Here is a 112336-nt window from a genome sequence, read left to right as displayed (position 1 = left end):
GCATGCAGATCGAGTTCCAGGTATTTCAGCCAACTGTACTGTTCAGGGACTATTGCTGTGAGCTTCTGAGTGCATTAATTTTTCTGCTGCATTCATTTTTCCTGAACATCTACAGCAGTAAAGTTTATCAGCTAGTTTACTGTTAGTACGTAATGATCATGAAAGGCGATTAAAAGCCATTTCTTAACTTAAAGACATGCGGCTGATTCTCTCTTTTCCATTACTTGCAGTATTCGTAATGTCGGTTTTGGACTTGTGTTTTCAGATACCTTTGCCCTCTCGTTATCTACATGGGCCAACCCTGAATTGCTTCCCTTTTTGCTTCTTGTTTTTGTTTTGGCAGATCAATATGGTTTTGTTCTCCGGTGGTGCTTGCAGAGCAGCTGCACAAACACTTGTGCCAGCGGCAGGGAGCAGTCGGGGTAGAGCTGGCAGGAGGCAGAAGCAGGAGGGACTGCCTCTTTTCATTACAAGTGCTGGATGAAGATGTACGTGAAACTTCAGCTTTAAACCGATTACGCCTCAGCTCTTTACCTGTGGGAACAGAGTTAATAATCTCCGATTACTTTCCTGTCCTGTTGCCTGCTATTACCTCTGCTGCATTACAGCGGAGCGCTGGCTTTTGCTAAAACCCCTGTGCATTTCTATAATAACTGCAGCTGCAGTTGCAAAACCTTTGACTCCAAATTGCATTCTTCATTGTGAACCATGAAGTCCATTGATAGCTTAGCTAACTATATGTGAACTCTAATTTTGCATTTTTAGCTAAGAAAATATTTTCTTGCATACTTCTGTTCTCTGAGAACAACGTGAAATAAAAATATCTGTCTTCTAAATACCCAGCCCCAGACTTCCTGACTGACCCACTATGAACCACTGCTGCTCTGCACACATTATTTCCTCTCTTTGAAAGAAAAAGAAGAAAGAAAACACAGAAAAAATTACCCACAGTCTGGCAACACCTTGCTTTTCCATTTGCCTCATCTCTATTTTCAGGGGGTAGCAAGCTGCTCTTTACAAGCAGACAAGTCAAAAAGCATCTATTTCTCCTGCTTGAGTCTTTTCTGACTCCCTTCTCTGGTCTCCTCCCCAGCACCAAAGCAACTGTCTGATGTCCACTGCCGGAAGAGGCTGAAAACATTTTGTTTTTCCCTGTTAGTAAAGATTTTCTTCTGCTGTAACTTTCATTTGGCTATTTTCTTAGCAAAACATATCCATTCTGCAGCAGCACTGCTAATGCAATGCCAAGAGCTACAAGTCTGGCTGTTGTTAGACTACAGAAACTGTCAGAAAGCAACTTTAGCTCTTGTCTTTGCTTTGTGACTGAGTCTTTCCTTCCACAGGAGTACCCAAAGTCTCCTCTTCCCTCTGATGGCTTTTGTCATCAAGGCAGCAGCTCCGCACGCTGCCTCCATCTGTGCTGCCAGACCCGTGAAAGCTGGTGCCTGTCACCTGTGGGGATCAGGTTTTTGTTACTTTTTTTTTTTTTTTTAGGAGAGCCCTGTAAGGAGCTACATCTCCTGTTATATTTCTGCATGCTTCCCCGCCCCCCCCCCAGTTTTGTATATTTTAGTTCTAGTCAAATGGTGTCATACTTTGTTTTCATAAAATACCTCAAAAATATCTGTTTCAGCCTATATGAACATCGGTTTGATACAAATATTTGGATTCTGTTTTAATCTGTTTAAAAACTGTTATTTCTTTACAAATAGATTTATGTATATTTGTTGATTTATAAAGCTGTAAAGTATGACTACTCTTTGCATATAAATTGATAGAAAACTAGTATTATTCAGTTTCAACAATTTCATTATTTTCAGTGGAATAAAAAATGGTCAAAACTTTCAAGCATTGACTGATAATCTATTTCCATCCTATTTTAATCTATTTCCCACTGGGGTAACCAGCTAGGTGTTGTCTTCTGCTCTAATCTTAAAATCCTATGTTCCACATGTAAACCATTTTTTTCCAGACAGCATATCTCGAACCAGAAATGTATGCTTTCAATTTTCATTTTTTTTTTTTTTTTTTCCTGAGGATTAAAGGTATTAAATGTTTTACTTAAAGCCCAGTTGTTGGAATCGCTAGGGTCCATGAAACTCTCAGCGTTTCTTAAAAAAGTAAATTATGAACTCCCTTGGTTGCAGACAAATTTTAAAAACATGAAGAGAGGGCATCCCAAAGGCTTAGAAACCAGAGATCAAAGAATTCAAAATTTACCTGAGACAAAATAAAAACTGTGACAACTGTTGCATTTATCACAGGCAGGGGCATTATTAATGTGTTATTAATATGTGATGGTAGTGACCTGTCATGAAAGAGCTCAGCTCATAAAGACGGTGAAAGAGGAGAGAGTCTTGCTGGTGAAAAGTGACACACTTCATGTGTTCCACTTTCCTTCTTATAACTTCCTTTTTCTTTTTTTTTTTTTTTTTCTGCTAGCAACAGCCGTAACAAAATCTGCCCTTTAGAAGGAGAAGAGACTGTCATCACAGGTGACAGATTTTTTTTTTTTTAAATTGTTATTATTTATTTAATTTTATATTAAACAAAAGGCTCAGGTTGGTGAGATTTTGTGTGCTTAAGGGGTCTTAACAGTAAGCTTTTACCCAGGTGGAATCAGAGCACAAAGAGGAAGAAACCTCCGTTTGACACTGCCTAGCTAATCTCAGCAGTATATCATTCATTATTCTGCACAGGATTAAAGGTAAGCTCTGTATTGCGGCCTTTGAGACTCAGCAGGGCAGATATCCTTCACAGAAATGGGGTCAAATAATTCCTGATGTGTGGCAGAAAGGTTCTGGAGTGAAGACAGTTGGGTTTAAATTACCTGGCAGAGCCCTCTGTGTTCTAGTTTTTGCCTTCCCTCATGTAAAGTAAATGTTTTTTGTAGCTTAGCTCCAGAATAAAAGGACTGTCTTAATCATACAGGAAATGTAAAAGACATTTTCCTTGAAAGAGGGAGTGGTGTCTTAAAATTACTAGTCCAGTCTAAGGAAAGAAAGTGGAGGAATCAGTCTATGTGTGTGTGAAATTTCTAAGGCTAGAAAATAACCGACCTATTTTTAATTCATTCCAATTTGGAGATCAGGCTAAATAAGCATTTGCAAATTCACATTCTTAGATTCTTCATTTATTCTAGATTTGACTCCTAATAAATGAGAGAATTTTTCTCTTGAAGGTTATTTTCTCATGTTTTTCTCTCTGTTGTAAAAGTGCAAATCTAATGTTTGTTCTTAAGAGAGCTTACACAATATATAAATTAGATTTTCAGTCAAATGTTGTTAACTGAGAAGGTTTTGATAGCTGGTACTTACAAATGTATTGTGAAGTATCTGAATTCTGTTGCACAAATGAAATCTGGTGGGAGATGTGCAAAGTGTCTTACACAAAGTCTTTAAAATAAGTAAAATAGTGTGACTGTACCTACGTATGAAAACTTGTATTTGAGAAATGGAGCATATCACATGATGGATGATATCTGTTTGAATTGCTGAAAAATGGATCTTTTGCAAACAGAAGTTCTTCTGAAGATGCAAAGTTAAATTTACTCAGCACGGGTACTCAGGAGACCATTATAACAGAACGTGGGCCCCAGCAAATTTGCACAGGCTGCAATATCACATCTTAGCCACCTGCCAGCCTGGGAGTGGAGTACACAGCAGACCCTAACACAACTACTTCCATTTGTTCTGCAGGCTTGAGGGCAGCTTGAGAAACAAGAAAACTTAAGCAGCCTATCCTGAATCTCTAATTTTTTCAGGCTTTTAATAGTTAATAGACATATCTATGTTTTCTCCTTTTTTTTACCCTGTTTTTTAAAAATTGTTAATAAATATGTTAATAAGACTGGGCCCCTATGCCAGGGTCTGTCACACCTCACTCAGTACCAACTCCTACCTTGATCTGTTGACGCACAGGATCTCTAACGCTGTATGTTAAAAAGATGTTTATCATAAAAAGTAGAACAGAAGGTTTTGACCCTTTTATGTGACTCATTCAGTTATAACTACAGTGCATAAAGATAACAGCAGTTGCAGTAACGATTTGCATTCTATGCAAACATGCTGATCACAGAGATACACCAGATGGACTCTCTTCCAAGGCACAGGCGCCTGCAATGCATATCCCAGAAGAGTGTCTCTCATCCTACCCCTATTCAGAAAAAAACCTCTCAAGTACCTCATTAGTTTTTCAATCGTGTTTTCATTTCAGTGAAATTTTGATGTGTGTTTTACATGATTGCATGCTTATCTGTAAATAGGACCAGTGTGCTCGCTCTGTCCTCAGTTAATTCTAATGCCAGAGGGCTTTTCTAAACTTTTCTGATGCAGCGTGTGACGGATTAAAGCTGATCTTTGCATGAGTGAGCACTGATGCAAGAAACTTCTCCTCCCTTCCTGTGTGCCTGGAGGGAAGGCCTTAGACTATAATAAATCCCTGCAATCAGCCATGTGTAGAGTAGAAAAAGACTGGGGCTACATCTGTCTAATGGTCCCAGAAGAACTTCCACCCACAGCAGCTAAGCCAATGTTAAGAAGTACTTAGCAGAATGAGAGGAAAATGGGAAGTGATCAGTGAGAGAGCACGTTGCAGCAGTGCTCGGTTTGTTCCTCCCATCGTCACAGCACGCTGTACGGTCCCACCACGGCGCCTGTGACTTTAGTTCAGAGCAGTGGTGAAACGCTCCAGTCTAGCCTTGCTCATCGCCGTGCCTGGCCTGCCTGAAGTCGTGCTTCTTTCCACCTCTCTGAGCTTGAAGGGATGACGAGTGAGAGCAGGAGGCTACAGCACATGATAACAGAGCGCTTTGCTCTCCTGAGCTCACCTGTGGTGCTGCTCTGCAGTGGGGAAAAATGAAAGGTTGGAAGATAACTAGAGGGAAGATCTGGACTTTTTCTTGCTGAGTGGCAATTCACCTAGTTGAAAAATATTGCCAGATGCTTTTTCTTGTCGTTGTTCACCTGCAGTCACATTCTTTTTCTGAAGGATTTTCATTTGATTGGCTTAAAAAGCATAGACGGAAAGTTTACCTGGTTCCCTGCTGAGTCTCCTGCAGCTTTGTTCTGCTGAGGCCTTGGTAAGGCAGAATTGCTCGCTCTCAGCGGTGCTGGTGAAGAGCTGCTGGCATTGTGCTGCTGTGGATGCAGTGACTGTAGTATTTCATGTTTCATCTGAAGGTGTAACTGCAGGCCCTATAAATACACTGGTGTTATGCACAGCTGGCAAAACCAGTCCAAGACACTGAGTGAACAGTTAGCCAGCTAATACGTGTACAGAAAAACCACATTTAATTCACATATTCTCACATCTATTTTTAGTTTTTGATTGATCATCCCAAATCACATGACAAGAGTTTCTGCTAAACTGAAACTTTTTAAAAAAAAACGTTGTTCTGAGAAATGAAAAGTGTTTATTTATTTATTTATTTATTTTCCTGGAATAGCTAGTTTTGCTATGAGGAAACACCATTCCTAAGACGGGTCACTGGTATTAAACCTGGAAGACGTTCTGCCCTAGGCTTGCTGCTGCTGTGAGATCTCTGGTAAACCTCCTCACTCTCCACGTGGGCCTCGATTCCTTTGAAAATGTGAAATGATGATTTCTATTCCTTTTTAAAATTGTTTTGACATATATAAATGAAAATTGTTTCAGAAATGCCAAGGGGTATTATCCTACCAAGTTTTCAGGACAGTAATTCTTCATGTTTTTTTTTTTTAAACCTGGTGCTTGCAAGTAACAAGGGACAAGGTGAGTTAAGTGAGAAGTGGTTGAATGTTTTAGGACTCAGGCAAACATCACAGCAGGCAACAGGCCTGCCACTTACAAGCACAGCATCCGTTCCTTCATGTAAGGTTTTCTGTTAGCTACTTTAGTTTATTTTAAATCAATATTTACTTTAAATATTGTGATTGTGACAATAATTTACCAAGATTAAAAAGAAAATATGATAAGAATGAAGCCAAGTAAAGACTAGAACGCTTTCACTTTTTTTTTTTTTTAATAAGTGCACTTCGCAAGGAGTCCAAACCCCTCTATGTTGTGAAGATGTGCTGAGGCTGTTGTATTGTCAGATGGCATGAACATGTTTGAGGCTGCCTCCTCGGAAAGTTCATTGCTTGAGTTGTGCTCCTGCAGCTGGACAATACTCTGAGATCGGATTCAGCTACAAAGGTGCTTTGAGACACTAAAGGTGATGATTACAACTTGATCAAGGCTTCCTGCCATAGCTGAAGGTTCTAGAATAGGCCAGCTGGGCAATGCCTGCTAGGCCACTGCAAGCAACCTCCAGTCTAGGACTAGCCTTGGTTACTAGGCACTGTACTTAAACAACTTCATTTTCTATGGCCAGGGAAGAACTTGGACAAAATAGATGACTTTAAATGAAGAGGAGCTATAAAAGAACAAGCCAGTCCTTAGTGATCACAGATTTCTCCCCTCACAAACTGGCACTTGCTTTCTGACAGAGAGCAGGATTGATGTGTAATCCTGGTATGGTAGCATGCAAGTTCTCTTGGCAACAGGTTTAAAGTCTGTTTCAGAGTCCTGCAGAGGAAAAGTTCATAAAAGAAAAGCTTGAAAAATAACTTTTCTCTATGAAGCCTCTGCTTATAGGTTTCACAGAAAATCTAGCTGAGGCTATGCACTCCTGCCAAGGAGTTCAAGTGCTCTGATGGTGAGCAAATACTTAGACTAGATACTCTTATCAGTGACAGTCTCTAAAATATTTGTTCCTCATGCCCAATGGCTCTTTAATATTTCTTACAAGTGGGGATTGATGGGATAAAGCTATTCAACTTCAATCCTCTACACAAAAGCTTTATTTTCTTTGTGGCTCCTGTGAGGAAATGGCACCAGTTTTGTGACCATTATTTATTCTATCCATGAGGCTGTCTTGCCAGGCCTGTGAACCTCTTTTGTGCCTTGTTTATTCTTCAGGGAAGTAATCAACACTTCATTACCAAATATGACAATAAGACAGGGTTGAAGCTACTAATGCTGTAATTAAGAAAGTGTCAATGTCAAGCCTATAAATTCCCTTTTTTGGGGGATTTATGACTGACATGAAAAAATGTACTCCCAACTGAGAACTCTCTTTGGATCTTACAGTATGAATTTTGATTATATTTAACAATGTGAAGAACATTTACATTGATAATGTAAATTATCAAAAGAAGGTTAAGCTGAAAAAAAAAAAAAGAAAAAAAAAAGAAAAAATATTCTAGTGGTTAACCTTTTAAACACAAAGGCTTTTCTGGGGTCAGGCTCTTCAACTCAAAGGACAAATTTCCCCACAACTCTTCCCAGCCCACATGTATAAACAATTTTTTTTTTTTTTTGTTACAAAAAACAATGCCATGCCGCCTGATAATTATCTGTGACTTCAAGGTCCATACTCTTTACAGGGAATTCTGTTGTCCACTTGGGAGGTCCCACTTTCAAGGTTTGAAAGTTGGATGGCAGGAGCTGCTGATTCTGACAGTAACTTTGAATCTTCTGCTGTGATTGTGAGGGAATCTGAGTACTCTTACTTCTAGTGTACTGGATGTGCTGAGCAATAGCCACTCTTATAGTGCTTTTTTTTTTTTTTTTTTTTTTTAGGATTGGTTATCCCATCTATATGTCCAAGATTTTGTTACAATCAGCAATTTTTGGAACTCAGTGTTATGATCTCCACTGAAACTGATTTTGTTCCACATACATTATTTCCTTTGACTGTCTCACAACTCTCCAGCTTCAAGAAAGTTTTATCAGTGAAGCCTAAGGTTGTGCCAGAAATGTTGTGAATTGGTAGGTTTTAGTCTTTCAGGGCACCACTGAGGCTCAACCACACCGAAGTATGTCTAGACCTAAGTCTGCTATGTTTTGCAGCCCTGCTTAACTTCTGCAGCAAAGACTCTGAATATCATAAAGATGGTCAACTCCGTGCCTTTGTGGCTTGTGGGTTGCTCAAGGGTGGTTCCTCTGCTGCAGCTATGCCATATGACTGGTGAGGAGACTTGGTACTAGTGAAGCAGTAGAAGGAGGGGCTGCTGAGGCTGATATTTGCTGAAACTCAGATTCACTGCCAACGTATCCAGATTAACACTGCATCTGACAGATGGGATTCAAAGAATTCTGTTATCTCCTGCCTGTAAAATGCCTGGGATCACCCGCACCTTGTAGCTCTCTGTGGTGTATGGTATGTGCCTTGTGGCTTGGGTCGTATGAATGTTCTGGTATTCAGCTTTGCAGCTGGGGAAGTTGGCCACTTGATGCTAGCATTCTGTCGCCATTCATATAATTTCAAAGGCAGCTTCAATATAAAACACTCCAGGTTTTAATGATCAAGAGCTAAAAACAAACTTTGGGAGACATGTTGATATGATTGATACATATTCTGCTATTCTCATTCTTTTAGTGTCATGTCTCCTGTAAGATGTTCTGTGAACTTGTAACTACATCACACATTATAAAGAAACATTTCCCAGGTCTGGCACCTGAAAAAATCTGAAGAGTCTTCAGCAAGATGGCTCATGAAACAGTGAACAATGACAAGATTATAATTGTCATATTTTTATTTTGCTTTTAAAAGGATCCTTTCACAGATAATCAGGTTTTATTTTATTTTTTTTTCCTTTTGTGGTGGTGGTGTTTCGAATGCATTCGTCAGTTTCTGGTCCTGAGTCATACTCATTTGAAATCTTTTGGTGCTTTTACCTATGGTAAGGGTTTGTTAGCTTGTCTTTGGGAAGAGTTTCCCAAATTGCTCCTTACAGCTTTTGCTGGATACAAGGAACATTTTTTTTCTTTCTCTTTCTGAGCTAAGCATTTTTGTAGCATCGCTCTTGGTGTTGTAGAACTTCTTGTTGATACCCCATTCCAGGTATTAGAATGCTTCAGTAGCTTTGGCATGCATAGGGTAGAATTATTAGTAAGTGTTTTACTGAGTAAGATAGTGTTTGACTACTGTTCAACCATTTATGAAGCTGACAGAAATTCTTGAAAACATTTCTCTTGTCGGTAGATTAGATCTGATTCCAAGTCTGACTGCTAAGAGGCATGTCCTTTTCAATCCTTTTTTTTTGCTAGCTACCAGGGTTGGAAGGACAGCAGGTGAAGAGCTCTCTCTAATAGACTTAACCTGTGTTTGGAAAGCAGCACGTGGAATATGGATTTTGCCACAGCAACATGGAGTGGCCCTTGCCAAATTGTCCACAACTTCCTCTGCATGGGCAGAATGGGGAGATCCATTGCTTGCAAACACTGTGCCATCTCTAGTTTTGCTTCCTAGGCATTTTTTTTTGTTTGTTTGAGGAGCAGCCAAGTGCGTCAACTTCATATCCCTGCTTCTGCGGCTTCCTGCTACCACACGCTCGAAAGATCATCGCGAGCAGGAATCGCACGGAGCTTTGAGCACTTCATGAAAACTGTGATGGGTTAATGATCACCTAGGGCACACAAACACCTGCTTCTCACAGGGGCTTCGGCAACAAGGCCTCGCACGGGGGCACGGCGAGGGGGACAGGGGCGGCTGAAGGGGACAGGGGCGGCTGAAGGGGACAGGGGCACGGCCCTGAGGGGAGGCGGCAGCAGGGAGCTGGTCCCCGGGGGAGCTGGAAACACGGGGGGCGAGGAGGGACGGGACCGAGCCCCTTCTCCTTCTCCTCAGGCAGGCAGGGGACGCCCTGAGGGGCAGTACGCCAGTAGGTGGCCGGCGGCGCCCCGCCTCTTCCCGGTTCGGGCAGAAGCAGAAGTGGGAGCCCCGGCGGGGCGCGGCGACACCGGCACCGCCACCTCCCGGACAGCCACCGGCCCCTCCAGCAGGTGGGGGCTCGGGGTGGGCAGGGCGGCTGTGGCGGTGGTGGCTGTGGTGGCGGCGGGGGGCTGCTCCCCGCGGCAGGTGAGGGGGCGGGCGGCTGCGGGGAGGGGAGAGGAGGGCGGAGAGGAGGTGGGCGAGGGCATGGGGCGGCTTTGGGGCGGCTTTGGGGCGAAGGGGACAGGGGGAGGCTGGCAGAGGGGACGCTGCCTGCCTGCACCTTGCAGCTGGACGCTGCCTGCTGCAGGCTGGCTGGGGAAGGAGGGAAGGAGGAAACCTTCTCAGGCGTGGTGGGTGCCTGATGGGGGTCCAGGGGTGAGGAGGGAAGCCCCCCTGCGAAGAGCCGTGCGTTGATTTCTGTTAATTAGTGGAGCCGTGGGTACCCGTGCTGGTGGTGCTGTGGTGAGGCGGTGTCCAAAATGCACCTGAAGGCAGAGCGAGGGGCCAAGGATGCAGCAGGTCTTGTATAAATTGAGGTTTCGGTGCACAGAGCATAGGGGAAAACAGCAACTGACCAGGATTGCACTTCTTGGGCCACCTGGAGCAGGAAGGCACCTGCTGTGTCCTGTGGTTGGAGCTAAGAGTGGGGGTTCAGCAGTGCTCATCTGAGATGTTCTTTGCCAACCTGTACCTTTGTGATTTGACTTTTCTCAGTTTTTCCTCGCTTTCCCTGCTCTATCAGATGTCTGCTAGGCAAGAATTGTAGATGATCTTCAGAAAGGGTTTGCTTTTGAAATTCAGGAGTACTGTAATGAAGGAAAACTAAATATGCAGCTTTGGGGGTGGACGGAATCGGTTAATTTCCATGTCTGTGTTCGCTTGTTTCCTTGCAATGAGCCTTTCCGACTTTAGTTCGAAGTATTCAGGTTCTTTGGTAAAAGACAATGTAGAAATTGCTCCTGTGTCACAATGCAAAAAGTAACAAATGGTCCCAATTCTGCGTGGCATACAGGATACCAATATTTTCACACCTATGGTGCTTACAGTTAAAAGTAAAGTAATGTATCTGTGTCTAAACTACAGTTTGTGGCATGTTTATGTGATGACTGGATCACTCGTTGAATCATTTGAATGATGCTGGACCTCCCTGCTTTAGGCATCAGTACTTCTGTAGTTCTGAGCAGCAATGCTTTTATTTCACTCAAAGGTGTCCTGTAGCTCATGCTCCTCTGGTGTAGTGGCATCCAGATACTGTGTTGATGAGGGTTATAATGGAGTTTTGCTGAGTGAATGGACCGAAATATTGTAGATTCAAATATTTGTGCAGTGATGAGTGTAAGAAGGCTGGGGGGCACCCATGTGTAGGTCTAAGAAGATTCTCAATACTGAAAAGGCTATGAAGGGCTTCCTTGAGCTCTTCTGGGAGGTCTGGTGTGTTTCACTGCTAGGAAGCTTCCTGTGGTGTTCCTTGTAAGTTACTCCCAAACTGGAACAGGTAGATGAAACAATGAAGGAATGGTCACGTAGGTTGATGAAATGCTATGATATTTTTGCCACCTGTTTATTGATGAAGTAGGTATCCTCAGCTGCAGTATTGTTTCAGAGTAAGTTTAAAACCTGGCTTAGAATGTAAGGTAGACTAAAAACAGCATTCACTCTCTTTTAAGAAGGAAGAGCTACTTTAAAAGGGGAAGTCCAGTATATTATATTCAGCGGAAACTGTTTAAGAAGCCACCTCTGAAAGGCAGTTCCTTTGCACTAGGGGACTGAGCTCTCAAAAATGCTTCATTGCCTTTTATTAAGCAGCTATATTTAGAAATTCTTTTTGATGTTGCTGTAAGGTATGCTTCATTTTACAGCTACAACTTGTACTGCAACAGGCTCAGCAGATGTATGTTTTGTTATATTCTCCTGAAAAAAAATATCCTTTTACAAGTTGAGTTTTATTGTTGAGTTTTATTGTTGCTGTGCAGTATTACTGAAATGGTTAAATGTTGTTCCAATCACAACATGTTTGTTTCACTACAGTTCTTAATGAGGGAGCAAAATGAGAACACTAGGTTTCTTTTATTTGCTTTCTCCTTTTTGAAAGCCAGGCACCGTTCAAAGACTTGTAACTTTAATTTTTGCTCCTTGCACTTCTGTTATTATAAGTCACTGTAATAACAGAAAAAACAAATGTAAGACGAGATGACTGTGGCTATCTTGTGAGATGCAAGGCCGTGATAATTTCTATGATAATCTGACTGGTCCCAAGGGGTCAAAAAGGATCCGTTACATTCTGACTAAAATTCGCCATTGCTTACAACCCTTAAAAGTTGTCCAAAGTTCTCAGTTGTGTACATACATATATTTTTCAGTACCAGTAAGAAAACAGAGTATCCTTTTCTTACACAGTAACAAGCTCATAGATATTAAACATGATATAACCTGTACGATGCTTTGCAAAACATGGAGTAAGGCACGGTTCCTGCTCTAGAGGAACTTCAGGTTCAGTGTGGGCAATGCAGAAAAGGCCTCTCTGCAGGTAAGGAGGGACTGTCGGTTGCTTTTCTGTTAGCTTGAGAAAAAAAAAAGTGTTTACTGAAGTGGTAGAATTTTAAAATGGATTGGAAAAATTGCAGCGGGCAGCTTCAAAGTCTGACAGATGGGACTGAAAGCAGTTGGTGACACGATGTTGAAAGACAGCTTTGTGGTATTAATGAGAAAGAGCAGAAAAGAGAGTGAAGAGCATGTCAGGAGCCCGTGACATGGGGCGAGGGGGAGGAGGGCTGGAAGAAGTTACGAAGGGGAAGCGAGAAGTGGCATGGTCAAATTAGTTATCAACACGGAAACTGAAACTGTTTGTGATGGAGAGTAGTGGACTGAGGGGAGAGGAAGAGAGCCCAAGGGGATGCTGTGCCTGGTGGCTCAGCGTGCCTGTTGCACGGACGTTCAGCTGGTCACTTAAACCTGTCCTGCTCAGGGATGGGGTAAAGGGGAAAGATTGGCAGCAAAATGGGCAAAAATGGTATCTTGGGTGAAAATGATATCACTTCCTTCTTTGTGCGTGGATGAAAAAGCAGGTTCCAGGGCACTCTGTTTGTAAATAAGCTTGCTGAGAAGTAATCAAGCTTGTAATTAGCTGTTTGTGGGTGGGACCAGAGCACGGAAACTTGCTAATATTTATGAGAGTTACTGCATGCACGTCTCTCTTTTGCCCGTTTTGTGCCAAGATGTGCTCTGAGTGTATGCATGCAAATACTGGTGAGGAAAAACACTCTGTTGGGAGAGGCATAGCCATGGAGTTTTAAAAGTGTGTAAGCTGATGTACTTTAGACATTGCCAAGATTTCTGTCAGTATTTGTATTTAACTCATATTTTCCCTTCATTTTCTTTACTGTTCTAAACAAGACAGTCACCTGGTTTAAACTCTCACGTAGGTCATGTGCTATAAGAGTTTACGCAAGCTGATGTTACTGCTTCTGGTGTTACCTTGTCATTGGACAGCTAGGCCTTAATCATCAGCATTTTTTCACAGCTCTTCCTGGTGTAATATGAAGATGACAGCTACATGGGCTACAGAGCCCTTGAGGCTCCTCAGATTTGGGAATTCTCTTCAAACACAAGTTGATGCTTCTGTGATAAGTCAGGGCAAGAAGAGCAACGAACTTTCTGCAGCTGGGATGCAGTAGGGATGGTATTTTGACTGTCTGGTGATAGTATTGTGAATATAAACAAAATGGGGGAAAGGAGGATGATTTTGATTGTACTTCAAAACCTCTTTTTCCATATCAATAGCATGATCATTAATACTAAGGACAAAATTGATTTCTAGATTTTTTTTTTACAGTTGCAGAAATTAAATTGCCCTCAGTTTCCAGAGCTAAAGATTTAACTTCAGCATAACATAGAATTCATAAAGTTTTTATTGGGCATAAATCCATAAGTACCTGAAAACAATAAAGAAACTTTTATAGGAATGGTGATTTCTGAAAAGAGCTAGTACTGTCTCTGTCAGAAAAAAATCTGCATGAACAAAGATTTAATGATATTTAGTTCCCTATAAAATGGTAAGTAAAAGCTGATCTGATACTTGAGAGGATCTCAGTAGGCTTGAAGTGATTCTTTTTCTGATGTATTTTGAGACTCCTAAAGTCTTCAAATCAAGGTAAATATAATCAGGTTTTGTACTTTGTTTAAGGGAGTCTATTCTACATTGGATCTACCAGTAACAGTTACTCTTTCTGGGGAGAAACTGGTATTTGCTATTTGCAGACTTCAGAGATTCTTTTTTGCTTCGTAGTGCTATGAACTTTTTGTTGCTGGTTTTTTTTTTTTTTTTTTGGTTAAAGTGTATTTAGACAGAATATGTGATGCATTAAACTTGCATTGCATATTTGATGTGCATGTATAATGTGTCAGTGATACACTTAAGTACAGAAAACCTGCTCGATGTGGCAGAGGCGGATAAGATTCATAATTGTACTTGGTACCCTTTCTGGCTAACTGTTCACAGGTTGTTTGTTTAACTGTCCCAGGAAGTAATCCTTCCTTGGGCACTGGTTATACCTGTGAAAAAGCTGGAGTCATGGTGAGTGAAATAAACAGTTGTCGTGAAAACAATCTGTGCAGTATAATTGCTTTTACACTATGTTTCTGTCTGCTCTCCTAATGTTAGTTAAACACATCAGAAAATACTATAGAGATGGTGACTATTGCTCGTTTAGAATAGGTGTATAATAGAGTTCTGCTTTAGGTTGAACACGTTTTCATGCTTCCAGCGTGTTCTTTAGTTTTGTTTATTCTTAAATACTCTGGAACGTAAAGGATTTATTTGTTATAACCTAGGTGTTGTTTATACTGGCATTTCAATGTTTTGTACTCTTTGTAGTTATTGTTCTTTTGTCCAATTACTCGGGTAGAATTCTATTTGCTATTTCTTCCTGGTCTTTTATTTTTTTTTCCCCCTTCATGTTTATGTCACACACTTCTATGTCATATTAGTGAGCTTTTAAAGGTGAAAGTCTATTTGTAATGGTGGGTGTATCTATGCAACTGAACATGTGCTTGCATAAGAGAATACATGGAATTATATCCTTGAATGTGATTTTATGTATTTGGGCTAAACGGAACGTAGCTTGCTTTATATTGTTGTGGAGTGCTGGGTACAGCTGTGTGAGAAGGCTGCAGGAGCAGTTAGTGTCACGGTACAGCTGGAAGAGGGGCATTGGTCTTGCAGAGGAATTGAGCAGTGGCAGCTCCACCTGGCTCTTGATGTTTAATAGAAAATAGATTTAAGTGTCACTGGTACCTCTCTTTGTGAAGACTGTTCCTACTTTGCCAGGACCCTTGCCATTTTATCCTTAATGTTCACCATGTATATGCCATGCATTTAAATGGGCAGTCTATTACCTAAAGCTATTATGTATCTCTAATTTATACAAACATAATTATAAAGAAATAAAAAAGCTGTTTTAAATACTGATTTTTTTCCCCTTTTCTGCCTTTTTCAGCACACCAAAAACTGTAAAAGTTTGATATAAAAAACCAACAAACATGTCCAGAAAGAGTATAGACTATGGGGTGCTGCCAGAGTATGAGAAAAGCCAGATCAAAAGGACCTTGGAGCTGGGAACTGTCATGACAGTATTCAGTCTTAAGAAGAGCAGTCCAGAAAGGAGGACTATACAAGTCATAATGGAAACCAGGCAGGTGGCATGGAGCAAGACGGCCGACAAGATTGAAGGTTTCTGTGAGTATTTTCAAAGCGTACCTGAACTTGGAGTTACTTAATAAATTAATATAATTGTTGAATATTGATTTAATGAGCCTTTGTTAACATAATGAAGCTTTTGGCTGAAAATAGTCTGGTAACTTGACAAGAATACAGTGAATTGGGGCAATGCAGGTGAAGAATCTTCTGCAGCTCCTTAGTTAGATACCTAACCCTTGTATGTGGTTAATGTTCTTTTTCCCTAAACCCTGCTCTCAAAGTTTTCATCCTTGAATGTGATGATGCTTGTGTTCTATGAATTGTGTTACTGAGTGAGAACTGTTTTCCATCATTAAGCACTGAGATGTCTTGTAGATCCAAACAATTAGTACTTTTTTGCCCTTCTCTCCCCAAAATCAAAACACCCAAATACAAGGAAACTGAAGTAAATGTCCCATATTCTTAAGGAAATTGTTGTTTCAGGTTAGAAATCATTACTTAGGATCATTATTGGAAAGTACCAATGACTTAGGAAGATGAAGCTGTGAGATACGAGATTGTTTGAAGGTCCCGAGTTGATAGTGTCTCTAGCTTATATCTGAACTGGTAAAATCCACTATTTATAACTAGGTGGGGAAATCGAAGGGGAATTTAAAGCTACGTAGCACTGCAAAAGCCATGGTACAAGAGTAAAGTGAAACTTGTTTTCAGTTCTCGCTGAACGTGGCTGATGTCAACCAAGTTCAACCTGCAGTTTTGGGGGCTTGTACAGTTCCCATTTCTATAATGTAATTACAGATGTTGCATATGAGCATTTGATAACTTTATTTTTGTGGGCATGATTTTATGTGCTGTTGCTAAATGGTGTTTGTCTTCTATGAATGGATTGAACAATCTGTCTGAGTTGACACTTACTGGTTGCCCTCGGCTAATACGAGAAGTTTGGAGTTGAATTTAGGAATTGAAATTGTGATAAGAACTTGGAGTTTTGAGGTGAAGAAGTAAAGGCTGAGCCAGTACACTGTAGTGGGGGAATAATTACAGCACAGGGAATCTCAGAGGTGAGACTAGAACTTACTGAGCAGAGACTGAAATTTAGGTGAGAAATAAGTTGATCGATGCCTGAGAGAAGAAGAGGGGTTAGGAACATGAGAGAGACTGAGGCTAAATTAAGTGTGTGTGGGGATAAGGGGCCATAGGTGTGGAGAATAAGCAGATATTTCTCCCTGTGGCCTCTTACTTTTCTGGAGGCTTGACAGTCATATGTGAATTTCAGTGGGAAGAAAAGTCTGAATTGTGTGGTGAAAGAAATTGAGGAGAAAGAGAATGGCGTTCGTCTATTGATTTTTAGATATTTTTTTTTGTTATAAATCCACCGTAAGCTAAAAACACATTGATCTGTAAGGCTGCAAAGACAAGCACTGAGAAGATGCATGATTTTTGAATTGTCTGTGCAACTTCACTTCAAGCTACTTAGGAGCATTAAATTTCTATTTGGTATTTCCACCAGTTCCTGTCTTGTTCTTTGCAAAGACTGCGCCTGCAACAGGAAATCTAGTGCAGTGGAATGAAAGACTGCTCATCTGGAGAATGTTTTTATAATTGGTGGTGAAAATGTGGTCATACATAGCGTTCTGGGAAAAAGCAATCGGATCTGCACACCCTAATTAACAGGTTCTCTGGATCATCCTTTTGCTGTGCCCTGGTTAGTCGTGTAAAATTAGGGTAATTATTCCTTCCTACAATGACGAGGGTGAATGCAAGTATGATATGCTCAGATCCCAAAATGAGGTGTGCCAAAAAAAAGTCCAGTGCGTAGGGGAGTAATTCAGTTATGAGAGCATGGCTTGAATAAACCTTACAAGTAAAGCCTGGGCGTGACGTACAGAACAATGAGATTAAAACAAAATAGAAAATGACCACTTGCTGGATTAATGAAGCCTCAGAGTCCTCTGGCAAAAAATAACATGGGATCATGTAGTTAAAGACTGTAACACAGCCACTTGCACAAAGTGACTAAACTTAAAGCAGACCGGTCTGTATTCCAGAGCATTCCAGGTTTTTTGGGCCAGCTTTTTTCAGTGCGTGACTTGTAGTCTTATCAAAGCATCCCGTGTGTGTGTAGGAATACGTACTGATAATTAAACTTCTTGCTCTGTGTATAGATTTTGACCCTTTTAAAGAAAGGTGAATATTTTTTTTGACCCTTATATGTGGGTGATCCAGCAGGATAATGAGTTGCCTCCGGATACACTGGCACTTGTTACCAGGACAGGGAATTCAGCTATAGACCTGCAATTTACCCAAAGGCCATCTGCCTTTCTCCCTGAAAATTCAAGTATTTTAGCAGTATTTTTAAATTCAGGAATATTTAAGTGGAAATACTTAATGGAAACTTCAGGTATGAGAATATGTCAAGACTCCAAAGCATGAATATGCAAAAATATTGTTCTGTTGTCTTACAAAGCAAAGAACCCTCTCAAAAACAAGATGTATTTTCAGACATTGTTTCAGAATATGATGTGAACTGCTGTTGTGTTGTTCTGGTTCATGGTAAATTCTATCTGATCTGCTTGAAATGAAAGTCACTGCAGCTTTAACTTGCTGACAGTGTTTCTACTGAAGAGGAAGGAAATCTTTTTTTTTTTTTTTTAAATTTTATTATTACTCCTTTTGACTGACACTTGGGCTTCCCTTTTGCTTGAAAAGTACAAAAAACATGGATTTGAACTTTTCATATGTAGCAATCAAATGGATGGGCTTTTTGAGTACCAATAACAGGAGAATAAGAATTTTTATTTCCCTGGAGCTGTGCTAAAAAGTTGTTACCAACTTTGTGATGGGAGAAAAATCATTTTCACTTGAGAGTATCTAAATGTATGTATGAATATCCCAAATATTCACTGGTGGGTTGTATTGACTTTGTGAAAAATAAGAACTAAGAAGGCTTACACATTTGAAAAATATATATTTAGTGGTGAAGGATCTCAAGTATTATATTGTTGCTTAATATTCCGTGCTTTAATCATCCTGAAGATTGCTGTTCAATACACATTTGTGATGTGATCATAATGGTTGCTATTTCCATGTGCTACAGTCCAATAAGAATTAATATTGATCATGGGTGAGAGAGTGAAGATCGTTGTGCGTGCAATTTTAACTCATTTGGCAACTGCTCTTTAGAGGAGGCACGGAACTGAATGTTTGCACCTGCTGGGGGAATTGTGTTCATAAATCAGATAGCAAGGAGAGCTCTTAAGTTTTGGATGCAAAAAAAGCTGATAGAGAGGATGGAGACCAGTTTTTATGTTGTATCCTAATACTTTTCCTTTGGAAAATAAGAACATTTTTTTTCCCCTCTCTCTGTTAACCACTCTGCCTAGTGTTGTGAGTTTGGGGTATCACAGTGCTGAATTTCTTGCTGTTGAACTGTAAATATGTAAAGGGCTCTCAAATTCCTCTAAGCCAGAGCAGCTCGTAGTGTAGGCCGGTCAATGCTCTGCACTGCAGGGATGCAAAGCTCTTTTGATTGTGAGGAGACGAGTAAATATCTTAAAAAATTGATAGCATAAACTGCTGAAAGACACCTGCAGCATTACGAGGATGGATATCAAGGAGACTTCTGCATTGATTTCAGTGGAGTAGTGTGGTCTCTGAAAGAAGTACTTTGTGTTATTTGCGGTGGGAAAAATCTGAGACGTCCTGAAGTGAGGCAGAGATGCAGGTGTCATTTTTTTTTTTTTTTTTTTAACTTTCATTCACTGTAATGAAAGCTTGTTTGGGAACACACAAATGTAGTCATTAGACTTCCTTAAGAGAGCTGTTTTAAAACAGGGAGTTGTTTTTGGAGTTGTGACATTTTTTTACATAGGTCCTTAAGCAGTGGCTTGTGCCTGCAGATACAGTAATGATAAATATTGCTCTTCTGTAAGGTTGGTACAAAAAAAGCTTTGCTGTTCTTTCAGACACAATTATCTTAAATTATTTTTATGTTTAGTGGGGTCTAGCTCGGAATAAGACAGCAGATATTAATTTTCCCAAGAGCTGCTTACTGTATCTATAGCAGGTAAGCTTTCATACTGCTGTTGGTTTTTATACCTTACAGACATCTAATATACAGTGACGTGTTAAATGATTAGTGTATCCATCTGTACTGCGTTCTCTGGGGCCATGTTCCTGTGCTGCTAAAATTACGGTACTACTCAAAACCGGATGGTTCAGCAAGTCCAAGTCGCTGGAGACAGCTGAATAAATGGGCGGAGGTGGTTCTGCTCAGTGCCTGGTATGGATGAACCCTGAGGATATTACAAGGACGTTTTTCAAGTTTGGTTAATGTTATTTGGGAAAGGATTTAAGTTAAGCCTCACATTAATAATAAAACAACAACAAAAAAAACCTTTGTTTTGGAATAAATGGATCTGTGCAAGGGAGATGTAGGGTTATCTATGCTGATAGAAATGTTTGTGCAATGCCATGGCTCTCGGTGTGGCAGTATGATGTACTTTAAATTGCATTACCCATGGAAGGGTTCCTTTCTTTTAAAAGTTGTCAGCCTTTATGGTCAGAACAGGGTGAAAGAGGTGCTAAAATTATGGCTGTTTCCTGCTCAGTGCAGATGTCTTTCTCCAGATGAGTAAGTTAAAATGGAGCTACCTTTCTTTAGAAAGTCCCTGGTTCCAGGCCTTTGGCCTCTAACAAGTGTGGATGTGCAAAGGCAAGGACGGCTGGTTTAAATGCTCTCCTATCTCCATCATGTGGCTCTGACCACGCAATGCCTGAGTACTGGAGATTTTACTTTGACCTTCCGAAAGACCCGAGTCACCATATACAGAAGGGATTTTCTAGCAAAAAGGAACTAGTGAGAAACTTCTGTATTTAACTCCCAGTGAAATAGTACAGGTTGTTTGTGTCCTTTAGCAAGGATACACAGTTTCAACAGTAGATCAAGGAGCCAAATTTTCAGCTAATGCATGCCCCAGAGTCTGCTGACTTTAACAAAGCAACTGAGGGCCTTGGTCACTTTGTTTTTGCTTGAGATTTATTTCATTCTGGGAGCACTGCTACATCACTTCTTAATTTTGCAAACACAGGGGTTTATTTTAGTTGGTGCTTTGTTCTAGCTTTACAAATCGGACCGTGCAAAACACACCATGTGGGGACCTCATTGTCGTGCCTCGAGGGGGATAGGGAGCATTGAGTACCAGCTCCTCTGTTTGTGCCAGTCCTCCCTGCCCACCTGCAAGAGGGGAGGGAGCAACCAGATAGTGGCTGTGCACACTTCTTCCTCCGAGTTGGCCTGATGGGTTGAGTAACCTGTGCATGCACAGTCTTTCTTTCCTCTACAGCTTTGCTGCCAAGAGTTCTTCAAGCCAAGGGAGTTCTTGGATACTATCTCCATTTTCAGGAGGACAAGGTAGCTGTTGAACTTCTCCAAGCCAATCAGACTTGCTGAAGACAGTAGAGTTTGCTCTGTGAAAGAAAACTTGGGTCCTCTTGTACAATCTGTTTCTTGGGTTTCAGGTGATTCTGCATACAATATGTAAAAATGTAACACGCTGTAGGACTAAACGCAGATTAAGTGACTTTGGGGTGTCTTTCTTTTCAGCCTGTAATGTCTGAAGAGCCTAGTACTTGAGCACCTTTCAAGAAAAAAAGTAAATAAAATTTGTCTACATTTTCCATTTTATGAGAGCTCCAAGTTTCCTTCTAAATGAAAGGGAAAGATGAGTGATGGAAGGAGAGGGGATGCCTGTACCAGAGCGTTTTTCAGGTATAGTGGAGGCCAGGAAGGTTCCCAGTGCTGCTGTTTTTTTAATGTAATCTACTAAGATTGCAGAGTACCTTGTATCTGCCTTCTCTGGGTTCACCTGGGTCCAACACAACCCATTGTACAAAACCAAAATAGGTAGAGGGGAGCAGTGCAGCTTTTCTCAGAGTTTTAATCACAGATGTTTAGCACGCAGGATTTCATTAGAGTATTAAAATTAATGCCAACAACATGTGCATCCTTACGTGGGTCTGCAGAGAGCTATGCAAATAATTGAGGGAAGCAGATCTGAGCTAGATCTGACTGTGTTCACCCATGCTTGGGCTTCTTTTAGTCATCTTGCTATTGTTCTATACAGAGAGACATTTTAGATGCCCTAATAGCTCTAAGATCATCCAAGGGAAACACTTGTAGGTACTGGCTACAAAATGTCGGGGCTGCTTCTTCTGCCTTCTGCTTACAAATGGCATTTCCCTCTATTCTGCCTTGTCCTCCGTCATTTTAAACTATAAAGATAACCCGGTGTTTGCTAGGTGGGCCATGGGGCTGCTCGTGGTGCTTAGAATTTCATTTGTATTTCGTTGTATGCACCCTAGCTTCTATTGCAGTGGAGCCCCTGCCATTTTTTCAGTAGAAGTCTGGTGCTTTCATGAACAAGAAGTAGGTTTGGTAAGCACTGCAGAAGTACTGCTTTGTAGATAGGCTGGCTTGATGAAAGGCTGGTGACTCGGATGCAGCGTTCATGGGGTCAAGGGGACTTTTCCTTCTATTTCCAGGAAAAATAAGCAAACCTCCTAGAAATCAAGGGTTGACCACAGTCCCCAGCCACTCCCTGCACAGCCTGATTGAGAAGCTGCCCGTTTCTAGGGAAGACATTTGGTAACCACAATTGTATAGCGGGGAAAGCATGTGGTGGGGAAATGTGTTCTCCTTCTAGTGCTGTCCTAGTCCAGGTGGGACCCAGCAGGACGTGGCTGTGGAGCATTTATTTACCCATGGCTGTTACTGACCTTTGGAAGTTCATGGATTTGCAGTTTAAGAAGTACTTATTTTGGTAACTAGAACAGAACTAAACTAATGTTTGCTTTATCAACACACCAGAAAAGGAAGCTTTGGTTTCCTGGTATGGAAGGAATTGTTTAATTTGTGATGGATTTCCCTCTTGGAGACAATGTGTGCTGTATGCCTGGCTGTGAAGCTGTGACTTACACAAGTACGAGCGTAACTTACTGCAACGTGTTGCTCAGCATGTCACTTCCTATGGTTCTGCTGTGTATTTTTATTGCATATGAGCCCTTTACAACTGCATGGGGCTGTGCAGTGGCCCCTGGGTCACACCCTCTGCTATTTCTCCCTACTTCTACTGCATGGCCAGCCTGCAACAGCTCGATGTTGTACTCATGGTGGCTTCTGGGGATCACTTCTGCCTCCATGTCAGCAGCTCTGCTGTGCTGTTTCTTTGCTAGGATACCACACGGCCCACAAACAACCGTCCTGTTGGAGCTGAGACAGTGGTGGGGGAACTGCTGGACAGCAGGGAAAGGCAGAGGGGAAGGAGCTGTGAGCAGGAACTACTGAAGTCCGTTCTCTGCTAAAAGACATGTCTGGGGCACCTGTGTCTGCTGACTTAGAGCACACTCCAGTGCTAACAAATAACATTTCCCAAATCTTCTTGTATCATGATATAGAAGTTTATATGCACATAAGTAGACTAAGTCCCACAGATGTTATGGTATCTAAGCTGGTAGAGCAAGCACTTGGCATGTTGTAGGTCTTCAGGAAGATGAGCTGTAACAGATACCTCGATCTTTGTCAGATGTCAAGGCTTCAAGGAGAATTAAGGGAAAGTCTGTGGTGACTGGAGTCTGATTAGTCATGGGAAAATATGCAAGTTTCTGCATACTCTTCCATCAATCTGGGTGTTAAGTGATGATTCACAGCCAGGAGAACTGTGCTCTGAGAAGCGTGTGGTGCCTTCACTGACTGTGTAAATGTCTGCTTCTCTGTAATGCAAGCATACATATTTCTGTAGATAATTTCTATTTTTTGATTACTTTTTTTTTCTTTTTAATGAAGTGGCAAAATTATGAAGCACAGGGCCTGAGCCTGTTTAAATTGAGGCTTTTAATGCTAATGGGTATGCTTCAGTATAACATGTAGTAACGTTTCTTTTTTCTTCAGTCCAGATGTATAAGATAGTCCTGCTGCACTAATATACCTTTTTTCATTTTTAATCAAAAGATATGACTGATAGTGCCTAACATTTTATTTTAGGATTAACTAGAGTGGCTAATTTTACATTATCTCTCTTCTGCTTCTTTCCTGCAATTTTTTCCAGAGTTTGTGAACAAAATGACTGTGGCCCACTTCTTAAATACATTTGCCTTCTTAGATTCATTTAGTGTTACTAATAATGTGTCTGACGTATGAAAGTAGAAAGAATTATCAGAGACTGTTAAAAATCACTTGAGATTTACTTCCTGCTCAAGAGATTTGTACAGAATTAGTCATCTTAAAAATCTGTAAGTACAAGTGTAATTTTCATCTTCCAGGGATATATTAAGAGAGGGAGTGCAAGAAACAAAGAACTAACTTAGTAAGTGCACATTGTACACGTAACAGTACTCAGAAGTTTTGATTCTGTTTTTTCTTGATCTGCAAGGTTGCACCGTGTGTTTTCAGACTGTTACGCTGCCAAGTAGAAACCACATTACTGCAAAACGTTGCACCTGGATAATGATCGAAACTCATTGGAGCGGCAGAGCATCTATAACCTAGTCATGTAGATACTAGGAGCCGATCAGTCCACACACAGTTTGCAGGGAGAGGTAAAATGCAGGGATGTGTAACTAATGTAATGGCAGTATCTTAGGAATGTTGTCGCAGGTGGTGCTGTTGTAGCTAACAGGGTATTTATTTATTGAGATCTTTTTGTATTTTGTGAATGTTATCCTGCAGCATGTTATCCCCTAAATTTAATTTTTCTGATTTTGCTTTTAAAATCCTAGCTAGAATGACCTGCCGAAGAGAGCACATTATGGTTCTGGGCATCCTTTCAGCTGTCAGATGCATTAGGAATTTCATTTTTTTTTTTAAATTAAAACCCAAGCACCTAAGAGACTGTTTATGAACGCGGCTTAAGTTCTTAAACTTAGTTGAGGGATTTTTTTTTTTTTCCATCAAGTTAAACACCTAAGTCATTTCATTATTAAAATTTTAATGTCAATATGAACTTTCTCTATTGTGGAAAACTTTTCCTTTTTCTTTGCCTTTGGAGAAAATGATATAAACTTTTATAGCAGTTGTACCTTTCTGGGACAAGTAATGAATATCTATGTATTCTGCTGAGAAATGCCTGCTCCTTTTGACTTGAATGTCAAACTTGATCTTGCTAATGCTCAGATAGCTTGACCTTTCTAGTAGTGACTTTTTTTTTTTTAATAATTGCTACCGTTTTTTTTTTCCTGTCTGAATTTTCTTACTGTCTCAGGCAATCATAAATAAACAGAAGAAATAAACTTAACTTGCATTGAACACTCCAGGTCCTTATTCTGTCTTTTTCTTTCTATTTCGTATTCTGTAAACTGTTAACATGTCATTGCAAAAGTGAATCTACTTCTTACTCTTTGCAGAATATCTTTTCAAAGAGACACTAAAATTCACCCTTTTCTGTTTTGAAACTGGTGTGTTTCAGTTCTTACCAGGGGATCTTTGTGTAAGTCTTCAGCTGAGTATTTAGAGCCTGGTTTTTGTGGTTAAATGAAAAAAAGAACGTGTGTAGCCTTTAGCTGTTTTCAAATCATGTCTTCACTTCAGCAGCTCGCTTTTGCAGTGTTTAACGCTGACTTACACTGACCAGACTTCCTGACGTGGCCAGCCAGTGAAATGGGGATCCAATCTAGAGCACTTCGCAGACCTGAGCACCACGAATGTGGTTGATGAAAGTGAGGGGAAGATGTGGATGCTCCAGTAGATTTTCCCCAAAGTCAAAGTTTTGTGTGGCAACTTTCTTGTTTTGTTTTGGGAAGTAGAATGTAAAGTTTTATGGACACGTATATAAACTTTACCCTAACCTCATTTTCTGAAGGTGCTTTTTAATTTCTAATATGAAACCAATAGCCCTTTGAGGTTTAAGGCCCCTTCAATTTAGTGCCCTTCAAACTGGAAAGGGCCATAATACGTTGCTGCTTTGCTGAGCAGTCTAGTGAGAAGTTGTCAATTCAAAAGATAGCTGTAATTGATAAGATGGCAATTTGTTGTTACCGTGCATGGCAGCTCTGTGTGGCCTGATTACGTAAAAGCCTGCTGGTTTAAGTGGTACACCAAGCTACAGCTTCTGCCAGTCACGTGGCTCAGTCCCAGAGGACCCCTTGGAACGGCAGCCACGTGTGCTTTCTCAAGATGCACCGCGCCATTTCTCACGTTGCATCCTTGTAACTCTGCAGATATTTTTGTGGCTTACCTGTAACGACTTCCTTGGGCCACTGAATGTCTGATTAAATTTCACCGTTTGTACGAGCTGGATCACTTTCCATACCACATCTGTTCTCACCTGCTGCAGATTTTTGCCTTCATATGACTTTGCCTTTCTCTGAGACAAGCCTCACCTTTTTCACTTTAGATTGCACTTGATACGTGTTTCACTGCTGTTTTGAATAAAACAGGCTGTTAAGACACACCTTGTATAGTTAATCTTTAATTCTGCAGAGGTGAGACTAAAGCCATTGTCCTTACAAACCGCTGTGAAGTGCATTTGCAAAAGGAGACTGAAGGCTTTCTTCATTCACTGGGGGCTCATTTGCACATAGCTTGTGTTGCAGGAGGCAGTTTCTGCCTTTCTGAAATGAAACCTTCTTAGGAATATTTTGTAATGCAAATTTTTTTTTTTAGGAGGGATGTGGATTTCAAAAACTGGTTTTGAAGTCTTTGTGCAGAATGTAACTATATACATGCATGAAAATGTGAAGACACTCATGTAGACAATGCCCACCTCTGTGTCTCGGTCCACACCATTTGGATGATCAGTCCCTTATTTTCCTTTCTGAAACATTGCCAGTAGCTTCTCTGTAAGACTTCTGGGGACTGCTACTGAAAATACCCAATGGAGTAAATAATGATCATGGCCTGATTTCCGACACTACAAGCATCCTTTGAATCTCTCTGTAAACTTTTTATTCTCCTGCTCCACTATGTACATAACTGATCTGACCGTTCTTTGTGGCTACAGACAATGAAAATCTCCTGCAGCCTTTGGCCTTGCAATCAGGAGCCTTATCTTACAGGACTCTGCTCCATACTGCTAGTCCCAGATGAACTTTTACACTGCTAGTCATGACTCTTCTGCCAAGGATACCTTGCTAGATTGTCAGCCTGTAAGGCTTATCCCATTTATACACAGTTCTCTTGACTTTACAGCATCAAATTATCTGAATTCGGTAAAGTCTATCTATGCAAGCATGCCTGACAACAGTCAATTTACATGGGCACTTCCAGCTAACATATTGCTGTTCTGCTGTTGGTGTTGGCTGGTTTTAAGCAGGGTCTTTTCCTTCATCCAGTTGTCTGCTTGGCTGCTCCCTGTAGACGATGGGTGGTGGGTGAGCGCTGGGGCAGAGGCGGAATGGTCAGCAGCGTTGTTGTATGCAGCAATGTTGTGTTTTCTGCAGTTCTGTCTGTTCACTACCTGCACTTGCCTTACGTCTTGTCTTCTGCTGAGCTTGCCCAGCACCTGCCGTAGTGGAATCCAAGTTGTGTTTTGCCATCTGCCTCCTGAAGGGAAGGTAACGGGGATTCACAGTTAAAACGCTGGGACTGAATGCGATTTCTGCTGCCAAGTTATTTGAATAGAGATCAGTGGAGATGCCGAGGATCAAAGGTTTATTGTGAAGTTTATGGCAGTAAAGAGCTCTAGCAGGCACTCTAAATTGCTCACTGCTTTCCAATCTGTGCAGTCTTTGGGAAGTAGCCGTGTAGTGGTGTAATGATCCATTGAATTAACTGATTTGCACACTACATCTCAAGAGCAGAAGTTCAGCGGCTGCAGGCTCTAAAGTGCCAGGAATGTAGTGAAAACTGCACACCCAGATCAGAGACTGAGACAGGATAGTAATTGAAGGTGCCTTGGGGTCTGGTCTAGTTAAAGTCTGCTCGAGGGAGTTGTCAGAATTAATAGATGACTGATGAGGCTGCCAGGAAGATTCTTTTAACCCATGGGAATAACCACATAAAAAAATGGATGAAATGTAAACTAGCATTGTAGGTTTTCCTGATTGTCACCAGTGTCATCATCTTCAGCACCTTAATGAATACATTGGGAACATCTTCCTCATCTTGCTGGGTCAGCTAGAGAAGCTAGAGTCAGCTTCTCTATAGAGCATATTTGATTCATGTTTCCTTGGGAAATGCAGTAATTTTGTACAGTTTTATGGAAACCACACTCACAAGACTGCTTTACTTGATTTTTCACTTTTCAACCTGTGTATGTCCAGATCTGTGCTTTCTTCAGATGTATCAGGCCCCAGGAATACCTGTCCATGAAGCCAGGTGAGCAAATGGCTCTGTGATTTTTATGTGGAATAGAGCAGATAGGCTCCAGAACATCAAGGCGGTAAGAAGATGGAGTGGTTGAGGCACTGTGCTGGTCGTTCTGGCACAAGCATGAAGCTGCATTTTGATTTTATTATAAAAATGTCACAGTAACTGTGTAACAGGTGAGTAATGGCTGAGTTGGTGCAGTTGATTTACTAATCTGAGCCCAAAACATGTTGCAGCTTTTCCTGGCTCTTCCTTTCCCAGTTCAGTTGGGATCAGCTCTTCCAGATGCCGTGGGCACTGCATGGAGGGTGATTGTAGCATACCTGGGGGGCCAGCAGAGCTTAGTGTAAGACTAAGACTCATGGTCCGGTCTGTAAAGCAGCGTGAGTAAAACAGGATCATAAGAATAGCAGTTACCACTGTGAAATCTGGGTGTGCAAAAGTCCTTGAGTGTGGATGTGTGTATACATGTGTATTCCCATGTGGGAATGGGATGGTAGGGTTGAAAGGTTATAAGGCAAGGAACAGAAGTGTAGCGAGCATACATGTAACTGAGGGAAGACGTTAGGCAAGGCTGTGTGTTTGTTTCAGAGGTCAGTATGAGGTAAGAGCCACTCGAAGTGACAAAAGCAGTGCAGGTTGTGAAATCTCTTATCGCTGCTTATAGTTTACGCTTTGAGGGGGTCTTTGTGGTGTGGTGTTTGATATACATGGATTTATGGGAGTGTGAAGTGAAAGGTAGGCTTCACTTTCAAGTTACACCTGTGTTTCTCAGTATAAATTTGTTGGGTGAAGGGAAGGAAGAGATGGCTGGTGTTATTATTGCCCGTAACTAGCATGAGCCAGCGTGGTGTACAGTCCTGTGTCATTTATTGCAGCCACGCGACCCATTTCCCCATCCACTTAGGTATTTTCTATTTCTGCAGCCTGATCCTTCTCTGCTGGTACTAACGTGGATTGCTGGGCTTACACCTTCTTTTTCAGATGCTGGCATTTTGGGATGGATGTCCAGATACACTGCTAGGGATCTAAGTGACACTCTGGGTTGTCAGAGGATGTGAGCCGCCATCAGGAGCTGTTGGCTGTAATTCATTTGTTGTTCTGTCATTAATTTATTTTAAAAGTTTACGCTTAAATTTAGAGGCCTTGGCCATCTAGATATGCAGATCTTAAGAGATGGTTTCATGGTTTGGGAGAGTGACTGAACCATGGAGGTTGAGATGTTCGATGTGCTCTATCTTGAAGATAATCACATTAGGAAAAACAAGTTTAAGAAAGATGTTTGTGTTCTAGGAAAAGTTCAAGTTGACCTTTGAAGCCCTGTTTTCCCAAGACAAATTGTTTAATGACAAGGAATAAGGAGCATCAGGTGGGAAGTTTGGTTTGGAATTCTTTGTAAAGAATAAAAACTTCCAAGATGAATTAATTTGATAAACATCCTTGCTTGTGTCTCCCTCCTTTCCACGTTAGTTTCATAGAAACCCAATGGTACGCGGGCCCGAGATCTAACCAGCGTTCAGCTCCTCACACCCTGTTAGCAGCTGAGTAGCTTGTTCATTGTGCGTTATTAACTGAGACGAGGTGCTCATTTAACACTTAGTTTTAATCTTGTGGTGTTCTTAAATGCAGGAACAGAAACCCTCAGTTATTTTCCTTGGATCTTGCTGGCTCTGATAAACACATTTCAAGAGCAGCCGTGAAATGTTTTTCTTCACTCTTCATTCTGTAAGTCAGGACTGTCCAGAAGTGGGAAGAGCTGTTTATTTGTCTGGTCCACAGGCAGAGCAAAACCACTTCCTCAGTTTTCTAATAAGTATCTTATCTTGAGACTGCACATATTTCTATTTCAGTGCTGTCTCACTGCTCTTATGCAGGCGGTATGAAAAGGGGTTGACAAAAAGGGAGCTGGCTTGAAGTGTGTGCTCGTGTGTCACTGCCATTTGGCTATGAGTGCCTGTGTTCTGTAGAAAGCAGCACGTTAAAAATGCTGCAAGAGGTTATATTAAATGACAGAGATCTGCTTGGAGTTGTCCAGGAGAAGGCTCAAAAAAAATAATTATTGGGCTGCATTTTCTCTTTACTTTCTGGAGGATGCCAAATATACTTTCTTTAAATATTCCTTCATATGGGTGTCAGTGGCTGTACTGGGGTGCTAGTTGACTATCTAAGGTCTAACGCGTTCTTTTTAGGTGGGTAAGCTAGAAGTTGTATTGTTCTTTTGTCTCTGAATGGTTGGCATGGCAATTGGAAATTTCTTAGTATAAATTCCATTTATGAAAACATATCTTCTGTAACTCAAAGGGACTACGCATACAAACTTTGCCTGTGGCTAGTCAGTGATAATCAAATGATAAAAATGATGAAATGACAAGTTACTTTTCTTCTTCTTTTGGTCCTTCTCTGCTGCTGTGTATTAGTCAGTAATACAATGAGTCATTTAGTTGTGGATTTGCGGATTGCAGGCTGGTGCAATTTTCATTTCTTGCCCTATAAAAAATTATAACTACATATGTACGGATTATATATATATATATATATATATATATATATATATATATATATATATATATATGTGCTTTGAGTTTTTAGTTTTGTTGTTTCAGGCTCTGCTGGAACTCTAGTGCAGTTGTACTGACTGACTTTCTGTTTTTTCCTTTTAGTGGATCTGATGGAAATAAAAGAAATTCGCCCAGGAAAGAATTCAAAGGACTTTGAGCGTTGCAAAGCAAGGCACAGAGAAGAACACTGCTTTACTGTTTTTTATGGTACCCAGTTTGTCCTCAACACCTTAAGTTTAGCAGGTAAACCTTTTTCTTCTTTGTTTCCTCTTTAAACCTAGCAATTGAACAATCAAATACACTGATGAAATAGTAATGTAAAGAATACTGTGATTTTTTTTGCCCTTGGCAGTTCAGGAGTGCACCAAATGTACAAAACCCAAGACCTTTTACTCAGCCAGCCCTTAATGTCTTTGAACTGCTCCATTTGTAACATTTTGCTGTCAAATAGTGTATTGTGTGAGACTTTTTCCTTACATTGTCCAAACAGAACAGTTGTATAACTTGTGGATGTAATACATGAGTCACTTGCTGCGGTCTGTCCTGCACTGTACAGGTCAACAGCTCTGTGTTTTAAGAAGATGAATGCTTGTTGCTCATTAGAAGGCAACAGCTATTTAAGCACTAATTAATATCATGTCTCGTAGTATGTGTTTATCAATATATCACTTCCTAAGCACTGTAACACTAGCATTACTTTTTATTTATTTATTTAATGTAGGAATTATGTACTCCTAGGGAGCTAGCAAATGTTTCATGTATATGTGGGAATTAATTGTCTATAGATCACAGAACTGGAAGCCTGGTTTTACAGTCTGATGCACAGGTAATTAAAGACCGTTTGTCACTAAACCAGTGTAATAGATTTTTAACTTCAGATCAAGTTTTACCATTGCTGGATGAGGTCTGAAAATTTTGAATAAGTGCAGCTGTGCCAGGTATTTCAGATTGATTTCCTCCAACACCCCCCACCCTGCCTCCATGGCAGTTCTCAAAACCAGATTTCTGCCAGTACTTTGAAAATACTCAGTACATTGAGGTATATTGTCATAATGCTGAACTGAGAACAGCATGACTGATATAACTTTCAGTTAAGGGGGAAATCCTTTTCCTTGTTAAAGTACTCTGTCATGTTTTTTTTTTTTTTTTTAAACAATATAAAATAGTCCCTACTTAGAAGGGAATGGTGGCTGTCATAAAGGCCAGAATTGTCTTGGGAGAAGAATTGGTTTGGCACTGGTAGTGGGTGTTCTTTCTGAAATTGTAGCTAATTGAAAAACATTTCCATGGGGAGCTGAGGCTGGGTTCTAGTTTTATCCTTGGAGGATAAAGCATTGTTTGAAAATACATTTAAATAAAACGTAATCTTCATATTTTGAGAAACTGTTTTACTTTGAAGTTAGTTAAAGAATTTGCACAAATTAGAGCTCCTGTGTGAAAGTATTTTTTTAAGAGCTGTTATAATTGAAGAATGCCTTCATGAAATTTCAGAACCAGCTTGATAAAGATAATGGACTTTGTCCAACTGAATGCTGTAAAGACAGCATCTCATTCAAGGCCCTCAGAATGGTTTAATTGGCATTTCTCAGGGAAGGCTGTATCCAGAACACAGTCTGTGATCATGCTTCTGTAAGGTTGAAATGTTACACATGTGATCATGTTAATTGATGTAGAGGACTCTTCTGTTTTGGGAAATGGAAAGGCAAACTAGATATAAACGTAAACCAGCTTGTGAGGTTGGAAGGCATATGCACCTGAGTTACAGTGTTAAGCTGCATAGACCTTTTTAAAATTTACCTTGTATTAGAATGTGTTATTTTAAAGGTCTTTTCCAACTTAAATGATTCTATGATTCTCTATATAAGCTACATTAATTTCATACATTGCTTCCTTTCTGTTCCTCTTGCCTAAGCGCAGTCTGGGACAATCTGCGTTTAGAGGCATGGTTATGAAAAGAGGAGGTAGTTGTGTTCATCAAAAGCTAGCGCTTTACAGCTTTCTTGTAGGTTGCTTGGAATATCATGAGCTAGGTTTATGCTATAACACACTGAATTCACTTTTCCGTGTGCTTCAAGTTGCTCGTGATCTAGGTCCCTGGGGAGAAAACTAAGTTTGATTATGTTACGGTAAGAACTCAGCAACAGTTTCATAATCTTTCTGGTGAGATGCTGAAATTTACCTAATCTGGGAAGCAGATGTTCTGTCAGAGTTTCCATGACTGGCCCTCTCACCCTCAAATTTACACTGTGCTACTAGTTCTAGTATTAACAACATGGATTTATGCAATGAGATCTATCAAGGAGAAAGGTTAACCTGCATCTCTGTGTACTAGCGTTTATCTAGACATCACAAGTTATGTCCTACTTTTATATGTTTCTCACAGCATGTTATTTTTTTCCAGCTGATTCTAAAGATGATGCTGATAAATGGTTGTGTGGCTTGAATATCTTGTATCAAGAAGTCATGAGTGCTCCCACGCCTGCAATCATGGAGAGGTACGTAGGAATATTTTCACTTTGTGAGACTTGACATCTCTTTGGAATGTAAAGTGGAAAACGCCAAAGAAATTATTGAAGTGCAACAAGTGCTCCCTGCTAGTTACCTTAGGAACAACTACTAGCCAGTTTGTGCGTGATACAGAAAGCTCCTATGGAAACTCTCCATGTCTGTTTGGCTATCTACATGTTCTGGAACTGCACTTCTCATACGCTGCTGTGAACTTGCAGTTTGCCTTCTTCAATGTACCACAGAAAAATAACATCTCTGAATGCAATATCAAGGTCATCTGATCTGTGTTGAGTTCTTGGAAAATTCAAATGTCTTATGCAGTGACAAAAGGCTTGATCTGGTAGATGTCCATGTTTCAGCTTCTGTGTCCCCATGATTCCCATGTGCACATTTACAGTTTTGCCTGTTGACATCATTGCACCATATGGTAATGTGATCAGCTCACCTGGGAGAGCCAGGATAAAAATGAACATTTTAAACGGTTACTTTTTAGCAGACGGCAATATGATGGTGAAAATGCACCCTTAATGCTTCTGAAGATGTGCTCGAAACTGCTAATGTTCAGAATGCCAATTTTGTTGACAAGCTTTTAACACTGTCTCTGTACTTGATTGCTTTTCATCACTGCTGACTTTTGTGTTGGGGGTGAGTCACTGCTATTACCTGTTTTAAGGATACAAAGGATATATTCCCTGTCCTTGAAGTCTACCTGACTTTTGCAACTTTGATATTGACATTGATGTTGTCTTTACCTACTTGTAATTTCAGCTGGGGAGAAAGTATTCTTCACTTCCTCCTGCCTTTATATATTGTGTGGTATTGCAGAGAGCTGTTATACAAAGTGCTACTAGGTTTCAGGCTATGTTTGTGCAGTGAACAAAGTGATTTCTGTAGAGAAATGAAGATAAGCTTAATACTGGCGCACTGTGATCATCCTTTAGATCAAAACTGCATATGTATATTTACTATTAATACTGCTAATACTATTTTGCTCTGTACCTAAAACTGAGGTGCATTTTAATCAGGATTTTCTTAAAAATTCCCTAAGCCCTCCCTCCCTTCCCCTTCTTTTTTAATTTTATGCATATAAGATCTTTCAGTCACCAGCTTCAGCTGACGTAGATCATTGATGTGGCGGAGTAACTCTAGATTAGCTGAAATCTTGGCCCACTGTATCAATTTACATTTTTACTGTTTCTGGTTGTTTATTCCTTTGTGCTGTGCACACCCTTCCCTTTCCTGTGTTGTTTATGTGGCCTTAAAATGCAATATTAAGCAGCAGAATAGTATATATTTACAACTAGCGTTATAAAACTGATTGAATACTTAGATGCTATGCTGGAAATATGTTTGCTTTACTTAGTGATGTATGTTCTGATTTTTAAATACTTCTATTGAATTTCATCTCTGGATTTTGATATTTAATTGATCTTTTTTAATAATTCTCAAATTAAATTCTTTTCTCTCATTTTTTTTCTCCTTTTCCTCAAGCTGGCTGAGAAAGCAGATCTATTCTGTTGATCAGACTAGAAGAAATAGGTAAGAGGCTCGCTTTTTATGTTCCGTTTGTTTTTAGTGAACTTTCATTGCAGACTGTGACACGGAATGAGGAGAAATAACTACTAATTTGCCTGACATATAAAATATGAGACCTCTGAAAATGGTATTTGCTCTTGCTTTAACAACGTGTTTTGCCTTTTGCTAAATGTAGCATGTGCATAACATTCAGTTATATTCATTATGTAATATGAGGAAACAAGTGATGAGAAATGAATACTCTGCTGTTAGTGTAGATTTACCCTGCCAGTATAAAGAAGGGTGGTTGCCTTCACCCAGTCTTAGTGCAGAGATTCAGCTCAGCTGTGCAGGTTTGTTAGGTTGCTTGCTTTGCAGAGGCATTTGCCCTTCAATACTTCCTGGGGGCAAGTTGGACCCCAGCAGAGTGGTTTGTATAACCTGCTGTCAGCTTTCCCGTGCAGATTTGCCACAAGTTCTTCACTCATTGCTGAAGCATGTTTGCATTGGAGCAACTGTGGTCTAATGTAGACAGACCAGAACCAGCTTTTAAAAGCTTGTTTGGGCACTTGTAACAATCGAGCCGTGTAAGCAGATTTCAGTGTGTGCTGCTAAAGGTCCGGGGTCAGTGTTCAGATGGTTAGCCTTACCTGGTTTCGATCCTGATGGGGTTTAACCATGACTAATATTTGTGGTATTTAGTTTGAAACTAGTCACAGCACCAACACCGGATATATCCAGAGACAGGGTTGTCCCAGCAATAACATGAATACTTTCCTGCAGGGGTCAGAGCTGCGATGAGAACAGAACAGAATATTTAGGGGAAGAAGAGATAAGAGATGCCTGAGTGTGTTAGGGGACAGGAGGAGTACTATTGGTACAACAGGGTAATGTGTGAAAGAGTTGCTTTAACAGTGGGAAACAAATATACTCTTGAGCATAGCTGTAGAAGGAAGCCTAGTTAGTTGTTTAGAGTAAGGGCAAAAATCTCTGGTTGTGGGTTGTGTGGGGTGTTTTTTTTTTTGCCTTTTTTCTTTTTTGAGGGCTTGCTGCATTGAATACAATTTCGTGCAATTGGCTTGGCTATCTGGGTTTGTGTTTTTGCCCTATATTTGAATAGGCCAAAGCCAAAGAATCACCTCTGAGCGGATGCTTCTCGAGTCTAAAAAGGCAAACAAACAAAAAACAACAAAAAAACAACCACATATGGGTTGTAGGCTCTCATGTGCTGTGTTGCTTTATATGTTTGGATTTCAGTAGCTTGTTTCAGCTTCATGTGTGAAGTAGGTTTTGTAGCTTTTGCGTAACAAAGGAGACTTTCTAAATGAATTCATCTGCACACCTCTGGTTAGAGTTGCCAGAAAATGTGCAAAACTGTGAAGAATGTTACCCTCCTTTTCCCCACATATATTACTTTATCATGATTTTGTTCTTTGTAGTGTTCTGTTTTTTTTCTAAGGTGTAATTCAGTGTGGAAAAGAACTTGTGTTTCCTCTCATTTAGGCCTTTTCCTGAAAGCAAAATGAAGCACGATGTTTCACTGTGCGAATAAGACTGTTACAGCAGGAAATAACACCCTTCTGCAGACAGCCTGCGCTGTTGTGTGGCTTGCTTCAGTGTGAGCAGTGTTTCCAAAGATGGCCAAAATGGTGAAAGGCCAAATATCGTCCTTTACAACAAAGAGGTGTTGGCTTACACCTGCTGATGCATTTTGTAAAACTAGCCCTACTATGAAGGCATCTGGGGGAGAGGACCATGAAGCAAAAGCAAATGTTAAAGGCACAGAAGCTGGAACTGGTGATATGTCTGCTGAAGAGGTTCCACAGGGTGTTTGAGGGTTGTTTCATTGGTACAAGGCAGTCTGCTTAGGATCTCGGGGATTTGTGCTGTGGAGAAGGCAGTGATTTGTTCTCTTGGTAGATGATCCGGGCTTTTAGAAAACTTCAGGAAAGGAATTTGAGGTGGGCTTCGTTTTTGTTTAGGTTTTGTTTAGTGCTGCAGTTTCTAGGGAGGGTAATTGTAAAGGTTGGGCTTCCAGGCAAGTCCTGCTTCACAGGTTGAATTTTTGCCAGGGGTAATGAAGTCCCAGCTCTTTGTTTTGGCTTGTGTTTGTCTTGCCAGAGGAAATTGCTTGTTTTTGGTGTTTGGGGTATGAGCAGAGTGCTCCTTCTTGCTCCTAAAAGGAGTGCTTTTTTTTCCAGAGGTCTGGCGACAGGGTGGAAAGCCAGGAATTTCCTGAACTCTAATCTGGCTTTGGCGTGGATTTTGGCTAAGTTCCTTCTTGCTTTTCCTCTTTCCCTCTCTACACAATGGAGATGAGAATCTCTCACAGGGCAGGTGCTTGTATGGATGCTGTAGAACAGAAGTGTTACTTTCGTCCAGGTGCTAATTGCTTTTGTTGCTTTCGGGTGACTCTGTTCTGATCCTGTTTATTTGCACAGAGTTAATGGCTTATGAATTGCACTGGAGGTCAAGGCAGAGCATCTTAATGCAGTACCAACAGTACCCAAGAAAACAAGGCTAATGTCTTGTGGGCATTGGCCACAGCACCCACAGATGTTGTGCCTGTGTTCTCCTGTCTCTTCCCTGCTTTTCTTTGCAGTGGTGGGTTATTATTCCCCTCACCTTCCAGTCTAGGACTTGTCCCTGTGCCCCTCATATGTCCCTCTTTAATGCCGTGTCTTTCTCATTGAGGCCTCACAGTAGTACCTACCCAGAGTTTGAGACTCAGTCCTAACACGAGACCTAATTTCTGTTCTTTGCTATCTAAAGATAAGTGGAAGAGCAGGCCACTGAAAAGTCGCTGCAGGGGATGACCAAATTGTTCTACCAGCTTGGTGCCACTCAGTGGGGGAAGTCTCACTCTGCCCTTTTCTTCCACCATCTTTACGTGCTTCTATTCAGGCACTCAAGACTCTTTCCTTATTCTGGGTATGACACTGATGTGGACACAAGGTGAGCTGAGTGAGCTCATGAAACTGGTGGAAGACTTGAAGACTAGTTCTCCTTTTTGCCCTAGTTTTTTTTTTTGCTGGCCTATAAAGTTGAGTCAGGTTAGTAGAAGGTTTGAGTGTCCACGCAGGCCTGTAGAAGCAATGGGACCTTAACAACAGGAGCAAAGAGAGGGGTTGCTTCTTGTAACAGCAGTGAGCTGTTGGATTGTCTCACCTATACCAACTACACATCTAAAGCATTTAGGCAGCTGGCTCCTATAGAAATCAACCCTCGTTTTGTTCATGCAAGAATTAGCATAGCATGGCCCTACCTCCCATTTACTCTTGGAGGATAAGTACACCATGTATTGTGATCTGCTCTGAAGTTGTACTGAAGGAAGCCATAGCTACAGAAGTGAAGGCTGATGAGAGAAACATCTGAGATTGAAAGAATGGGAAGATGTGAAGGAAATTGAGTTTTTCAGATGGAGCTATTTATAGTTTTGTTTCTTATATAGTCTTCCATCAACAAAAAAATATCTGACATACACTGGACATGATTCGAGTGGTGTGGCCGGTGTTGCAGCAATAAGTTTAGCTTTGTATCTATGTATTGCGTTCTGTAATTCTGTGAAATACTTGATGTATTTATATACGTCACTGTATTGTTTAAAAGCTTAATGCCCCAAATAGTTGACATGACTGTTTCTACCCACTAACTAGAAAATGTGTCTAGCTTGCTTACATGTAGGTGTTAAGTTTATAGGAGTTAGTAATTATGAGAGATGAGTCCTATCCAAAATGTTTCAGTAGTAACAGTTTTTTGTTGATTAAAAAAACCCCTATATCTATAGATATTTAGTATTATCTGTAGTAGCTGGCTTATTACAACAAAGTTGTGTGTTTTTTTTTTTTTTCTCTATCTTTTCTTTTTTTCCAGTATTAGTCTTAGAGAGCTGAAAACTGTCCTTCCCCAAGTAAATTTCAAAGTGAGCAGCATGAAGTTCTTGAAGGATAAATTTGCGGTAATTACCTGATAAATTCTATCTGTTTTGTGTTATCTGATAGGTGTTGATATTTCTGTTCAGGTTACTACATGTATTTTTGTTTGCTACCATGTACAGTTAAATAAATTATACTGATTTTCTAAGTCTGATTTTGCCAGTATGTAAGACTTTAAGAAAATACAGACATAAATGTTCCTACTTTTCATTGTAGGATTGCCTAACGTTAGCACTGGGCTTGGAGCTCTGGTGCTGATACTGTCTGTGCAAGTGCACAGGAAACTGTTGGATATTGAAGATAAAATTCATATATAAGAATAAGAATTCTTTTGCAATATGATCAAAGTAATAACTTCTTTCTTCCAGTTTATGGTAATACTATTAGCTTCTGAAGGTCCTTTCCATTCCTACAGGAATTTTAAATATCCCCACCTTTTCCTGCTTTGCAATTCGCCACCCTTAAAGCATACATTTTTGCTTCTGTTGCTCCAGCGAACTATGACTGAAAAAAGCACTACTTCACTCTCAGTAACATAGTGGAAATAGTCAGAGTACAAAATAAAAGGCCAAAGATGTGGGCTTAGGAGTACTGTGTCACGAACCAAGAGCCTATTTACTTGTTTGTGTTCTTAAACAAAAAAATAGAAAATAATCCTCAAACATAGAACAAATGAAGTCAGAGTAGAACTGAACATGTGAGAGGGTGGCTGCTAGAAGAGGAGTAACTTCTATGCTGTGCAAATGCATTTCAGGGAATTCTAAATTCACTATGTGCTACTTTCTATTGTAGGAAATAGGTGCTCACAAAGAAGAACTTAGTTTTGAACAATTTCATTTGTTCTACAAGAAAATCATGTTTGAACAACAGAGATCGGTAAGCTTTTTTATAATTAGTCTTCATAATGTTAAACTGATCAGAATAAAGAGTGAATGCTGTTTTTTATTAGCATTTTTGTCTTTCCTCATTCTTGTAACAGAAAGGCTATAGTACTGTGCTTGATGTAAAGTTAACTGTCACCATCAACAATTGGCTTAAGGGGATGAAAAGGTCATTCACATTGTTTCTTGTATATTGGTAGCAAAAATATGCACAGATGTAATGGGGTTTCTAGGAAGAATTTTTCTTGTGAGTTTGTTTAGTATCTAGAATGTCTTTGCATTTGGTTTGGTTGATCTGTTTGCTGGTAGAAGCAATATTTTTTCATACTTGTATTAATCTTGCATTACAAGGAACATTCTGTAAACAACTGGGGTATATCCTGAACATCAAGTAGCAGCTATTGTTCTTGTGTCTCATGCTCAGAGATGACAAGCGCTGAGTCCAGAGCATGATGTGCTTCAGACAGTGCTCGTGAAAAATAAATGCAGTGGATTAACTGCCTAACTACTGTTTCCTTGTATTAATTGCAAAGATTAATGAAGTTGGAACCTGCATGTGTTTAGTGACTCTGAAAATTAGGAACTGTTTGTAACTGTGTGAAAACAGATGCTTTGAAATTACTTGCATATATATCTTTATTGATGACATGCATATTGTTAACTCAGCTTGCAGTTGTTGAAATGGAAACTTCGATAGTGAAAGCCAATGTTGATTCTTTTGGCAGTAGTGCTTTCTTGTGCTGCTTAAAAGTGATGCTAAAATTGTTGTGAAGTAATTATTAATCTCCGTGTACTGATAAGATTTTATTTTTGATTATGAAAGTCTAGAAATTTATCTTAAGCAGAAGGTTGAAGAGTAAAACACAAAATAAAGAGGTTATCTGACTTCCTTAAACTCGTGTTATCGCCACTTGTGGATCATTTCAAAGAAACTCCTCAATTTGCTCAACAACTGCTATGGGGCAGTTGATAAGTTTCCTGTGATCTGTAACTAGGCTGCTCCAAGCTGGGAGCAATTTAGAGTTTACATTCAAATGCGTAAATATGATGGAAGATACACAATTCTAATGTTTGTGAGCTATCAAACAATAAAACCTCCACAGAAAACTCATTCTTAAGAAAACTCATTCTTAACAACGGCAAGCTTTTTGCCTGAGAATTATGTGCCTTTACATTGGAAGTTTGACATGCAATCGCCACCCGTGGCAGTTTTTTTCTTACTGTGTTTAATGCAAAATGTATCTTGTCAACTTGCATGCAGCTTTTCTAGAATGGAAGTGCATGTTTTTTCCCTGTCCAAACCAGTAGTTGTCATTAGATGGAGAATTGCATGTTCTTTTATTTCTTTTTTTTAATCTTGTCTGCCACCCCTTTTTTTCTTTTTAAAGATTCTCGATGAATTCAAAAAGGATTCCTCTGTGTTCATTCTTGGGTAAGGCTCTTGTGTTATTTTTCCAAATAGTACACATATGGTAGCAGTGCTGCAGGACTTTTTAATTATGTCACTGGCTCTTGTTCTTATGCTTTAGTAAGTGAAAAGAAATCATGGATCTTATTGCATTCAGAAAGCTGAATTTATCATGGGAATAAGTTCTGGATGTTGTTTGAATGTTTTTTACCATCTGACTAGAAGAAAAATGGCATGGACTCCAACAACCAAATTGACATGTTTAGATTTTACCAAGTGCAGAACAGAACTAGTGAAGGACAATTTGATGGAAAAACTTGAAACTGGAGTGGTGTGGTGCACAGGCTTTGCCTGGACTCGAGCGGAGCACTGATGCTAACAGTTTCTACAAATTTCACTTGGTGGACTTGGAAAATTTAGTAAAATGTGTACAGAGTGAAAAGAGAGGTCTCAGGTTCTGCTGCTACTATTTTGACCACAAATTAAACCAGTTTATCTTAGCTTTGAATATCACCACAGATGAAGGAAGTTGTTTTAAAAGTTTGTTCTGAGTATACCATGCATTTCCCTAGCCCTTGGTCACACTGTGTAAATTAAACTGGTGAGACTGCTTTAAACCACAGATTTCTCAAGGATGTGCAAGGTTATAAATGCCTTATTGGTACCAGATGATGCAACATTTGTGTCCTACAAAACGGAAAGCAGCTGTGCTGCTTTTTTGTTGATGTGGCTGCATTTTTGCATCTTTCTTCAAGAAGTTTTACTCAGGCAGTCTACTGTGGTAGATAATATATGGAAGGGAATTATCTGTGGATGTGTGGCTTGGTGATAATTCAAAAGAACAGTCTCTCCATGTGCTTCAAATAAACTTAAGAGAACACCTGTGAAGTGAATGCTGTTCATTTGCTACAGATCAATGAACAGATATTTGGTATTTTTCCCAATGAATAATTATCAAAATTATATCAGGACTCTAGGAGGTTTTATTTAAAGGCTCAAATTACAGTGATTAGGTAATACAGTATTACAAGCCTCATCTCAATTCCACTGAAGTTATAAAAAGTTTCTCCCTGGCGGCAGCACATTTATACTGTAAATACAAGATACAAATCCCTGACATTTTCTTCTATGACATCTGATGACGCTTTCTCCGTTGTTTCTTTAGATTCACTTTTCCTTTCTCTCTTTATTTTTTAAAGAAATACTGACCGCCCAGATGCTTCAGCAGTTCATCTCCATGACTTTCAGAGATTCCTGCTACATGAGCAGCAGGTGGGAATGTTACAGAAATTTTGAGCTCTTTTCGCTGTCTCATAATATTATGTGCTCCTTAAAAAAAATATATATAGAAAAAGATATGACACAGAATGTGATTGATGTCAGCTATGATACTAGGTTACTAGGTCTTGGAAAGATTTCTTCTTATTTGCCGCTGTTGAAGTTCACAAAAACTATTATTTTTCATCCATATAAAAGTCTCTGAAGGTACACCAGAAGAAGAGAGGCAGGAAAAAGTAAATAATGTTTCAGCAGGTCTTCGTTTTGTCATGTAGATAAACGGACAAGGTTGGAAATAAACCCTGCATGATAGCCTGGCCTAGTTACAGCTGTCACCATAGATACAGCTAGGGGTAATACCTTGGCCATGGCCCCATTTTATCAGCTTGTATGTAAAAAGCTGAGCTGACTGCCTGCATTTGAGTCAAAGGTAATTTTCTTCTTGAATGGGCCAGTCTGATGTTCCATACCAGCAAGCAGATAAGGGTGGAAGCGGGTACTGGAACTGTCTTCATGGCCTTCTGTAATCTTATTTAGCACAGACATTGTGGAAGAAAAATCATAATTTGATACATAGGCCAATCTTTAAGGCTATACTTTCACAAAGGATATAATGGAGTGGGTCTAAGACTGCTGTTGGAATTTGTCCACATTCCAGTTCTTTGCCTCCTATGCCTTTTAGCTAGTGTTATATTTGTTAGGTGCTGATGAACTGCAGGTTTGCAAATATGAATGAAAAGTGAGATCTATGCTTCCTGTATAAGATTGCTAATTTCTTTTTCTCCTTATTTCACTGTGTTAAAAGTACATTCAGATTGCACTTAGATGTGTGAACAGAATATAGTTAAGGCATATATTTCAAGGAGGCCAGCTTTTTCCTGTGTGCGTGCATGCATATACGTACATACATAGTGTGTGGATCTCGTGGGCCTCCAATCTATATAAAGGTAATCCAGCTATTTTTTCGCTCTTCAACATCGTAGAGGAAACCCTTAAGATGTGAGTACAAAGAAATATACTGTCAGTAAGCTATCTGAAATGGAAGCTTTAATCACAGCTGTAGGGTTCTGCTCTTTGTCAGATTTTATATAGCATATCACCACATCTAAATTTGTTTTCTACTTTATTATCTGAAGGAGTCTTGGGCACAAGATCTGAGTAAAGTCCGAGAACGAATGACCAAATTTATAGATGACACTATGAGAGAAACTGCTGAACCCTTCCTCTTTGTTGATGAGGTAAACTGATGATGCTTTGTAATGGTTTCTCATGGATTTTTTTCTTTTGCTGCTAGTTCCTAGTTTGTTTATTAGTTGACAGATCCTTTGGGATGTTCCTGCTACATTGTTGGGTTTCTTATGTTCTTGTATGATTAAAACATTTAAATTCGGTCTCTCTCTTTGCATTTTAGTTCCTCACTTACCTTTTTGCAAAAGAAAACAGTATTTGGGATGAGAAATATGATTCAATAGATGTGCAGGACATGAATAATCCTTTGTCCCATTACTGGATTTCTTCCTCTCATAACACGTAAGTTATCAGAAGTCCCATTATCTATCTGTTCAAACAGACCTGGCACATGTTAGGAGAAAGTAAAACATTTTAAATTATAATATCCAGAAATATACTGTCTGGATGTGTGAAGTCTTCCTGAAGTGTGATGTAAATGTGGCAAAAACAGCATGTGGATTTCCTTTCTCCCCTTCTCTTAATCTTACAGACTTTGAGACTTAATAAGCTCTGCTGCAAAAAAAAAAAACAAAAAACAAAAAACAAACACCCTCAAACTCCGAGCTGTGTTAGAAAAATTAGTCTTGACTTAAAACTGTTCCAGCATCTATGTTTTCTGAAATCAAAGTTACTGAAGGAGCTTCTCTTTTTTCCAAGCACCAGCAGAGTTTGCTAAGCCTATTTCAACATCAGTTGTACCTGAACGTAAGAATGCTGTAAGGATCCAACTTGTCCTGTGGGAAAATCCCATGCTGCTAGTGTGATCTAAGGGGCAATGGGTTTGTTGTGTTGGGAAAGGAGGCAGTGGTGGTGTGCACTATTGATAGGTATGTTGACAGTTTACAATGTCAAAAAGCAGAAAAGGTTTGTTACTGAGCAGGAAAAGAATATGGGGACTTTAAATTAGCATACCTGCTGATCAGGGCTTGGCTATTAATTGTCTTTGTCTGGAAGACAATCTGGAAGTGTTCTGTGCTTAGTAACTTAGCTGCTTATTTCCATAGCTTGTGCCTAAGGCATCCAGCCCTTTTCATTGATAATACATTGTGTGCAAGCTCTTTAGCTAAAGTTAAATCCTATGTGGTGTTGAGTTGAACTTTCTTCAAATGAATGGGAATTTTTCTCATCTAGCATTGTAATAAAAAGAAAGAGCATGTAAAGAGAGTAAGGAGAGGTGAACAAATTAAATACTGCAGGGAATGAAATGAAGTGGATATGGATATAGCTGCTAGATAACTTGAAGTATAGGGTGTGGTATCACTCCAAATACTCATCCCTCCACTGTGATTATGTCTCAACATGATCAGCTATGTATATGTGCAGAGCTTATGTTTTTTTCTCCAGGAACCTGTCAGAGTTGATTGAAAATTAACCTTCTATAATTTTGTCTATTCAAAAATCTGTTAGTATCTGGTTCTGCAGAGCCCAGTTCTTCCATAGCAAGTTTGGAAAAAAACCCAACCAATCAACATACAGCCTTCATAACAGGAGAAAACATTTTGCCCAGTGAGTGAGTGGGAAATAATTGAAACTGGTTGCCTGTCTTCTCTTACAATTTTCTTTTATCCCTTAGATATCTGACAGGAGACCAGCTTCGAAGTGAATCCTCCACAGAAGCTTACATCAGGTGCCTTAGAATGGGATGCCGATGTATTGAGTGTGAGTAATGAACTTGTGGAGTGGTTTATAACATACTCTTCATGTAAGCAGGGTTTCCCCTGTTTACCAAGAAAGAAAAAAGAACTGAAATGAAGAACTAGTTTGTTTCTTTTTTTTTTTCTTTTTTAACTTTTAGTTAGTCATATGAAAAACACTGATTCCCTAAATAGTTTTTGTTATGCCTCATTATTGCTCTGTTTACTTGCTCTGGTCCTTGTTCCCTGGGAATTCCAAGAAGTTCTGTCTGACTCTCACTGTACACAAACAATTCAATCTTTTGATCTGCTATATGAAAGCATAAGATTTAAATTTGAATTACTTGTGCAGTTAGATAGGTGAAAAGCTTATTTGCCTTCATCATAATACAGACAAGCCTAAGTCTCAGAATTTTGTAATTTGGTGCTATTTGTCATCCAGTTTAACTTGCATGTAAATCAGTTGATGTCTTTGTGTCATTGTTCTCTACTAAGTCTGTATGCTTCTTCAACCCAGTGTCTGTGTTCCTTATTAAAAGGTTTGACTTGAATTTCATGTTGTTGACCACTTTCTTATTAAGCTAGTTCCTGGTTTACATTTGTAACAATTAACAAGAGACTCCATTCAGTTTGGGTGTTTCAAAAGGTGTCTCAGAGTTTCAGGGTTAAAATCAGAAAAATAGATATGCAACCAACTTGTTAGAATGTATTTCTACATGGAAAATTAATGTAAACTTGTAAACAAGTTTTAGCTGCTTGAATTCTTTCCAGATTCCCACATAATAATGCTTTGGGAAAAAATTATACTGTATTTTACGTAAGTTCACTTCAGTAAGAACAATATAATTTCCTCCGTGAGATAGACAAATTCATCTAAGAATATTTTATTAGAAATGAATGTATGAATCCATGTATGAAATGCTCTGAAGAACTGAATGTACATTGTATTCCGTTTATTAGAGTTAAGTAACTACTTGGTGTCTTAATTTTTCCACTGCTTGTCTTTCCTAGTGGACTGCTGGGATGGTCCTGATGGGAAACCCATTATTTACCACGGATGGACACGGACAACAAAGATCAAATTTGATGATGTAGTACAAGCAATCAAAGATCATGCCTTTGTTGCATCTGAGTAAGCTTTGATTTATGTTTCTTAAGCCTGTTTTTGAATGCTTAGACCTTCCTGAACTTTTTTCCCTGTGATTTAAAGGTAAAAGAAACAATGAAATTATGTCATCCTGGTCTTCGTTATTGCACAACATGGGTTTTTAATGGATTTGTCTTTGAGAAAAGGTGCTGCTACATAACAATTTACTGCTGGGGAAGTTAATACCTTAAAAGGGATTCCTTTCTCCTCACTTGTCTTCTTTTACTGAACTGAAGTGTGAAACGTCAAATCCTGAACAGTATGACTTTTTAAAAATAAATAAATAAATAAATAATATCAAAACAAACTACAAGTGACAAGCAATGTATCTATTGGGTTGATAGTCATGTTGTAGGGAGGTCTTAGGAGAGAAACATTCATAGAATGTTTCCTGAACTGATAACATGAATTTTAATCTGCCTCTCTGCTTTGCCCTTCTAAACCTTGTGCTGAGATGTCCTTAACATGAAAAGTATTAGCCAACAATTGGGAGCGAGAACACTTAACACTGAAACTGTTCCCAAAACACTTAAGGAATCTTTATCCTTGCAGATATTCAAAATGTGGCTGGACGTATCTCTGAGCAACCTGATCTAACTTAGGAATTGGGCCTTCCCAAAGAAGGGACTTGGGCTAGATAGCCTCCAGAGGTCCCTTCTGACTTTATCTGTTGTGCGTCTATTCATTTTTTCTTTGTGCTTGCTTCAAATACTTTCTTTGATCTAGGGGTTGAGGGAATGTGGTGTTTTCCTTGCCTTGTCAGTTGAATCAAAAAGAAACTGAATGTCTTAATTTTCTTGTTTTTTTCAAAGATACCCAGTCATTCTGTCAATTGAAGAGCACTGTAGTGTGGAACAGCAGCGATACATGGCCAGAGTGTTCAAGGAGGTGTTTGGTGATCAGCTTTTAACTAAACCAGTTGAAGCCAGTGCAGATCAGCTACCATCACCAACCCAGCTGAAAGAAAAAATCATCATCAAGGTAGGCTTGTGTTGTGTGCTTGTAGATAAAATATAAAAACAAGAGCTGAAGTTGTCAGCTGGCTTCATAGCTTAACTGTTGGTTTCTGTTGAAGAGACAAGAAACCCCATGCTAGAAGTGTGTACTAGTTAAAATTCATAATATTGTATGGAGTTCCATAAAGATACCTATTAAAATACTTGCTGTTGGTTTTCTTTGCAATAAATGTTGCTAATTCAAGTGCCAGATGGAATGTCAGCTCTTTTCTAAAGGTCTTCCAGCTCCTGAAATGTCAGTGCTGCAGATGCTCTTCATAGGCTTCTTACACAATTAGTGACTGGCTAAGAAATATTAAAAGTATGTTCTTGAATAGAAAGTAGGATTAACGATAACTGTTTTTTCAGAGGATGTCTGTCCTTCAAGTAAAACTCAAAGCACTTGCAGACTGCTGACTTAAGCTGTCAGGACTGCTTACTTGGTGAACTGCAAAAATTGATTGGCATTTACTCACTCGGTGTGATTTACATACACAATTTAGTAAACCACTTTGGAAAGACTGCGGTGCTTTTGTTAGAAGGCAGTCACTGTGAGGGTGTCTTACCTGCTGGGCAATACAGATGCTTTACTTGGCACTCTTGTGCATCAGGCAGAAAACTTAAAGAAGACTTCTTGGATTGAAACTGCAGTAGAACTTACTGAAGGGCAAAATTAGGTGGATAATCTGGGGGCTGTTCATGATAGTACAATAATTGCTTTTACCTATGCTTCTGTTTTCTGTCTCTTGCGGTAGTACTACCTCACATGGATTGAACTGCTGAACAGAAGAAACAATGATGAATAGATGCATCTAGATGTATATAAGCATACGGTTCTTCAATGTAGGACTGGAAATGATAGCACCCCACTGCGAGGTGCAAAAGATCAGGAAGCAGAGAATTCAAATCTCTGCTTATTTTTTTTTCTTTCTTCCTTTCTCTAAACTGTCTATTGTTATGATGTAGAGCATAGAAGGGAAATTGTATAGGCATGTGAATAATAACATGACAGATCTGGTTTAAAAAGAACTACAAACTACTGTGATTTTGCACAAGAGAACATCCATATCATCCCTTCTTGTCTAAAAGAGAAGTAAAGAATCTTTGTAAATAGATCCACACCTGCCAGTAAGCTAGTTGTGGTATTTGGCTTTTGTCTGGAAAAAGTTGGCAAACCAAGTTGAGTCCTGCTTTAGGGGCCTGTGGGATTTTTCAGATAGGCCTGTCAGATTGAAATCTTCCTATAGGAGACACAGAATTGAATGTATTTGAAAACTACTAGCTATGAGAGGATTAATCCTATCATTAACTGCGGTTTAAGTGTTTGATGTTCTTTAGCCCCTTGAGCCACTGCTTTTTGTGAGCGCTTCCAATTGCTGAGCCTTGCCCTTCGACATAGCCTGTGTTGTATTGTTTCAGCCTGTAGTTAATTGAAAACTGGCGTGTATGAAAGCACACTGATCACTTAAAAATGTTTCTAATGTACTTTTAGAGAAGGAATGGTCTTACAATAATAAAATCATAGAAGTTGCAACAAAAACTATTCTTATCTATTTTGCTCTTTATGCTGTAGCTAGCCTGCTTCATTTTTTTAGTCTTCATTTAGAATAGTCCAGCTATTGCAATTTCATCTGTTCAACCTTTTCTACAAGGATTAGCTCTGTGGGCTATTTTCACTTGCTGTCTGCTCTTCCCTGTCATGCCCTGTCATAAGCTTTTCATTGCTGCATTAGGATGGTCTAAAATGTTGCATCATCATTTTTCATTGTAACTGAGGACATAGTACGATTTAATGCAAAATGCTTCTCAAGGACTCTGTCTTGTATTTCTCTGTCAGCCAAATTATGTGCTGCACAAAAACCCCATGAACTTCAGCAGCCATTAGTTGAGAGCTGTCTCACCTCCACTGCAAGCACTGGTGTCATCTGTGTGGTAACCTACCTTCTGCTAGACAGATCTGGGCTTAATTGTGTAGCAGTACCCAGGTCTTTCCTGGGTTTGCCTCTTCTGTTGCTACACTGCAGTTGTAGTGTTCTCTCTAAACTAGGACTTAGAAAGCAAGGAGAAGAAGAAAGTAGAACTCACCCCTCTTCTCACACAAGATATCATGTTTGATCATTTTTCTTTTAGGAGAGTGAATTCCCCTTCATTTTAATTCCTATTCTGTTCTTGATTTTTTTTTTTTGTATTTTTTAGTTCCTTATGGTTCTCCTTATGTCCTGCTGTCTGCAGAATGTTTATTGTCTTGTCCTTATTTCTTGTTATGCAAGTGTCACTTCAAGCTTTCTGTCCTGTAAAGAATTGTGAGCTCTTATCAGACTAGCTGTTTCTTCATTGCTTGAATGATATCTGTATTATCTTTTTAAATCTTTATCAAGAGATAAAGAGATAAACATTTTTGAGATAAATTCTACCAAGGTTACATAAAGCTTTGTGGAACAGCTGCTGTTATGGCAATAACAGAAGAAAGCTGGGCAATGAAGGGAAATAACTCCAGTAATACTGAATGCACTGAGACTGTACAATCAATTTTATATATAATTCTCTATGAGTGTAAGAATGTGATGTTTACTTTTTTTTTCTTTTTAGCACAAAAAACTAGGGCCAAAGGGAGACATTGATGTGAACCCAGAAGATAAGAAAGAAGAAAAAAAGCAACAAGGAGAACTTTACATGTGGGACACAATAGAACAGGTATTGTTTATGCGACATCTGCTAAAGTTTGTTACTATGCTGTGTAATATGTACATGAATTTTCTCAATATTTGTGTAATATCCTCAGTTCGTGAAATGTGAGCGAGGAGAAGGCATTTTGTTTAGTGTTACACCTAGTTGGAAATTGTAATTAGTGAGTTTGACTCTGTTTTGTTAATGGTTTTAATCTCTCTCAACTTCTAGAAATGGACTCGGCACTACTGTGCTATTGCTGATGAAAAGCTTTCATTCAGTGATGATATAGAACAGAATGCTGATGAAGATTCATCAAAGGTGATGGCTACTTTTTATCACTTAAGTGTGTTCTTTTTAATCTCTCAGATTATTTCAGTGTTTACAGATGCATATTTTTATGCTGACGTTACAGAAATTGTAGAGGGTCTGTATCAGATAACACATGTATCTGCAAATACTTTTTTTAAAAAGGGGTCTTTGCTGAGGTACTGCATCTAACCCTATTTTAAATAAAATATTTTTTTTTCCCTTTGGCTAATGGAGGACATACAAAGGTGAGTACAAGTACAATTAAATATGATTTTGGTGGTTAAATGCTAATGCTGATGTGCCCACTGACAATTGAAGTTCTTAAGTGCCTTTGGCTGAGTATTGCTGTTCTCTGACTAGGCAGTCTGATGAACTAAGGTTTGTTGTGTACTAATACAGTGTACCTTTTACACAGTGTACAATAGTGCATGCTATTCATTTCACACATGCAAAGTGTTTGTCACAGGTGTGTATTGCTTGTCTGTCATGCTTGGTAAAACAGAAGCATGAGATTCAGCTATGTTCAGCATGGTTTCTTGTTCTGACTTTTTCTGGTTTCCATGCATACTCTCATTTCTAACATGTATGTGCATAGTATAGTTCAGAGAGATCTTTGCACACACAAAACCTTTTATCTATTCACCTACATAGCAATGTTATTAAAATCATTAGCATGTAAGCAAATGTAACAGAGATGATTCCAGAAAAAGTGGAATAGAAACTTCATGATTTTGCAGTAGTGTGCTTTGCTTTGAAAATATAAAATAGCATTTGCACTTCTGTGTTCTTTCACTTTATCAACGTATTTCTCAGTATGTTGATTACATATTTAAATAAGGATTAAGTTGGTCACTGATCCAAAGAAGTAGCTTGAATGACTTGAATGAGTGACTTGAATTGTCAAGTGTGCCTATGAAGGTGATCAGATTGCTTGTGGAAGGAGAATTAGATCTGAGAAGAGCTGAAATCCTGAAACAGAAGCTTGTTATATCAAGAGGAAGTACTTCGTATTAGAATTATAAAGTTAGAAGTGGACAATAAAAATTCTTATTTTCTGGTCTAGGAGGTAAAGCGTACTGAACTGCACTTAAAAGAGAAGTGGTTCCATGGGAAAATGAAAGAGGGGAGAACAACTGCTGAGAAGCTGCTCCAGGAATATTGTGCTGAAATGGGTGGCAAGGATGGGACGTTCCTAGTTAGGGAAAGTGAGGCTTTCCCTAACGATTGCACCTTGTCATTCTGGTATGGTGATCATCATAAAAACTGTACATGGGTTTTGTTTATCTTATGGCATTGCATAAAAATATATGCATTTTGTAAATGTGCAGGTGTAGCCAAGAGTAAATAGGATTAGGGTGTTTATATTTACTAGAATGGTATTCATGGGATTGAGAGTACCTTCTAAATAGAGCTTCTGTGCACTGAATAGTGAGTTTTTGCAAAGTAGACTTTATTTGAAGTTTTGCAGTTGTCAAGAGGGGACTCCCTGTTATGATGTCTTTTTCCTTTTTCCACTCTGTCAGGATGTATGCTTTGTTATTTCCTCAGTGAGTGGGCCAAAATTTGATTTTTTAGTTTTAGGATAAATTATTGTTTTTCACACTGATTCACGCTTTCCACAATCATTTTCTCGTGAGTTTACCTTTATTAGCAGAGATCGATCTTTTCAATGAAAGAGTCCCCTGGGGGTGAAACGGGTTTTTCCATGATATGTTGTGTGTTCTTTTTGTTGTTGTTGTCAGAACAAACTTTGAAGGGACTTAAGTATTTGTCACCTTTTGAACCATTGTGGGTTGAAAAATAATTTTTTGGGGACTGTAATTATCACTGGTCAGCATTTTTGTTGCTGTTGTTATTTCAGTTATTTTAAGAGATAGTAAAGATTTCTTGCTTACCACATAGTTGACCAGGAATGCTTGAGGAAACGCTTAAAAGAATAAAAGCTGTTAAATACCTTTCTTTTCCTTATCCCCCTCTTCACATCTTCAGGAGGTCAGGTAGAGTCCAGCACTGCCGTATCCGTTCTTCAAGTGATGGGGACACTGTGAAATACTACCTGACAGACAACCTCACTTTTGATAGCATCTATGATCTCATTCAACACTACAAAGAGGCCCACTTGAGATGTGCTGAATTTGAGCTGCGTCTGACGGATGCTGTGCCTAATCCCAGTCCACACGAAAATAAAGAGTACGTACAGCAGAAGGCAAGCACCAGGGCTGTTATGATACAGAATATTTTTGGTTTTTTTTGATGGTCTTGGATTTTTGCATAGAAAATTCCCCAGATTCAGGAGCACACCTGAGTGCTGCTTGTTTGTGGATATCAGAGGTATAAGCTTCCCTGAAGGATGCTGAGTAAGAGCGCTGATTTTGTGAGAACATGGTAAAACAGAGAGCAGTCACCTGGAAAGCAATTTACTAGAAATAGCTAGAACAATCAGTGAGAACTGTAATGCTGTGGAAGTGTGCAATTCCTTCATTCTCTGCTCAGTGTTTTACAGTACCCAGTGGGCCGGGTTAGATATTTAGTAGTTGACTGTGACCTGTCAACTAAGTGGTCATGGTCTGTGCCATCTGAAAACTTTTATTACTGGGGCAGTGAGCCCAAACTGAGTTACTTTTCCCTGATCCCCACTTCCAAATGACCCCTGTCAGAGTTGGTTAGGCTTACTTGACCCCATGCTGTTTGGGAGTAGTATAGCTTGGTGTTTATTTCCAGCTGCTATTTGCCTGACATAGATCTTGGGCAGAGCTTGCTCTTGTTTGTTGGCAGAGCACTCTAGTCATTGCCCTTTGATCTGTTTTCTCTGCAATCAGGAAAAGAGAAAACGTTTTTTGCTTGAGAAATAGAAATCTGTGACCTTAAGTTTCTTTTCTTCCCCTTGTGATCTGGGAATCGCTGTGTGTGCATAGATAACTTTTGAAGGCAGCATGAGAGGAGGGTACAATTTAAGGGTTTGGCTTTCCTGTATGTACGTATAAGGTGGAGATGTACTGGCATTGTACTGGTCACAGCTACACTGAAGGTATGTTAGGTCTGTCCTTACAGTGAAAGATATAATTAAGTTCTGAGTGAAAGAATTTAGATCGTAGAATGATAGAATGGTTTGGGCTGGAAGAGACCTTAAAGATTGTCTAGTTCCAGCCCTCCTGCCCACCTTTCGCTAGGTGGGCTGCATCCAGTGGGGTCTTGAACACCTCCAGGGATGGGGCATCCACAGCTGCTCTGGACAACCTGTGCCAGTGCCTCACCATCCTAATAATGAAGAATTTCCTCCTTGTATCTAATCTCAATCTCCCATTTTTAGTTTAAAACCATTACCCTTGTCCTATCACTGCATTCCCCAATAAAGAATCTTTCCCCCTTTTGCCTGCAGCATTGCTTTAGGTACCAGAAGGCCTATACAAGGTCTCCCCCGAGCCTTCTCTTCTGTTCTCTAAGCTGAACAACTCCAACTCTCAGCCTGTCCAAATATAAAACAAATATTAAATGACTTATTTTTTCTCGTAGTGTTTGAGATTCTATCATTAGTAACGTTACCTCATTATAATGTTATATATATAGCATTATATATGTAACATTCTATCATTAGTAATGTTAATTCTATCGCTAGTAAACACTGTTATTGTTACTGAATGACATTCGACAAGCTTTGTAATCCTAGTCCATTTTGATTTTTGACTGTTGTAGTTGGTACTATAGCAACTTGAGTCGGGGAGAGGCAGAAGACATGCTGATGCGAATCCCTCGAGATGGAGCCTTTCTGATTAGAAAGAGAGATGAGCCTGATTCGTTTGCCATGACTTTCAGGTAAGAAAAGATGGATATTAATACATTACCTAGTAGCCCAACAGTGTTCTGTTTTTTCCCATTTAAAAATACTATGGGCTTTTTGGAGTCATAAAATTCATGCCATCAAATTTTGAGTAATTAGTACAGTTAATTTACATAGTAGGTCCATACGTAGTAAAAAGTGCTTAAGAAATTGTACAACCTAAGTGTGTGACTGGAATAAACCTTTATGCTATTATAAAGAGCATATGGGCACCAACTGTCCCTTTCTTCGTATACAGAACTGCATGTGACCTGTCTTCATTTCTTTGATGCTCCCTGCTGCAGGGTGCTATTTGAAGTTCCTTTTGGTGCTGGTTCAGCAGCAATTCAAGGCCTTTATCCTCTGGAAATCCTGCCCTGTCATATAACTGACCAAAGTTAATTTGTTATCTGTCAAAATGAAGCTATTTTCTATTTACTTGTAGGCTTTTATTGCCAGGGAAAATATTTTTGAAACTGTGGTTCCTGCAACAACATTAATAAAATGTATAGACTTATGGCATTCTCCATTGTGCCTTCAAATCAAATCACATTTGAAGCGAGTTTGTCTTGTTGCTTAGGGACAGGAGCAGATCAGCAGCAGTGGATTCCAGAGGGATTCTGTCTGATTCAAGACATTTAAGTTAGTATGAAAGTGACAGAATACCCATGTGTAGTGGGGAAAAAAATAGGGAAACTTAATCTAGGCAAAAACATGGATTTGTCCCAAGGCCCTGCACATTGTAGAAAAGTGAGAATGTCTTTTTGTGAATTCAATCAGGCAAATGGAATTTGATTTGAATAAAAGATGCTTTGGAAGAGAGAGAAACAATTTCATATGATTAAGATGCATGAAGCTATTCTGGTCTAGTATGCAGTGCTGATGCTTTCATTATGCCAAGTACCAATATCTTCTACAGCAATTGTACTTGTTTCACAGAGCTGAGGGGAAGGTGAAGCACTTCCGAATTCGGCAAGAAGGTCCCCATTTTGTGCTTGGAACCTCGGCCTATTTTGAGAGTTTAGTGGAGCTTGTAACATACTACGAGAAGCACCCTCTGTACAGGAAAATGAAATTGCGTTACCCGGTGACTGAAGAGCTGCTGGAGCGCTACAGCACGGTGAGTGATGGACCTTTGAGTCCCAGATTTAGACTTGGTTGAGCTGGGTGTGGTTCTAGCTATGATAGACGTCCTTCAGGGGAGCTTACACAGTCTGTGAAATTGAGGTGTAGCTCTGCTGAAACAAGTTTTTGATAATAGCACGGTTGTCCCTCTCTTCTGTTACTGGAGTGGGCAGAGATCTTATATTGATCGTGCAGATGCCAATAAAAGAATAAATATGACTGTATATTAAAACCACTTTTCTTGTCTTAGAGTTTCTATCTCATAGTGAAACCACTGTTGGAACTAAAGTACTTTAACACAGAAATTGTGAGCTTGGGTATTGTCTTCCACTGTTGTGCCCAGAATGGTACTCACAATCTCAAAACTATTTGATTAAGAGAAAATTTGGTGAGGCATTGCTGTTTCATTGTATTAACTGTTCATTAAACTGAGGTGCAGACAAGTTAAATAACAAACTCATGTTCAGCTGTGTTCAACTGTAGTAATGAGCTTACCATAGGTTTCTGGCTTTCCTCCTCTCCTATTTGCTTATATATTGTCAGAAAGGTGGTTTCAGCAAAATTTTCTTGTCTATTAACATTAGTTATCTAATTTTTGATTCCTATAATGTATCTTTTTTCTTTTTTTCCCATTTTTAGGAAAAAGATATAAATTCGCTTTATGATGTCAAGATGTATGTGGAACCCAGTGAAATCAACCCTACAGTGGTATGCTTAAGGAGAGATGGCCTTCACATTTTCTCTTAGACTTCTGAAAATGATGAGAATTGTTCGTTGACTTCCTGTTAGTAGTAATAAAAAGGTTAATTGAAAATGTTAGGGTGCTTTACAGAGGACTAGACAGCAGAACTTCTAAAGTGTGACGTTTTTTCTAGTATCTCTTCTAAATTTGTACCTACATACTTTGTGTGCAAATCCTGTATTGGTTCACCCATACTGGGAATTTGGGCACTTCCTGCTATTGAGTTTGTGGAAGTGTTATGGTTTATCAGCTGTGCTTATCTGGGCATGCTCCCAAAATTAAATAACAAGTGACACAGCAAACAGCTACTTCTCTACTTATTGTTAGGGCGTTCAACTTGTAGATTCTCATAAAAGTTCACCTGCTAGTAAATTCTGTGACTGTAATTCAAAAAAAATATATCTTTTTTTGGCTAATGAATTTACATTGCTGCTGCCATTTACGTTGGTACCATTTACCATCAATTCAAGTGGTAGGAAATTCAAGATAAAACAACTGCTTGGTCTGCTGAAACTAGATGTCTTCCTAAAGGAAGTATGACCAGAAGGATAGCTGATGTGGTTTGGAAGTGGAGGCTTTTAGACTGCATCGAAGTCTACAAGCTACAGATGCATATGAATACATGTGATGAGGATAGTTGATTGATATTTCACTTTTTAATTTTATTTTTAATTTTATTTTTTTTTCTACAGTAATTATGTTGGTGTACTCTTTTTTTTTTTTTTTTTTTAAATAATTTTTATTTTCCAAGCTGGTATGCAAAGAATAGCAGTTAAGTAGCATTACTTGCTTCCACCAATAGATGTCACTCTGGAACTTCAGTATTGCAATTTCTAAGCTTTAAAAAAAAAAAATAAATCTGATTCCATTCTCCTCACCCTTTATAAATAAATAAATAAATAAAATTGCATTCTTGATCATTTTATGACCCGTCCCCCTATAGATGACCCCTTTGTTTTGCTTCTCTTAAAGCCTCAGAGAACAGTGAAAGCCTTGTATGACTACAGAGCCAAAAGAAGTGATGAATTGAGCTTCTGTCGAGGAGCTCTAATTCATAATGTCACAAAGGAAACTGGAGGCTGGTAAGGACAAAATTCCTCATAGGAAAACTTCTAGTGACTTACTAGATGGGAGAAAAATAAATTAAGCTTTGGGTAGTAGGTTTTTAAATAACTGTTTGCTGCTTATTAACTATAGTCCTACAAATCTTAATTCTAGTATATTAAACAAAACCAAAAACCCTCAAATTCAAGTCTCTTTTCTTGTCTTTTTCATTGTTCTGCTCTGTAGCACTAACCTCACTATGTAGAACCTTCATATCCCAGCGTATCCAGTATTTTTCCTTTGCTACATGAATACTTCCTGAACACTTGTCTATTCTGGGAAATCACACATCTTTTACCATTATCATCATTGCTGTGTATCATTTTGTCTGCTTGGTACTTCTCAGGAATCAAATCCACTTTTTTTTAGTTATCTATATGGTCTCCTTTCAGAAAAGATTTTCTTTCTTAGCTGGCTTGCAAATTGCTTAGAAAGCTTGGAAACCTAATATTTCCCTGTAGTTTCTGCAGTGCAATCAACCACATAATAGTGTTTTTAGTACTGGAGGGGGAAAAGCCTCTTAAGTCATTAATTGCAGTTTACAGTAACTGTAATCCCTCTGAAATGATCTGTTACTACAGTTAATGATCACTTTGTTAGAGATTTTAGCTACTTCATCACTTATATTTTGGTGACTGCCAGCTAGAGAAGCTAGTGGTATCAGTGACCAATTTATTGAAGATTGTTGCTTCATTAATGGCCTGTTGAAACTCTTTAATTTCTTTTTCTCTATGTATTTTTTTTTTTAAATTTAATTTAGGTGGAAGGGGGATTATGGAGAAAAAGTCCAACACTATTTTCCATCTAATTATGTTGAAGACATGTCATCTGATAACTCTGCTGAGCTTGAAAGCCAGGTGAGGTTTGAAGCTTGTCTAAAGTTTAAGGTTTGTCTGCTGTGTTTCCCTATAATATGCTGCCCTCTGGAAGAGGAAATCTAGTTTATGCTAATCTAGTTTATACTAGGGCTGTGCATGCTGTGTTTGAGGGAATGCAGAATAAAGAAATGAATGCATTCTTCACTGTTCTCTGTGCTGTTGAGTATTTTTGTCAGGACTTCCATCAAGGAAAACTACTTAGGGAGATAGCTGATTTGCTTGGGTTTTAAGAGGTTATAATGGTTTCATGCTAATGAAAATCATACCGGTATAGATTTTTCAGATAGCTTATCTAAACAGTAATGTGTCTGAAACTAGTTTGCTTGTGTGATTACTCCCTAGATATTTGCAAATAGAAAAAACATGTGCCCAAACACATCATTCTCACATTCACAGTCGAGGATCATGTTTTGATGCATAACTAACGTTTATACTGATTGTCAAATGGGTCTAAGAAAATCTAGTCCAGAGTCTTGAACAAAGATCTATTTATGACAAGAAGACAAAGATACTTGTTTTTACTTTCTGGAGTATTAGAAATAAAATGTTACATTATTCTGTTGTTGTTGTTAAGTACTTCCAATGATTTGCCAGGAGCCTTTGGAGGAAAATATGTTCATTAGATTTTTTTTGTTTTCTTCTGACGATAGTAGCATTAAGCAGACTTGAAAAATAAGTGGTTGTGTCATGGCAGAAGTTGCAGTCCTCATTTTGACTCTGAGTACAGAAGTTCTTATCTATTTCTCAGAACGAGAAATTCTTGATATGGAAGTAGGCTTTTAAATATTACGGTGGGCCTGCTTTCAGTGAAACTGAGAGTAGATTTAATGGTGTGTATTTAATATTTGTTAATATTCTTTAAATGCACTTGAAGACTGAGGGTCAGATTTAACTCATGTTTTTCACAGATCATCGAGGACAATCCATTAGGCTCTCTATGTCGTGGCATCCTGGTACTCAATACATACAATGTTGGTATGTATTTTCTGATCCTTACATGTGGGCTTTCTGTATTGAGAAAGTTTTATTGTTTTTACTATAAAAGATTTGTTTTTGAAGAATATTTGTATTACTACAGGTAATACAATTAATATGATTAAGCTTGTTAATACTAACTGTTCAGCCCTGTAAGACCTTTATTACAATGGCCAGAACTTGACTACTAGCTGTTGTAACAGATCAAGGGCAGCTTCTACTTCTAGATTTTAGTATAAACTTCTTGCTACTGTTGTTGCTTAACAGTGAAAATGCCACAAGGGAAACACAAAAAGCCTTTTGTCTTCATTCTGGAACCTAAGAATCCAGAAGATCCGTGTGTTGAGTTTGCAACTGATAAAGTAGAAGAACTCTTTGAATGGTACCAAAGTATCCGTGAAATCACGTGGAAAACTGCAGAAGAGGTATTGATTAATAAATAACTATATGTGTGCACACACCTGGTATTGATAAAAAAAAAAAAGTATACCCATTATTTTATAACGTACTGTTATAAGTTTACAATACTGTTTATTTTTTAGCTACCATATATTGCTAAACCTTGCTAAGACCTGATCCTAGACTCTCTTGCAAGTTACTGTTTGCTTGTTCGTTTTACTGATGCTGTGAATGTTGTTCTCTGAACCCTTTTGGGAATAGTACACAAGATAGCAGAGTGCCAGTCATTAGAAAACATTTTGGTTTTGTGTTAACAGGAATTTTTCAGCAGAGTACTGTCTTTGCACCTTTGCATCCTTACTAACTCTGCTTTGCAGTGAATGCAGAATTGAATAGGTAATTGTTTAGGCAAATACTTTATTTGTAACTAATAACCTAACTGGTGTACCTGTACTACTACTGCCACTGAAGGACATTCTTCAAGACTTGCTGTTCCTGCCCTGAAGTATTAATTTACTTTGCTCTTCTCTTTTTTGATATTTAAGTTTCTGACATGATCAAAGTGCCCTTCTGTTGACTATACCTAGGTGTACTTTTTCCTTTCTTGCTTTTATTCACTTTTTATTACTAAGTGGGTGGCATGAACAATGGAAAATATGTTTCAGTATCATGTTGGCTTGTGTTGTTTATCCTTCCTCTGGAGTAGTAATATTCTGAAGGTCATCAAAATCCTATTTATGGCAAGCAAGTTAGTATCTCAAGAAGAGGAGACAGCAAATTCAGCAAGGGAAGAAGCAACAGGAACTGTTGGCGTATTGTTGGAGGAAAGAGATGTAGTCATTATTGCAGGGCTTTCATTTAGAAATAAAAATGAGAAAAAGAGAAACACGACCTAGAAGAAATGTCTCTAAATTGAATGTTTTTTTATAGCACATCAATGGCTCTTCAGGAGCTTGCCAGCTTTCTTTCCCTCTGTACAGTAAAAGAAGTATTAAACAGCCTGTCTTCAAAGGTGGTTTAAAATTTGTTTCTGTCAGTCAGGAGGCTTTTCTCAGTTTGGCCTCTTGAAAGCTCACGTGATAGTCTGCAGCATGGGGGGGGGAAAAAGACAAGGAAAAGCCTTTTTTGCCAGTAGAATTAACAGTCTGAATTCTGGGGAAGGAAAAAGCATAGTGAATCACCACAATGCTGCAGTATGATACAGACATGGTTTCACTTTATTTTTGTGCTGTGTACATTGTATATAAAAAGTAAAAATATCTGAGCTTCATATACCTTGTCATCTCTAATATTAACACCTGCCATGCTCCTAGGAATTGTTGTTCATTGTTAGCTCTCCTGTTTGGGTATCTCTAGAGGGTCATGTCTAAAGATGAGCTCACAGCATTTTGAAGTGCTTCTTTGTATTTGAAGCACCACATTCTGTTGTGCAATATCTGGGAAACTGCTTTATCACTAAGTACCATGAAGTCTGTGTTTGCAGTTTTTTCCCCAGCCTATTTCAAGTGTTAATGCTATATTCCTCTTTGCTTTTCTTGGACTTCGATGTATAATCTCTGGTTCATTGAAACACTGTAGAAACCCATCAGCTTCTCTGGTTTTTCTTTCCTCTTCAGTTCATCTTGTTGAGGGAATTATTTTGGAAGACCTCCTAATTGCTGCTGCTTCATAACCTCTTGTACCAAAGCTAATAGCTGTTCAGTATGGGGCTCTTCTAACATGTGCTATCCTGTAATTGCTTCTTATGTCTGAAAAGCCTCCAGCCAAAATGTCTCCATTCGGGGAATGTCTTGCTGATTTCAGTGGCTTCCAGCCTCTGGTTGCAAAGACCTTGGCTCAGCTTCCACATAGCAGGTGCTTACAAAGAGGGAAGTAGCTACTAGGTTTATTAGTGATGATGCCTATACGATTGCACATGACTTACCATACACAATACTGTTGGTTTGATGTGCAAATGCAAAATTCCAGGAATGATACTCATAGGGTTTAAGTTTAGCTGTTTGGGGATTAGTAACAAGACCTAAGTCCTGCTCAAGGTAATAAATAGTGAGAAACTTCACTACATTTAACATTTTTTTTACTTCATACATTTGCATTTACATGAGGTGTAGAGTCATGAATATATCTAAAACCGAACAGAAACAAATTATTAGTTTCTTATAGTAAAACATGGTTGCCGAGCTCCTGAGTGGAACTGATTCAAGGAAACTCAGAAACTCTTTAAGAAACAAACACACACTCATTAATCTGTTCTCTGATTGGGTACACAACGTTTATGTAGGTTCTAAGTATCAAATAGGAATCTGGGTGAAGAGGAATGGATCAACTTTGTCCTTTTTGTTAGAGTATACCCTGGAGTTACTGTACCATAATATCCAGTGTTGTCTGTAATCTAAAATGTTAAATTTTACAGGAGAACAGGAGGAAATACTGGGAAAAGAATCAATTGATTGCTATTGAATTATCTGATCTGGTAATCTACTGCAAGCCAACAAGCAAAACCAAGGACAATTTAGGTATTTTCTTTAATATTACACCTGAATTTTAACTTTACTACTAATCTGTACAGATGTTAGTTGAAATTAGAGGACTGAAGATATCCTTTCTCTATGGGGAAAAAAATATTCTGCATCACCCATGGAGAGTATTCAGTGGCAATTTGAATTGCACGCTGGGGAACGTGATGATATTCATACTGTAAAATGTCAGGTAAAAGCCTATGGTTTATCAGAATTGTTTTGAACGTACATCTCAACCTGCTAAGGCTTAAGTGTGGTACCAAATGTGGAACAAATTAGTCATATGAGACAGAGAAACAAGAGACCATAAATGAGGAGACAAGAACAATTGTGAAACTATTCAGGCTTTCATTTCCCATAGCATTGCATTCTTGCTGTCAGTAAAATCACGGTAAGGACTAGAAAGCTTCTCAATGTTTGTGAATTTCCATTAGAAAGGAGGCTTTAAAAGAAGAGATCCTGCAAATGTCACAAATTTCTAACCTAGTTGACTAAAGACAGCTCAATATAACTTTCATAGGGAAGTTCACTATTTATGTGTCAGTTGACTTTTTTGAAGACTAAAAAGTCTGACTGAACACTTGCAATTTGTTTGTAAGAACCCTCAAAATGGATTTGTTATGCATTTGCCATTTATATAAGCTATAAGAATGGTGTATTTGCCATTTATGTAAGCTATTGGGAATAGTTTCATAATATAAATAAAAACTGGGGTCTGTGTAAGTGTGGGTGTAGAATCTGACACTGAAATGTGTACTTCTTATTCCAGAGAAGCCAGGAAATGTGCCCTTCTTCCTTAAGCTTCTTTGCAAACATTTTTAATAAGCTGTCAGTATGGTTAAGACATTATAATTACAGTCATTGTTTGAGGCATTGGGTAACCCTGGCTCACCCTTTCTTCTCTCCATTTAAACCTAGGAAAAGACGTCTCATTTAAATATGTCTTGCAGTGGTCAGAAGTGCGTTATTAGCAATGATGAGATGAGAGCATGACTACAGACTATCTGCCCTGCTGCAAAACATGAGGCAGGCAGGCAATTTTAACTTTCAGACCTGGTGTTCAACCAATTTGCCGTGTCTGCATTAAAACAGTGGAAATTGCTGCATTAAAGGACAAAGCAAAACAAAGTGAACCAAAATGTTAGTAGAAATACAGCATAAATGTCGACTTCCTTCTTCCTTTACTAATGTAATGACTCTTCTTTTCCTCCCTCGCTTCTGTAGAAAATCCCGATTTCAAAGAAATCCGTTCTTTCGTGGAAACCAAGGCAGAAAATATTGTTAAGCAAAAGCCAGTTGAGTTGCTGAAATACAACCTGAAGGGACTGACGCGTGTCTATCCTAAAGGACAGAGGGTTGACTCATCAAACTATGACCCATTTCGCCTCTGGCTTTGTGGCTCTCAGATGGTGGCTCTTAACTTCCAAACTCCAGGTAATATTCCCTTTGAAAAAGGGTTTGATCTGCCTTCCATTTTACCATTAATGAGCCTCTTTATGGACTCTCTGCCATTCTAATCACTGTTGCTATTCTATTGATTTGTAATTCACAGCAAGAAGGGAGATGCAGAAACTAAAGTTAGCTTGCGTATGTGAATCCCTTGCTAGAGCTGGTCCCCCCAGATCAGTCTCCCTGTCGCTGAGCCAGACTAACCCACTTGTTACCTCTGAAAGGTTTATTCCACCTTTATCTCTTCATGATAAGCAGAGATAGTTACTCTGAAGTTCAGGTGGATGAACCGTTGTTCATTTGCAGGGAAAGCTGTACGCAACTTTCAAATAAGGGCCAACTAGCTTATGACACACTGATAAGAAACTAATTGTGAATGGAGATGAATTTATTTGGATTAATGACCAGTCAAATATAGTTACTGAAGGGAACTGAGTTTTCCAACTTACCTTTCCAGCTCTTTCTGAGATAGTGGCAACCAGGAGGAACTGCACAGAGGAGCCATTATTCTGGTAGTTCCTTAGCTTTATTCAAATGTTTTTTACTTCTGTTATGACTGTTTAACTCTCTCCCTAGATAAATACATGCAATTGAACCATGCCTTGTTTTCACTTAATGGACGCACTGGCTATGTTCTGCAGCCAGAAAGCATGCGAAATGAAGAATATGACCCAATGCCAAATGAATCGAGGAGGAAATTGCAGATGATTATGACAGTGAGGGTAAATCTCCTTTGTAAATTATGTTTTTTACAAGTCATAAATATCTTTACAACTAAAAATAAAGCTATTATGTTTCATAGCAAGACCTGACAGATTGTCAAAATACTGTTTTTTATTGTCAATGTTGGAGAATAAAAGTAATTCCACTGGTTCCTGACAGGAAACGCTATCTTTATTATGCTAATGAAGCACGTGGTATAGGATTGAAAGCACAATCCTAGGATAATTTTATATAATTGTTAATAAAATAGACTAATGTGAATTTCCCACCTAATGACTTCTTAATAGAAATGTCTTATTGGAGATTGGTTAGCAGCAGACTAACTAGGTCAGAAATTTCCAGTGTGGATGAAAGATGTTTATAATGAAATAAAGAAACTAAACACAAAAGATATTAAACTGATTTTTTTCCCATTCATAATAGTATTTAGTACACTGACTCATAGAGAGATGAGGATTTATCACTTAAAAATTATAATATATTGTCTTCTAGTGCCAAATGTGAATTGAACTTGTTTCTGTTCTCAGTTGCTATTCAATAAGAGAGATGTCCTTTAAAAGTATGTTTTCTGAGAAGGAAGAAATACATTAACTGCTTTTCACCACAGTTTAGAGACAAGGTAAACAGGGGTCATCACTGTAAAGCAGGAGTTTCTTAAAGTAGATAAAGGCTGAGGAAAGATGAGTAAACTTGTGTTATGAACTTGATCTGTAGCTGCATGCTCTGTGCAATGAGTGTCAGCCATTGCATAAATCACTGAGTCACCCAAAGAATGGAAGGATATTATTATTGGTGGCACAGATAGTTTAATACATGCGAACATATTCAAGAGATTTATCATGTTCTTTTTTTTTTTTTTTTTTTTTTTCTCTAGTGAATTCCTGTTCAGTTCTGTAGGCTACCTTCCACACAAATAATGGTGTGAAGTTTCCTTTGGAGGTGGTTATAACGTCATTTCTTTTGCAGGTTTTGGGGGCTCGCCATCTTCCTAAGCCTGGTAGAAGCATTGCTTGTCCCTTTGTAGAGGTAGAAATTTGTGGGGCTGAATATGATAACAACAAATTCAAGACGACAGTTGTGAGTGAGTATCTGAGGTTTTCTGTGTTGTGGGGACATGGTTATGCTCTGAGTGCACTTCAATAAAATGAGTAGGTGATGGTCATGAATTTACAGTGTCTGTAGTTGGTCAGCAACCTGTATGGGGAGGAATTAGGTAACTGTTGCTCTTGGCTGGTGAGTCATACATTACTGTTTTCCTGGTTGCCTCAATGCCAGTTAATTTGGGAAACTCAAATGTATATCAGAGTTTTTTCAAAAAACCTCAACCATTAGTTTGTAGAAAGTCATGATTGTTTTAATTTTTGCCTATGGACAAGTTTGCATAATCTGCACGTTTTTTTTTTTTTTTTTAAATAAATAAAAAATTGCTGTCTTGAAAGTGCCTCCTACAGTTACAATCATTTGCCCAAACTCTGGTCCCAGTGGGGAGTTACTGCTCTGAGATCCAGACTGTGTTTATTTAAATTTGGGTTTGAAGACTGGCATCCCATCAGAGACAGCTTGGGTATATATGGCTGTAAAGTAGTATAACCTGAAAAACAGAAGTTTGATCAAAGCTTGCTCCTGGTGAGTTCTGGATAAGGTGTGTTTGTCTGTAGAGGAGTTTAAGTGCATTTAAGTGCACTGAAATGGGACAATATCTCACCAACAGCCAAGTAAAAATTGATTATTGGAATTTTAAATGTAAGAAGATAACACAGAACAATCTTTAATAAACTGACTGGCTGTCTTTTCACGATTTAATATATCTGGATGTAACAGTGTTCCTCTGGTAGACAAGAGGCTTTGAATCTAATTATCCAGGCCACTGAAACTTACAGCTTAGAGAGGAGTGGAAGATAAATACAGAATAAAGAGCAAAACATGTGTTGTGGCTCTTCAGTACTTCAGAGAAGAGGCTTATGATTTTAAATTTTTGTGGGGAGTGACCAAGACCTTAGACAGCAAAATTCCTGGCAGTATTGCACATGACAAGTTACTTGGTCTTCCAGAAACAAGTACGAGAATTGAGCAATTATACATCAGTCTTTCCAGTACTTTCCATGCTTTTACTGATATGGAGCATGAGGCTCATGAATATGAGCAATGAATTAGCTTTTTTTACACGTACACATCCAAGGAGATTTTGTATATTTAAAGACGAATAATAGCCTTTCTTTGTGGATTTCCATCCCTGCCAAGCTTCCTCCTATCTCCCCCCACAAATAAACAAATACAAACTGCCTGAAGCGAGGTTACAACATGAGACAGATGGTAAATAGGATTTTTGGGCCTTTGTATTCCCAGAAAATGTCCAGGGATACATACCCATGTATGAATGAAGTGAATTTATTGCTTCATACAGCAAATGTTTCCTTTTCATTACAGATGACAATGGCCTTAATCCAGTTTGGGCGCCGTGTCCAGAGCAAGTGAAATTTGAAATTTATGATCCCAATCTAGCGTTTCTGCGCTTTGTTGTTTATGAGGAGGATATGTTCAGTGACCCTAATTTCTTAGCACATGCCACTTTCCCTATCAAAGGAATCAAAACAGGTAAGAATGGGAGGTGTAATATGGGGCTAAGTCAGAAAAATGTGGTTCAGCATTGTTGTATTGTGATCTTGCTGTCAGTAGCAACTATAACACGCCAAAGGAGAATTGCGCTTTTGATCTGCTCCTTTAGTTGTTTGTTATGATGTGGGGTGTGTAGTGTGCAAGTATTTAAAATAATTCTCCTCTCACTTTCTGATTTGTTTTGAGATAGTAAAACATAGAAAAATTTGCAACAGCAAAAAACACAACAAAGATGTTAAAATTGCTACTGATAGTGTGCCGTGACTCTGAGGAAGTTAAACATAAATTTCTTGTGTACCTGTAGACCCAGAGGTTTAATTCTAACTTCTTTGTTCTGAAAGTGGGAGATTCCAATAAAGGTTCTTTCTTCCTCTCTAGTTTGTGTTGCGTTTCAGAAGAAAGTAACAAGTTCACTACTTTTGATATTACACCTATCTCCTTACTAATATCACTTATATGTCTTCAACTGTCTTCACCATGGACTCCATCTCAGCAACAGGGTTATGTGCTCTAAGTAAAATGTGGGAAGATTCTGTTTTGGTGTCAGTGGATTTGTTTTATTAATTGCCTTAGATGTGGACATATGCAGAAGTAGGTTTTCTGATTCTCTCTGCAACTGGTTTTAGTTTTCAAGAACATGTGAAATCTTGTGTTTTTCATTTTGGCCGTTATTGTCTTTTGCTTCTCTGTAATTCACGTAGCAAAGCCTGCTCTCAGCAATGGAGCATTTGAGCAGAGAAGGATCTCTTAGTCCTTAGGACTGTTTGCACCATTTTGATGACTGCAGGTAACCATTTGCCTTGATTCTAGTTCTCCTTTGTGTATGTTTTTTGTTTTCCACAGGTTTTAGATCAGTTCCTCTCAAGAATGGTTACAGTGAAGACATAGAGCTAGCCTCGCTTCTGATTCATTGTGAAATGCAACAAGTTCTGGTGAGAACTATTGGTTTGTTTTGTGCACTTAGAGCTTGTGTTATCAGTTCTTTGTGGAAACCGGGAAGTGAGGATTTAGTTTGCTGCTGTTGTATAGTCTGATATTTCATTAGGTATTGGGGAAGACCAAGGATGCGAATTGAGTTACTCTCCTCTGGGGAGGACACAGATTACTCACTTGTTAAAAGAAATAATGCAGAAACAAAGACTAATTGCCTCTATTTTTTTTTTCTGTTACAAGCATGGTCATTGTCTTCAGTGTTAACTACCTGATGCCGTGCAAAGTTAGCTAAATTCAGGCCTTAGCTTCTTGGAATTCTTTTTAAAGGTCCTACGTTAAAAAAAGAAAAGTCTTTAAGAAGAGAAGATAAATTTACTTCTCCCAGTATGTCATTAACATAAATAACCCCACAAATGGAAGACATATCCTGGTTCCTACTGAAGCTCTAATCTCCTTCTCTTAAGCCTCCGTAAAACAACTGATTGAAGTACTAGTATTTTCATGCACATAAGGAAAAAATGATGATGATGCATCCCTTGCTTATGAAGCCAGGCATTAAAGCGGCTGATCTGTGAAGAGCATTTGTTGGTGCTCCAGAGGTGGTGCTTTATATGCTAATTTAAAGCAGGTTTATTCTCAGACTGTCTCCATACCTCAACAGTATGTTATGCTATTTGCTTTATATATTAATATACAGTAACTATAATAAACTAAATACATATGCAATTATAACTATATATTCATTTTTCATTTTATTATAATATTTTATTAAACACAATGGCATAGAAGACAAGTGATGAAATTTTATGGTACTTCTCGGAAGTGAGGATTTCACGGTGTTTTCCAGTACCCTTCTGATTCAGAAGAGGGGGGAAAGAAAGTAGAACTTATTTGTAGTCATTCACAACCATTTAGGCTTATGCTATGGTTCACACCAGTGTACATTATGTTTCCTGATTAAACTATCAGATTCTGCTAACAGTAAGTCTTTATGTCTCTGGAGAGATTTGTGCCTGTAGTTACACATACTGAAATGGAAATGTTTGAATTCTCAGTCACATTCCTCACAGACAAATGGCAGCCTCTTTTCCAAATGTCCTTTGTCAAGACTTTTGTAAAGCCACCTTATGGACACGTGATGTAAAAGGACTGTGTGTAATCACAGTTTTTGTAGCCATGGAAGCTGTCTTCTGGTGGTTAGCAAAGAGTTAGGAGAGAAGAAGGCTGGGAACTGAGACGAAGGGTGTGTATAAAGAAACGAGATATATGTCCTTTGAAGATAACATTTGAAATGTTCATATTCCATGGATACAAGTCTGATACAGGAGGCCAGATAAGCTTACATGGTTTTTGTCTTGCCTCCTTTGAGTAAACTGGTAACAACTTGCTATTGCCAAAACTGTCGAGCATGGGCATGATACATAGATACATTGCTAATTCCTCCTCAGAAATTCAGATCATTCTTTGCCTGGGGCAGGAGTATCTCTTAAAGTGCTGCTCGCAGCAGCAGTGTATGTCTCCCAGTCTGTCAGCACCAAGTCCTTTCACAGTAGCACATTTCACACTCTTGAAGCCCCTTCTGCTTAAGCCAAATGAAGATGAAGCACAGCTCTGTATTTTCACGCTTTTTGATATCTTTGGGTGATAATGCAGTTGCAGGAGAACTTTCAAAAATTTTTCCTTTAGTTTGGCAGTCAGCAGCAAACTAAGATTTGCCATGGTTAATCAACTTCTAGAGCTTCTGCCAGGTCATTCAAGAAGCATCAGGAAAGATCAAGCTTGTATCCATCTGTTCTTCTGCCTTTTTTTTTTTTTTTTTTTTTTTTTAATAATGACCCTCCATAAAATGGTATAATTTAATAACAGGCCTGTTTATATACAGAGCCTATCTGCATACTCTTGGAGATGAAATACAAAGATATAAAGGGGAATTACAGATGGCTGAGAAAATTCTTTAGGAATAGAGAAGCAAGAATATTGCAAAGTAAGCATTCACATGTGTGAATCATTTATGGAGCCTTATGTAGTTTTTGTCCAAGTTGACTGGTCTTCCCGATCCTGTAGAAATTCTGTTACATTGGTGCTGTTGTCACATTTAGAAGCATGTCTTCTTTGTCTGAAATTTGATTTACTTGCTTCAGAAAGTATGTGTATCACTTTAGCACTTCCTAATTACAGTGGACATTATACAGCATTTTAAAGTCTAGCTTTGCACAAATAGTAGTACATATGCATCTCGACAATTACACCTGCAAATTGGTAATTAGCAATCTGCTTATTCCTTCTGCAATTTGGGAATGCAGAGTTTCATTCCTATTCTTGCAGGGGAAGCTTTTTAAAACTTAATCAGTAGCATAGCACTGAGGCTGCTCCATTTGCTTCAAGCCATACCAGGGAGCTGTAGGAGTATGCTTTGGGAGGAAAAAGAAAGGTTAGGAAAGGATCTGGTTGCTCTACCTGTTGAAACCCCATGGGTGTTTGCTAAACACGACAGCTTCCCTAGATCTGTACTGAGTGCTAAAAGAGGCATTCTTATTAATATGCCATCTCTGAAAATGCTTAGATTTGTTATGTTTATTGATTCCATGTCATTTCTTGTAGAATGTACATCTTGTTTTGCTGCTGATGTAAAAATTAAGACTTTGTTCCTGCCAATACTATTCCCCACTAGTAACTCAATAAAGGAGACAGCTTGTGCATCCAAAGTTTTGAAATATTAAAGCAATTTGAAGTCATGAAGGGAATCATGATGATTGTTTTATGCTTGTGGATAATTTTGAGATGTTCTCCTGTGGGCCACATTCAACAAGAGAAATTCAGATGGCTGCAAATTATACTTGAAATACTTAGCAAGTTCTGTTGCAGGTTGTCATAGCTCCACAGAAACAAAGGATGTGTCCTTTCTTGATTGTCTGACACTTGATAATATTAGAGATCTTATTTACTAGTCAGTATTTCCACTTGCAGCCTAGATTTCAATAAGAAAGCGCCAGGAATATGTCACCTTACACAAATATGGTGGAGCAGTCAAAAATAAGATTTAAAAAAAAAAAAAGTCTTTTAAAAATTTATAATCTAATGTCCCACAGTGATACATCGTTTGCTGTCCTTTCCTTAACATGCTGGCATACTTTGTGTGTGGAAAAATATTCCAACATATGTTTCAGATACAGACACTTCATGACTCCTGGAATGTCCATGATGCCCCTATTAGACAGTGTGGTGCCTTAGATAATGGGTGTAAGGGTTTTTTTTTCACTATGTTCTTAGTTACTTAGTTTATTTCCATAAATGTTGCAGAATCATCATGCAAAAATAATTTTAGAAAACCAATGGAATGTGTTTAGAAAAACAAAATAACCACCCAAACTCTGTTGGTTCTGTCTTACACTGTACATTGTTTTCCAATATTCTTTTGAAGGAAAGTGAAGAAGAGCTTTATTCCTCATGTCGGCAACTTCGGAAACGCCAGGAGGAGCTTAATAATCAGCTGTTCCTTTATGACACCCATGTGAATTTAAGGAATCCTAACAGAGATGCTATATTAAAAGAATTTAATGTGAATGAGCACAAACTACAGATATATCAAGAGACATGCAACCGCAGGTAGGTTGATAATCATTCTCCTTCCCAAGGCAGCTCTGTCCAAACATGATTTATGGTAAGGAAGTCTCAGATTTATTAAAATAAGCATCTAAAGAGTGACTGGAGTAGGATGAGGATATCTCAAGTGAGGCTGGGCTGCAAGCCACTAGAGGCCAGCAGACTCAATGAAATACCTGCTCAGTGAAATCCTGGTTTTAGGGATCACAGTGAAACATGTAATCCTGTGAGGTTATGTTCTTTTGCTTTCTAGGAGAAAAGCCTGGAAATACGCACAGCCAAATAGCCTGTATTGTCAAATAAACAAGCCACCTTACTCCTACAATATCGGAATTATGTCCTTGGCAGTGCTATTAACATATTAAATGTGTGGGAAGAAAGCACACTTCCAGACAGACAAACTGCAAAAGATGAAAGCAGGAGTTAGTTGTTAGAGCACAGAACTGTCAGTTAAGTGTCAGTGCACTATCCAAAGCTTAAGAGAAGGGTCTGTCTCCTTTGCTGCTACCTTTGCATTTTGAGGGAGACAGAAGCTTCTTGTACCAGTCAAGTACATCTTTTTTCCTTTCTGAGCTGATGGGATGGGAGGAAGACTTTTCTTTAAATATTTTTACCATTTTATGTGTGCTGAACAGCTGTGTGAATCACTGGCTTATTCACATTTATTGCAGGAAAAACAGTACTTGTTGCTGATACGTTACTCGCCATTTGTGTCTAAGTAAAATGAATGTAGTAAACTGTTCTCTTCTGAAAAATTCCTAGTAAACTTGACTTTTCATTCTTTTTTTCTTTTCTTTTTTTTTTTTTCTTTTTTATTTTCCCTTAAGATTAAAGGAGAAGAAAGTCAGTAACAGCAAATTCTACTCTTAAAGCAATCATTCTTTGATGGATGCTTTATGGAGCAATTCAGGAGGAGATATTAATTTATCCTGGTCATCCTACTCCATGCAGATCTCATCAAGCTGAATGAATAGAAGAGGAGGAGGAGAAAAGATGGGTTTCCTTAATAATTTCTTGTTATAAGAAAAACTGTTTAAATTCCTAATAATTTATATTCTGTACAAAGCATACCCTCTGTGCAGGCCAGACTTCTGTGTATTCAAGATTTTTAAAATTGGAGGGTGGGTAATTGCATAGACTTCACTTCTTATCAATACCTGAAGCACAAGTTTAAATCATCTACTGTATTTGTGTACACAGGCTGTAGATAAGACATTCATAACAATTTACATGCATGGAACCTCACCACTTTAACAACCTGGCTCCTTAAGATTAACTGGTAGTGAGTTTTTTAATTTATTAAATGCTGTAAAAGCACTTTTGCACCAGCATTTTTTTTAATGTATGTTACAGAAGATTGTACTTTCGATACTGTATAAAGTATTTTGGGCAGCTAATAGCTCATACTGTATTGTCTTGTTATAAGTTTTCTGTTCTCTTTTTGAGTACCAAATAATGTTCACTTTGTTGAAACTAAATATCCTCTGTGACTGTAGTTGTTTCTTCTTGAAAAGTTTAGAAAAGGAACAATGTGCGAACCTGTGTTTGCAGCCCCTCTGAATTTATATTCCTAACTTAAGGCACTGGAAGGAAAGGTTTTAATATATGTGGTAGGAAATACCTGTTTGCAGAATGGAAAGGTATTTCAAATCTGAAAAGCATTTGCTTTGGTATACTATCATTATATGCAAACCCTTTCAGCTGCTAATGTGCTTAGAAATGATTTTTTTAATGAACTGTCCATTTTTAATCTTGCAATCCTAGTTAGATGGTAGCATCAAATGATAGTGTTCTGTAAATGTGTAGACCATTTTCCCAAAATGTATCTAATCCAAGAATGATAGTATACACAGTCATTCTTACAGCGTTAATCAATTGAAGAGCATTGAGCTACAGATGAGAAAACTCGTTAGATTAGCAAGTGTGTTTTGTTGCAAGAGCAGAGTGAAAGTCCTTGAATGGCATATTTAAAACCAGTTGTCCTAATTTGAGATAGTACTATGTTACTACTATTGAATTCCTAGTTTCCTTCTGTCTACATGGGTGGAGTTTTACTATCTGCATGCATGAGTTTACCTTTCATGTGTGTGCACAGGAGTTATGTCTAAATGACTGCCTGAATCATAAAATGTTGCATACATCATGGTGTATTTCTGATCACAGAAAACCTGCTTGGTTTTGGGATTCATTGCCTGATGAAGCTGCCTCAGCAGTTCTCAGTTGCTCTTGCTCCTCATGCTATGAATTCTGTTGTTTCAAGATGCACTTAATTGATGCCATAGTGCATTCACCAGCGATGGTTTGAGGAACTCCTCTGAGGTTTTAGTTACTCTGAATAGAGTCTTGTCTCTTATCTTGAGATGAAAGTGCTGTAATAGTGTCCTACAGTGCGGTGGCTTCTGCAGATTTATTTTTTTTTCCTGGAGAAATTAATACCAATCAGTGAACTGGAAAAGAGAAGAGGATAAAGTTAAAGGTAATTCTAGGCTTCTTCCTGCCTGAAATCCCTTCAGTCCCCAGCTCTGCTTGGTCTTTTCAAAGATTAGATGGACGCCAAAGGAAAACAAACAAACAAAAAAAAGGGACAAAAAATAAATCATCAACTGTGGATTTTGAAGGTACAGCAGTAACTTAGACTGCTGTGTAAAGCTGTGCTTCTCTGCAGTATCCATGCGTGATGGGCTGACCGGTTGCTGTTGCTGGAAGGTGAGGACCTTTGGTGCGCACACATTTTGTAGCATGATCTGGGATGCATTTTGTTTTGTTACATGATTAGTCCCTGTGCTATATATTTCATTCAGCAGCCTGTATGTGTCTTGTTTAATGTTTCGAGAATGTTGTGTTGTCAGTATTGATCAGACAAGGGGGCCCAAAGCCCTGTTTGGAAGGTCCTGAAGCTCTTACTTCATTTGGGACTGGATCTGTAGGCAGCTGAATACCAGCTGGGCTTATACTGATTACAAAAAATAAGAGACTGTAAGATGCTCAGGCTGAGGGAGATCAAAACCTAGAGCTCCAGGTTGTTGTGAATTTATTTTTTTTAGCTCATTTCCAGAGCAGACATAGCCAGATTGCCCATGCGGGTCATTTGTCTTGACTACTTTCATTTTGCATGTTCCTGACACAGAACAGCCATTGTGTGATGAACGTATAAGTTCCTTGTGCTGCTGTTGTCCAAATGCTTAAGAAATAGCACCTTTTACAGTCCTTCAGAAAGTTGTGTGTATGTTATGTCACGTATGTAATGTCAAAAGTTACGAGGTGGTACTCAGTATTTATGAAAATCCATTTCATTTTACAGTAAGGCTTTTTTTTTTTTTTCCCCCTCTGAGTATAAACGCTAGGTTGTATTCAGAAAGAAAATACCGTGTTAGCTGTTTGGTTGATGTGTGAATTGGGCCAGGCTGTGTACTAACTCTTCTCTTGCATTGTGTTTTAACTCTGAAGCCCCACCTCTCAATTCTTTGTCAGGGCAGACTCTAGCAACTTTTTCACAGTTGCAGCTGTTTTAATATAAAACTAGGATTGAGTGTGTGTGCTAATTTTATAATCTAGAAGGGAAAACATTTATAATTTTTTGAAGTTAACAATATCTGTTGTATTGTTACATTCTTACAGAAACTATTTTAAATCCTTAAATTATTTTATTTTTAATAAATAATTTTTGATAGCGGTGATGTAAATGATGACAGATGCTTCTTCATTTAAGCATTGTTTATTGAATTTCATGACTTAAATCTCCAGCCATTTGAGTCGGTATGAGTGTGTTACTGAAAAGTGGTGTGTTAGAGTTATGGTGTGTTATGTTGGAGGTCGGAAGAACGGCATCTCTGTGTTTTTAAGATGAACTGACTTTGATTGCTTCCATAGAAGTCATCGTTGTTGCACTTCATCTGGATACAAACGAGCACTGCAGAAGGAAAAGGTCGAAGATCACATTTAACTTGCAACTCCTAACCGACCTTTTCCAGGCAGATACTAACTTTGGTTGTAGTGAGTATCAGATTTGTATCAACTCAAACAATAAAGCATAACCAAGGCAAAGATGAACTTTGTAGTAATTTGGAATGCATGTTCCCTTTCTGCTCACAAGGTCACCGTAATTGTATGGGTGTAAGTGTTGCTGGGGGCAGGCATGATGTCTTTAACATTTATTTATTTGTATCTTGGCAGTCTTGGGAAGAAAAAATTTATCAGTCTTTTATTAAAAAATGTATGCATGTTGAGTAGCAATCAATATGAGGTATCTGTAGCCTAAGCCATCTATGAGGCTGTTAGACGAGCCAAATGGTCATCTTCACCTATTCATTTGTGAAAATTGGTGTTCTTAAACTGTTCACTTAAAACATCAGCACCGTTCTTTTTACCTTCATTAAATAATGGTGAGGAGTAGCAAATTTTCAATTCTGCTTTTTCAGTTTTTAGGTGTTCTGGTAATTAAAGGAAAACAAATCATGGGGTGAAAGGAAAACAAACCATTGATGACAATTTTGAAACAGACACAAGTGAATTACCTTAGTTTACTCAGCTGCTCATCCAAAAGTAGTAAAAAACAAACAAACAAACAAAAAAACAAACAACAAAAACAGGAAGGAAGGGAGAGATTTCTCATTGAAAAATACTTGAAATAGAGCAGCTGTGACTGGCTTTGTATGTACATAACTCAAGCAATTTTAAACTCCTTAAGCCAGACGTTTCCTCTTTTCATTTTGGAAAGTAAAAGAGGAAGAGTATCCTTCACCTCTTCTGTAGTCTGGATTCTCCTTTTTTGTTTTTGTTTTGGTCTGGGATAACCATTGCCAAGCGCCCGCTTGTTTCTCTGAACTAGGCCTGATTTAGTACCCTGTGCTCAAGCATAAGTCATGGGCAGTTAGGACACAGTAACGCCTCTTACTCCGTTATCAATGAGAAGTTCTGTCCTTGACTCCAGGAAAATGAAGACCTTCATGTGTTTTGCTCAGCTTCTGCAGGAGGATTTGCTGCTTCAGTTTTGGTATTTGTGTTCGTGCTCCCCTCCCCAAGCAGAAGAAAATAGCAGAAGAAATTCCTCTGGGGCACAGGAGTTCTGTTCTACATCTTAAAAAGGTCTGCTTTTTACAAGAATCAGAACCACGATATTGGTATTTCATGCCATGCAACAGGCCTGTGCACTTTCTTGTACATTTTCTTTTGTCTATTGCTTCTGCTAGCATTAAAAATTCTTAATCTATTTCTGATAACATTGTGTCAAAACCAGGGTACTTGGAGGAGACAAACCAGGTGGTTTTCACTTGAAAAACAGGGCCTGCTAGGAAGGTAACAGCAGTCCAATGCTTTCATGAGATCACAACTACCTTTATTTTTCCATCTTTTAGTAAAGCAAGATTCTTCTTCCTGCAAACTATGATTATGTATATTAACAGCTTCTGGTAAGTGGCCCTTCTGCCATCAGCATGGTGGAACACTGAAATGCCATTGTCTTCAGTTGTCCTTCAAGTTAACTATTAAATTTTCTTTTATGGTATGCACAGTGGTGGAGGAATTAAGGAGGAAAAAGAAAACCAAACAGATTTCAAGTAAAACTAAGCATCTAATTACATCTAATATAAACTTCACAAAATCCTGACTTTCACTCTGCAGAGCGTTTATCATCCTGCTTCAAAGGTGACGTTCTCTTCAAATGCTATCAGGCGTTAAATAAATATTATTAAAGGCTAGAAAGACTTTATAAGCAATGGAACATGAGTGTGATCACTTATCTGATGTCCTTTATGTAATTTTTTTGTTTAACCATTCAGTAATGCTGGGAAAAACCATAGCTGTTTCTTATGAATGCACTTGTGGTAACTCATTTTAAACAGGAATATTGTAGTTTGAAATATATACAGAGCTGTGTTGCTTCAAGCACTTCGCTGTCATTTTATTAACAATTCAACATTTTCCAGAAGTGTCATTAGATATCAGAGTTTACTTAGAGAAGTACATCAGAATTTATTTTTTTTAAAAAAGCAAAACAACCCCCAAAACATTCATTTATTGTCTATCACTTAAACAGTTAATCAAGCAACTAAGGCAAATTCTTGGTCAGGCATATATACATCCAAGCTGGAAAGCAGAATTTGGTTTTGGAATGTGATCAAAGAGCAAGTTTATTCTCCTCTGGATCATGTAGCAGAAACTTGTTAGGAATAAAGGGGCAGAGTATAATATTGTTGGGGAGGAAGGGTCAGTCTAAGTGTACCACTGTAACAGACAAAAAAATGCTGTTTTTGCAGGAGTACCAAGCTTTGTCTTGTTAGTGATCTGATCAATTTCACTTTGAAGAGGAATTTTGTATAAAAATTACATCTTTTTTACTTAGCAGTTCCGTTCCTTAGGGCTAGAAATGTTAAAAATATTTACCTGAATAGCACCAATGTGTTTTTTTAATACCTGTCAACACTAACGAGTACTCAACATAAGTAAATTCTGTCCCCCATATTCCATAATGTTCAGTGTTTCATCTTTCAGTGTGAAAATGTAACTGCAGACGGAAACCATGCAACCACCACGGCAATCAACAAGAGCAATCCTCCATTCCTAACAACCTTCGTAATGGTATACTTTCTTGGCTTTGGTCCACAGCCCTGAGATTTAAACCACTCAACCACTTCATTCAGGCTGTATTTTTGAGGCTTATACCCCAGCTCTTTCCTGGCTTTCTCCATGCTAAAATAATGTGTGACACCGGTTTTGTAAACTTCTGTGCGGGTGAGGAGAGGCTGAAAATTATAAACATGACCTACAAGAAAATGAACTATTTCAGTAAGGAATGCAAAAAAATAGACAAGGGAGAGAGGAAGGCGGCAGGTTGGGAACTTATAACCCAGCCCTTCTACTAATGGTCGGAAAAATTCGAAGTTATTTACTGGCCTGCCATCTGAAATAAAATAGGCTTGGCCTGCAGCTATGTGCTTTTTGGTGGCTTTGAGGGCCTCAAAGGCAAGGATGTGAGCCTGAACAAGATTATCTACATGTACAAATTCTACTAAACTGAGAGGGTCTCCATAAACAAATTTAAACAGTCCCCTTTCAATGTAACTAACTATTCTTGGAAGATGTCTTTGCTCTCCTGGCCCATAGATGCCTGCTGGTCGGAGAGCACAAGTCCTTAATACACCTTTCTCATTTCCAAGCTCAGCACCGTTTGCCTCCAGCACCTTCATTTCAGCTAAAGATTTGGTCCGGGAGTAGTGATCTGGATGAAGGTGAAGAGGTAGATAAGGCAGAGATTCATCCCCATTTTCTATAATCTGGCCTCCAAATATCACATTATATGTACTTGTATAAACCAGACTTGACACTCCTGTGCTCTTGCAGGCCTGGATGACATTTTCTGTTCCTTTCACGTTAACATCTTCTATAAGTTTTCGGTTCAGCTGCTCCCTGCCAGACATTCCATAGGAAGCGATATGGAATACGCAGATTACATCTTTAAGAGCCTCTTCCACTTCAGACAGACAGCAGACATCCCCTCGCATAAACTTTATTCCCTCTGGCACTGGTTGAAGTGGCTTCGTGACATCAAAGAGAATCACATCCACTCCCATTTGGTATATGGCACAACCTAAACTAAAACAGGACAGAAAACACATGTTATATACATAACACAGTAATGCATGAAACATTTCACCTGGAGGAAAGAGAAGCCTATTAACTATTCTAATATATTTTTTTAATTTATTCTTTCCCTCTTTACTTAGAGGAAAAGAAAACAAAAGAAAAAACATAAAGTGGGAAACTACAATAAGGGAAAAAAACACAACACCACTAACTGGTGTTTTTAACTGCTTTTTGGAAGAACCCAGGCATTTCTCTCCTTCTGTTCCCTACATATTTTGAGGATAAAAATGTAAATTCCTGTTACAAAGTTGCCCAGACTGATTAAATATTGAGACTAACTGTCTTGTAATCATGTGGAAACAGAATAATGTATTTGCTTAAAACATTCAGAAGCAGTTTATGTTTGTTTGTTGAAAAACGAGACCCCAATAGGAACCATCAGGCGATGGGGTGAACCAGGTGAGGAAGCTCAAGCCCTAGATCCTGTAGGTTTCCTTTCACAGACGGATTCTGTTGCCTCACCAACAGCGCTCTATTACATTTATTCTTGTATGTAATAACTATTTAATGCACTAACCGGAAGCCAAAATAGCCACCTCCTCCAGTAATTAGGACCGTTTCCTTGGCAACATTTTCTGCCTCCATCCTCTTGCCTTTGGTGCTGTTGAAGGAAATCGATCTATAAAACACACAGTAAAAAAGCACGTTAAAACCAATCCGAGTTCTAACGTGTCTGGTTATTCCCAGCTATAGGTTGTGCTTTGATTCAGGCCCTTCCTTCCACCATCTGCCAGGCAAGGCGGAAACTGGCATTGCTCCCAAGCCAGCTTATAGCTGAAGCAGCGCTGCCTGTCGCGAAAACGCAGCGACTCCGCGGCTGGGAAGCTCCGGGGACGCCCTCAGCCTTTCCTCCCCGGCTTTCCGCGGCCGTTCCCTGCCCGTTTGCCCGCAGTGGTCGCTGCGGGTGAGGCCGGTCCCGGGCCCCGCCAGCCCCGTACCTCAGCCCCGGCCCCGGCCCCGCTCCGCGCCGCCTCCCCGCGGCGCCGCCGGGCTCCACGGGAAATGGAGTTCCCGCGCCGCGCCACAAAATGGCTGCCAAGAGCGCAGGGCCACCCGAGGGCGGTGGGCGTTGGGTTTGTGTCATGGTGTGCGCCGTGCTGTGTCAGTCTCTGCCCCCGCAGATACTTTTCTCCCTTCCTTCCCCAGCGATACTTGAGCAGAGCTTGGTGTTCACTGTGAGGTGCTTTAAGATGAGGAATCTCCAGTTATCTTTGAAGCCTGAGCCTTGTTGCGCTGTCACCTTCCACTGTTTATACTTGAAAATAAAAAGAGAACTAACTTTCTCTCTCCCTCATTTTTAATTGTTTTCTTTTAGTCCTGATGCTCTGAGTGTGCACAAAGTCTTTAGTTGCCTCTGTAGCTCAAAAACGAACCGTAATTGCAACCTCACCAGGAGCCCATTAATAAATGCTGGTTTCCATCACATGCCTACCACTGGAAATCTTAAAAAAAAATCATATATATATTTTTTGCCTGCTTAACCCAGTATCTTTCTGTGTACTGCTTGAGAGCCAAAACACAGCACCAGTTAGTCCAACTCCTCTCTGGCCGTGCTGCTACTGACAGTGGTGTGTAGATACCTCAGCCACTCTCGAACAGGTTGCGACCTTCAGGAGAGCTGTGTATTCACAATGTCCTGGGGCCATGAACCTGTTTGAGATGTGTCCTGCTTCTGGAACTCATTTTCACTGAAGTGTGTTAAAAGTACCTGGTGACAGAGCCTCCCCAGGCTTGCTTCACATTTTGGAAAGTGTAATGTAAGACCTTACAGTTATTTTTGGACGATGATTTCATTAGAGAACAAAACGTTGATACATAAATCTCTTTGTCCTCTAGAGCACACAGGTTCTCATTATTGTTATATTGTCATCAATCTGGAAGAACTTTATTTCTCATAGAGTTGAGTAAGAAATGGGACAGCTTGATGTCGTGCTAGTTATCCCAGATTCTCACGGTGCAATCTGTGCTGCACAAAGGCTAAATAATAACTAATACATGTAGTTGCTCTAACGTTCATCTATCACAAGCCTGTATTGTATAGCATGCTAACAGAAGAATGTTAATCTCATGGAGAGGCTGAAATGTTTTTGCTAGTGGGGAAGCAATGCGTAATGGTGACTGACTTCAACAGAATTGCTCCCGAGTTAAGCATCAGAAATCCAGTGCAAGCTGCCTACAAGAGAGAGCAGTAATAGGAAAACAACATAGAATTATTCTTTCAAAGTCTGTTTTGTAGTATTTTCCCTTTTTCTTTCAAAGCAGTGTGAGTCACCTGGGGAATGTCAAAAAGAACTCAAAAAGTGAATTCACTGTCAAAACTACTTAAAATATATGAGTTTCCATTTTGCAAAACCTTGAGAGAAGTAGACAAAATATGCTGTGTTTTATTTTGTTTGACGAATGGCAAGAATTAAAACTAAGCAGATTCTGAAAAGAATACTATGAGCACTAAATATATATATATATTTTTTTTAGCAATTGTTTTTTGCCAGTGAACCTCTGTGGCTCTTAAATAGCAATTTCAGGCATAGAGCAAATGACTTGCATGTCACACGCTTATCAGTTGTGGTCAGCCTGTGAACAACCTGACTATGCAGAAGTGCTGCATCTATGTAGATGTGTGGAGTGTCTGGCTTGGAGGGCATCCTTCAGTCATATCTGATGGTATAATTCCCTGTCTGCTGTCTGTAGGTGCAGAAGAGTGGGTCTTGAGGCAGCCTTGAATATAGCTTGCAGCCTTAAAATAGCTTGCAGTGTATTCATAAAGGCATAAGAATTCTAGCTCAGAAGCAATAATAAAAATCATTTATATATCCTTATATTAAATATGAGAATCCTGGAGCTATCTGAACTGTGTCTCTGACCTTGCTTTCCATGTTGTGTGGGTAAATCCTTGCATTTGAATAGGTTAACTTCAGTACGACAGTTTGTCTACTGGGCTTTGTGATATGTCTGTGCTGGACAGCTTGTAGGATTGAGACCTCTCTCTTCATCTACATTCTGCTTTTTCTTGTTTTCTGCCTAGTTATGTACAGTGAAAGAATTGTGTCAGATTATGTTATAATTAGTGTAAATATTATGAATATAAGAAAGCTGTGGTTAAGATATTGTAAAATTTAAACGACTATCATGATAATGAACTCATTTAATTATTTATTTATTAATTTACTTGGTCTTCAAAACATAGTAGGAAACAGTCATTCCTCACTTTACAGTGACAGATTTGACTTTAAAACTTGACACAGATCACATTTTGCACAATCTGTTTGTTCATGCTATCTCAATGATTTCCTATAAGACTCTGTTTTTCCCTAACATTTTAATGGACTTTCTGAATCTATCTTAAATTGTATATTACCATCAAATAAATAGAATTCCACTTCTACTTTTTGTATGATGGAATGCTTATCCAGCCTTTTTAACTTCTTTTTTTTTTTTTTTATTTTTTATATATTTTTTTTCCTAACCTGCAATGCTGGTCTCCACTACCGTTTTCACTTTAAAGAACTAGACATTTAGAGCTGGTGCCATGCTATAGCACATCTTGCATATATCCCAGCATGCAGAGAATCAAACTATGTTGCAGTCGATTGAAGAGATTGTATTGATATGTGCAATTACAGGCTAGGACAAGATATGTCAGGATAGAACCATTTGCAGTGTAAATAGGGTGTTATCTGCCATAACCTTAGATGAAATGAAGCTGAAATGGACTGCAAAGAACTCCTTAAATCAGCAACTACACAGAGCTAAATAAGCAGCTGTAGTGAGCCACATAAGGTGGAAAGCTTGAGTAATGAACTCATTTATTCTTCTTTTATTGTATGTTACTCCATCAGATTCTGTTTGAAACTTAAAATACTTAACCAGTAAAATTACTTTTGTCATCAAAATATAACATGCCAACAGTACCATCTCAGGAAGCAGTAGTATTTCATCTGTGGAAATAAACCTTAGTCTACTGTTTTTATATTACTAAATTGATTTCTTTTTGGTATTATTTAATTCTGCCTTTTTTTTTTTTTCGTTGAACCAATAGAGTGGGAGAGAAGTACAAGACTCAAAACTAGATCTAAACAAGCTGCATCGCAAGACGTGCAAAAACATTTGGTTAGAGCAGTACTAACAAGACTAAAACAACATCCGTGTCATGAGAAGAACAGGAGTAGAGAGAACAGGAATGTTCAAAATTAGGATTAAGCATTCTATTTAGATTAGAAAGGAATATTTTTAAAGGAGAGCAGGGTTATGAATAAAAATGCTAGTCTGAGTTCTTGGCTCAGATAGGGGTTTTCTGAGTGAACTTCAGAAAATTGATTTCTGTTCTCTAATGAAGCACTTTTTCACTGTGCTTGTTTCATTTGTGTTTCTGAAGCTCAAATTGGAGGTGCTATGCAAATATTGATAAAGCAAGAGACCCGTTGAATAGGGCTTCAAGAGTTTTGGAAAGTATGCAAGATAGACATTCAGAAAGGGTTATCAGTGACTTCTTAGGATATCTGTTCCCCATCAATATTGCTTGTGGAAAGTGCCATACTTTTGGAGATGTAGAGATGACAAGCCAAGTATTATAGTTTATTTTTCCTGTTCAAATAATAATAGAAAAACTTAGCCTATCTGTTCCACATGGAGAAAGGAAAAGGATTTCAACGCTAATGGCAGTCACCCTGAGAGAGGGTGCTGTTGTACCACAGCGTTGCTGTAGCACAAGTATCTGACATTGTTAATATCAGCGTTATATTTGGAGTCATGGTAACAGTCATTACAGCTTAATTACCATCTTGGTGTTTCATGCAGTGTATGTGTGCTGAATCAGGAAACAATAGGAAGACAGAAATCAACTTTCCCTCCGGACAGCTGTTCACAGATCAGAATGACATAACCTAGGCGGTCATGCCACGACTATCTTGAATTTTATAGCAGGGTTTCACTGTGGTCATCTTTAGTGCATCAGTTTATATATATATATATATATATATATATATATATATGAACAGTCATTATTATAAAAGATGATGAAAATGTCTTCGATTATTTTTGCAAGGATTCTTAAAGCATAGATGATTACCTTAGAATCCGATGAAATACCAGTGGTATTCATATAATTAAAATAGGTTACAAACATCAGTATTTAACAGTGCAAAAGCATGTTATCCAGTATCACTGAGGTGTCCCATAGGTAAAAGGCCAATTTTAGCCTATCCTGATCCTTTACTTCATGAATAATTTCTGTAATGCAAAGGAAGTACACAGGACTCTAAGGGCTGAAGTATTGAGCCCCTTTGTACCTGAAAAGATTATATGCTTTAGTGCATTAATAAATATCTGATGAAAAGGCTAGCAAAATATTCTTGAAAAGACTTTCACAGATGTTTTTGCTTTCAGAGTAAGAGAGGACAGGCTTTGGGATGAAATTCTGAATGTGTTTGATTCAGTCACTTAAAGCAAGTCTTCTCCTAAGTTAAATGGGCAACTCCTTTGGAACAGAATTATACACTTACGTTTCAGTAATTGTCTGATTAGTTTTCAAGTGTGATTCAAGTGCATCCAGCTGCCCTGATTTACCACACTGATAATGATGAATGGCTTCCCTGTTGTAGTAAATTCTAATTTAATTCCACTATCTGTAGGTTTGCAGAAGTTTTACCTACTTAGCTAGCAAAAACAAGATGTCAGTCTGCTATGAATCATTGACACTAATAATTGAACATCCAGCTGATGGTTGGAAATGTACTACTTTGATCATTTGGGGGATCTAAAGGATATTTCAGCTTCACAAGCAGCTAATCATGTGCTATACTGTATGTAGAACAAACTGGAGGTAAAATATGTTCTTTAATCTGTATCTTGTACTGTGTTAATTTCCTATCTGTGAATAACAAATCTGCAGGTATCAGTGCTGAGGATGAGAAGAGATGTGTCAGAAGGAACTCCAAAGCCTGAGTTTGTTCTAGCATTTCAGTAGGATTCTCAGGGGAAGCTGTATTTACTGAGGAAATGCTGTAGTACTTGGTGCTTTCGTTTTCATGATACTGTGTTCTAGGTCTAGGTAGTGGTCTTCCACTTCTCTGGCACTTCTAACAGCAGGACAGGCACTGGCATCAGAAATGATACTGCCCATTTTAGTTCTGTAATTACCTTGAAAACATTGCAAAAATTACATTATTTTGCAGAGGAATGATCAGGTAAGAAGTTGAACATCTAAGTAAAGTAAAGGAAAACAACTTCAAAAAAGGATGCAATCTCGTTTTTGCTTCAGCTGTATTTAAATTAGATAACCTCTGTAAGCATTACTTAATGGCAACTTGGTATTTACAATAACAGTTTTCTTATGCATCTGTGTGATTTATCTGTACCATGAAATTAATGATAGTATAATTCAGAATTCGTAAACGTTTTATCATGACCTGATATATTACTTCATTCTGAGCCAGTCCAAATTAAGTGGTTCTGGCACAAAGCCGTGCCTTTGAAATGGATTTGTTCAGAACCCAAAATTTTGAAGGTTGTAGACTCTGTCAAAACAAGGTAAATCCCCTTACTCTACAGTGGGGCACAGTTACTAAGATTTCAAAGACAAGCTAGTTATAAAATGAATTTATCTTGTTCAAAAGTCTTATTCGGACATGTTTTATCCTAGAATGGTAATGTGAAAGATATGTTCAAAGTGGGAACTATTCAACTGGGAGTGTGCAAGAGCTGTAACACTGTTATTTTCTGCAAGGTATTTTTGCTCTTAGTTTTCATTCCACTTAACAGAAATTGTGGGTGCAGCGTCTGGTTATAACTAATTTTGATTTTTTTTCTACTTTTGAGGGAAAAGCAAGACCTGAATACGCGTGGGATTGAAAGATATGATTTTCTGTTTGATTTTTGTAGCAAAGGAATTCTGACTGGGCTTTGTACTTAATGTATTTCTTCTTTGTCTTTCAGAGAGTATCCAGCCAGTTGAAACAGGATTTGTGCTGGTTGACAATGCTGGATTAATTCCAGGACATACATGAGCTTAATTTGTCATTCATTCTAGGAATGCATAAGAATAAAACATCAGATGCATTATGGACAAGTTGTATAAATTGAAATGTTCTTCTGAATGATGTAGAAGAATGACATGTTCTAGAAACTGGATGTTGTGTATAATGAAATTTTTGCCCATCTAATATGCAATCTTAAAGTTACAAAAAAAAATAGCAATAATAAAAAACTTTGTAAAGGAATTCTTTATACACTATCTGAACAAAACGTTATAGAGGAAAATTGCTTAATCAATTTACATTTTCAGCTTTAACAACTCACAATTCTTATTATCATAAGAATGTCTGTTTTAGCAGTCATCATTTTAACACTTTTAAAAGGAAGGCATTATCTAGTAAAATTCTTTTCCCAAGCTGTTACTGACATTGCCTTTAAAAATACTCTGGAAAATCTTGGGAAAGCAATTTGAATGACCAGAGAGAATCCCTTGAGTGCCATATGGTTAATGGAAAATCCAGAAGACTTCACTGTTTGTGTTTCTTGTGTAGTTTTGGTCCTGGCTCTTTTTCCTAACCTCATCAATTAAGGTAATCTGTGCTAGGAACAGGCATCAACTAAATCAGGCAGTTAACCACACATAAGTAGCACACACATTGTAACTTATCAGTCAGGATCATCTCACCTTCCGAGATGTTTTATCTGCTTATGGAGAAAATGCCTTCCATAACTGTAATTTAAAGAAAAACAACACAAAATGAGTCACAGTTTGTAAGTGTTAATAAGAATACATTATGCAGCCAAACTCTCCTTGTGTTGTGTTTGCAAAAAGACTACACTGCTTCTGCCGTTCCACATTTATTTTATTTTTTTGGCAGGGATGGCCTTCTCATTGTGTTCTAAAGTTTACTAACTTGGGAAAGAATTTCAAAGTTGGAATGGCCCTTTTGAAAGCAGGCTAGAAGCAATGCCCCCATTTAGATAGCAAATTTATTTCCCTTATTATCTCTGGTAAGATAAACATGACATAAAGCAGTCCAACCAGGACTGAATAAGGAGGCAGGCCTCCAATGCGTGTAGACTGTGCTTTAAGAAAGCGTCTCTGCTGCCACTGAATCCAGTTTTTATATGTAATCTTTGTGCAAAATCACATCATTTGTGTGTTCCATACTTTGTACTTCTTAAAACTAGAATTATTAGATTATTGGAGTTATTAGATTTCTTTAACAAGTTACCCACTGGTTGCTTCTGGCCATAATAGCTGAAGTTAATGTCATGGCCTTATATCTTGGGATGAAGGTGCTATGGAGTATGAACTTTTATTTTCCTCTTTTGTGGAGTGAAAAGAGTACAAAAATTATGGCTAAAGTAAACCTATGTATGTAAATACTATAGAATATACTTCATGCATAGTGGCTATAGCCCACTTAGCACATCATGCTGGAGGGCTGCAAAACAGCACTCTTAAGAAAGTTTGAAATAAAAAAAATATATATTTTTTCCCTCTGTTGCATGTATTCTGTGGCTGCACTTGCAGCCTTTGAGCTGTGATTTTCATATTGCAGTTACACTTCCTGAAGCTGCTTGGTGATGGAGCTATTCAGTTTTAGTAGATGAGCTGTACTCTTGCAGGTGACATACTAAATGTAATGTAAGTCTTTAATACCATTCAGATCAGGCTTCATCTTCTTTCATTATAATTCATCATCTTTCATTATAAATACTGATTTTATAAAAGCTTTACATGTTCTCTGGCATTTTAGTAAAATGGAACTTTGTGCAGAGAGACTTTGTAACAACATGACACAAAAGCATATAATTGCATTCATAAGAATGGATGAAAATAATTGTTTCAAATTCTTTCCTTTTTATTACAAGTCTTTGTATTTTTCTCTTATCTTTCTGGCTAGCATTACTGTAAACGTGTACTCTGATTTTAATAGACAATATGTAGAGCAGAGCCCCGTTGTTCAGATGTGTTATTGTACAGTCCTGGGCTATGGTTTAGCCTTGGCTTGCTTCATAAAAACTGTTTTTCTTCACTAGTATCTGTCCCTTTACACATGTGTGTCTTTATTGTCTACACTTCTCTCGGCTTCAGCAGAGAGATGCTAACACCCTCTTCTGATGAGTCTGCAATTCCAGTCTCCACTGCCCACTTCTTATTTTTTTCAGCTTCCTACTTTTGCTTATGTTTCTGTCATTTTCCAGAGAAACCCTGTGTAAGCATCTACAGTGTGATTCACTGCTGACCTTAAAATTCTGTTATGATGTCTATAAAACATTATTTGATGCTCTTTAGATTACTTGTAATCAAGAGCCTGTCAAGTTGATCACTACTGACTCAATCTATTCTTCGGTGTCTGTGCCCAACACCTGCACTTTCCTGTGAATTTAGCTGGTAACATTTGGGGTGAAGAAACTGTCCTTTTCACTTCCTACTTGTATTGCTTCTAGCACAAAGGGAGCAGCTCTGTGGTTAGGCTATCTGGCTGCCACGTAGCAGTTACTAAACGGAGAACTGGGAAATGTCACAGGAGAAATTAAAGGGAAGGCATTCTAGCAGCAGGGTGCAGGACTGAGCACCATGATATTGAAGGTTTAATCTATGATTTTTTGACTAATTAGGGAATGACCTTTCTTTGCCTCTGTTCATTCATGTGTACAGTGGGAACAATAATTCTATCTTGCCTTGTAGAACATTTATGATAGTTAAGTGCTCAAATGTTCCTAAGGGAAAGAAGCACCATTTAAAGAGAGATCATGCCAGCATAGTTTTTTCTTCAAAATAACTCTTTTCTGTCTATTTTCTGCTGTAGAGTCTGATGTCTAGAGGTGTAAAGGTTATCTAATACTTGCCCACTTTTCCAAGTACAGGTGGGTGCCAAATTTGCCAGTTTGAATACATCTGTGGGGATGGATGAGCCAGTTATCACTAATTAGACACATGGAACCAAAATTATCTTCCTAATTACGCAAATAGATTCCATGTGCAGAAGTTGGCTCCTGAAGTTCTGCCAGTATCTGCTCATTTCTATCAGTACTTCCATTGGTCTAGTTTTCCTGACTACTTTGAAAGCACATTTCTTTTCTCCTTTCCAAAGACATGTAGTGGTGTTCTCTGGAACAGTCTCTCCTTGTTTTGTACAACTCGTTTTCAAACTACGGTGTTTAATCAACAGTAAGAGTAATCAACTCTTGCCACTAGATAAAAAGATAAGAACTTTTACACTTTTTTATGATACTGGAATTCTAATTTAATATCACCAAAATAGATTTGATCTGAGTTTTTACTTTATTTAAAAATAAGATAAAAACCCAATTTAAGGGAAGCAAAAATTGCTCCTAGGCTGGCACTTTTAAATTCTGGTTTTAGCCCATAGATTTTATCATAAAGTTAAATTGAAAAACCAGAATATTTAACAAGTAACATAAAATCCTTAAGAATTGGAGGTGCTCTCCTCTTTAAAATGTTATAACTCAGAAAAAGGGAAATTGAAAACACATATGAGCTCATTATTAATAGTAATCGAGATCTAAAAGCTGCCTTTGATATTTGTGCTCGCCCCCTTAAAGTTAATAGAAACCATCTCATATGTCTGAGAACTTCCTTAAAAACTTATCTGGAACAGTTATTGGGTGTGAGCTATCTAATTATATTCCAGCTTGTTAGAATATAAATTCTCTAAATGGAAACACCTTTAGGTTCTTCATGTTCAAAATACCGTCCACAACTTTACAGATTTTTTGCCCTTCAGTCAGTAGTGAAAATGTGGCTCAGCAGGGAGTAAAAGTGGTGGCCTTCTGGGGGCGATTTGCATCCTGTGCTTCAGTTCTGTTCCCAGGGACATTTGTTCAGCTGCAGAGGTGACATCCTGAGCTGCAGCAAATTAAAAAAATATACTTTGTCATGGAAAACAGGTTCTCCTAACACTGCTGTCATCGTGATAGGTCAACAGTGTGGGCTATAGATAGCTGTTAATTTTAATAATTGTATCCAGAATCTGATACATATATATATAAATAAATATATATATATAAAAATCCAGGGACAAGATACAGAACCTGTATGCCATCTGACATTTTTGACAAGCTCTCCAGAATTAATTGGTCTAGGAGCTACTGTGCTCAGCTTAATTATGGAAAGGCTGCATCTGTGTTCAAAGCTGTTGAGTGAGAAAGAAGAAAGTAAAAATGTCCACTAGGTTTGATTGACTGCTTTCAGTCTGATGAATAAAGACAGATGGTTACTAGTTATTTTTCCTTAATGGATTTTGGAGCTCCATTTGGTGGATGAATTAAAGTTATAGGTCCCAAATCTGCCTTTGAAGCTACATGTGCATAGCCCTTAGTGACTCAGGCAAAGTGTGCATGTGCTCATCCATGAGAGAGGCTTGCCCCAGGGCTGTCGTGTACATTGTTAAAAAGCACTTTTGAAATAAAAATTAAAAGCCAAGTGACAGTTTACAGTATTAATAAAACAAATTACAAAGTAAGCACAGCTCAGGAAGGAATCCCCTGCAAGAGATGATTTGTTTAAAGTATGTGTGTGTACTTATTCCCATGGAATCTGTGCCCATTTGGGTCTGACTGCACCTGGGGCTTGGAAATATTTTAATATTGATTACAAAATGTGTAAAAGTTCATAGAAGTTGCACTTGAAAATTGTTTCACCTAGAAATTGAAGTAAATAGTTTTATGGTGTGTGTTCATTTTTACAAATCTATCGGCATGTAGATGTCTCAAATTGAGGTGGAGAGGGGCTTTACAACAGGTCTAATTCTGCAGGTATGTTTATGTGTATGAACATTTATGTCAGTTACTTGAGCATGGTAGCTATGTTTATATTTAAGAATGCACATAAGTGTCTGTGGGCTCTGGCTGTCAGGAAATGTTTAGACCTAGTGAGTACTTGGATGCTTGTTCAGGAAGCTATTTGATCATCTATCTAATTTTATATGTGTGAATAGTCACAGTGATTTTAATGGGATTAGAGATTACATCTAGATAATTTTTGAGTCAGGGGTTAAGGTTACTGCATAATATAAAATGTCTAAGATAGACAATATAATAAAGGGAAACAAAACAACAACAAATTACACTGAGTATACAGGCTTTCCATAGTCAGCCGCTTGCTGAAGGAAAAAAAACAATTTAACTGAAATGGTACCTGCCATAGCACCATCAACCCCCTCACAGATCCTGAAAATGACCTTGAGATGTCACCTCGTTTGCCCCCCCTGCTCCATGGGAGGATCATCCATCCCTGAGTCACTCCTGACAGAAAGCTGGTTTTGTCAGCAGCTCTCAAATGAGATTGCAGCAGTTTGCCAGCAGCACAGGCATTGCCGAAAAGCCGCGGGGATGCCCTTCGGATCAACTGCATTGAAGGAGAAATTGGTGACATTTAGTACGCAGCAAACACATCCAATCAAAGCAGTAATGTAAGTCATTGATTAAACACAGACTGAGGTCGTGATTCCTCAACAGGAAAAATACATGGCTTCACGTTTCAAAAACGAGGGACTCGTCCTTCAAGCGGCAGAAAACAGAATGCATTTAGGGCAGGTGACACTCTGTCATGGCTGATCACTTAATGCTTTTTGAATCATCTTTCATTTTTCATCTCATTTCATTTCAGTTTGCATTTCAAAGACTAGCTGATAAGACTGTGAGGAAAATCTAAAAATGTGTTAATCCCTTTTTAGGAGGGGGGAGATGTTTTTAGGAGTTTGCAGATGGAAGGGAAGGTGCACCAGACGTGTGCATATTTAATAACCCACCTGACAATTGAGACTTGCTACCACTCCTTTCCTTTCATCCCCTTCACAGAATCCATGCTCAGAACACAATAACTTGAGGGTACAAACAAGAATGGTTTATTCATAATGTTGTCACTATCTACTATGAATGGCAAGTTGTGTTGGTGATGTAGTAAATCCCCCTGCTTTGTGGGGACTCTTTTCTGGGGGGGGGGGGGGGGGGGCAGGGGAAGGAGGAGGTGTAGAAAGGAGTGCTGATAGACTTGGAGTTGAAGATCTTTTTTTGTCAAAATCTTGCGTTGGACAATGTTGGTCCATGCCTGGATTACCCTTAAAGGTATGATAAAACGCATGAAGCACAGATATGTTTATGCTAGCTGTAAGTTAAATTTGGTTAGATCTCTATAAGGGTGTTATAGGGCCCAGATTGCAATGGAAACTAATTGTCTACAATGAGTACCTGAAGGCCCTGATCAGCTGGGATTGCTGAAGTCTGCATCTCCATCACTAACATTACCTGTCTTAGCTACTCAATTTGTCTACGCATGCTTTAATCAGACTTCTGATTAGTACATATGCCTAATTTTCTGTGTGCCTTCCTTTTCACATCGCTAATTATGAGTTTAACTATGACAAAAATTGCATGACTTTTGCATGGATAATACCCAAATGTTTGAAAGTGTTTTGTCATCCACTATTGAAAATTATTGAAAAAAGGTTGGATGTATAACAGAATTTTCTCCACACATGCCATTGTTTGGAGACATTCAGGAGGAAACGTTACAGAAAAGATGCAAGAAGTATTTTTGGCTGATGTGGATAAGGTCTGTTTGACCTATGGTTATGAAACCATCTAGAAGAAAGGCATGGAAAATTGTTGTTGCATTTCAGAAAGCATCACCAAAGAAATGAGCAGACTGTGGGCTAGGAAATTGTGGAAATCCTTTGCATTCTGGGAACACAGATGCTTCCATTAACTTCAGAGAGGCAGTGCTGAAGGAAAGGGAAGGTAACAGAGTTGATATAATAAAAATCTTGCTGGAAAAACAAATTAATTTTCCATCCCAGACTATAGCTTACATCTTTATTGTACTGAGGTACGACTGTGCTATGCTCAGTACAAGGCAGGGCTGGAATTGTACTCTCAGTGTACCAAAGAAGATTTTAAGGAAGAGTCTGTTTCTGTCAGAGAAGTGGGTTAAGATAAACTGCTACCTTTTCTTCTCTAACACCAGTGGTTCTATGAAAGCTGTTTTGTGTCAGTGGATGACAGAAGAAAGGCAGACAAATGTAATTTCTCATGAGGATAACATAAAGACGATTCCTGGCTAACTTCCTGAAGAGTACCTAATTGCCTTTTTATTTTTTTTTTTTTTTTTTTGATTCCATCCTCTTTTTGGAAGATAGTGACAATTAGGTTGATAAAAAAATGACTTATTTTGGAAAGAGTGCAATCCACTTTCAACTGTTCCTGAAAGAAACAGAAGAAAACATCCCTTGCAAATACAGAGAGGATTGCTCATAATCTTAATTATTTCTCTAATTTAAGATGTTTTGTCTATTGCAGAAAATTTAAAAAGGGTGATTAGAGTTCATGTAAATAGCAAGTCAGCACTTACAGCCCAAGGGTTCATTTCATATGGCACGTTATTACAAGACCTAGTCCACAGGTATAGCTGCTGCAGGCATTGAATTCACATGAGAAATGAAGACTGCAATTATTTCTCTTGAGGGTCTTATAACTAAGGTGTGCATTGTATGAGTACCTGCCAAAAGGATTTATAGGTCCAATTTGACCATGGGTACAAGTTCCTTGATTCCAAGGTTCTAACACTTGAGAAAGTAACAGGAGATTTAGCTGAGGAACTTATTATAATTATTCTTAGTATTATTATCATTATTAGCTTTTATTAGAATTGAATATTGAGAAATAGTGAGCTGCAACTCTTTCTTCACTGCCAAGTGATCTTCAGGAACTACTGTTTATCTCTGAATTCCTGGTCTTTACAATTACTCTATTTCTAAAGACAAAATCTCCAATAACTTAGAGGTAAATACATATTTTATACTTTTCCTCGATAGATACATACTTTGTTCTACAAGAATTATTTTCGCTAAGTGTCTATTAATGAAGTAGTTTGACAATAGAGAAGAGGTTAGATGTAATTTTCAGCTGCACATAACCCTTTTTTTTGCACTTATTCAGTACATGTCTGTGTTTTCAGAGACCTTAATTCACAAAGGTACTTGGCTACATTCCTAGCTTTAGGCAGATGAATAGTTTTGCTGTCTTTACTGGGACAATTCATGTGCTGCAAGTTGAGTGCATGAATAGATAAATTGCTGAAGGCAAAGGATTATCTCAACCTTTGTATAGGAGTTCAGTGGTATTTGTAAGTGCAAAGTCTGTTTGCCCAAATGAGTTTTGTGTTTGCAAGGTCAATAACATCTGCATCCAGGGCGTAAAGCCTGACAAGTGCTAGTGTAGCCATTAAGTCCACCAAAATCCAAATGTTCGAAGATATGTACTCAGAAACTGTAGTCAAAGTAAATAATTTCATATTTTTGCTACTTATATATGTATTTACTTCTGAGAAACACTTTCCTATCTTGCTTAATGATTCATTTGGTGAAACAAATTCCAGTCTATTTTCTGCTGAAATTATGTTTTCCAGGAAAAACCTTGCAGCCAAAAACCAGCCCACAGAACTTGAAACGCAGTTCCCTTACTTACAAAGGCACACGAAGCACGGTCTCTCAGGAGCAGCAGTCATTGAATTGCACAGCTGAAACACAAAAAGGCTGCATCAGCAAACAAAACAGAGCAAAATGGAAAACTGAAGGGCTCTGTGTGAACTTCCAGCCTGATCTGAAAGACAATTCTGTGACTGGCAGAGAGAAAGGAAACAGAGACTGGGCAGAGATGCTTGCAGACAATGTAATTTATGTTGCAGCTGGGACAGAAAAATATCAACAGAAAACAAATATTGGATGAGGCACGTGGTACCTCTGGGTGAAGGGAAAGTGCTGAAAGGAGAAATGTTGATGAATGCATTACTGGAAAGTACAAAGGAAGCACATGAGAAACGTCCAAAGAAATGACAATCGATGCAAGAAAAGGTTACAGGGACATGAAGACCTCATCGTCGAGCTGAAAGCTGCTGCTATGCTTGATAGCCATGGAGGCATAAACCAAAACCCAACAGGAACACTTCTGAACCAGAAATGGAGCCATGCAAAGCAAAGACAGAAGAATGCTCATTACTAGGCTAGAACAGAAAAAATGCTCAGTGGTGCACTTCAAAGAAGTCACGGACGGGACCAACTTGACCACATTTCAGAGGAATATGTGAATCCAAGTATAGGCTTGCAATGATGAAGATCTCACAAACTGGAGAGGTGTCTTTTTTCTGTCCTAGGGAAAGTCTTCTGAATACAACAGGGTGAAAGATGCCATAATTGTAGGGTTCAGTGAAAAACAAGCTGGATTCGGACTCAAGAAATTCTGTAGATACTGGCAATTCATGTTGCATCTTATTTTGCCATTGTTTTAATTGACCTTCAAAGGTTATCATAACTGCATGGCAGGACAGTTCATCCAGCAGGCTGGTCTGAATCATTCCTCTTCTGCTGTTTGTCATGACTATGGAAGCAGTGTTTAGACTGCAGTATAGAATATGTAGATTGCCAGGGTGTAAAGAGACAAGACACTGAGTTATTGTCTGATGGTTTGGAAAAGCTGGGAAGGAAGACAAATATCCTGGCAAAGGAAGAAGGTCAAGCTTAGCTCAAAATTAATTAGCCCAAATCCATCCTTCTTGTAACTCAGACCTTTTATTGAAGGAACATCCTGATAATTTGGAGCAGCCCCATGTTTGCCAGCAGAACTATCAAGAAAGAGGAGAGATAAGGATGAATATTCACAGCGTGAGTAGGCACGGCCCAGAGAAATAGAAAAGAATGTAAGCTCAGTTGCAGGCTTGTGCTAATGTACAGCGGTGAGGACTGGAGACATACCGAAGTGGAGGAGAGGAGAGTGGATGCTTTCTTAAGATGGATGGTGGGCACGGGATGATAAAACTTATCTCATTGCAAAATTGTACTGAGAAATCCTCAAGCAGCAATCTGTCTCTGCTGGTGTTGGAGGACGTGCTGAGCGTACATGAGGTGGTTACTCCAAGTTAGCGTTTTTTAGCCATTTGTAGATCGTGCCCTCCTTTCCACTAGCAGCCCATTTCACGGTGTATATTCACATGTAATTTTATTCACATGCTGCAGGCTGAGCACATGGTAAGCCTCTCATTAAAAGCTGCCCCCAAGCCTTCAGTGCTTATATTTAGTATTCAATATATAAATTCAGCACAAATTCAGACACAGAGCAGCCTGCACCAGCCCTTCCCATGGCTGCCCTGCACATTGGTGGACACAGACGGGTGTTGTGTCAGCACATGGCACCAGGTGCATGTACAGTCTACATGTGGCATCCTTGGCAGTCCACACATCCTTGCCCTCCAGCCGGGAGTATGTGTGTGTGGGTGCACATATGCATTTCACTGGGGGACTTGGCAGGGGTGCATGGGGCAGAGGAGAAGGCTCAAATAGGGACCAAAATGTGGGGATGAGGACTGGTGTCCCTGTGGGCTGATGGGACCTATGGCGAGGGTGGGCTGTAGATGGTCACTCCTGCCCCTTTTCCCACTATCCACAACCTCCAGCTCACTGTGTCCTCCTCTGTGAGAGCTGATGCTTTAAATGCCAACACATCTGTGACCATCTCAATCATGCAGTAAAGACCAAACAGTGAGAGAAAGCAAAATTCTCCAAGGAAATCTTCACAAAGATGCTTTAGCAGAGGGCAGGGTATAAGTGACCTCAGGAGCATCACGCAAATAAAAGCAGAAGCAGTAAACGGCAAAAACGAGAGGAAATAGTTTGCACTTTTTGTGCTAGTGTTGCTGCAAGGGAAGGGATGAACGAATGTTCCCGGCGTAGTGAGTGACAAGCAGACCTCTGGGGTAATGTGCCTTTAAGAAAGTGACCTCACCTCTAATGTAAACGACATATAGAGGTATGTAAACATTTTTACTGGCTGTAAAAATTCAGAGTCAACAGATTTACCACCCCATAAAACCCAGAAAGAAGAGTGGAATAGAAATGCGCCTGTATCCCGTGCTAGGCGCGCACCCTGCACTTCAATCTCCCCGTGGCTGTCTAAACAGAAGTGGGCAGCAGTATATTTTCTGTCTGAAAAACAGCTACAGCACGTTAGCTTGCTGTGGTCTCAAACCAATTAGCAGGGATTTTTAAAGAGTTAAACATGCCTAAAATGCATCTCAAGCATTTTAGCCAGCTGGATATTAAAGCACTCATTCCTTCTTATTTAAATAACCCTCAGAGTACACCGGGGAGGTGATAGATCTCTCAAATACAATTAATTGATCACATGTTTGTTTTCAATTTGCTCTGCGTATTGAACCAGTAATTCCTGCCTAAACAGAGGTTAATGTCACCACTGGTGGTCAGCTGAGGAGTCCACCTCAGGTGTGTTAAATGTCATTGTTTAGCAAACTGCCCTCAATGACAGGCCAGCAGTCACCCATTCCTATTTTCCCTGCCACCTGAACACCTCTGAATGTCAGCGAGCCGTAGGTACCCTCTGAGCATCAGGTAAATACCCAGGCGTGCACTAAAACAGGGAAAGTCTTTTTTGGCTTTCTGTTGAAAGAGGAGGGTGGCCCAGCACTGTCACTTGTGTTGAAGCATGACACTGACCAGGCTGCCCTACAAAGCAAATAACCTCATCACCTCATCCAGGTGCTCATTTTTGTCACTGCCCATCAAAACCAAGTCCTCTGAAACTACACCCAAAGTTTTTAGTGAGGGCATTCAAACAGTTCCTGAAAAGAAATCTGTTTTTTTTTTTTTTAAAAAAAAAAAAAAACTCTCTGGAAAAAAAAATGTATTTTAAGCATATGAAACATACAGTGGTTAAATTTTATCCTAAAGCCAGTGCTTAATTCCTACATCATGTCCATTCCCGCTGCTGTCAATCATTACCCAGCCAGCACATTATTCAGAAGGTGGAGCTGTCAGGCAGAAGGAATAAAAGGTAAGGAAAACCAGAAGGCTCCTGCTCCTTGCAGATGCCAAGGGTAAGTGAGATTATGTCAAACCTTTAAACGGAGTCCCCTCTCTCGCCCCACCCCCTGGCCCTGCTCCTATATAACCAGGCTGCAGCGAGCAGCACCTGCTTTGCTCTGCGGAGGTGAGGTGGGCTGCTTGTGCTTGCTTCTTGCCCAGGCGATGGATGCTCTTGCTGCCAGCCCTTTAGGATGGTTCTGTATGGGTGTCACTGTGCTTTTTGGGGCCACTGTGCTTCGCATGGCCAAGAGGAGCCCGGTGGAGAAAGGCAGCATGCTGCTCTGGAGCCTTCTGCCTGCCTTGCTGGGGCTGCTGTGTGGGAGTGTGCTGGGGGCTTGTGGGGGGCTGCTGGTGTTCTGCGGTGTGTGCCTCATCTCCTCCATGTACCTGGGTGGCACGGCGCCACTGCCTGTGGGTGACAAAGCTGTGCTCGTCACAGGTAAGGTGCTGTGGGAAGCAAAGACCGGGCTTTTCTCAGAGGTGTGTTGGAAAACTTTGTGTTTTCGGGTCAGGAATCTATGAAACATGTGCTCCCAGGGGTTTGCTTTTTTCTTTTCTTGATTTATTTGCTTTTCCAGAAATGTCTTTTTTTTTATTATTATTATTTTTTTCCCTTTCCCTGGTGAAGAAGTGCTCTGAAATTAAGTAGAAAAGCATCTTAATAGATGCCATTTTTTTTTTAAGTGTCTCATTTAATCTTTACAAGTAGCTTTTTGGATATGCTTGTGAAAATAACTGGTTGGGAAAAAAAGCACAAGAATACTTATGGTGGTCTAATTTTTTAGGAGAGACATTAATTTCTGGAAGCCCTCAGCCTACTACACTCATACATTACTTTTGTTTACTTGAATTTACTGCAATAGGTACTGGCATACAGTTATCTTTTGATGTGCGCATTTACATAGTACACGCTGTGTATATCATGCCTATATTTCAAGACACCAGGTTGGTGCCATCTCTTTGAAATGAGGTATGAAATCGTTTGGGAGTGAGTAATTTTTCTCACTGGAAATGAAAGTTCAGGGCTAATGAATTCACTCTCTGTATTAACATCCTGATCTACTCAAAACCCACTTTTGGTTTGCAGGGATGGCATTTTTGTAGTTTTATGGCTTTTCTCCTGTTTCTTCTGAAACTTTAAATGTTGCTGTGTTAATCAAACCTTTGAATTGGAGTGCCTACCTACTCGTTCTTGCACTAACTTGTTCTTTTTTTTGTTGTTTTATTTTCCATTTTCCCCTCTGAAAAGCTGAGTTAAGTTGCTTTGGATTATATAGCTATTTATTGCAGCATCTCATTTTTCTTTATGGAAATGATTTAAATCTCCCTAGCAGGCATTGCTATGGGGATTAAACACAAAACTTAAAGGAGGAGAGAATGAGCAGCAAGCTCTCCCCTTGCAGTCAGCAGGGTTTTTTCTGGGCAGGTGTCCGGGAAGGACACCATCACACATGGGAAGGGAGAGTCTCTGTGCCTCTCCACCAGGCAGGCACTGGGCTCACACTTAAAAAAGGGAGGAGGATGCCTGAGTGCAAGCCTGCTCTTCAGTGGCTCTTTGGGAGAACCCGAAAACCCAAATAAGCTCTTCTTTTGGAGCTTAATTATTCCAGAGAACTGGAGTTAGGGCAATACCGGGGAGTGAAGAACACTGAGTTACATTGCAGCAAGTGAATGTTTTCTTTGTACCTGTGCTGCAACTGTCCTGAAGAAATGCAAGTTTGGACACCTCTGGCAGCTGACACATCTGAAGAGGCTCTTCTCAATCGCTCTTTGATTCCAGGCTGGTATGCAATCAATCAAACACTCCATCAATGAAATGAAGGTTTTACTCAACACATTTCTCTGCTAAATTGCTCTGTCTCCAGCCCTCATCCTCTTACTGACAGCAAGGTGTGTGTGGCAGCATGCACACAGGTGCAGGGCTCCTTTCCATCAATTTTGTTGTCATTTGTCTCCAATTTAGAGAAGTCCTGAGGCAGGCATTTCATGGGAAATGATTTCCCCAACTCTGCCCCCTGTTTCAGCCCTGCACAGTAGAGGAATGCTGCTGTGCTCGGAGCAGCTGCCACATATCTATCGCTCATGAGACGGCTGCCTATGGCCAGGGCATGGAGAAACCTCTGCTCATCTGTCTGGGCTTTGTCATACATTGTTCTGATCCTCTTTGGATGGCCCTTGTACAGCTGCTGCTATGCATTATTTATTTATATAAAAAATTATTTATTTATTATTAATTCAATGGAGCACCACATCACAACTAGGGAAAACCCAATTGTCAAAACCCAATTGTCAAAAAGCTTTTTTGCATGAGTAACTGTGGGTGTGTGAGCTGTCTGAAAATTGTTGATGAAACGTTTCGATTGATCTTCTTGCTGGGAGCGAGTGCTTTGTCCTCAAACACGGTCCTGAGCATGCAGGTGCTTTCCGTGGTTTGATGGGCTTGACAGCCAGCATCTCTAAAAATGAAGCCATCATGAAGACGCAAAGTAGCAGGGACTGAAAAATTCTTGCTTCATATATTTTGTGTTTGGTAGGGCAAACTCCTTCAGTTACCTTGGTCTTTCCATTCCTGGTGTGTGACTTGGGGTCTCTGATGCTTAGTGTTGAGCTGCTAATGGATTCTCAGCAATGACTCGGTTGTAGTCTGTACTGATCTGTCTTTCTTCAATAAATCTTTGAATGGTTCGCAAATAGTTATTTTACATGTGGGGAGGAAGTCTAATTCTTCTGTACAGGAGAATTAACTAAAGCTGAAAGATTATGCTGTTTGAACTTTGAGTTGAAAGGTGGTTTCTCTGGACATCAATAACAGGTCTGGAACTCAAATCAGGTTTGATTTTGATAAAAGCTGGGGATGAACCCAGCAGCAGGCACAAATAAACATTGATTTATTCTTCTCAGGGCTGCTATACCTGTCCCTGGTTCTTAAGCCCTCTGCCACTTTCTCAGTTAAAGCTGTGTTGTATGGCTTTTTCTTATGGGGGATGTAGTTCCATGACTTCTCTTACTGGGAAGAAAGACACCCCACCCCCATGCCCAGAAATCCATCATATCTTTAGGATCTCTGCAGGCCTCCTCATGTTTTCTAGGGAATTCCAAGAATGTAGGATAGTTCACTTCTTCTCTTCCAGGCGAGGGCTGTAAGAAGTGAAGCGTGATGTATACTGTGGTCTGGTGCACCTTCAACAAACTGCAGATTTCAAAAGTGCCCCAAAGCATTTTTTTTTTTTTTTTTAAAGAAGGGATTAAACAGAGCATGAGTAATTTGTTTCAACATCTTGCACTTATTGATTGAGGCATTAAGTACATATTTTTCTCAAGTCACCTGGAATTTTTTCATCTGTCAGGGCTAAGGTCCCAGATAGAAGACAAAACCAAGAAGTGAAGATCTAGCATGGATTAAGATGAATTTGGCAATCAAATTCTATTGACTAAGGATTTTGGGTGCAGGAGCTGGCCTGCCAATGATGATTATAAAATTCCTCTGCATGTGCTGGAGTCATAAATTAACCCTTTACCTTTCTGGTAATGTTACATAGGGAGTCTTGTGACCTTTCCACAAATGGAGAAATGGTTAAAAAAAAAAAAAAGCTGACACAAGTTCCAGCTCTTTGTACCACATTCAGGCTTCCACCTATGCTGCAGATGAGTTTGGAAGTTGAGCATTTATGCAAGAAATGGCTATTATAGGAGGTAGCTAAACCCTAGCATAATTCCACAGATAGTGCATGTCAGCACTCAGACTTCTACAGCAGAGGAGGGTGCAGTGCAGTAGTGTGGGACATGCTGTTACATCTCCTCTTCATGATGTGAAAATTGCATCCGTCCTTAACCTTTTCATTTCCCTCCTGATCTTGTCCCCTGCAAAACTGCTGCAGCAGTGTCCCTATAAATTCCCTTTCTGTCTTCAGAGTCCTATGTCACTTCACTGGGAGTCTTGGTAGGAAGATGGGTGAGATGCTTCCTCCCTTGGTAAGAAGCTCCTCTGTAGATGGGCAGAATGGAAAATATAGTTACAAAACACATCAGGAAACCCTTACAAGTTTCTTAAGGTAGTGGCAGCAAAATACCATGTCAAAGGCGACATGAAAACCTGTGAATCAACGGACTGGTTTGTTAAATATTCATCGTTCTTCCTTGGTGGGAGAAATTGAGTGATCATGATTGTGGTAGTTGCTGTGTACTTGCTTTAGTGGTGCTTCATGTATCTGGCAGGTCATTGCTTTATAGGTAAATAAAAAAGTTTGCAAGATAAAGGTTGGGAATAAGTCTGATGCTAGAAAGAATAAGATGCAAGTGAATTTCTGTCAATTCCAATGCCCTGTAATTGCTTTGTCCAGCTGAGATTTCACATTAAGATGTTTTTCCTTTTTTTCTTTTTTTTTTTTTTTTTCCCCTAGATAATTTTATTATCAGTTTTCAGCCTGAATGTTTGTATTTAAACTGGTATGTGGTTTTATTTCTTCTGTACGCATGGAGTAAGTCTTAGGATCTCTCGATGGGAGCATGAGCTGATGCCCTCAGCTCTGAGCAGAGGAGATCTGCCAGCTTCTGCCAAACAGGCAAAGGGCCAGCTTCTCCAACCTATGAATCAAAACCACTCTTCCTACTCCTATATGTTTGTGTCTTCCTTTCATCCTCTTTTTGGTCACATCTGTGTGCATTTCCAATCCTTCTGTTTTAATGGTGATGATGGTCTGGGGCAGACTGACTTTTCACATGTCTTTTTTGATTCTTCCAGGAAGTGATACTGGGATTGGACATGCACTAGCTAAGTACCTGGATAACTTAGGTTTCATCGTGTTTGCTGGGGTTTTGAATAAGGATGGCCCTGGAGCTGAGGACCTGAGGCAGACCTGTTCCCAGAGGCTCTCTCTCCTGCAGCTGGATATAACCAATCCCACTCAAGTCAAGGAAGCCTATCTACAAGTCTCAGAGAAGGTGCAAAATACAGGTACAGCTTTTATGTTGATATATGGGGGTACTAATGTACGTATTTATAAGACATCTCATACCTGATGGCCCCATTCTGTCTTGTGTATGTCTGTGGGCAGTCAGGGAATTTGCTTTGATGGCTCCTGCTTTTGTAGACACAGGAAAAACAATGATGACTGCCTGGGGAGGGGGTGCTGTGTATCTATAGCTACAGATCATCTCTGCTTTGATCTGGAGGCACCATCCAGCTCATCATTTTAACCTTAATGAAGCTAGTATCCTGTTATAACAGCTATGTGCTTTCTTCTCTTCCCAGGGCTCTGGGGAGTTGTGAACAATGCGGGCATCCTGGGCTTCCCTGCTGATGGTGAGCTGCTCCCCATGAGCGTGTACAGGCAGTGCATGGAGGTGAACTTCTTCGGGGCTGTGGAGGTGTCCAAGACCTTCCTACCATTACTTCGGAAGTCCCAGGGGAGGCTGGTTAACATGTCCAGCATGGCAGGTGAGCTGAGCTAAAGCGCCAGGTAAGTTTCTGGTGCAACAGGAAAAGCAATCAACTTTCTTGTGTAAATGCTGAGGAAGGTGTGGTCAGTCTTGTCTGTAAATACGCCTCTGGAGTTAGGATCTAGATAATAAGTGTAGGCTTTGCTTTAGGAGGCTGTTTACCAGAAATCAGTCCTTAAAAATGTTTAATATCATTAAAAATACACTGCTCTGTAAAGAACATAAAATTCAGGTCTTGTATTCTAGGTGCAGTGAAGGATAGCTCTGATTCTTCCAGGAAGATAGGTGGTTTAAAAACAAAAACAAAAAACTACAAACAACTGTGTTGGTTTGGGAACACATTCCAGCAGAAATTTACAAACACCTCAGTTTGCAAACCGAACCATACTGTGGAGATATCTGAATGCCATCTGATTTATGTAAAACCAGGTATTCTTCCATTGGAGTGTAAATGTGTTTTGTGTAAGTTCATGATGTTTGCCATTTGTAGGCAGAGACCATTTGTAACTGCTAATAACAAGTATTAGAAGTTTCCTTTGGGCAGCAAAGAATGTGTATTTATATTTCTTCAGTAAGATTACCAAAATACTTTTAAAAATACTTTATCCTAACATGTTTTTAGGATTATCACTTTGCTAAGAAGTGATTTTATTGATGAAAGTATTAAGTGTGTTATATACTTTTCAGTTTTACCCTACAAATTTGATCCTGTATTTACTAAATATGTACGCCTTTGTGACATAGCCTTCTATTCCAGGAGGACAGCTGAGAGACTGATGTAGGAACAGAAGTAATGACAGTATCTGTTAGCCAACAGCTGAGGAGTAAAAATGCTCCTTTGAAAATGAGACCTACTAGAAGCAGGATGTTGTGATGATGGAAGGTCTTTCTTTTTTGAAAGACCTCATAAGGAATTACTGTATCATCTGCTTCCCAGATTTCCCTTTTTCCTGTCTGTTTGGATGTCTTTTCTGTGCAGGTGGTGTCCACTTGAATCCTGCTGTATTGCCAAGGTGGCTTGTACAAGTGTTACTTTGCTCATGGCTTATGTTGAGGATGTAGTCTCAGCCTAGTTTTGACACTGCCATCTTCTGTTTTTAAGTCCCAAGATGGTTTTTTGTACCTGTACACCTGTGTTTATGGTTCACTGCCAATACTTAAATAAATCAGGACTGACTTATGAGAGGGACTCATTCTAGTACTCACCTGTCCACCATACCTCACAAGCATGGACAGAGGACAGACCTGTTTTCTTTAAGCACCCAAGTGAAGCTTGCATTTTAGGTGTTTTGAGGCAGATGTCTTAATTCTTGGTGTGAGTCCCCAAGCTGTCTTGCAGGGATAAACAGAGCTTCTCTGTGCTAAATAATTTTCTATTACAGGAGCTGATAATGACATTGCCTAAACTATAGATGTTCACATAGATGTTCTGAATTGAGTAAATAGCTTCCTCTTAACATGGGGTCTGAGGGTCCTTTGGTAAAACATTAGCAGAAAAGTTGGAGTTCTTGTTGTGCTGAGCCTATTCCTTCCTGTGTAGAGCTAATTTAACTGGACAGGAGGTTAGTCTGACCTCAGAGGGAAAGCATATGTGATTCAATTAGCTCAAACCAATTGAAACTAAAACTTTTTCAGATGCATACAGAAGAAAAAACATATGTTTGGCCTGAAATCTTCAAAGGAAAGATTCTGTGTGTGTGAAGCTCCTGTGGTACATGGATTGCTGCGGTACAAAACCCAACAAATGGCACCAGTGGCTTACCAGAAAATTCCCCTATATTGAAATGTTTTCTTTCAAGTTTCACACTCATTAAGATAAGTGTTATTTTGAAGTGGGAACTTTGTAATTTGCAGCAATTTTTACCCTCGGATGCAATACACTTCATGTTTTCTGCCATAGAAAGTATCTTACAAGGTGTTACTGATCATAACTGCTCTAAGCAAGTGCTAATTTACAACTCACACTTTTTTTAACCTCTAGGAAGAAATGATTCCCTCACTGACTTGTCTCTAACCTCAGTGAGAGCCACATAATTCTGGTTGTGCTATAATCTTCTATCTAAATCACCAAAATAAAGGCTTGAAAAGAGCAGACATTGAGCTTTATCATGTTTATATTGCTCCTGCAGGAGGCATTCCGCTACCGAGGTATGCTGCGTACGGTGCATCAAAGGCAGCTCTGTCCATGTTTTCTGGAGTAATGAGGCAGGAACTTTCCAAATGGGGAATCAAAGTTGCTGCCATCCAGCCATCAGGCTTCAGAACAGGTTGGTGTTTGACATTTTGGATGGTTTATGCTTTGTCTCTTTTCCTGAATTCCAGGATCCTCAAACAGAGCCTTGAATGATTCTCAAACTCTTTTCCATTCCTCATGTTGACTATGGAAATTAAGATTTTTTTTTTAATTGAATGTTGTTCCCTTCCAGGTCACTTACTTGCTCTTGACGTTACTATACATGATTGCTGAGATTTCCTCTCTGCTCCTTGCCCTGCTCTCCTCCTGCTGCATACTCTTCCAAATCCTCCTCTTTCTCCTCCATTGCTCTGAACCTTTTCTGTAGAGTCTGTCCATGTTAGACTTGTCTCCTGTCATACCCACTGCCTGTGCCCACCCAGTAGCAAGGTGGGTGTCACACAGGTCCCCGTTCTGTGGATGTGCCTGGCAGCAACACGAGGACAATGAAGTCCCAGTGCTGCTTACTCAAAGTCCTGGTTACTTCAGAGACCATTCCTATGTCAGCAAAAAGCAAATAGAGACCTTTTCCATAAAACCTCTCTCCCTTGAATGCTTCCCCACCTGGCTCCGCAGGGCCATGATGAAAATGGGGAGAGGGGGGGATTTTGATTTTCTTTTTAATCAGGCCCAGTACAAGCCTCATCCTTCATGAAGCTTCTTGTTAAAATAAATATCAATATCCCTCATGAGAGGAGCATTTGACCAATCCAAGTTAACCTTGTTTTAGTTTGCCCACTTCTTTCTACTGTCAATGACACGTATTAACAAATACTGAGTAGAAATACCCATAAAATGAGTGAGGACAGAATGGAAAAGGAGGGCAAAAAAGATACTGAGGCCTTCTTGAGTAGAGCTGGCAACAGAACCCTATGCTCTTTGTCTAGTCTGTGCTTCGTTATGTTTCTTTTCTTGGTAAGAGCAGTTGTAACTAACCAGGAGCTTTGCATGTTCTTCATTCCTCCAGTTTAGAACTGAGCCTGGGCTTGGTGGTGGGAACAGCTTATCAGCTACTACTCAGGATTAATTTCACTTAACCTCAAACTCACTTGCTATCCCATGCCGTTGCTGCTGCAGGTATACACGGCACATCTGAGCTGTGGGCCAAGCTAGAAAAGGAGCTGGTGGAGCACCTTCCAGCAGACGTGAGGCAGGACTACGGTGAGGACTACCTGCTGGGGCTGAAGAGCTACCTCCCACAGATACCTGCGTACTGCGACGCCGACCTCTCCCCGGTGCTGAGCTCCATCCTGCACGCCTTGCTGGCCAGGCGGCCTCATGGCTTGTATACCCCTGGCAGAGGGGCTTACATGTTCCTCTGCATCTTCTGCTACTTTCCTTTCTGGTTATATGACTTTTTCATTAGGAAGTTGATGAGCATTGAGTCTGTCCCAAGGGCACTGAGAACACTGGAGGCTGAAAACAAGAATCTCTAAGGTATCCATCAACATTTATCACGCTTAATGAGATAAATGGAGGGAAAAACTCTATTTTAACACACTGCTATTTATTGTACTGTTTTTGGTAAACTGTATTTGTGCTGCCCCATGAGTGGAGGGAAATCTTTTTGTTAAGAATAGTGTTCAGGAAAAGTGGTAAATAAACAGAAATGGGAAATTATTCCCAGGCATGGCCTATTTGGAGGAGCTGCAATGTTTCCCTGATGTCCTGATATCCTGCCTTTGGTGTGAGATATGTCATGAAGTTGTATAGTTCCTGTCTGCTTCAAAAGGCACTACTGACACATGGACAGGTGTCTAACCTGTGTGTTTTTCTGAATAGATCTTTGAATCCACAAGAATCCACACCCTTCTTAAAAATTAGAAGAAGCTGCTTTTTCCTATCACTTATAAATGTTTAATGTGAACACTTTTCAATATAGCTTCAGCACAGTACTTTTTTTTTTTCCCGGCTCTTTTCCTGTTGGACCTGAGAAATGATTGATCCTTTTTTTAATCCCAACTTTTGTGAAGTATAATTATGTCTGATGTATCCTCTTTGCTGTACCAATCAAAATAAATTTGTTGGGGAAAAATGAACAAAGACTGATCTTTACCAAGCAGTCAACCATTTCCTTCCTACAGTATTATAAAAAAAAAAAAAAGATATAAGTATATTGGCTGCTAATCTGATATCATTGTCCTGGTCATTCTGTGTTTTGTCTTGTATATGCTTGTACTTTATTTGTAATCACTAGTAAACTCTGATCTCACTGCTGTTTTTTGTACAATTCTTTACTCAGTTTTGGGTTTATGGAGAATTCCACTTTGGAAATCCTCCTGTCTTGTATATTCTGTTATTGTTTTTGCAGCTGAGGCTTTGTGGGTGTGTCACTGTCTATTAGATTTTGACATTCTTTAAGGAAAACGAGGCTAGAAATGTTTTTCACCCAGAAAGTCTGAGACTATTTCAATTTCCATGCCCATTTATTTCTTACTTCACAAAACTTTTCATTTGTCAGCAAAATTGCATAATAAAAAATAAAGAAAAAATATTTAGAAGCTGGATTGTTCTGACTTTTGTTCTGATTTTGACACTTAGCCCTTTTGGGGATGAGCACTACAGCCAGTGAGGCTGCTCCCTTCCCTGCTGGGGCTGATCCTGTTCCTGCAGGAGAGCAACAGGGAGGAAGGCAGCAGGACATCATCCCTGGGGAAGAGGGACAGTACAGCAGTCGGTGCCCCTTTCTAGAGTGGAAAGCAATCCCAAATGGTTCAAAGACAGCTTGTTGTGAGCTGGAAGGAAAGATGGGTGTGGAGGTGTGGGCATTGGGTGTGGAGAGCCCTCCAGGGCTGCTCACAGCACTCAGGGAGGCAGCCTCTGTGGTCTGGCTACCTTCAGGTGAGGGAACTACTGCCTCAGAGGTTGTCTCTGTCATGGCTGGAGGTGGTTGTTTTTCACTTCATATGCAGCTTAGCTGTAACTTAGGTGGGCTGGAATTTTGCCCTTAGGTGCCAACAAGCATTATACAACCTGAATTCCTCTTAGCAGCCAGTTTGTTTTATATGGCAATCTTCACAAAAATCTTTAATCACTGCTGCATTATTTGGCAGTGGTTATTAAATGTAAAGTTTTCTCCCTTTCACTTCCTTAATAGGAACATTATCTTGTACATTGCAGACAAGTTAAACTAGGCATTTATGTGGAAGATCTGTTTATTTTTAAAAATTATTTTAACTTTTGTTTCCCAGGAAACTTAAATTCTAAATAGCCATTTTACACCTCTTCATCTAAGTACAAAGATATTTTAGCAAATCTCAAATAATTATGAAATCTCAAATAATTACAGTATCAAAGATTTTTCCTTTTTTCATTCGTATAGGGATCCTACTTTGTGTTTTAAAGACAATTCTGTTGTAACATGTTATTGAATTACCAATCATTTAATGGGTTGTAGTATTAGAGGTGAGTTTCTTTTGCCTGTAACTTACATTGTGAATAATCCATACTGAAGAAGTCTGATGGCTGGGAGAACAGGAGAGTAAATTATAGGAGCTTGTGGCCAACATGCTTCTCTCAATATTATAGATGATGCTAACTCCTGTTTGCAAGGATCATTGTCTGGGTGTTTCACCTTCACTTCCTAAAAAAGCTGATCTAACACAAAACAAATTTGGGGTGGGAGGAGAAGATGTTTAGTTCTAGCAGTAGAAGATGATGTATTAAAAAAAAAATTAATCACCATAACTTGAAACTATTTTCAAAGACAAGTCTAATGAAAAGCATCTGAAAACTGAAGAATTTGGCTGTTGCACTTCAGAGGGGCTAATAAATAATACTCTAAAATGTCTCTTACTAATCAAGTGTGTATATATTAAAGACACGTACATGCACAGTTTAAAAGGGGTTATGTGCTTCAGAAATCATGATTAAAGAGCAGATTTTATACTCATCCCTCAGCTCCAGCCTCTGGAATGCAGGTTGTGACCGAGAAGTGAATGCTGTCTGACACTTCTTAGCAAGCAAATCCTTGGCTCCCACTTTCTTAGCCTGTGTTTATTACTCTGGCTCACATCTGTTCTTGCTTAATGTGAGCAATTGATTTTAAGAGGTATATCTTTGGTGAACCAAAAGGTGGGTTATAAAGTCATTTGTTTTTATAACTTCTTTATTCTGGTTCCCTTTGCCTTCTTTATGGGCCTCCTGATGACAGCTGTACCTGATGTGTGCTTCTCGCTTTGCATTGCAAGGTGGGGAAGAGCAGTGAAATACCAGGCATTTGTTTTGTGATCATGTTCTGGGAGAAAGCCACGATGGACGAGTTTTGGTGGCCACCTGCTGAAGGACCATCTCCGAGTCTTCAGAAGCTCTGATGTGCAAGACTGTCCACGTGGCTGGAGGTAAGGAAAGCAGCAGTGAAAGTATCGTGGAGTTATGGTGTTCAAATGGGGGTCCAAAAGGGGGTTGGGGTTGGAGAAAACCTGTGTTTTATTCCCCAGAGCAGGAAACTCTGTGTCACTACGGGTCACACGAGGACAGGAGTGAATCCCGAATCTGCTTTTAAGCCCTGCAGAGTAAGGGTGAGCAGACCTTCCTTCTGCTACACATGGGCATACTTTCTGCTGGGTACCTTGGTAACATTTATGCACAGCTTTGTTGTTCAGGCCAAAGCCATCAATATAGTATAGCATCTATCTATAATAAAGCCAACTTTTCGTTAGTAGAGACCAAACACAGGCAAAGAGGGGAGAAAGGCAACAGTCATTTCTTCTGATATTATGAGAATGATCAAAAGCTTAGTTGCTTTTAAACTGAATGATTTAAATTTGGACTACGTGATTGCTAGAATGACTTCATACCAGAAGACGTATGTGAATGTTAGAGAAAATTCCAGATTTTGACAGTTTGACTCCTCGATATCCCGAGAGGAGAGAGGAAAACTTCCAAGTTCCTATGAGTGAGTGCCCTGCCATGTATGAGGATATTTTTGCTTATAGGTGCGTAAGAAAAATCATAATGACTTTTGTACATATTCTTTGTTTCAAGAGTACGCTTCCAGGGAACTCTGAGATCTATATATTATAAAAACATACCCACAAAAAATATTTTTGCTGTAAATCAGCTAGTCTGGGCACAGAATTGCAGATACAACTAGAACAGGTCACTTTTCCTTCACTTGATTCAGAGTGCACAACTGGCTATCAGCACCGATCTGTGTAGGTGAGTCATTGGGAACACCAGTCATATCTACAGCATGTTTGGGATAAAAATATGAGTTTGGCAGTATCTCCTAAAAAGACTGGATCTGGGATCCTTTCTGGGAAAAATACAGCCTATTTAGCCTTTTTTATGGCTGGGTTTTAGAAGCCAGCTGGATTCCCTAAATGATGCAACAACTAAGCAGCATGGAGTCATCGTATTTCTAGGAATGCTCGGAAAGACTTCCTTTGAAATAAAACTCATGCAGGCTTCAAAGAAAAAGTGTTCAAACAAAAGATTTTGGCTCTTGCAAAGTGGCATGGAAATTAACAGGAAGAGTTCTTTTTCTTTTTTTTATTTCTTTTTTTTTTTCTTCTTCTCCTTTTCCATTGCTTAAAATACTAGGATAAATAAATGAAAAGTACTGCCGCTGCCAGGAAACACCCAGAACATTGAATCTTGAGATGCCTGAGGTGTAATCATTCCTGCAGAAACTTGTCAGCTAGCGTACTGCTCCCTGGTATGCAGACACCTTCGTAGGCAGTATCTCACTAGCCTTTGAATTTGACATCCAACCTGAGGATTAGGGCCATTTCTATTCATGTATACGTGTATTGTGGCAACCGTGGGGGCAGTGGGCTTTTACTGTAGTAAGAAATGTAGTTCTTTTTAAAGCATGCCCATATCATAAATCAAACGTCACAGACATTCCATGACAGAAGACATATATTAAATATATTTAATAGGATAATTGGGTTTTAAGCATGCTGATAGGTCAATGTGACCTTAACTAATGAATCTGGATTTAACATCCTGTAACTACAGTAATACAGGCAGTCTCCATAGGTTTAATGCCTGGAGTATGTAGGTTAAACAATCCAAGTCTAAATACCTATTTATCTTGTTGCCTTTACCTTTGGAAAGAGCACTGACTGAGCTGGAAACTAATCCTGAGAGGAGCATTTTGATCTTGCCAGCTACCATGGGTGAGAAAAGTATATAGCTCTTCCTACAGAGCTTCTCAGAAGTTGCCTCTTAATTTGCCTGTTTTCTGTTTGTTTCATGTTCCACCTATGTTTCCTTGTTTCCTCACACCCCAACAGCCCAGCTGGGCTTGGGACTTTGTCCTCGTGGCTTAAGAGCACGTTTCAAACTTCAAAAATAAGAAGTGAAAGATGAAGCAAAGATCAGGGGCTGTGAGAAGGAAAGATCTAAAGAAAACAAAATGTTAGCGATTAGTACAAATACAGAGTGAAAGCAGGAAGGAAGGAAGCACGGCTCAGGAAATGGGTTTGAGCAAGTTCAGCTTTGTTGATGTGTCATGCTCCGGGTCATGATAACCTATCCACCTTCTTCCACACCTTCTCCACCACCTTCTTCAAGACTTGACTTTAAAAAGTGTTATTTAAGAAACCGTGAACAGTCATAAAATGGCTTACTTCAAAGCCTTTCTTGTGTTACTTAGTCTTGTAGCACACCATCCCACAGAACCCTTGGGGTGACCTGTTCTGTCGCTGGGGGGTGACAGCAAGGAGAGGGCAGCAGCTCAGCGATGCTCCAAGCTTGATGTGAAGCACCCAACATCTTTTTGGCTTTGGGTGCTAATGGGAGAACCTGGTCTTCTGTTTCTGCATGCCTGGGAGCAGGGAGGGGATGTTGGCTGTGGGACAACGCACATCAGTGCTCCCACACTAAGCCCACACAACTCTGGCTGCGCCTGCTTATTTGCTCTCTTTCTGTCTGCAGGAAAGAAATCACACTATTCGTGTCATAATGGAGAAAAAAAAAATGCATTGCCCTTTGGCCATAGTAATTTCCATTACAGCAATCTGGGAGAGTAGGAGGCATTGTCTCTTCCAGGTTTCCTGTGGGCATGCACAGTCAGCAATAAGTGCTGACACGGATCTACCAGCGTATGTGGAAATCTCTGGTGCCTGTATGATACAGAGAACAAAGCAAACAAGGTAAAGAAGAAGATGTGCATCTGACTGAGAGTGGCCCAGGGGTGATTTATTCTGTTTGTGTGTGGGAGAATCCTACCTTTTCAGAAGAGTGGTTAGAAATTGTTGTTGTTGCTTCTGCCTATCTTAGAAAGCATCTTAATGCCTTAAGTTTTGCAAACAAACTCAATTCATGCCTGAAGAATGAAATCCTTAAACAGCTAATTTAATTAAAAAGGTGAATAGGGGAAACCAGAGCAAATATGATATAGTTATTGTGTTTTAATGTATATACAAAAATGTAATCATGTTGCATGCTGGGCATAGATGAATCAAGGGAATAAGAGGCTTAAAATCTTTGCATTTTCAAAAATGTTTTATCA

At 39.2% G+C, this 112336-nt stretch overlaps 3 protein-coding genes and 1 long non-coding RNA gene across 10 annotated transcripts; 3 read left to right on the top strand and 1 right to left on the bottom strand.

The window, feature by feature from the left end:
- Positions 1 to 2451: 2451 nt before the first annotated feature.
- Positions 2452 to 74747, top strand: PLCG2 (phospholipase C gamma 2). Of its 6 annotated transcripts, XM_068693218.1 has the most exons (34): positions 2452 to 2495; positions 2614 to 2707; positions 15235 to 15473; positions 30396 to 30536; positions 32695 to 32788; positions 34293 to 34340; positions 38190 to 38274; positions 39044 to 39127; positions 40521 to 40564; positions 41740 to 41812; positions 42955 to 43056; positions 43230 to 43348; positions 44622 to 44707; positions 45694 to 45814; positions 46642 to 46810; positions 49414 to 49518; positions 49723 to 49812; positions 50867 to 51045; positions 51793 to 51993; positions 53497 to 53616; positions 54560 to 54740; positions 55385 to 55453; positions 56460 to 56569; positions 57352 to 57448; positions 58378 to 58444; positions 58712 to 58869; positions 61257 to 61359; positions 62587 to 62796; positions 63388 to 63533; positions 64501 to 64615; positions 65962 to 66129; positions 66994 to 67082; positions 70505 to 70689; positions 71514 to 74747. In XM_068693218.1, exons 3-34 carry the CDS (start codon positions 15278 to 15280, stop codon positions 71554 to 71556), a joined length of 3798 nt encoding a protein of 1265 aa, XP_068549319.1. In that variant the 5' UTR covers positions 2452 to 2495; positions 2614 to 2707; positions 15235 to 15277; the 3' UTR covers positions 71557 to 74747. The 6 variants fall into 6 exon arrangements, with proteins under 6 accessions (XP_068549319.1, XP_068549320.1, XP_068549318.1 ...); XM_068693219.1 differs by lacking the exons at positions 2452 to 2495; positions 2614 to 2707 and adding an exon at positions 8071 to 8182; XM_068693217.1 differs by lacking the exons at positions 2452 to 2495; positions 2614 to 2707 and adding an exon at positions 9661 to 9807.
- Positions 74748 to 76560: 1813 nt separating this feature from the next.
- Positions 76561 to 79421, bottom strand: SDR42E1 (short chain dehydrogenase/reductase family 42E, member 1). Of its 2 annotated transcripts, XM_068693223.1 has the most exons (3): positions 79266 to 79421; positions 78845 to 78946; positions 76561 to 78276 (listed from the first exon to the last, which is right to left on the bottom strand). In XM_068693223.1, the coding sequence occupies exons 1-3, from the start codon at positions 79409 to 79411 to the stop codon at positions 77172 to 77174; spliced, it is 1353 nt and encodes a 450-aa protein (XP_068549324.1). In that variant the 5' UTR covers positions 79412 to 79421; the 3' UTR covers positions 76561 to 77171. The 2 variants fall into 2 exon arrangements, with proteins under 2 accessions (XP_068549324.1, XP_068549325.1); XM_068693224.1 differs by lacking the exon at positions 79266 to 79421 and having other exon boundaries at positions 76561 to 78271; positions 78845 to 79259.
- A 4519-nt stretch (positions 79422 to 83940) lies between these two features.
- Positions 83941 to 86750, top strand: LOC137861954 (uncharacterized). The gene is made up of 3 exons (XR_011099946.1): positions 83941 to 84148; positions 84968 to 85051; positions 85261 to 86750. It is a non-coding gene; the product is annotated as an uncharacterized lncRNA (long non-coding RNA).
- Positions 86751 to 97305: 10555 nt separating this feature from the next.
- On the top strand, positions 97306 to 107375 carry HSD17B2 (hydroxysteroid 17-beta dehydrogenase 2). The gene is made up of 5 exons (XM_068693566.1): positions 97306 to 97641; positions 101944 to 102156; positions 102454 to 102639; positions 104771 to 104908; positions 105952 to 107375. The coding sequence occupies exons 1-5, from the start codon at positions 97365 to 97367 to the stop codon at positions 106308 to 106310; spliced, it is 1173 nt and encodes a 390-aa protein (XP_068549667.1). The 5' UTR covers positions 97306 to 97364; the 3' UTR covers positions 106311 to 107375.
- The last annotated feature ends 4961 nt before the right edge of the window (positions 107376 to 112336 follow it).

Source organism: Anas acuta, chromosome 10, assembly GCF_963932015.1.
Source record: "Anas acuta chromosome 10, bAnaAcu1.1, whole genome shotgun sequence".
Lineage (NCBI taxonomy): Eukaryota > Metazoa > Chordata > Aves > Anseriformes > Anatidae > Anas > Anas acuta.
Note: the sequence above shows the minus strand (reverse complement) of the source record. Positions and strands in the feature narration are given on the sequence as shown.

Bases quoted from the DNA above. Each gene is read 5' to 3' on its own strand.
- PLCG2 (XM_068693218.1), top strand. From the start codon at position 15,278: ATGTCCAGAAAGAGTATAGACTATGGGGTGCTGCCAGAGTATGAGAAA. The intron at 30,537-32,694 runs GTAAACCTTTTT...ATTTTTTTCCAG, and splicing joins CAACACCTTAAGTTTAGCAG to CTGATTCTAAAGATGATGCT. The intron at 53,617-54,559 runs GTAAGAAAAGAT...CTTGTTTCACAG, and splicing joins TCGTTTGCCATGACTTTCAG to AGCTGAGGGGAAGGTGAAGC.
- SDR42E1 (XM_068693223.1), bottom strand. From the start codon at position 79,411: ATGACACAAACCCAACGCCCACCGCCCTCGGGTGGCCCTGCGCTCTTG. The intron at 78,947-79,265 runs GTACGGGGCTGG...TGTGTTTTATAG, and splicing joins GGGCCGGGGCCGGGGCTGAG to ATCGATTTCCTTCAACAGCA. The intron at 78,277-78,844 runs GTTAGTGCATTA...GTCCTGTTTTAG, and splicing joins GGTGGCTATTTTGGCTTCCG to TTTAGGTTGTGCCATATACC.
- HSD17B2 (XM_068693566.1), top strand. From the start codon at position 97,365: ATGGATGCTCTTGCTGCCAGCCCTTTAGGATGGTTCTGTATGGGTGTC. The intron at 97,642-101,943 runs GTAAGGTGCTGT...TGATTCTTCCAG, and splicing joins CAAAGCTGTGCTCGTCACAG to GAAGTGATACTGGGATTGGA. The intron at 102,640-104,770 runs GTGAGCTGAGCT...TTGCTCCTGCAG, and splicing joins TAACATGTCCAGCATGGCAG to GAGGCATTCCGCTACCGAGG.